Source organism: Mustela nigripes, chromosome 4, assembly GCF_022355385.1.
Source record: "Mustela nigripes isolate SB6536 chromosome 4, MUSNIG.SB6536, whole genome shotgun sequence".
In the NCBI taxonomy this organism is placed as follows: Eukaryota; Metazoa; Chordata; class Mammalia; order Carnivora; family Mustelidae; genus Mustela; species Mustela nigripes.
In genome coordinates this window covers 175,698,062-175,842,240 of record NC_081560.1, presented here as the reverse complement: position 1 = coordinate 175,842,240, position 144,179 = coordinate 175,698,062, and the positions used below count along the sequence as shown (strand labels likewise).

The following is a 144,179-nucleotide window of genomic DNA, read 5'->3' as shown; positions in this document are numbered from 1 at the left end:
CAAAGACTGTCTTTTCTTTGAACCCCAAGCCTTGTTTGCCAAGGTTATCTTTATTCAAATGCTCTGTATTAATAAGAAACACCTCTGTAGGCTTACACAGAATAGACATTTTCAGCTGCTGGCATTAAAAAACAAAACAAATAAGAAACAGGGAAGTCACACGAGTATTATATTAATATTGTCTAATGGTTCCCCATTGTCTACAGGATCCAGGCCAGTTTCTTAGCCAAGGATGAAAGGCTTAACTACACTGACTCTTCCAACTTGGTAGCTCATTTTTTTTTTTCTTTTAAGATTTTATTTATTTACCTGATTGAGAGAGGGAGAGGCAGACTCCCTCTGATGTGGGGCAAGGAGCCTGATGTGGGGCTCGATTCCAGGACCCTGAGATCATGACCTGAGCCACAGGCTTAATCCACTGAGCCACCCAGGTGCCCCTGGTTCCTCACTTTTCCTCCAGAAACTTCCCTAAAGGGATCCTCAGCTCCATATAAAAGTCTGGGGCTTGGGGGGAGGGGCCGGGGGCGGCGCCTGGGTGGCTCAGTGGGTTGAAGCCTCTGCCTTCAGCTCAGGTCATGATCCCAGGGTCTTGGGATCGAGCCCCGCACTGGGCTCTCTGCTCAGCAGGGAACCTGCTTCCTCCTCTCTGTGGCCTGCCTCTCTGCCTACTTGTGATCTGTCTGTCAAATAAATAAATAAATCTTAAAAAAAAAAAAAAAAAAAAGTCTTGGGTGTCTCAGATCCAAGCCCTGCCACTTAGCTCCTCCTTCTCCAGCTTCTTCACTAGCAGCCCTCAACCAACGGTTTATGGCCGCTGGTAATAAGTCTTTGGCCAGCTCCCTGGCCTGTCTGCCTCTGAGCGCCCAGGTATCAGCTGGGATTACTTGGAAGATTTAAGGTCAGAGGAATCACTTGGGATGGATGCTGTTATGTGCCGAACTGCGTGCCCTTAATTTTCACATGTTGAGTTTTAATGCCTGATTCCCAGGACTTCTGAATATGACTGTATTGGGAGATAGGCCTTTAAGGAGGTGAGCTAAGTTAAAATGAGGCTGTTAAGGTGGGCCCCAAACCGGTCTGACTGGTGACCTTATAAGAAGAGGAAATTTAAACAAATAAAGAGACACCAGGGATGGGAACACACAGAGGAAAGGCCATATGAGGACATGGCGAGATTGCAGCCATGGGCGCGCCAAGGAGAGAGGGCTCAGCAGAAACCAAACCTGTAGGCACCTTGGCCTTGGAGTTCCAGCCCCTGGAACTCTGAGAGATGCCTTTCTGGTGCTTTGTGATGGTGGCCCAAGCGCACCAATACAGGTGCCCTCCGTAAAAACTTTCCGTTGAGCTCAGTTCATTGCAGTCATTTTTCCTCTCCACTCATAATTAGTTTCGGTAACCATTCATTTGAAAATTACAGCTGAAGCTTAAAAATTATTTGATTTGACTCTTTGTGATGTATTTTATCACCTCTGATTCTTCAGTCATTAACCAAATCTTTACTGAGCCCTACTATGCCCTCTTCTAAAGCAACGAGAGCCCCAGATTTTCCAGTTCAGCTTCAAATCTGCCACAAAATCAGATACAGCCTGGAGCCCTGCAGGGCTGAGAAAAGTGTGACTGGTTTCTCTGTAAAAGTCACCATTGTTCTGATTTATTAAAGTAATTGGAATTGTTAAAGAATTTGGAAAATTTAGAGAAAAGGATGACTGTGAAGATAAAAATCACTCACAAGATGTCACTCCATGGGGAGAATCGTTCTTATCATTTTGAAGAATTTCCTTATAACCTGACTTTGACACTATTTGTTAGGAATGCTTTCCTAGGTTCTGAAATAGCTCTTTAAAACCATTTTGACACTGTAATGTTATTCCATTGTACAGACCTATTTAATCTATTTATTTTACAATTCACCTGACATCTGACTTTTTCCTATGATGATGTTGAGTTAAGTAGCCTGGTTCATTCATTCTCCATATAAATCTATCAAATTTCCAATAGCTTCCTGTGATAGATCCCAAGAAGGGGACAGCAGGATCATGGGACGTGCACTTTGCAGTTCTTGGTAGACACGCCCAGACTGCTAGCCAGGGGTGATTGCACACGCCGGACATGGTTTTTACTCTCAAATAATCAGGGACATGCTACGGGTACTTCTCCTGCTTAGATTTGATCACCCCAGACTTAGGACAAGAATATTTATTTTTTTATTTTTTGAGACCAGAGAGGCTTGTGTTTTAATGACAAAACAGCGGTTTTGATTACTGCACTTGGTATGACACCAACCAATAAGCTTGTCACGATCAAGATGTAAGACTGGAAAACCGAGTTTTGGGGTTTTTTTTTAAGTCTAGGATTTTAAATCGAGCACAAAAAGTAGAAGGACCTTTAGAAGCCATCTGCCAACTTCACAAACGGCCAAACTTCAGCCCAGGGAAGTGGATTCCTTCAGGTCATGGAACCACTTGTCAATGGATGGTGTCAGCGTTCCTGTTTCCTGGATACGAGTCGTAGAAACGTCTCTTACGGGACTCAGGTCAAGGCAGCAGGAAGCAAGAAAGCTAAAACGTAAATGTTTCTGGCCACGAGTTCCCTAACTCAGCTGCTAATAAAAGGCTTTTCAAACACCTTCTCTTGATGAGTTAATTAGGAGGCCAGTGGGTTTACAAAGAGGATTCTGAAATCATATTTCTGAGTAAGAGATACAGTTAGAATTGAAGATTGCCCACTACAGAAACTCCGGTACTTGCCTGCAGAGAAAATGAGACCTTAATGCCTTTTGGAGCTTTTGACTGATGGATGGAAGCCCAGTGCTCACCTCCCTTCCCAGGGCTTGTGGAATGAAGAACTAGTGAGAAGTAAAGCATTATTCTCGCTTATCTTGTAACATGACAAAAATAGATCGAATATCCAAGGACAGTGGGCGAGGCAAAATGTTTGTCTTCCTTTTTTGAATGTGGAAGCTCAGAATTCAAATAAACTAAGTTCTAGATCAGCACAATCTAATAGAACATAATATGAGCTGTAGACGTAATTATATCTTTTCTGGTGGGCACATTTGGAAAAGTAAAAAATGGTTGTTAATGTATTTATTTAACCCAGTATATCCCAAATATTATCATTTTAACATGTAATCAGTGGAAAAATTGATATTGAGCTCTTTTACCTTTTGGGGTTATACTTTATCTTTGATATCTGGTGTGCTTCTGCACTTACAGCCTATCTCATTTGGACTAGCTGCATTTCCAGGGTCAGTACCCACATGGGGCAAGTGTTTCCATATCAGATTGCAGAGCCCTGTGCAACAGAATTCAGTCTCCAGGGGACCCATGCCTGTGGAGCTCATTAGCAAAATGGAAGAGGTATCTTGGAATAGAAAAGACGATACAGTCATTTCTGTTTTAAAGGTCCTGTAGGAGGGGCGCCTGGGTGGCTCAGTGGGTTAAAGGTCCTGTAGGCAATGTGTCTAAGTTGTTATTAAGAAATGTGTATGGGTGGGGCGCCTGGGTGGCTCAGTGGGTTAAAGCCTCTGCCTTTGGCTCAGGTCATGATCCCAGGGTTCTGGGATCGAGCCCCACGTCGGGCTCCGTGCCTGGTTCTCTGCCTACTTGTGATCTCTGTCTGTCAAATAAATACACAAAATCTTTAAAAAAAAGGAATGTGTATGGGCAATGGGGTGCTGGGCCGGCTCAGTTAGGGAAGCACGCGACTCTTGATCTCAGAGTCATGAACTCAAGCTTCAGGTTGTCTAGAGAACTCACTTAAAAATAAATAAATCGGTTTAAAAAAAAAAGTGCGTATGGGAGAGAGAGAAATTAATTGGCCTCAGCTGGGCAATTTTGCACACTTGACCGACAGCTTCGATTCACATCCCCAAGTCTCAAAAGATCATCTCCTGCTGACCTTGTAGGCTCCCCAGCTCCATTCCTCACACCCAGAGGAGCCCCGAGGGCCTGGCTGTGGCGAGGAGCCACAGGAAAGGTCTAGAACAGGACGCCACAGTTGGCAGAAGGTTTCTCTTATCAGGGACGCACAGAGAAAGAAAGTCTCCTTGTTCGGGGAGGGTTTCTTTTGTTTGCTTTTTCTTTTCTCTTTAGCTGAGGGGTGTTCCTGGGAAAGATGAATGCCTCTGGAAGCGGAAATTCTTGGCAATAAGAAAAAAAACCCGCCCGGGGGCGGACAGCCCACCGAGCAACTCCCAGCCACCCGGGTTCAGCAAGGGTCTGGGTCCTACGGCTCATGATCTTGCAGGAGGGCAGGTCTGTGGAGAGCCTGGGGCTCGGGGCCCATCCCCTGCCTCTCCCCTGGGCCGGGGCTGCCTTCCCAGCACCAGCGCCCTGAGCCACCTTGCCGATTGTAATAAGGGGGAGACCAGGCAGGCCAGGCAGATCTTGGCATCTCGGCTTCTGCAAGTGAGGAAGCCTTGAAGCCCCTCCTAGGAATCTGGGGGAGGTGTGGGGATCCCGAGCCCAAGGCGGTTGGCAGGAGGGTCCAAACAGGCAGAGGGGGTGGCCAGGGGAGGCTTCACAGCGAAGGTGATATTTGAGCACAATCTACCCAGAAATGGGGTGTTAGGCAAGTTCTTTATCCTTCTGGATACCTAGCAATAGTCATGGTAAGAACAGAGCTAACAAGCGGCACACTTGACCTGCAGCCTTCCGAGTTCCTTATGCACATGGAACTCCTTGACTCTTGAGGCAGGGGCTATTATTGCCTCATTTTACCAGGTGGAAAGAAGAGGCAGAGAAAAAAGTAGGTTTGCCTGAGTAGGTTAGCTGAGATCACACAGTTAATGACTCAGCAGGTAGGTCTGGCTCCAGAGCCTGCCCCTTTCTTTGCCAGCCCTAAAAGGGGTGGTCTCGAACAGGGACCTTGGGCCCGGCCCGATGTCAACAAGCAAAATTGAGAAGTGATTGCCTGTGTGTGGCTCGTGCTTTATCCGGGCGGGGTCCTCCCGGTGCTTCCATTTTTCTGTCTCCAAAGCCGAGTAACTAACCCCTGTTCCCACGTCGACCGTTTCCGAAACATCGTGCTGGACTTCAGGGGACACCCCAGTATGACACTGGCTGGGGAGCCAGTCCTAAGAAACAGATCCTCGCTTTGGGCAGAAAGAAGCAAGTGCATTAGAAAGGTAGGCAGGAGAAGGTACCACCCGAAGTCTGCACGGCCCACGCCCAGGGTGGGCAGTCCCCTTGGGGCCGGTGGGGGCCTCTGGCAAGACGTGCTCAGAGCGGGTCTTGACTGCCAGGAGGATGTGGGTAGGAAATGAGTAGAACAGGGCCGGGGTTGGGGGGGCGGCGGTGGCGCGCCCAGGCAGGAGCGGGGCACAAGTTCAGGCTGGGACAATGCAAAGAGCGAGTTTATCAGAAACAACCCTATTCCGAGGCCTGTTTCCTAGAAGTGTTACAATTAATAAGCACAAAACCGTTCCCAAATCCTGATTATCTGTTCTGATTTAGGGGGCTAAGAAGCCGGGCAACTGACAACATCAGCAAATCCCAAAGTAATTTCCAGCTGGTTTGGAACGCAGCTGCTTTGACCTCCTAATTATGCTGCTTGCCCTGGACGCCCACCGCCATGGCCAGGTGGGAAGCCGGCATGGACCGACAGCGGGAAGATCCCCTTTCGTGGGAGAGAGGAAGAAGAGCCAGAGGACTGAGCCCAGCCAGGTGAGTTCTGTGTATCTTGTTACTTACACTGAGGGGGTGTGACCTCCGGGGCAGTTTCTCTTTAGCTCAGCTTCCCCATTCTGTGAATGGGGGGTACAATGCGTCCTGCCTCCCTGAGTTATTTAGGGACCAAGGGAGCTAGCTGATAGTGTCCGCTATCAGCTAGCTCCCTGGCCCGCTTGGAGCCAGCTGATGGGTTCTGTGAGCCCATCCCCTGGTTTCTGAGGCTTCGCTTCCAGAGGCTCCAACCTGAGACCTCCCTCGGTGGATGGCCCTTGGGCTGCAGTAGCTGCTTCTCCCCACTCTTGCTGGTTTCTCCTGGGAGCACCTCCATGGTGCTCACTCTCACACGAATCTTCTTCTGAGCCTACTTCTGGTGAATCCAACCGAAGGCAGTTTACAAAAGCATTTTTGAAAATTTGCAAGTGAAACACATTCTTGTAAGGCATGACCATTTGAAATAACCTCAGAACTGACTGTACAAATCTTACATCTCTGAATTATTGGGGTCAGCACAGAATGAGAGGTCAAAGGGGACCTGACGCTAGTTGTTCCATAATTTACTGAGTGCCTTCCGCCTCCGTGACTACCCTGCTTCTGACTTTGTGCTCGCCGCCCCATCACCAGATCGACCCGGAGCCTTCATCTTCTCGGGCCTCTGGGGGCCTCCACTGCTGCCCCGTCAGCTAAGGCTGCACTGTTTTCCACCCAGGGGTCGTCACTTATTCCCACTACACTCCCTGCTCGACCTTTCTCAGGGCTCCAGGAAAAAGCCAAGACTTGAGCATAAGACAAGGGCGTGGGTTGGATTCAATTTGGAGAACCGTATAAACAAGGTGCATGCTTTTGGAAATTGTCAAGGGGGCAAATCATGAACTCAGTTTTTTTTTTTTTTTTTGAACTCAGATTATTTGATCAACAAGACTTAAATAGAAACAGAGACTATTCATTATGTCCCCCGATTTAGTTCCTTTTAACAAGGAACACATACACACATGCTTTCAAAATAGGTCCTCAAGATTCAAAGTCTTGTTTTGATCTCCTATGGCTGATGAGTCCACATATCAGGGACATCCTTGGGAGCCTGGGGACAAGGATGGAGGCATCGCCATGTTCAGAGTCTCTAAGTTTTCATCTTCTTCGTTTAAGGAGAACATTCCAGCTCCCTTTCAAAACCAGATCACTGTAAAGACCATAAATAATCAAACTTACCTTTGAGACCCAACGGCCTCACTTTCTAACGGCCAAATTCTTGGCACCCTGTCCTGTATGCCTTCATGCCAACAACCGGAGAGCTAACCCACGTGCTTGCCTATTTATATGAGCACGGTGCCGCTTTAAATCGAGCGGATCCAGCCTGGCCTTCTTGACTTGTCAGAATACCTAGGCTTGATCTGGAGCAGGACCCAGCCAAAGACTGAAGGAGGGGGTGAGGCAGACTTAGTTGAGACCGGAAGGGAAGCCAGAGAGCTGTTTAGCCTGCAGCTTCCCCTTCATCCTTGTGGGGCATCGGCGGAAGGCATAGACATGTGGGGTCAGAACCACCAGCTGCCTCACTCGAGCCTTCAGCAGCAGAGAGGTCTAGCACAGATTGTCCTGTGTTCCAAAAGGAAGGCAGGACCCAGGGACAGGGAATCCAGAACCCAGCACTAGGGACATCTGGCATAGGGTTGTGCGGGAGAGTCAGGGCCTATGCTGAGAACAAATCATGGAATCTGGTAGGTGATGTGGGGAAGCTAACCCCTTAGGCGCAGAAGGACAGAGCACTGGCACTAAATTAGGAAATTAGCAGTTGGCCTGAGTCAAAGCTGAGAGCTGAGGGCACGAGCTCCTTAAATCCCTCTTGCGAGGCCAGGCAGGGATTGACCCTGAGGGAGCCACACAGGGACTGACCAGACTCGAACTCAAACCCAGTGTCTCTGGCTTTTGAGTCAATGTCTTCATTAAGTGAAGTTCCCAGGACCAAATACCCCCAAATCCTAGGTCTACCTGCTACCCTTCTCAGTCTGCCTCAAGGGCCCAGAAGACGTTCGTCACCTGGGTTATTTCTGGGCATGCAGATATAGGGGGAAATGGGCTGGATGTTTGTGGAACATGAACTTACTGAGCATGAGTCTGGTACAAAACACTCGGTGTGAGTGAACTAAGTAAACGGACTACTTCTAGAAAAGTCAAAAATCCTCTTTTTCCACTAGAACCCATCAAACCCCACAAAGGTAAATTTCCAAATCTCTAGGTTCTGCTGGAATTCTGTCGTAGCAAATATTGACTGAAGTTGGTGGGCTGCTGGCAAGGTCTTGTCAATGTTTCGGTTATCTGGAAACTCTGCCAGGCTGTTGTGGGGAGTCAGGAGGCCTGGCTGGCTTCGGGCCCAGGCTCCGTTACCAACCAGCAGGTGTCCTGCAATGACCCCCTTCGACTCACTGCCCGCCCACTTTCCTACTTTGTAGCATGATGGCGTTGACCTAGAAGACCTCTCAGATCCTTTCTAGGTCTAAAAATGCATGGTTTTATGACCTAAATGGGGGCATGTGGCTAAAACCATCTGCTGTTAATCTGGACTTCAAATCAGTTTGATAAATGTGTTCAGGCTTGGGAGATGGCCTGGGTACACTTGTGAGATCCAGATTGGCCTTTTCCAAACCCCAACTCTGCATGAGACTCATGGCCTGGGGGAGCCGTTTGGAGCCTCCAGGCTGGGTAGACGGTGCAGACTTTGGTGCCACTGACAATAAACATTGGTCCCCATCTGGCTGAACCCTGCAGTAAAGACCACGTGGAGTATTTTCTTTCTCTTTTTCACCTGGATGGAGCTCAGTGCAAACACAGACTGGAAACTCCAAATGAGGGCACAAGCATTTTAATAGATAGTCTGTCAAAAACATTAAAATTCTTCCAAGGGGCGCACCAGACCTCTGGCTACGTTGACACAGGCTGTCGGAACAGACTCTGAGACCATGCTCTGGAGTCGCTAGGGAGAAGCAAGACAACTCCCGTGTGGAAACCATCCTCCATCGGAGCTGGTCTCCAGCAGCGTCTGGCCCCTATCTCAGATGTCTGCCGTTCTCCTTTAAAAGGGGGGGGGGGGTGGTAAAGTGAAAATTTTTTTTTCCTTCGAGGAGAGTGTCAAATGCTCTGACAATGGGAGGCTGTCCTTTTGCATAAGCATTAGAAAAACCATCCGCTATGGTGGAGAGAGTCCTCTGCTTCAAGAAAATGGTATTCACAAAAAGGTTACTTCACAAAATAGTGAAGCGTAATCTGGATCCGCGGGGAGAGGCTGGGCAGAGGCAAGTGCTGGGCCAGGCACCAGACCGGCTTGGGGGTGAGGACAGGTGACCAGCTCTCTCCAGCACTCCCTATGTGGGGCCATCCCTTTGCTGTGCCTGCCATGTGCACTTGCATTTATAACATGGGAGAAGCTTGTTTCCAGTCATCAAAAGAGTATACAGTGTACGGAATATCCCTGGACTAAAAGTAGGCTCCATGAGACACTTGGACACCCCATGACACATACTTCTTTCTTATTCACAATGACGGTGAAGAGCAGCCCAGATAGTCCAAAACCACAGGGAGTCCGGGAATAATTTATAGCAGGCACACACATGATTGTCTTCTATTATTTCTAGAGTTCTGTTCTAAAATCCCGTATTTGTAGAATGAGAGTGCCTGTGCCCTTTAAAAAAAAATTGTGGTAAAACACATAAATGTACCCTCTTAATTTTAAACCATCCATTACAATATTGCGAACTGTAGGTACATTGTTGTACAACGGATCTCTAGAACTTTCTCACCTTGCAAACCGAAACTCTTACAGCAGAACAACTCCCCTTTTTCCTCTCTCCCCAGTGGCTGGCAACCACCATTCTACTTTCTGTTTTTATGGGTTTAATTTCTTTAGATACCTTGTATAAATGGAAACACGCAATATTTGTCTTTTTGTGACTGGCTTATTTCACTTAGCAAAGTATCTTTGAGGTCCAACCTTATTGTGGCATCTGATCAGATTTCCTTCTTTTTTAAGGCTAAATAATATTCCATTGTACATCTAGGCCACATTTTGTTTATCTGTTTATGGACATTTAGTTTCTTCCACCTCCTGGTTGGGAATAATGCTGCAGTGAACATGGGTATGCCACTATCTCTTCAAGATCCTGTTTTAAATTCTTTTGGATAAATACCCAGAAGTGGGATTGCTGGATCATATCGTTGTTTTATTTTTAATTTTCCATACTGTTTTCCATAGTTGTTTTCCATACTGTTTTTTTTTTCCATACTGTTTTCCATAGTTGCTGCATGAACTTCTATTCCCACCAACAATGCACAAGGATTCCCTTTTCCCCACATCCTCACCGACGCATGTTATTTCTTTTTGATAATAGCCATGCTAGTAGGTGTGTGGTGGTATCTCACTGTGGTTTTGATTTGTATTTCCCTGATTAATAATGTTGAACACCTTTTCAAGTACCAGTTGGCCATCTGTATGTCCTCTTTGGGAAAATGTCTATTTAGTTTCTCTGTCCATATTTAAATCAGATTTTTTTTTTTTTTTTTTTTTTGCTATTGAATTGTAGGAGTTCTTTATGTATTTTGGATATTAACCCTTTATCCAATAGATGATTTGCAAATATTTTCTCCCATTGCCTTTTCACTTTGTTGGGTTTCCTTTGCTGCATAGAAATCTTTTAGTCTGATACGGTCCCACTTATTTATTTTTGCTTTTGTTGCCTTTGCTTCTGTTGTCAAATATGAAAAAAATCATAAGACTGATGTCAAGGAGCTTATTGCCTATGTTTTCTTCTAGGAATTTTAGGGTTTCAGGTCTATGGTCAAGTTTTTTTAAAAACTTTTTAAAAACTTTTTTAAAAACTTCGAGGGGTGCCTGGGTGGCTTAGTTGTTTAGCCTCTGCCTTTGGCTCAGGTCATGATCCCAGGGTTCTGGTATTGAGCCCCATATCGGGCTTCCTGCTCAGTGGGAAGTCTCCTCCTCTCTCTCCCCCTGCTTGTGTTTTCTCTCTCACTGTGTCTCTCTGTCATATAAATGAAAATGAAATCTTAAAAACAATAACAACAACCTATTTTGCATTACTTTTGTGTATGATGTAAGACAATGGTCCAATTTCATTCTTTTGCATGTGCGTGTCTGGTTTTCCCAGCACTATTTATTGAAGAGACTACTCTTTCCCCATTTCCTTGACTCCTTTATTGTAAATTAATTGACCATATAATTGTGGGTTTATTTCTGGGCTCGCTATTCTGTTCCATTGATTTATGTATCTATTGTTATGCCAATATCATACTGTTTTGATTACCATAGCTACACTCTGTAGTTTGAAATCAGGAAGCATGATGCCTCCAGTGTTGTTCTTCTTTCTCAAGATTGCTTTGGTTATTTGGGGTCTTTGTAGTTTCATACAAATTTTTAGGATCATTTATTCTTTTTATGAAAAGTGCCATTGGAATTTTGATAGGGATTGTACTGAATATGTAGATTGCTGCGGGTAGTGTGGACATGTTAACAATATTTATTCTTCCAGGGGTGCCTGGGTGGCTCAGTGGGTTAAAGCTCAGGTCATGATCCCAGAGCCCTGGGATCGAGTCCCAAATCGGGCTACCTGCTCCTCAGGGAGCCTGCTTCCCCCTCTCTTTCTGCCTGCCTCTCTGCCTACTTGTGATCTCTGTCCGTCAAATAAATAAATACAAATCTTTTTTAAAAAAATTTATTCTTCCAATCCATGGGCACAGCATATTTTTCCATTTATTTGTGTCTTCATTAATTTCTTTCATCAGTATCTTACAGTTTTCACTGCGTAGGTCTTTCATCCCTTTGGTTAAATTTATTTCTAGATATTTTTTGATGCAATTATAATTGAAATTATTTTCTTAATAAGAACTGTCTTTTTGACAGTTCATTATCAGAGTGTAGAAACACAACTGATTTATGTATATTGATTTTGTATCCTGAAACTTCACTGGATTTGTTGATTAGTTTTAACAGTTTTGGTGGCGTCTTTAAGGTTTTCTATATATGGTACCATGTTATCTGCAATTAGAGACCATTTGACTTCTTCCTTTTTGATTTGGCTGACTTTTTTACTTTTTTCCCTTGATTGATAGCTCTGGCTGGAGTTTCCAATACTATGTTGAATAAAAGTCATGTAAGTAGGCATCTTTGTCTTATTCCTGATCCTTGAGGAACAGCATCTCGTTTTTGGTCAATGAGTATGATGTTGGCTGTGGGCTCATCATATATGGCCTTCATTATGTTGAGGCACCTACTTTGTTGAAAGTTTTTATCATAATTTTTTAATGTGCAAAGTGGGTCCTTGTTGAGGAGGGATTCATAGCAAATCTCTTGGCATCATAAAGTTATACAAATTGTGGTTTCCCCTTTTTGGGTAAGGAAATAAGAGTTTGAGGACCCTCAAACATGGAGATAAAAGTCCTGGTGGAGAGGGGGCCACCATTCCCTGGTGATGGGAATGTCTATATCAGGGAAGTCTGGTGTTGAATTATTACCAATCCCTGTGCTGTTCTCCAGTTCCGTTAGATCCAAACCCTTGGTAAAAATATATTGCCATTTCCATGGTGCTGGGTTGGGAGGGGGGTGAGTGGAGAAGGAGGAGTGATAGGGGCTGGTGTGGGGCAGAAATAGAAGAGCAGCAGCCCAGGGAGGTCAGGAGCCAGAATGGTAGTGGGAGACATGGTGAGAATGTGAGCCCCTGGAGTGCTGGGAAATCTAGAGATAGTCCTGAGTTTCACACCAAGGAGGAGGACTACTGTTCCTGCCCTGAAATCTGGCAACAGTGCAGTTAGGGGGAGAAGGAGGATGCGCACGCACACACACACACACACACACACACACACACACACAGGAAACATACCTGGTAACTAAGGCAGCAAATGCTAAATGTGCATTCATTGAGCAGAAAAGGTAAGAAGCACTATGAGAGTTTAGAATCCAGAGGGGTTATTTTGGCTGGAATCTGTGGTAGCGCTGGTAGATGTTGAACAACCAGCCCCTGGGGAAGAAAATAAAAGCTTTACTTTGTAGTGTTTGCCACTTCCGTGGTGTAAATACCGTAATTCCACCCTGGTTAATTTCAAGTCACCAAGTTGACTTCATGAAATGTGGAGGTGGGAGGAGACACAGGAGACACACAGGAGTCCATCATTATGGAGGAGTTCTGCCACAAAGGTGCAGTAGATGCAAAGACACTCAAGCAGAGATTAGCATCAAGCATATGATAGTAATTCAGAAGTGATGAGTTCTGAGCATTTACTACTTCCGTCTTTAATTTCTTTCATTGTAAGTTTACACAATGCAACTTTTATTAATACCTATGTTTAAGAACTGGCTTGTGAAATTCCTGAAAAATTACCAGTTAATTCTCATGAGCTGATATGAGCCAGCTCTAGGACCCTACTGGCTCAAGACAGGCTTTTTGGAGAAGGTGGGACTTAAGCTGGGCTTTGGAGGGCAAAGAGGAGTTTGATAGGCCTGGCAGAAGGTATTGTAAGGAAGGCAAAAGATATGGCAAAATTGTGGCCCATAAAGCAGGTGGCAGGAGTGACAATAATAGGGCTTCTCTTGGTTCTGTAATGTTTTAAGGTTAAGAAATTGCCTTTTTAGCAACTCAAAAATGATGGAAAAATCCAGGAGGCATTGAACACTCAGAATACACATATAGCTTACAAGGCACCAAACACTTGTGGTATACTAAGTATAGTTATACCAGGTACTGAATATTTATAAGGTCTTACAGTGGTCACATATTGGTGTTTCCCACTCTGGTCCCCTGTGTTCCCTGCCGGATGAAATGCAGAGGAACTCAACAAGGTAATCGACAAGCTACTATTATGGCCGTGAGCACTTGCCCCTGCATTTCCCTCACAGAGCAAATGCATATTACGGGCCCAGGTATCTTCTGCCTGTGAGTCCCTTTTGCTCAAACATCAACTCTGGTCTTCTTAGTGAAACCATCGGTGGGGAAGGTTAATGGCGCCCGGAGAGATGGGTTACCCAAACACTGCATAATCTAAAGCTCTGATAGTATGGTCTTTGACTACTACCCTAACCCATCTCTTTCCCCTTGTTTCTCAATTTTAAAAATTGATTTAATAAACTGTATTAATTTATTAATTCTTAGTGAGGGCTGCTATAGTGGAATATCAGATGGATTATAAACAACAGAAATTTATTTCTCCCAGTTCTGTAAGGCTAGGAAGTTCAAGATCAAGGGGATGCCAGTCTGGGTGTCTGGTCACATCCCAGTTCAGAGATGGCTGTCATCTCACTGTGCCCTCCTCCAAGGTGGTAGGGGAGAGGAAGCTCTAGGGGGTCTCTTCTATAAGGGTATTAATCTCATTCATGAAGGCTCCACTCTTAGGACACAATCACCTCCCCAAAGCCCCACCTGCTAATATCATCACACTGAGGATTAGGTTTCAACATAAGGACTGGGGTGGGGAGGATCATGAACATTCAGTCTACAGCAGTTAGTTCTCTAGGGCTATGGAAAAATTATCCCACAACTAGTGGCTCGGAATAACAAACCTTCATTCTCCTAATTTCTATGGGTCAGGAATCTGGGGGGCTCCTCTGGTCAGGGTCTCTTACCGGCTATAATTACGGCTTTGGCTGGGCAGCAGCCGTCTCAAGGTCAGCTGGCAATGGATCTGCTTTTAAGCTGCTTAGGTGGTATTGGCAGGATCCTTCCGATTCTTTGTGCTGCTGGTCAGAGCCCTCAGTTCCTTGCCCTGTGGGCCGCTCTACAGGGAAGTTACATGGCAGCTGTTGTCCATCACGGTGAGGGGAAGGGGAATAAGACAGAAGTTGGAGGGACAGCCCATCACTTTTGCCAGGTTCATTAGACTGGAAGTCACTAGGTGTCCTGTCAGTACTCCAGGGGAAAGGATTATACAAGGATGTAGCTATTAGGACACAAGGGGCATGGGGGCCATCTCAGCAGCTGCCTGTCACATAAAGTTCTGTGACTTGCAGCTTAGACAGCCCACTGGTGGACTGGGGGGCTGGTTTCTCATCAAAGTAATTCCATACCCCCGTCCCCCAGAGGTTCTTACCCTTGTCTCACAGCAACCTTGAGGTGTCAGTGGCGGTGGTCCCATTTTATAGCAAAGACATTGAGAATTTAATGACTCCTCTGTGTCCACATAAGTAAGTACAAGAGTCAGACCTTGAACTCTGGTCTTCTGAGTTCTAGGCTGCAGCCTTTGCCCTTTGCTGTATGGTACTAGGGTGAATAGTGTCCCCTTCCCCATCTCCCACCCCTACCAAATTCATATCCTCCCAGAACCTATGAATGTGACCTTATCTGGAGCTAGAGTCTTTGCAGATGTATTTAATTAAGGTGAGGTCATACTGAATTAGGGTAGGCCCTAAGTCCAATGACAGTGTCTTTATAAGCAGGCCATGTGAAGACCCAGAGACATGGGGGCTGGGGAGCAGATGCCATACAACGATGGAGGCAGCGACTGGGGTGATGTAGCTACAAGCCAAGGAAGGGCAAGGATCACCAGCAGCCATCAGAAGCTGGGAGGAGGCAAGGAAGAGTCCTTCTTAGAGCCTACGAAGGCCCGGTCAACCCACAAACACCTCGATTTCAGATTTCTACCCACCAGCACTGTGGGAGAATAAATGTGTTTGAAGCCACCCAGTTGGCTGTCCTTTGTTATGTCATTGAGCTCCAGGAAACCAATATTTGTATTGTCTCCCTCGAAAAAGATCTCAGCCACAAACTTCCTGATGTCTACAGCATGGTGAAAGGGTTTGTTGATAGTGGTTCACAAAGCACAAGGACTCTGGATTAGCCTCCATCCAGAATTCAGTTCCCTCAGTTCCCCTCCTGGCCCAAACAGCCTGTCTTCTAAGCCAGCAGCCATAACCCAGGACTGGGTGGAAGAAAAGGGACGCGGTGAGTAGATTCTCTGCCTCTGGTCTAAGATGATAAACATTACAGGACAGAAAACGTGGGTCCGTGAGATTTTTCTTTCTTCTTCCACGTGACAGGCCAAAGATTAGAATCCCTCTGCCCTTCTCCCCCTCATTCCCTTGAACTTGAAGGCACTTGGAACGACCGGCTCACAATAGCTCCGTGTGTGTGTATGGAGTCTTTGGTAGTCTCTGTTCCTTGCATGTGCTGACTTAGAATAAGAAGCAGAGGTTGGGGTTCACCTGGAAAAGGGGTGGGTGTGGCAGGATGGCTGTGGGACGTGTCCTTCTGTGCATCCACGGTGGGCTCACACAGAGGAATCCGCAGCATTGCATCAAAGGAGAGGGAGGCTCAAAGGATGTTCTTCGGACACCGAGCGTTGGCAAAGGACTTTTGCTCATGTTTGCAGCTATTGAAATGCAAGAATTTCCTCTTGTACAAGGAAAAATAGCTCATCATGTGAATTGTGATTAAGGTTTAAGGATTATCCTTAAAATAACACTAAAAATCATGCCTAAGTGCCTGCCACCTTCTGGCTGGCCTTCTGATGAAAGCAACTGTCCCACTTGTATTCTGCAGGGCCCAGTGACTAGTGATTCACAGTTTGTGGTCCAAAAGCATCTCAGACTGGAAGGGACCTTAGAACTGGTTGGTCTAAACCTACTCCTTTGGCAGAAAGAGAAGCAAAGGCACAGAGACTCTCTCCAGTCTGCCCAGAAGCTTCCCTGTCCCCACCAAGAACCCAGCTGGATCAAGGGCTCTGTCCTCTGTCTCCCTACTCTGTTCTGATGTCTTCTTCTGATCTCTGTATTTGTCTGTACCACCTCGATCCCTACAGCATCTGTAGTTTACATGGTGGGCTCAACCATTTGTCCTTCTACCTATCACTATGGGTCCACCACTCTGTGCTATGGGTACGGAGAATATTATGGCAAGATCTTTGTTGTCAATGAGCTCACTGTCTAATCAGAGAGCAAACACTTGCATGCAAGGAACTAGACCTCAAGTTAGACTTCTCCTTCCAGAGAGTATAGTTCCCATCTAGCAAACCATTGGAAGAACTGGAAAATAGTAGTCGTTAGTGGCCATGGTCTCACAAGGAGGTACCATCGATTGACCTATATCATTTGAAAAGTTAGTGGAACATAGATTTGGCAATCCTACATCCTGAATTTTTCAAAATCGCTTCGATATAAAATATTCTCTTTTTAGTTCATGTGTTTTAACTATTGGTCATTAAGAACTGGATGTCGCTCAGCCAGGGTTTCTTGTACCCAATCCAACTTCTCTACCTCCTTCCTACTTTGCCTCTGACAGATTCATTCTTTGGACCGCAATCTTAAAACATCTCTATTCTAGGAAGAGTAACACCCTAAGCCGTAGGTGAGCTGTATCTTCAGCAAGCACATGAAGCCCCTCTTCAGATAGGGGATCCAGAGATGCTCAAGTGTACCTGGGAGCATGGGTCTGTTGAGCTGAATGGGAGATGGAATCTTATGAAGACCACGAAATAGGCATCAACAGAATGCTTTGGGGCTATTCTCAATGGGCCTTGGGGATAAGCATGCAGGGTGAGTGGGTAGAACATGAGAGAAGGTCCTGGGGAGTGGGAAAGAATCTGTTTCTTCCAGTCATTCTGCCACTTTACCCAGGGCCGGTCCTGTTAGGAGCTCACTGGCTGGGGGCCTGGAGATGCAAACCACAGCAAGCAGGAAGAGATCTAAAGTCGCTGCATTTCAGTTTTATACGCAAAGTATCCCTGCTCTTCCTTTTTTCAACAGCTTAGAGAGAAAAGAAGTCCATGTTGCTTTCTGGATTGGTGCAAAGGTCTTTTCTTTCTGGATAAGGACAAATGGTTACCAGCAAGGCAGATCTTTCAATCATGGATGACTTTAACCAGAAATTAGGGAGCGTGCTAGGGAGTCGTCTCAAGGCATTCCGGGCTTCATCCACCCAGGTAGCCCTGACACTTGTCTCTGTGCTGTTACAGATGTCCTTATGCCCATCTTTCCCCCACCGACTTTGTCTTACTGGTGTCTCAACAACCATTACCAAGGTAATGAAAGAGTATGTTATATAATATGCATGTTTGAAATAGATATGTAAGTTTAGAACAGATTTGCTGTATTTTCCTTCAGGAAAACTTATTTTATTCATCCAAATATATTTTAAGCACCAACTGTATACCAAACATGAATGGGGCTGAAAAGGGAAGAGTCCTGGGGTAGGGCAAGGTGTAAAGTTGTAAAGTCTTCCCTCCTCCCTTGGGGAGAGTTTCCCTTTAGCCCCGAAACTTTCTCCCCAAACCTGTGAGCTCCCCTACATCCCACGGCTGGGAACTCAAAGGCATTGTCCCAGTACTCTTCTTGATTGCTTTTTGTCTGAAAAACACTTCAGAAAACCTGTTTCACAAATGTTTTGGCTTCAGGCATTTTGACCTATTGCTTTTTATAGTGCTGCCTCAAACACTTGGTGGCCTTATGTTGTCCCAGTCTCCAATCTTGTCTACGGATTATAGGAAAGACCTCAGAGGAAGGCCCAGAGAAGTTCAGGGACCCCTTGCAGGTTGGACAGGGAGTTAGGATGCCTGAACACTGCTCCCAACTTAACACCAGTTTACCGGGTGATGGGCTGACACCATCTTGGGCTGAGAACCATCTTCGATGTCTATCTTGTGTCAGGGCCCTCCTCTTTCTGATAAGGAAACTGAGCACCGGAGTGGGTTACTGGTGGTCCACTGCCAGGAAATCACAGACTGATCTGGAAGGCACGTGGGTCCTTTGGTTATCTAGTTTCATCCAGCCCAAAGGAGCAATATTTTCCATGTGCTTTTTGCCAGCTGATTACCGAGTCTCTGCTTGAACACCTCTGGAAATGGGGAGTGCATCATCTTTTCTCTCCATTCCACTTACAATCCTGTCTCATCATTGTCGAGCTCTTCTCTGTGATCAGAGGGAGTCTGGTTTCCGGCTGTATCTGCTGACAGCTGCCTTGCAGACCTATCCCAACACAGACTACAGCCTCTGTGTCGTAGGAAAGTTGTCCCCACCGTGGATCCGTTCGCCCAACTGGACCCTTTCAGGTCACCCTGCCTCAGTTTCCCTGGTCCAGCCTGCCTCTCTTTAGCATGGCTTAGTTCAGAATGTTTGTTTATTTTGCTTTTATTTATTAGCGGTAACTACCCCTTCTGTAGGTCCCCCCATCTCCCCCTTTTCTGAGACACAGAAGGCTCTCATTAGAACATCATGAGTTCACTGCACTCATTAAAATCAGGACAACAGCAAAAAAAAAAAAAAACTTGAGTGTACTTCCTATGACAAGCCTCCTTAAATATAATCACAGATCTGTCACGAAATCTGCAGGCTTATGAGGGGTTGTCAAAGTCTTTCCTGAAGTCGGAGATGTTAAGGGGGGGGAAATTATCTTACATTAACTGAAAAGGAACAAAGTAGAAAAAAACAAGGACCAAATGATTTTGTGAAGGTTTTACATAGCTACAACGTTGCAAGCTTTGCCTTGATTAATGATAATGTGGCAGATTTCGAAAAGAGAGAAAGATGAGGTTCTGAGGTGTAATTGTAACTCTGAGCATATAATTGGTCTTGACATTTCTATTCTACAAGTTCTTCTCTTAACTGCATGAGGAAACAAGTGAGGTAAGAGCCATGAAGTCTTTCCAGTCACCCAGCTTCCCACTTCCGGTTCTGGTGGGGAGTAGACCAAAAGGCACCCAAAGCGCTCCATTTTCTTTGAGGAACGTTCTGCTTGGTAATTCCCATTATTAAGTTGCCTCCACACCCTGACTCTGGAGGGTTTAGGGACTCTAAAGCTTTTGCCATTTTTTAAAATTTCTTTTTTAAAGCCATTTGGCTTTATAGCTCAACACCAAGGAGAATTCAAATCCTCTGGCTTCTACCGATGGAATTGGTGGAAGGTAGCTCTGGTTTCCTCTGTTTCTTGGGGCAGTCGCTTTGAGGTCTGGTCGACATCTGCATGTGCCCCCGGTTCCTGAATCAATTCCTCACTGGCCTAAGCATCTGATTGCCTCAAGGGACAGCACAAATGTGTCCCTGCCTTGCGTGGCATTGGAGGAGTAATGATAAGGACCAGCACTAAGGAGATCTAGTGCCCTGGCTCGGGGGGGGGGGGGGGGGACTCTCCAGCCACGATCACATCACTTCTGTCCTCCTCTGATGCCAAATCTCCCAAGTGGTGCAGGGATTTCTAAGCTTTCGGCAATTACTCAGCATAATAAGATTTCAGAGCTCTCCCTGTCTTAAAATGAGCTTTCCATTTTCTCACCAGCCCACTCCCCTCCCCCGGCCTTGCCCTGAATTAGAAGTACACGGCAGAAAGATTCACAGGCCCCTAAGCTGCCCAGTGGCGCATCTCTGTCTTCCATTTCTCCCGTGGCCTCCCCTTGCCCCTTCTCCTTGGTGCACCGGGCTGGCCGGGAGCATTTCATCCAGACACCGCTACCGTGCCCTGCCTGGAAGTAGGGTATCGTGCAAATCCGCTTTGCCTTTATTCCAAATGAGAAAGCTGTCCCCTCCTTGTAAATCCCCAGTCATTATGGTGAGGATTATGAACAAGCCCTACAGAGATCGGTTTTCGAATGAAATGCGAGAACCCTTTCAAGTGCCTAACCCTGATCATAGATTTGTAGTCGTCTCTGGAGTTGGTTTTGAAAACCACGTCAATGCCCCAAATTCAGTTATGATGCACCTGCACCTGCACCTGGCAAAGGAAGAGACCTCAAAGGAAGACTCCATGTGGACAGCGAACAGAAAGAAACGCCAGGCATGGACATTGAAGACATCTGGCTTTTCTGGAGCCTCATGTTTGTTTCTCAGGCAAAGACAATTAGTGGCTTCAGCCAGAGCTGGGTGTGGCTCTGTTCTGTCCTCAAACTTGACTGTGAGTCTGTTTCTGAAGCCTGCTTACTTCCCAGGAGAAAGGATGTGTCGAATGTCTTCCTTGTTGCTTTTTAAAACTTCTATGTTAATAAAGCAATCTTTTAGGTAAGACGTCCATGTCAACGGTGCAAAGTCAGGTTTAGGCTGTGGCAAAGGAAATGCAGCTTGCCTGCTTTCAACCTAAGGAAACAGAACATTTCTTGGGAGAGAGAGGTCTTGGGGAGATGTGCTCAGAAGGAAAAACAACAAATATTTTTAATTAATGTCACTTGTCTTTTTTTATGGACGTTGACGTGTTTTGAATTTATTTTTGCATGCCATTTTAACACTATCTCCTAAGATCTTTTTATACTTTATCTCTGAAATGTGTCAGATTCCAAACTGACACCCTTTTAATAGGAAGGAAGTGGCGTTGGTGGCTCTCGAGAGGCACGGACTGGGGTTTGAATCTTGGGTGGGCAGCACTGTTTGGGTGCCCCTGGGCATGTCATTAACCTCAGGGGACGATGGCCGTCCCCACTTACAGGTGGCAGGTGGAGACCAATGACCCCATCCATGGGCATCGCCAGCGGGGCTGGGCACAGAAGGTGAAGAACTCTGGCCGAGAACCGGGTTTTTCTGAGAACGGCCTGGGGGCTGCCGATTCACCAGGCAAAGGCCGGGTCTGCAGATGCCTCCGCTCCAGCCTTCCCAGGATATGCTCAGGCTGCAGCCCTCAGTAAATAACAGATTTAATCTCAGGGGAAACAAGTGCATTTTGTTATGGGCACGGAAACATTTTATCAGTCTTCAGACAAAGTAAACAGCAGATGAAAGAACATCCTCTTTCCAGTTTTTCTGACGTGGAGGGCGAGAAAACGGCAGCATGAGTGGCTCAGTGGCCTTAGGGCCACCTGGACTGTCACAGAGTGGTGATATGGGGCAAGTGAGAAGTCAGGGCCCCACCCCAGCGTTTCGGGGTACCGGGGTTCTAAGGTTCTGCCATGGGGCCCTGGTCATCAGCAATGTGGGCCTGATCCCCCCAAGGCTATGATGGCTCCCCTAGCTTGTCCCCCACAATTCTGTGACCTCCTGAGGCCTCCAGCCAGCTCAGGCAGGCAGTCCGTCCCCCATGCGGGGTGTTTGCTCTCCCTGGTGGTAAAATGCCATCTAGTAATACCCACCTGACAAAAAGTCCCCCCGGGATGTGGTTTTCCTGGCAGGTATCCATGTCCTGGGGAAAGACCCCACCTGGCTATCTCTGGGGGACTCTAGGTGGGCCGGCCAGCCCCACTCCTGGGGGTCCACACGGGAAATGTTCTTTTCGGGGACAATGTCCACTATCAGGTGGACGGGCCCCGGGCTTATGTGGGGGCTCCTTTGAAGAAGAAATATGTTTACCTAGAGCCTAGGGTGATCATCCAGATGGCCAAGAAAACGTACCCAAGGCCCCACCCGGGTGACAGAAGGTCTTCACAGGGAGTTTTAGAACCTCCCTGGTTTAGCTCCAAGCTGCCCGTCCCTGTCTCCATCTTGCCGGCAGGCCAGCTGTCTCTCAGTGGGAGTGCAGGCTGCTGTTGCTTCCTGACGTGGGCTTGCTTGACACTGTCAGGCCTGCTCCGTCTGAAAACAGCGTCCACTCGCTCCAGCCAGAAGCACTTAGAAACCTGACTGGGGGCTCTGTTGTTCTCAGAGGACGAAGCTGTGTCTTGCTGGAAAATGGGCCACCAGTTCAACTGTGTGTCTTGGCTTGGTCCAAGCACAGATATTCTTTCAAAATGCTGCCAAGGCAGAATAAAAGCTTGGTAGCAAACCATGAGAATGAACGCGAAGAATGCTTTATTTGCCAGTAAGATGCTCCCTGAGGAAGCCATTTCCTTTTCCTCAGCCCGCCGGCAACCATGATGTTGTCAGGACGCCATGAAGTCCCAGGATTTGTTGCCGCCTCGGGCTTGCTTTCCGCATAATGAGTGACGCTCTTGCTTTTCTCTTAATTGTTCTTTTTACTCTCTATCTGGGATTTGGGTTTATAGGAAGAAGTCTTATTTAACCACCCCTTCCCCCCCCCCCCCCCTTTAAAAAAAAAAAAAAAAAAACAAAGGCTGTTCTTGAGACAGGGTTGAGTGTGAGGCTATGAGGGGCACATGGGGGAGAGGGTGAATCTAAGATAGCGGTAAAAAAAAGACGTAGGTGAGCTTGGGAAACAGTGAAAAACCATCCATCAGTCAATGAGTGCCTTCTGCCAGGCCTGGTGCCCGTGTGCAGAGCCCACAGCCTGGCCTTCGGACTCCCTTCTGGGTCTTTCCAAGGAAAGCCGTTTTATAAAGTAGGTTGACCTAAGCAACCAGTACACCTTTGCGGGGCTGAGACAGGAGAGGCTCCGGGGCCTGCTTGTCTTTTTCCTTCTTCCATTCCCCCTCCTTTTCTTTTTTATAATCACAACTTCCCAACTGTATCAGTTTTTGTTGCGATGTTGTGACAAAAGACCACACATCTGGCGGCTTAAAATAGCACCTGTTTGTTGTCTAATAGTTCTGGAGGTCAGAAGACCAAAATATCTCAGCGAGCCAAAAACATGACTGCTTCCCTTCTGGAGGCTCTAGGAAGGATGGTTTCCTTGCCTTTTCCAGCTTCTGGAAGCCCCTTGCATTCCTGGGTGACGAAGTCACCCAGGTTCTGTGGACTGAGATGTGGGTATCTTTGGGCCATCAGTCTGCTCACCACACAACCGACTCCTGGCACGCAAAGGGCCGGGGCGGAGGGGGGCACGGTGACCGCTGATAACAGGGAGGCTCGCGTCAGACTTGTCTAGTTTTGTGAGTAGGCCAGGGGTCCAAAGCCTCTGGCATGGGTTTAAACCGAGCCCATCCTTCAGTGTTCTTTCTTAAAAAAACAAAAAGCAAAAAAACAACCACACAGTTCCCTGTGCCTTTTATCAAAACGTTAACTCGACTTGTCAGTTAGACACAGAAACGTGTGTAAATAGATCTAGAAGAGATTATCTATTGTATTTTACAAGTCTTCAGGCGCCCAGGCGACAAATGGAAAAGGATTTTTTTGGTTGTGGAGGGTGGCTCTTCAGAGGTAGGCAAGCTGTTGAATCTTTTGGGTACGAGTTTAGGAGGGAGATTTTGTCTATAGTAGAAGGTAGGGGGGCGCCTGGGTGGCTCAGTGGTTAAAGCCTCTGCCTTCAGCTCGGGTCATGATCCCAGGGTCCTGGGATGGAGCCCCGCATCGCATCCGACTCTCTGCTCGGCGGGGAGCCTGCTTCCCTTTCACTCTCTGCCTGCCTCTCTGCCTACTTGTGGTCTCTGTCTGTCAAATAAATAAACAAAATCTTTAGAAAAAAAATACATCTTTTTATAGTAGAAGTTAGGAAAAACCCCAGCGTGCTTCCGAAATGAGTAAAGGGAGTTTTAACCAAACTACTGTATTTATTCAAGCCCTGCCTGGGTTCACCATGGCTGTACCTATTCCTTCCCCTACAGTAAATAAAATCTGAGTGCTTCCTTAAGCAGAGACTGTTGCTGAGTTTCCCTTCAAAAACCAACTAGCCACCACAGCTACCAAAAATAAGAGCAATGGAGATATGCCTATGCCTTTGAGACAAGACACAGTTTTAAAGAAGATCTTTTCCTTTGGGGGGGGGGGCGTCTAATGTTGTCTTTAAAAGATTACTTCCCTTTCTGTTCCCTCTCTCCCAGCAGAATCACAATCTCCAGAAAAATATCTTTTTAAAAGGGAGGTAGGCTCAGTAAATGATCAGAAAGTTTCTTTGTGGGTCAGTGCCCTGCTGTGGTCATGAGGTTCATTTGAGATAGTGTGAGGATAGGAAAAGGCAATATCTGTCCGTGTTTTAATCTTTAATCTGGTAACCATATGTTGTTTCTGAAGGATTAGTTCATTAAAAGGCCTTATTTTCAGAACCTGTTAAACTAGCAATATGCCAGAAAATAAGAAAGAAAAAATTAAGTAAATTTGTTGACTGCAGAAACGTCTCAAAAAATGCTCAATGAGTTTTTGATAAAAATTTTAAAATTAATCTGGAGGGGCACCGGGTGGCTCAGTGGGTTGGGCTACTACTGCCTTCGGCTCAGGTCATGGTCTCAGGGTACTGGGATCAAGCCCCACATAGGGCTCTCTGCCTGCCTCTCTGCCTACTTGTGATCTCTTTCTCTGTCAAATAAATAAATAAAACCTTAAAAAAATTAATCTGGAGGGTGCCTGGGTGGCTCAGTGGGTTAAGCCACTGCCTTCGGCCCAGGTCATGATCTCAGGGTCCTGGGATTGAGCCCCACATCGAGCTCTCTCTCAGCCTGCTGCTCTGCCTACCTGTGATCTCTCTCTCTGTGTCAAATAAATAAATATTTAAAAAAAATTAATCTGGAGTAGGAAGAGAAGATTTTACTCCAAATTCACGAGCATTTAGCTCACAAGAAGCCAATACTCACAAATTCTTTCGGAGATCACCCTTAAAGAGCCAGTGGTAGTAATGAAGTGGGTGCCTGTGGTTTGGACGCCTCTAAATCCACTGTATTTTTTAGGCCAAAAAACAGTAAGGGCAGTTACAATTCAATATTGCTTTGCTGTTATTGTTTTTAAAACAATAGTGAATATTTGCAGTTTATTTAGATAGTTACTGTGTTGGTTTCCTAAGGCTGCTTAGGAAACTTGGCCGCTTGAAATAACAAATACTTTCTCTCCTGTTCTGGGGGCTGCAAATCCAAGCTCAAGGTGTTACCAGGGCCAAGCTCCCTCAGGGTCCAGAGAAGGTGCTGTTCCCTTCCTCTCTCCCTAACTTTTGGAAATCCTTGCTACTCCCTAGCTTGTAGGTGGGTGTGTGACTGCATCTCTTACTCTGTCGTGGCACAGCCTTCTCCTTGTGTGTCTCGGGGTCCCTCTGTCTTCACACGGCCTTCCCTCTCTCCTGTGGTTGTGTCCAGATTTCCTTCTTTTTGTACGATTACTGGTCTTTGGATTAAGATCGCCTTAATGCATTATGACCTCATGTAAACCATATCGCAAAGACACTATCTCCAAATTGGGTTATATTCTGAGGTTCCAGGTGGACACGAATTTGGGAAGTCCACTGTTCAAGCCCAGTACTGTTCCCATCTCCCTGGATCAGCTTCTTTGTCCATGAAATGGGGATACTATTACTTGTTCATGTTGTTGTTGTTGTTTAAAAGATTTTATTTATTTATTTATTTGACAGAGATCACAAAAAGACAAAGAGGCAGGCCGGGGGGTGGGGGTGGCGGGGGAAGCAGGCTCCCTGCTGAGCAGAGAGCCTGATGCAGGGCTCGATCCCAGTACCCTGGGATCAGGACTCAAGCTGAAGGCAGAGGGCTAACCCACTGAGCCACCCAGGTGCCCCCATATTTGGTTTTGATGAAGTTTTAGAATATAAGTGAGGTTCAGTGGGGTGAGGTCCAGAACCGATGACCGAGAAAGAATTGTTGACACATCTTTGGTGCAGAGTGGTGGTTTATTAAAACACGGGGACAGGACGCGTGGGCGGAAAGAGCTACTACTGCACTGGGGCTGTGAAGGGTGGCGGGTTAAATACTATGCGGTTGGGGGAGGTAAGGAAAAGGGAGGGTTTGGAAGAAGACACACAGAATATGGGAGGCTTTGCTGTTTGTCAGGTTATGGTTGTTTTCTTTTTTAGCAAGGCATTAACAGAGAGACAGTTGGGAGCTTCCGGGGGGGAATGTCCCACTCCTGCTATCACGCGTCCTTATCAATGAGCTTTAGGTTTAGAAGAAATTTGACTTTATTTACATTTCCCTCTGCCTCAGCCTCCCTCAGTTATAGGGAGGGGAAGATGATGTTAGGGCTTCAAGAACCGAGTTATGGGTCTTTGGAAGTTAAGTTATTGATAAGAAAGCTGCTTCCTTGTCAATCACTAGGACATTTGTAAATGCAGGGAGACTCAGGTCTTGACAGGATTGTGATCTCTACAAGTTAACTGTTTTTCCTTTAGGGCAGCCAGGAAGGCCTGAGAATGTCGCATATATCTCATGGGAGGGGGGTTGTGGGGTGTCAGCTCCTGCTTTGTCCTCAGCTTGCCTTTTGTTCCCTCATCAGTTTTAGTGTAATGAATACAAGACTTGTTCTTTGAATCTTACTCCTGAGATCTAGTGAGATCAGAGCCAAACTTCCTCTGGAATTATTTTTATGTAACCTAAAAATTACTAAGCGAGGAATTTTTTTTTTCTGTGTCATCTAGCATTTCCCAGAACATACCTTGGGAAATATCAATTTCATAATGTGGCCTATGTGTCAAGTAGAAATAATAAAACTAGAGATGTGAGTAGAAGATCTGAAATTGTCACCCCCACCCCTTGAAATCATATGTTGAAATCCTAATCCCCAAGGTGATAGGGTTAGGATGGGGATGGGGGTGCTGGGAAGGTGCTTAGGTCATGCGGGTGGTGGTACTCTCATGGATGGGGTTAGTGCTCTTGTTAAAAAAATAAAATAAAATAAAATAAAAACCCCCAAAACCACAAAGTTAGCCCCCCAACTTTTACCGGGGGAGGACACTGAGAAACTGGGAGTTGGTGGTCCAGAAGAGACATCTCACTGGAACCCAAGTACACAGACACCTTGATCTTGGACTTCCAGCCTCCAGAACTGGGAGAAGTAAAATTGATTATAAGCCACCCAGGCTGTGATATTTTTATAATAGCAGCCCAAAAGGACTAAAACTCTTACCTTCAAGTCCCAGTCCTACACACACACACACACACACATACACACACACACACACGTACACATGTACACCCCTACTTCGAACCCTTGAATGCCAGGTGAGATTTTTGGCTTCAGGAGGGTTTTGGAATTTCTACTAGTGCAGCTTAACATTTTCATTAGTGGTTGGATGAAAGCCTTAAGCTTTGACGACACGAGATGATACACGATGGCTTTGGAGATGGCTAACATGGAAGTCATAAAGGAAGAGTTTCATGAGTGCAGGGCAGGGAATGATGGCCCTTGCCCAGAGGACAGCAGGTGAGGATATGGGAGAGGAGACCGATTTCTGGAATGACAGTGTGTGTCACTCTATGGACCTGCTCCCCGGAGAAACTGGTGAAAATGATTAAAAAGCAAACATTGAAAGCCCCTGGAAATGGTCCCAAGTTCAAACAGTAAATGAAGAAACATCGTGAGAAAATCTTTGCAGATTTGGTAAAAAGTTGAGAGTCTGGGGTATCTGAAACAAGAGTGCCCTCTCCCTCGGCAAAGTGAAGCCCCTACTCCAGACAGCAGTGGCCACCAACCCAACTCCCAGTGGAGGGCTCCCTTCCTGGGAGGAGCAGGAACTCCATTTTTCCAACCCCCCAGCCTCCAGTTGCTGAGGCTTAGTCTTGGCAAGTATATGGTCCAAAGGTGGGGGCTTCCCTGTTTTGCCCAGCCCCCATTTGCAGAATAGGGACTTGACCTTGAGAAAGGGGTGATGAGAACATTGGAACCCGCACTGTTCTTGCCCCTGCTGTTGAGGCTGTGGTCCCATGCCAGGAGAGGCCAGCCAGGAGGACCTCAGGCGGCTGCGGCCCCGGCCCTTGCAGGGAGTGCTGGGCTCCTCGAGCAAAAATGTCACTCAGAGAGCATCTTGTCATTGTGGCATTCCCAGTTCCAGGGCGCTGGCTCTGATATTTTGCCCCGGGGTGGGGGGAGATGGTGGAGGGGAGCAGCAATTTTATAAAACAGCTCATCTCTTCATGGAGGGACTACTTTCATTTACAACACAGACTGAAACAGTTCAAGTGTAAAGGCGCTTGGGAGAGCAGTGGAGATCATGGTTAAAGGCAACTGACAGGTGATTCGTCAGTTTCACGAACAGCCTAGACTATAGACTGGCTAGTTTGCAGGACAGAACAGAGGAATATGAGCTAGACAGGAGACCTCCTGAGGTCCGAACAAACACCAAACACGGACCTCAGTAACAATTCCTTCAAAGGAGCCACACATTGACTGAGTTTATTTGTGGAGCAGTTTATGCCCAAGTGCACTGTTGAAAACAATAGAGCAGTCATCTGGAAATTAGGAGAGTTTAATAGCTGGGTGTGGTCAGTGAAAGAGAGGAAGGGGTCCCTGTGAATACCACAGTCACCCCAGGGTGACTGTAATCCAGCCGGTCACTAAAACTAAACAGGCAAGGAACAATAACAACTGGGGGACCCGAGCAGTGGCAGGACATTATCGAAAGTGTTCAGTTTCCAGCAGCAACAACAAAAAATTACGAGGCGTGCAATGGAACAGGAAAGTATGACCCACACACCAGAAAAAAAAGCAGGCTGCCGAAGCTGCCTGTGAGAGACAAGATGTTGGATTTAACAGAAAGAGACTTCAAAATAGCCACTATAAATATGTCCACAGAACTAAAGGAAAGCGTGATTATCGAAGTAAAGGAAGGTATGACGACAGTGTTGCATTGCATAGAGGACATCAGTGAAGAGATAAAAATGGTAAAAAAAAAAAGGAGTAAATGGAAGTCTTGGAGTTTAAAAATATAATAGCAGATTAAAAATTCACTAAATCAAGAGAGTGAGAAGACAAGTCACAGACTCCCATTCTGATAAAGGACTATTACCCAAGAAGTCAGCAATAAGAAAATGAGCAACTTGATTTTTTTTTTAAAACGGCCAAAGATATGAACAGATGCCTCACCAAAGGAGCTATATTGGTGGCAAATAAACCTATGAAAAGACACTCATCATCACATATCAACAGGGAAAGGCAAATTAAAGAAACAAGAGATACCAGCGCACACCTATTAGAATGGCCAACAACGCCAAATGGTGATGAAGACGAGGAGCCTCAGGAACTCTCATTAGTAGCTGGCAGCAGTGCAAAGTGGTATAGCCACTCTGGAAGACAGTTTTGCAGTTTCTTAGAAAACTAAGCATTGTCTAACACACACACACACATATATGTGTATATATATACATATGTATGTATATTTTTTTATCACACCCAGCAATTGTACTCCTTGGTATTTACCCAAATGAGTTGAAACCTTATGTCCACACAAAAGTCTGCACACAGATGTTTATAGTAGCTTTATTCATAGTTACCACAACTTGGAAGGAACCAGGACATCCTTCAGTTAGATGAATGGATAAATAAATTGTGATACATCTAGACAATGGAATATGATTTGGCTCTAAAATAAATGAGGTGTCAAGCCATGAAAAGATATGGAGAAATCCTAAATGCATACTTGGGAGAAGGAAACCTATCTGAAAAAGCTACATTATTATGATTTCAAGCATACGACATTCTGGAAAAGGGAAAACCATGTAGCTGTCAAGGGTTAGGTAGGGTGGAAGGATGAATAGGCAGAGGATTTGGGGGGCGGAGAAGCTTTCTGTCTGATACTGTAATGGTGGATACATATAATTAGACATTTGCCAAACTATGGAATGTATTACAGCAACAGTGTTCCCTAGTACAAGCTTACAGGCTTTGGGTAATAAGGATGTGTCAGTGCAGGTTCACCAGTTATAACAGATGTACCACTGTGGTGTAGGGTTGTTGTTAGGGAGGCTGTGCGTGAGTGGGGTAGCAGATACATGGGAAATCTCGGTACTTTCTGCTCAATTTTGCTGGGAACCTCAAACTGCTCTAAAAATAAAGTCTATTAAATTTACTAGAGACTTGACAGCATATGTGAACTAGCAGAAGAAAGAAGTTAGTGAACTTGAAGGTAAACCAATAGAAATTATGTCAGCTGAAGAACAGGGAGCAAGAGGAATGAATAAAAAGGAAGAGCACCTCAGGGAAATGGGGCCAGCATCAAACACATCAACAGGATAACTGGAACGAGAAGAGAGAGAAATGAACAGAAAAATTATCAAAGAAAAAAAGTCCCAAATGTGTTGGAAAATAGTGTCCTGTACATCCAAGAAATTAAACTCAAAATAGGATAAAAACAGAGGTCTATGAATAGATACATCATGATAAAAAATATGAAAGTCAAAGATGACAAAAATCTTGAAAGTAAGAGAAAAATGTGTTACATGCAAGAGAATCCCAGTAAGATTAGCAGCAACAATGGAGGCCAGAGGCAGGTAGCATAGTCAAAGTGCTCCAAGACAAAAACTGTCAACCAGATAGAGTTATGACAGACCCCACAAGTTAAGGGGTTAATAAAGTTCTACAACAAGACTGATCTCCTGTCAGATCAACACTACAAGCCTGGAAGGTTCCCATGACCTCCATGAGTTCAGTAATTCACCAGACCAATTCACAGAACTCGGGAAAATATCTAAATGAAGAGACATTGGTCTCTTGAGGTGTGGGAGGATCCCAAACACAGGGCTTTTGCACCTTCTCCTGTCCCCCTCCTGGCACACTGATGTGCTCACCAACCAGGAGTCTCCACCATTTGTGTCCAGAGTTTTTATTAGGATTACAGTATAGAGGCATGATTTACTGAACATTGACCATGTGCTTGAACTCAAACTCCAGCCCTGCCTTCTCCTCTTTGGAGGTCAGGAAATCAGGCTGATACCGTACGGCTCAAAACGTTAACCCTAGTCACATGGTTAGTCCTTCCAATCATGATCAGTCCCCATCCTGCTGCCCAAGACTCATCTCATTAGCATAAACTTAGACATGATCCCAGGGGCTCATGAACAAAAGAGACTTCATCATTCAGATTCCAAGGGTTTTAGAAGGCCCATGCCAGGAACCTGAGGCAAAGACCAGGTCAATTCTTTATTACACAATAGTCATGGTCTTCCATTCTTTTTACATGTTGCTAGATTCTGTGTGTTTGATTTTTTCCTTTTTTTTTTTTTTTTTTTAAATTGAGGATTTGTACATCTCTATTTTTAAGAGAGATTGATTTGTAATTTTCTTGTGACATGTTTATCTTATTTTGGTACCAGCCTCACAGAATGAGTCAGGAAGTGTTTTGCTACTTTTTGCAAGAGTTTTGTGAAGAATTAGTATTAACTCCTCTAGAAACACCTGGAAGAATTTACCAGTGAGGCATCTGTTCTTGGAATATTTGGGGGGCAAGTTTTTAAATTACTAATTCCATCTATTAACTTGTATAGATCTTGGAGTATTTTCTATTTCTTCTTGAGTCAGTTTCAGTCATTTTGTCTTTATAGGAATTTGCCCATTTTATTACAGTTATTAATACTTTCCATTCATAATCTTTCTTACTTCTGTAAGGTTGGTAGTAATGCCCTCCCTTCTGCTTCTCTGTATCACTGTTCTGGAGATGGGAGTGGGGATAGAGGCCTGCTTTTGGGGAGTGATGCTGATGTTTTGTGAGGAAGACACCAGGGGGCATGGTGGCCTCTGGTCTTTCTGGTTTGCATCTGCTGTGGAACTTCTGCCCTGAGTGAGGGCAGCTGAGAGTGTCCAGAATTCTTGGCTTGCCACACTGGAGTGGAGCCTCCGCGTTATGAGTGGCCATGGGTGAAGGAAGACAGACCTTGATCTCTTGACTGCATGCACCTGGAGTTTAGCTTTTTCCACCCTAGGTTGGGGAGATGAGAATGTTGGCAGCCTACCTTCCTGGGGGAACCGAAGCAGCCCTCTCCCGGGAACCAGGGGAGAAGGAGTCCGAGCTTCTTGGCCTCACCCACTGGAGTGGAGCTTCTGTCATACTGATCTGGGGTAGGGGGTGGTGTGGGACTGGGTCATGGCTCTAGTGCCACAGATTCTCAAGCTTTTTACCTAGATTTAGACTTTCTTGAATTCTTCATTTGCAATGTCTTGGAACAAGTTGCAGGGAATTTAGATGGTTATTTAGAAACTGTTTTCACCAGTTATGGTTGTCTGATGGAGAGAGAGTGTCCTCAGAATTTCTCCTGTGGCATTCTAGAAGTATGTCTAATCTCCGCTATTAGGTATTCTTTTCCCAGAATGCCCTGCTTACTTAATTCTTGGTTTATGGCTTCAGGTGGCCGTGAACCGCTCAGGGAGGGCTGACAGAACACAGAAGGCCGAGGAAGAGAACCTAGGGGGCATTTATGCAGGGAATTACTGTTGATTTGAAGACAGTGCTAAAATACGAAATGATTAACTTTGAAAAGAGAAGGATAAGGGTATGAAGAGCTCATACATGTGTTCGTTGAGCAACAAACAAGTGGAATGCTTTAGAATGCAGAGCAAGGTCCTTCCACACAGAAATCATCTCTTCTCAAGGTTGTTACATAATAGAATGGACTCCCCACAAAGGTTGCAGAATCACATTTTAGAACAGGCTAGACCCTTATTTTTAGATCTCATGAGTGACTAAAATGCAACTTTTCTGTCACCTCATTCATTATGATAAAATCTGACAGAGGCACTTTATTAACACAAATTATCAAAATAACTGCGGTGTTGTACCTTTCACCTGCCGCTCCGAACCACCGCAAAACACCCAGGAATATCTTAGAGCTTGTAATCGCAAGGTGCAAGCAAACCAAATAAGGCTCTGGGCCACACGGAGGATTATTTTGTTCTTCCTCCAGAAAGTTAAACAAATACGAGCAGCTGTCTCTCCGTCGGGCTTCCCTGCAAGGCTGACCGAGGTGCGTTGCTGCCCGAAGACTAGGGCGCGTGGTAACAGCCCTTGCGATGCTTGGATTCTTAGGTCATGTCAGCTTCCTGAACATGGGCAAGCTATTGTTTTTTTCCCTCTCCAGGAATGGGGAGTTAAACTACACTTCAAATATTTATCCTCTGTATCTTTCTTGTTCTAAGGGACTCGGTTGTGCGGCCATTTCCAACGAAATGCCTAATATAGAACTGGTTCGGTTTAAAGAGGTAGTTGTTATTGAACGAGATGATGCTTTTCAACTTAAAATCTTAAAAAGATCCGGGTCAGTGAATGCTCTCTCGGGTTGGCAGGATCGCAGAGCTCGACCTTTCTGCTCCGCGAAGGGCAAGTCCGTGTTTTCTTCAATAAGAGGAGGAAGAAACAACAGGCACAGTGATAATGTCTAGCAGTTTCTCTTAGCAACGGAATGAAATTAAAATATGTGGGGCCTAGATTTAAATCGGAATTTCTAGAGTGTAATGAAACTTAACTACTTATTAAAGTTGTGCTCTAAGCTTGAATGGAACTTGAGTTTTGGGGTCAAAAAGGGGACACTACAACTGGCCAAATATACACACCCATGGATGATACACATTAAATTATATTTGCAGAGCAAAATTATGTATGTGTGTTACACACACACACACACACACAGATAGTGATATATCCATAGTGATTATAACTAAACTGTATCTAGATACAGATAGATCTCTATCTAGGAACTCGAATTACTGAAATGACAAGCAGAAACATTTCCCAAGTTTTGCAAGCTGAACACTGCCTTTTGGTAGGAGAAGTAAGCCCTCGTCACCATCCAGTGATGTCTGGGGGCTGAGGTTTAGTTCTCAAGAAGGGGAGCCCCTTCTTGAAGGCCCTGAAGATAAATAAACATCGTTTCAAATCAGTTTTAAAGTCATCACATTTTGGTGAAACTAGGATGAGAATTTTTTTTTTTCACATGAATGAATACTATAAAGATTTATTTATTTATTTGACAGAGAGAGAGAGAGATCATAAGTGGGCAGAGAGGCAGGCAGAGAGAGAAGGGGAAGCAGGCTCCCCACTGAGCAGAGAGCCCGATGCGGGGCTCAATCCCAGGACCCTGAGATCATGACCTGAGCCAAAGGCAGAGGCTTAACCCCCTGAGCCACCCAGGTGCCCCAGGATGAATGAGTGTTATAAAGTCCGAAGGCATAAGCATGGTTTGGAGGTTATGGAGATGTCTTTAAGGTAAAAAGTGAAACCCTCTGAACATAAAGGAGGCCACTTGGAGTGCTTTGCCGAAGAGCAAAATGAAGTTCAGTGCGCGTTCTTCTGACAAACTGGTGTCTCATCTTAGTTTCACTAAAACCGGATGATTGAACACCTGATTGGACGTGATCCGTTAATTTATTTTGAGGGGCTCACTGCCCTCTTGAATGGCAAACCACCTGGACACGTCCCTGGATGCCGATGAGGGCTTGCTCCCCCAACCCAGGGGAGATTTCAGACGGTGGGAGTTTGGAGATGTATTTGCCTATCACATCACTTATCCAAGTTCCCTGATTCCTTAACAGCTGACAAGATAAGCACTGAGCACAACATATTCTCAATGTCTAGATGTACTTCCTGTGTCATGAAAGAATGAATCATGTAATAAAGAGTAATTTGTTTTTTTTGGAAAGCTGCTAAGTTCAAGGTCATGAATCTATAAAAATAGTATGATTGTATGTTGGATAACCCGTGATTTTTTTAAAAATAAACCTTCATTTAAACAATGTTTTAAAATATCCTAAATAAGGTTTTGTATACATAAAGAATATTTCAAATATTTTGTGGCATATTCATTAAAAAAGGAGGGGGATGAATATCTAATTTTTTTCCCTTTCAACACTCTTTTAAGTCTGAAGTTTCTTACCCAGTTAGGAGTTCACAAAAGCAATTGAATTAGCTACAGAATGGAATTGCACAACATTATTTACACTGACAAGGTTGCCTTTGGCGACATAGTGTTTTAAATTATTTCCTCAGTCCTATTAAAAATCTATGTATCTTAAAATGTACTAAAACTTGAGTTGGTTTATAGGTGTGTGTTTCATCCTTAAAAAAAAAAAGTCCCTGGGTATTGTTATTTTGAACTAAAGCTAAACAAGCAGATTTTTCATTGTATATTTCAAATTGCAGAATCTTGGAATGGCCCAGAGCCTGAGGTCTTTGGGTTGCATTCCCCACTTGGGATAAACACATCAACTGTCTTTAAGTCTCTATTTGATGACATTCACACGCAGAGAAGTCCGTGTTCTCCATGGCGTGTATGACTCAATGTTTGGCGTATTCACTAGCTGTTAGTCACGGGGCTAGGTTCTTTTCTAATGTTATAAAATGATTCCATGAGGTAAAGATATCTAGTTTAATAGATGAGCAAACAGTATCCGTGGAGAGGAAGTAACTTGCTCCCATTCTGATTAAGTGATAGTGTCAGGTCAGCTGGTACAAAGTTGTGCTGTCGACATAATACACCTCGTGACAGATTTACTCTCATTTGCATGATTTCTCTTCACATATGCTAAAACACCCGGTAGAGGCTTTTTCTCCCTTCCCACAAGTATTTATGTATTCAACCCCATTTCTTGTATCACTCTTCATTACCCTCGTGGGTACCTTTTCCAGGACACACACAAAGTAAGCAATGTGATTGTGAGAAACAGAAGTCATCTTTTTCCCACTTGAGTTTGCTCTACAAACTTGTACTTTTAATTTGTAAAATTTCAAACAACACAAAAATATATAGGGTACATAAATACCAGTCCCTCCCTCTCCCCTATATTCAGCTCTATATGGTCATTAGGGTTTGTTGTATTCTTCCTTCTATCTGTTCTTTTTTTTTTTTTTTTTTTTTTTTTATCGCTATACATATGCAGTCAGCTCTTGCTCTGAAAAATTCTGGTGTGTCCGGTGTCAGTTCCAACAGTTTAAGTAACACCACTCCCGCAAGAACACGGTTCTAATTTCAGCCGCACAGATTACTGACTGTAATCACCTAAGTACAAATTTCACGGTCAGCCCTTCAGTTCACAAATCACTGTGCAGTAACAGACATGTCCCACGATCAGTGACCAGTATTGTCACTTCTTCCAAAGTCTGTTGGTGACTGGTCGCTGTGTGCCAGTTTGTGCAGACGGCAAAGTGTGTAGTTGTGGTGACTTCTTGTTGGATAACTGAGAGGGATTTGGCCAGAAAGACAGAAGTCCAGCAAAGAAACGTGAACATAGTGGAAGCGACATTTGACTGAATGTACATGGAGCAAGAGCTGGCCTTGGGAATGCTGTTGCTGTTCAGTAGACTCGATGTACAGGGACACTGATGGAGGGTGGTGACCTTGATGTCCATGAGGAGAGTGGCTGTGATGAGGATGAGGATAATGTCCCAGAGGAAGTGATGATGGAAAAATCTTCACATTAAGGAAACCAGGGGAGATGGAGCACAGCATTGAAAACATGGTTGAAAATGTTGGAAACTGATCCAAACCTAGGCAAAAGAGTTTTGCCTTTGAGAAAAATATTTGCTGCTAGAAATTTTATGATGCGAAAGAAGCAGGCACCTTTCAAATACTTTTGATGTTTTCTTATAAAGAAATGGAAGTTTTATTCTCAACATTTGTAATGTTTTAAACTACAGTGCGATACTTTCGCTTTATTTTTTCATTTTCCCATACTTTCATAATTCGGTGGAGGCCTTTATTTACCTGTTTCATCGTTACCCTTTTGGTTTATTTATTTACTCTTATCTCTCAAGTACAATGCAAGTTCTAGAGCAAGGACCTTGTCTGATGCGTTCATCACGGGACCTAGAAGTGTAAGAGATGCTCAGTGAATAGCTGAATGATGGATCTGCGTTTGCTTTAGTGATGCGAGCACCTTCTCTTGGCTTTCCTTTATGAGCTGTATGCGCACATTCTCTCTGCCTGTTTTCCAACGGGGGTATGTTTCATAGGATATATGATCTTCTGTTGACACACACAGTTGAGATATACATATATACATGTATATATAGTTCGTAGGAGCTTGCAATAAGATTAATTTTATGTCCAGTTTTATATTTTGCAATACCTTTTCATTTCTGTTCTCATTTGTTATACAGATGCTTAAAATTTTTATGTAGTCATACATATCAATCTTTCCCATTATTGCTTTTGGGTTTTAGGTCATACTTAGAAATGCCGTTCCCACCCCGACACTATATATTCTTCATTTCTTCTGGCACTTGGTATTCATAATTTCTATGTTGCCATTAATTCTTTTCAAGTTCTGTATATAGTGTTAAGTAGGGATCCTTTTTCTTGCCTTTAAAAAAATATATATTTATTTTGAGAGAGAGACAGCATGAGTCAGGGGAGGGGTAGAGGAACAAGGAAAGAATCTCAGGCAGACTTCCCGCTGAGTGCAGAGCCCAAAGCAGGGCTGAGATCATGACCTGAGCTGAAATCAAGAGCTGGATGCTTAACTGAGCCCCTCAGGCCTCCTTAGAGATCTTTTTTCTTTTCAAATGTTTACAATATTATTTACTGAATAGAACACCTTTCCTAATTGCAGTTTTTATACTTAAGATTTTAATTACTGTAATTATGATTGCATGATTTTGATTATTTGCTTGCAGTTTTTTCTTTTAATTACATACTACACTCACTTCCCCAAAAGTTCAAATACTAAATTGTGACTTACAGATTTGTAAGCAGTAAATGGTATATTTAAAACAGAAAGCATATTAAAAACAGAAACATGGCTTTAGAGAGAAAATATTTAATCTATTTCACGGAAAAATGTGCAAAGTTTTAGAAAAGAGGCATTAGGCGTTAGTGTACAATATAAATACATTCTTTTATAATCACATGTATTACACTTTAGTTGGTAACGAAGGCTGGTGCACAAATTCATTCTAAATGATCTTCTGTTAACACATGCACTTGAAAAAGTCACTGAAATAGTCTTGAAATAAATGTAGAAATACAGTGTTGTAAAAAAAATACTAATCTGTCTGCGTGAAACACTTAAAAATGCAAACCACATTAATTTTTAGAATTAGAGGATGAATAGGAATACCAGTATATGGAATTATACATTGGATTTCCTTGCATTTTCTCTTTGGAGGAAAAATAAATGTAATCAAACCTTTGGAATGACAGATATGAAGTCAGCACAGCAGACAAACTCTATCCACATTTTTATCCACACAAAAGATGGGAGAGTCTGAGTCTCTAAAATTTGACAAATTTATGAAATGTTACAATTCAGGAGTGTATTCTACATATAGATCTCAAGCACACAGCAAACTTTGTCCATAAACCACATGTAAAGTAATGACAGCAAGGAAAACATTTCTAAGTTGGTTCTCAATGCATCCTAATAGGATTTCAAACCTTTAAAAAATATTAACCTAAATATTCCTAAAATATTTGCAAGGTATATTGCAAATTAGGGAGAAATTAATCTTTAAATCACACAGGGTACTGTTCTCTTCTGGAAACTGAGATATCATTAGGAATTCTAGAAAAAAAAAAAATACAGGGACGCCTGGGTGGCTCAGTGGGTTAAAGCCTCTGCCTTTGGCTCGGGTCGTGATCCCAGGGTCCTGGGATGGAGCCCCGCATTAGGCTCTCTGCTTGGTAGGGAGCCTGCTTCCTCCTCTCTCTCTGCCTCCCTCTCTGCCTACTTGTGATCTGTTAAATAAATAATAAATCTTAAAAAAAAAAAAGTAGCATAACAAAATCCTTCTGTTATTTGTGAAACCATAGCTCCTCACTGAAACTTCTACAGAAACTACTATTGTTTTTAAAGAAAGGGAAGCCTAAGGTGTGGAGAGGAAGTGGTAGTGTCTGTTTCACAGGTAAATGTGGATGATGAGTAGTATCACAGGTGTGCATGCATGAACAATCACATCTCAACTCCACACAAGCCAACACTTGTCAGTTTCGAATGGTATAAAGTAGCTTAAGCAGCCCATCCCATTGGTGCTCACAGCTTGACTGGAATTCTGGCGGGATGAAGAAGAATGGCCACCAATTCTAACAATAGAAGATTGTTAGATGGCAGAGTCCTGCTACATTTTCAGAAAGGAGCCTATTTTTACCCTTCATTACCATAATTTATCAACTGATGTTTCACCCTGCTAACTTTAGTATATATTTTTCCTGAGCACAGCACGGTAGATGAAGAATCAGAAAAAGACCAACCACTTAGATTGGGCATATTCAAATCTGAAGGCTGATTTTTTTTTTATTCCTAGTTCTCAGCAGTATGAAGTCTCATTTCACTGTATTTCAAATCTTAGTATGTAACCAAGTATATTAAAACCAGAGGCAATAAATTGTCATTGATAGTCTCAAGTTTTCAACATTGACTTTGCTTCGCTCTGTTACTGAGAAACACCAGCTCTGTCTGTTGCTACTAAAAGGGGAAGCAATTCCTACCATGCCCAGACAGACAGTCACGAAAAGGCCTGGGTATATGCTTGGTTAGTGTTTTTAGGATGTGGTTGCTGGTACAGGCAGGGAGGCCCATTTGGAAATACCTGTAACTCTTTCCTTTAGGTTGGGGGCTCTCAACACAACTAAATACTCCTCGGTATTTGAGAGTGACATGCCTCGAAGAGGGACACACAGTACAGTGGAGAACTCTAGGCAAACACTCCACAGCCAGGATGTAGGTTTCTCATTTTCCAGCTCTAACCTTTGAAAATAATTAAACCAAATCAGCACATGAAGAAATGGAAGGGTTGCCATCAGCAAAGCTGCCTGGTCCACTGTACCCAGGACCTCTGTCGTCAGACGGGCTGCTGGGAGGCCAGAAGCGGCCAGGGGAACCTGCAGGTCTGATGGAGAAGGGCCAAAGTTTGCTGGTCATGGAACACACGCAGGTAGATCAGTAAACCCCAGCTGTAATGCTGTTCTTTAGTTAATCCTATGGCAAGGAAGTAGGGAAAACGGGCTTTTAATTACTCAGGATCAAATAGTGATTTTGGTTAGTGTGAATTCATTTAAATAAATCATGTATGTGCGCCAGGAGAAAGAGGAGGAAATCTTGGTGATTAATAGTGAGTTCTACTCTAACGTATGACACAGTAATTACTTTTTAAGTTGTACAAATCCTTATGGGTTTCAAGAATGGGATTTTATAAAAATTAACAAATTTTCATAATTAACAGACTATCTATTGAAAAGATGTTTATAATCATGGATGATCGTGAATCCCAGTGGTATGGGAAATTCTACTTCCTTCCCTGCAGTGCCTACAGCAGAATAGGCTGGCCTGGTGCAGACGTTGCTGTAATAGAATCACATATATTCGAGTCACTGGGGTGGTGGGTGAGAGTGGTGGCGGGTCTCATACCAAACATCCTTCACGTAGGAAGGAAGCGAACAACTTTAGGTGCTCTCCGTGTGTTAACAGGCTGGCCGAATGTTATGCTTCTAACTCATTTCGGTTATTAAAAACAGAATTTTCTTTAATATGAAGATGGTTAGGGTCTGAGACAACCCTGTGCTAAGAATTCAGTTATCCTTTATGACAAGGTCTTATAATTACTTTTTGAAGACCAATTAAAATAGCACTGTTGGAACTTTAAAACTGAAAAATCTACTTAATTCTTTAATACTTCCGTCTGCCAAGAAAAATTCTGGATAATATCCGAATTTAAGAAAGAACAGTACATAAAATCTTTTGGGAAACAGAAGTATACAGACTGTTCCAAGCCAGGAAGGATAAGAGTGTATAATGAAAAGTCCAACGAGCTAACAGAGTTTAATGGATTTGATTTAAATTTCAAAAACAATCATCACTAGGACTTTCTGGATTCTTTGGATTAATTACTCTTTACTATATATAGCTTTGAAAGATTTAGGTCTAAAAAAACCCCCACTTTTCAGAGGCAGTGTAGCCCGGAGGGGGAGCAGGGGGAGCAGACTCATCCCGGCCCCGCCACTTCCTACATGCAGGATCTCCAACCTACCGAACTGCTCAGAACTTTGTTTCAGTTTCGTCATCAGGGAGATAAGCAAAAACAGTCTCTGTCTCTCAGAAGGCTGTTGTAAGGGTTAAATGAGTTGATGCATTAAAAACACTTAGAAAAGTGCCAGGCACATAGTAAGCACTCAATAAATTCAGCTGTTTGTACTACTTTATTTACATAATGCAGAGGCTGAAGAAAGCATGCATGGAAGTACTCTTAATTCTGCAGTTTTTCACTCTCCATCTAGGAACAGAGGTAGGAATTAGGAGGCCTGTTTTCAGAGAAGATGTACATCACTCACTATTCACCGTTTAGTCACTCCAAGCAACTGGCCGAGCAGCAGCCCGAGCCAGGCCCGGTCCAGCATCAGCACTACTCTGAGAACTTGAGTTCCATCACCGGCGTTTTCACATCTGTAAAGTGGACGTAACATCTCCTTGCCTGATTCATAGGTTACTTTGAAGCTCAAGTGAGGCAAAAATGCAGGAAGGCACTTTGAAGACTTTGTAAAGCACCATCAGAGCGTGTTACAGGAATGGCTGCAGGGTGAGTATGTCCAGACCCTCTCAAAGGAAGTTCATGACTCCTAGTTCTGGGTCTAGTTAAGAAACTTTTCATAAAACTGTAGGTTTGTTTCTAACTATAACATCATTTATAAAATCGTAATATATTTTATTACAGTTTCTCTTCTTGAACCCCAGCTCTACTGAGATTATTAACATATCAAATAGTTGGTTGAGAAATATTTTCCTTTAGAAATTTCAGTTGCAAAGAAAATGTCAAACTATGTGTTTATGCTCATAAATTAATATCATATTAACTAAGCAAATAACTGGCAGTTCCATTAATTACTAAATGCTTTATGCACACTATTTCACTGAATCCTTACAGTGACCCCATAAAACAGGTAGAACAGCCCCATTGTATAGGGTTAGAATCCTAGAACCTGCAAAGCACGTGCTCTCATCCACTCTACTACATTACACTATACAAGCACCAGAAGAAAAAGTCATGATCATTTCTCTCTTTGTCAAATCATGTAATTAAGAGAGCCAACAGAACGAAGGGCTCCAGACTACGTTTTTTTGATCCTTGGTAATAAAGATGACTTTAGAAAAGTTACAATAGCACTTACAATTCAGTTCATTTTAAATCTTTAAAAAAATGCTTCCAATTTTTTTTTCTTTCTGGAAATAACACATTGTTCACTGAAAAAAGAATACAGACAAGTAGAATTAAAATATTCATAATTTCATTATTCAGGAGAACCACTGTTGACACAGTTCCTCTTCATGTATTTTTATGCAACTGTGAACTATGGAATTTATTTTTTGGTAATTGTTCTTAAACATGATGCCAAATACAACGGTCAGACTGAAGTCTTTTTAATTGGCAGATATGCTAAACTAACAGTAAATTTTGTGCAGGCAGAAAATTATTTCTGATATGTATTTTCAACATTTTCCTACATGGAAAAACAAGCAGAGAGTAAGTTATTTGGTGATATTAACTCAAAACTACACTGCCCAGGAGAGAAACTTAGATGGAAATTCTTGACTTGATCTTTGTTTTCTATGTTATGTGTACACAGATACACATACACGACATATATCCGTCCACACATGCGAAATGTTTCTGCTGGGTTAATATTATAGCTTTCTGCGGGCCCAATAATACTAGGACTATAGTATTAGAACGGTCAAGGAGAAAACTGTTCTATAGTCACTGAACTTGACTGAAGTTAGACTTATGGATGATTAAACTGTTAAGTTTTTCCTTGTGAATTGGTCAAATATTTGCTTGAGGCAGCATATTTAAGATAAACAAAATTCTTTTCAGGGACCATACTAATCCTGAGTATAAATTCAGAGAAAAAAAGTTCTACCACTTGTGAAATGGTATCATAAGGAGTAGTGAAAAAAATTGTGACAAAGCAGCACAATAATTTAGGGCAAAGATTCTAGGTATGATGTTGAAGTGTGTGTGATGCCCCATTACTGATACTTTTTGATTAAGGTGACTTAAACGAAAACCTTACTCTTTCTAAACTATCACTGGCCATTAATTTATACAAGAAAGAAAAGCAGAAGTTAAAAAAAAAAATATGGAAGTCCTTATAGAAAACAGAAGACAGACAGGGATCAAGTTTTTTAAAAATAAACTTTCTAGTGCTTCCTCTTATGTAAGAGGTTTATATTAGTCATAAGTTCTAGGAACCTATTTATACTGCTCTAGTAGGATTTACAGAAAATCATACTAAATCCATATAAATAATATTTTTAATGTAAGAAATGTGCAGACTGGTAACTGGGTAAGAATAAGAATGTTCAATAAACTATACTTTGAAAGAAGAGTATAAGCCTAATACTAACTGAAAACTGTCTAGACAAAAGGAGTATTAAAAGATTCTGAGAAACATGTAATACAGAACTATATGTGTGGTTGTGTATTATACTGAAAAATTAATCATCAGGTATTTCTGAGTTAGGTTAAAACTGCATATACTTCTTTCTCAGGGAGTGAAGTATTCTCATCATATCCAACTGGAAGAAGTATTATGTTTCAAATGAGATTAAAACATGACTTCGTCCTATTCTCTATAAAAGAGTATTAATGTTAGACACTGCTTTATTACAGAATGTTTTTTCACGGAAAGAAAAGGTTTGTGAGGTAATTATATATAACTTTAAACAAGATTCTTCTTAAGTGTATATTTCTACATCTCTTTAAAAGTAGCATTAGCAAGTTACAAACTGAACCCAAGTCAGGACTACACACTTCCTTACTTCAGAGGTTTAGGTAACCTGTGGGAATAAAGCTGATATGCTCAAAACTCTATTTCAAGAAGAAAAATGGGCAGGTGATGCACTTCCAATCTGCTTTTGAAGCGCGAAAGGCATATGATGCCATCTTGTCTACAGATATTTATTGGATAAATAAATACAGTCTACCTGACGTTTAAAAAATCCTATAAGCTAATTAAATCACAACATACTGAATCAATTACAGTAAAACAAAGAATAGGCTTTTAAAGAGCTATAAACGGAAATGATGATAATAAAAATACGTTCAGTATCTTCTAGTGACAATTTCTTTTTGGATTAAAAATAACCCCAGTGTCAGTAAATGCCCCCTATGTTTCAGCCCTAATATTTTAAAAAGAGTAATAAATATATATACATATTAATAGCATGAAAGTGCTTCACACTAGAATTTTCTTCGAAGGCTTAAAACTGATTTTTAAAAACATCACAATAAATGATAATTTACGTTCTGAATATAGGAACCAAAAAACACAAATCCCAACCAATCTGCATATTTTAATGCTTATAACATATATACTCCTTTACTCAGATGCAACTATCCCAATTTATTCTTTATCATAAACAGTATCACAGACAGTAATATGTCCCCAAGTCCCTCTCTCCGTGGAAGGCGCGGTATCTCTGGGGACCCATTCATCACCGGGTAAAACTGTATTCCTTCAGAAAAAGTTAAAGGAGTCTGTACATCCTTTGATATACTTTTTCCGAATAGAGTTATAAGGCATTAATAATGGTATGTTAAAATAACAAATAATTTATAATAAAAATAGAAACTCTTTTTTAAATCACTTTCAACCAAGAGAATCCCAGAAGAGGACAAGGAACATATTTACCACCCAGTTACTCTTTAAGTTTCTACTGTGATGTAAAGACTTTTTTTGGCTTAAAACAGACCTTAGACTTTGAATAGCAAGTGTCTTGATACCAACATGTGGACTGGATCCTAGGTTCTGTTTAAAGTTACTGTGAAATTTATATATTCAAATGTGCTCTTTGCTAGTAAAGGTAGAAAAAGTTAGTTAAAATATTTGGTTTCATTATTATTAACAGTATTCACTGCAAATCAGTTTCATGATAATATTCTAGACTACAGTGTGGATTAAAGTTTTGTGCCAAATAGCAGCAGAGATTACTAAATCATGGTTCAAATGATGGTCAGTGATTTAGCTGGTACACAGCCAGAATGAAGGAATTTGTTTATAATAGATAAGTAAGTATGGAGCATAGCTTTATTTTAATATCAGTCGCTAGAACTGAGCAGTGGGTTTCTTGGTATCCAGAGGCAGAAATAAAGCTGCTTTTCCTAAGTCAGAGTGATGACGAGGACAGAGGATAACGGCCACGGTGACCGTGTAGCTAACTGGCTTGTTAAAATCCATACTTGAGCTCTACTGGAGCGATGCCCCCTTGGTGTGCACTGCTTATTTGTAAAGGCTGACTGAACAAAATTCCCTTCATCATACAGGCATTGCTGTCTGCACTACAGTAATAAAGGAACACTCGGATAGATATCACCGCTTCCAGTGATAAGCAATCTCCAGGAATCTGCAGCGAGATCGCTGGTTGACTGGAAATGCTCTCTATTTCTCCAGAGGGTATCTGTCCTTGAAGAAGCCACTCATTGCCTAGAAAATAAAAAGGTAAATTACTAACTGTATAAGAAGACAAGGTAATTCGACAAACTTTATGAAGACTAAATTCATTCAACCAACAGATATTTAACGAAAGCCTCTAAGAGCCAGGCATTATGCTCTGTGTGAAGGACAGAGATGGGATATAATGACCACCCAGAAGTTCCCAGGCCAATAATCTGGATATCAAATTACTAAAATTCTTCCTTTCAACACTGTAAATTGCAAATTTCTACTGGAACCAATCTGAATAATGCAAATATGCCTATAGATCCTTAATCCTTGAAGTTAAAAAATGAAAACTATAAGTTCTAGAAGGCCATTTTTATCAGATAAAGTGTTTAGGAAGAGCATATGACAACTACAAAATAACCTAAGGTATACCAATGTATGTACAACTCTGTGGTGACTTTCAAAATCAAGATCATGATGAATTATTAAATATCCAAAGGTAAAAACCAAGAAATACATTTTTAGAAACAAGTAACACTGTATATATTATTCAGATGGGCTCAATAATGTAAACACAAGATTCTGTCTACCTCATTTTAATACCTAACTCTTCTTAGATTTAAATACATAGATTATAACACAGGTCTAGTAAACCACTAAAAATCTTCAAGCTTCTAGTATCAGAATTTTAAACATGTCTTTATTCAGGCAGTGCCTCTCAGAAAGGACGTCGGTGTCGTACTGAGGAAGGCCATGTTTACATGGACTTTCGGCTTAAAGAGGGGTTAGAAATCAAGAGCCCGCATCTGGAAAACACAAGGACATGCTTTCCTGCCATCTTAAAGAGAAGAGGCAGAGCACAGTCTCATGACTTCTCAACGACTTGGGTCATTAGTACAAACACTGGATCGCCTACTAAGTGGTAATGAAATTCTACGTCTACTTTTTAGCTTTTTTCTTTCTTTTCACCTCAGCATGGGCCAACAGACTCAGAGCACCTGCTTCTATTAGGCCTCTCCATCTCCCTTCCAGTACTGCTTCTAGTTCTCTCTTGGTTGAAAAATCAAATTTAAGAAAAATATGTCAGGTTGGAGAAGGAGAAAGTAAAAGGTGAAAATCTAAAGAGTTAATAAGTAAAGAGCTTTTAAACCATTATTTAAAAATTCTCTTTAAAATTCTTTGGCCTCCTTTGCTTTCTTGGGAGAATATGTTTTATTTCATGGTTGGCTTTGCTAGATAGCAGAATAGTGGGGAACTTTTTATATTTTAAATCAAAACAGGAAAACAACTATGCTATTTTAATGTCCAATTCTAGAAATAAACACAAAGTCTTTTTAGATATTTTTCAGATATATCACATGTGGGATTTGTGAATTTATAATATGCCAGTGGTGCTTTTATAAATGCCTTTTTTGAAAGGGGGAACTTAAAATCTTCACATGTGCTGACACCTTTAAGATTATATAGACCAAAATTTAGTTAAAGAGATGTTTTACGTTCTCTAAATAATTGGCCTAGAAGAAAAACCTTCCTTTAATCACAAATGTGATTTTAGGACTCTTGTCTGAAAACTTATTTGCCCACGTACAATGAAAATGGAACCACTATTTTGGACTAGGATAAAATAGGAATTTTCTTTACAGACTTCTTCACCTTAATACTACCCGTATTTTGTATTCCAGTGGCTCATTATTAATCTGTGTGTTGGACCAAATAGACTTGAACAGGTTCATCTGCCAATATCATATTTTAAAAATCAACCCACTGCTCTTTAGTTACACTCGGAGACGGGAAATTAACAGTGATCCCAATCGACGCAAGTGCTTGCCGACTAACAGACACGGCACAACAGTTAAGCCAACAGTCGAGGACTGAGGAATGGCCCCGGTTTGAGGACTCCCCTGTCCCAGTCCCTGTCCATGGAGCTGGCTCTGAACCTCTCCCTCCTTCTTACCTGCAGAGCTCAGCCCTCTCTCCCTTGTGGTGGGCGGGGTGGTTCCCAGGGCTCAGTCAGGCACCCCAGAGCCGGCCTCCCCACTCTGACCCAGCAGTTGCTCCTGGCTACACCACTGAGATCTCTCTGTTCTTGGTGTGGATGCCCAGTGGGTAGCTGCATGAGCGCAGCTGCGGCCCTGAGAAAGTAGCAAGGTAGGAAGGCACAGAGCCTGGGACTGGGAAGGCACGAGAGAAGTGTGTGAGAGGGTAGGAGGGGGGAGGCGGGAGGAAATGCAAGACTGAGAACATGTGAAAGAGCGTGGGAGACCGGGCCAGAGGAAGGTCATTAGAGACAAGGAGTCAGCCCTTAGTTCTGACTGCTAGGAGTTTACAGTAGTTGTCCACTCTATTAGAGGGGCTGGGAAGCACTGCCAGCAGGCCAGCGGCAGGCTGAGTCCTTAAACAATTGAGATCACACAGTGATTCAAATACACATTCAAATCTTTACACAATTTATAGTCACTGAATACTTTGAGAAGAGACTCAAACAGGAAGTGCTCTTAGCTTAAATGACTACAAAGTAGTAAGGACAAAGGCTCTGCCTGCATTCCGATCAGAGTGATTCATCCGTATTCAATTACATACCCTTCAACAATGTTTTAGTCTACTTGGATGGCATACTTTTAAGACACGGTCTGGGCATCCGTTTTCTTATAGCAAGCAAGTAATGGGGCTCGAGTTCTACCTCTGGCATCTCTAAAGAAGAAAATGTAGCTTCAGGCTTAACGTAAATCAAGTCCTTTTGAAATGAAGTAAGCACCAGCTGAAAGCACTGAAGCACTGGACAGACGCAGACGTGGGAGAGTAAAAGGTAACAGTAAAACCACCAAAAAGCTGAATCGGGAAAAGCCCAAATCAAGTTAGTTCAGTTAAAAGAGAGTATTTTTAAAAATATCCTACTCAAAAAGAAAATCAATTTCCTTCTTTAGAATGGACTCCGAGATTTAGATCACTACACCACTGGGAGGCAGACGGGAAAGTACAATTTGATACTGGAATGTCTGCAGGATACATCTTGTACCTTCAGCGGCTAGAAACCAGCAACTGGGCACACCCTCCGTCAGCTTCGTTCCTGATGGGAGCTCTAATCTTAGCTTGAACTGCAGGGTCTGGCCTGGAGACGCAGCTACCGGAGACAGTCTAATGTTTGGAGCAGATTTAGGTAGTTTGGGTAATGTTTTCTGTTTCTCTACTAGGAACGGGCCATCTACCACAGCGTTGTCAGGTCTGAAGACTGGGAGCTAGGAAGTAAGAAGATCTGTTACTTCAAGCACAAGTACATTAGAGTAAGTGTAAAGAGCTTATTTTTGAACCACAGTTGAAAAATGAGATTCTGTGTCAATGAAACTTAACCCCCATTCTAGTCTGAATGAGAAGAGTGCTTATTTAGACGTCCTCATGGTTATTTTATAGGTTCAGAAACACATTTCATCCTGACTATAAGATTACCAATACTGATGAGACAGAGCTAAGTTCATTGTCCAGTATGTTTATAGATGGTAGAAATTAAAGTAAAAGTTTATCATTTAAACGCAGTGGATATAATTCCACTTTACAACTTTTCACTGCTGATTATAAGATGATCTATGTCAGGAGAAAACAACACTTATATTATGATGGCATAATATTTTGTATTATGTACTGTATTCTGTATTTTTATTTTAAAATATATTTTGGGAATTCCTGGAACTTTAGGGAAAAAAGCTCCCCCTCCCCCAGCCAACTGTGATATATCAAGAGGTAGCTTGAAAATTTTTGGAGACTATATCCTAATCTTTAAAAATTGACTAGAACTCTGTTTAGTAAGGTTTTTTCTAATCTTATTTTCAATGTGTTGAGAAGTGTGGCTCCTAGAGTTTTCTTTGGGAAGTTATCTGATAAGAGATTAATGTGTGATCTTTGTTTCCTATGGTGAATCCAAGAATCCTTAAACACACACACACACACACAGAACTGGACAACCCAACCCATGTAATGTGTATGTTCTGTGGTTCAGCGTGTATATGTCTATACATTTTTTAAAAGACATTTAAACATAGATGAAAGTTCCAATTCTCTCCAACTTCCAGTATCTTAAACACTCTTGTCACAAATGGAATTTTTAACTTACCAAGAACTGAGCATCTCGGAAGGAGGCATTCACTCACTACTCTACCTACATGTTTCACGTCTAACCTGGAGATGGTCTGACCAGAAGTGTCTCCTGTGCTGTGAGGACTTTAGTATCATTCTTAAAATGATACTCTTTAACTTATACTTTGATTGCTTACCACAGAAATTGTTTTTGTTTCTAAATCCATCACTTTAATTTGATGATTATTGGTGTCTGCTACATATAATAACTGGTCATTCTCTCCAATACACAAGCCTCCTGGTTCATTAAAAGTTGACTCCGTAAAGCTCGAAGTGGTAACATTACTAGCGTCTCCAGTTCCTGCTAATGTTGAGCAGTTTTTTGTTTTTGGATCCACAACTTTAATCTAAAAAGAAAGAACAATGCAGTATATATCTGAAGTCAATTTCACGTTCATAGTATAGAAGTGTCCTGAAAAGCAAACCAGAGAATTTGACTGCTATTAGCATTGTTACTAAATCTGAGAAAAAGAATAGGCATTTCCAGGGCACCTGAATGGCTCAGTCAGTTAAGTGTCTTTTTTTTTTTTTTTTTTAAGATTTTATTTATTTATTTGACAGGCAGAGATCACAAGTAGGCAGAGAGGCAGGCAGAGAGAGAGGTGGAAGCAGACTCCCCGCTGAGCAGAGAGCCCGATACTCCACTCGCCTGGCTCTTGATTCGGGCTCAGGTGCTGCTCAGGGCTGTGAGACTGAGCCCGGCCTCAGGCTCTGTGCCCAGCAGGGAGTCGACTTGAGATTTTCTGCCTCTGCCTCTCCCTTGTTCTTCCCCACACTACTCTCTCTCAAATCAATCAATCAATCTTAAAAGAAAAAAATAGGCATTTCCCTATTTTCTTAAAAAGTCAAATATTCAAATTATAGACTCAGGGGAAACTCTCCATTTTGAGAGCTAAAAACTCCGTAAAACACCCAGTTACATCTTATCTTTCAGCAGCAATCTTTGATGAAATTATCTCTGGAATCAAATATTTTTAAATGCTATGCTTTCTTCACAATGAGACGCAGTTGAACAGACTTTCTTCTTTCTCATGAACATCTAACACGGGTTGAGAATTGACAGCCTATGTTAAACCTAATGATTTCCAATTGTGCCTCAATTATGTTAATTTATGGTGTCATCACAAGGTATTAACATTTTCCACTCATTTTTATAGCAAAGAAAAATGCAATAAAAATGGCAACAGTTGAAGAATTCGTGTAACAGAGACAAAAATGGAAATGCTGCTGAAAATGGAATTATTTGCTAGCAGGCACTGCAACTATGCAACAGCTCAAAAACGTTCCTTTGTTAGTTGACATATGAATTTCCCTGCCACCTGCTGCCTTCTTATTTACCCTGTCACTAGGCAGCTTTGATGGATCGCAATTCACGATTTTCTGCTGTCGTCATGGGGGATTTATTTAGTCCCGTCCCCAGCTCCGAGTGCCATCATATCCTCTTTGCAAAGAAAGGACTAAGAAAAGAACAGCAAAGGCTTGTACATAGTTGTCAAAGACTGTTACTCCTCTCTATTTTAAAGTGGCAGTTGGAGGAGGCTCACAAAGCTTTCAGCTTTTAAATGCCACAGATGAAAAGCAGGATATTCTAGAATTCTGTTGAGACTCACCTTGTGATTATAAGAGTCTGCCACGTAAAGTAAATTCCTTTTCTTGTCCCAAGTTACTCCAAGTGGGTGCTGAAGCTTGGCATTGACTCCTACTCCATCAACATCACCAAAAGCAAATAAATTCTTTTTTTTTTTAAAGAAAAAACATCACGCATTAAAATTTTTATAGTGCTACCACACATGGTATAAAAAGACTACATATTCTACTTAAAGGGGAAATGGGTCTAATTTCATATATATCGGCCTGGGTATTCAATTTAGACCAAAAAAAAAATGACAGAGTTTTGAACCTATGTTACCTGCAGCACTTGGTAGTTTTATTCACAGTAATTACATATCTGGTCAGGAACCAGTCAAGTCTACTAATCTGCTCTTTCCACCTTCCTGCCAAGTATCTAATTTACATTTTCCTCTTTCCTCGGTGATCAGTATTTATCCTTCCATACTTCCTGAAGCCTTGACATTTGTGTAATCAAATTAGAGTCAATTGATTTTTCTTAGATGGTTTTGTTACTTGTGTTTCTTTATATTCACAATTCCTTTGGCCTGGCTTCCACTTTAATTTATGGACAGGACAAGAACTAGTTCTCCTGAAATTTATTAACTCTTCGCTATTTGAAACACGCAAGTATGCTAAGGGTCTGAGCGTAGCATGCGAAAGTGACCTTCACACATTACCATGGGATCTCTTTCTCCTCCCACGAGGTGCTTCACTGCTCCGTCCTTCAGCGAGACGGTTCTCACCGTGCTGCTCTCACTGTCTGCGACAAACAGGCAGCTCCAGGGATCTTCCGGGGCCAGAGAAAGACCTGAAGGCTGGGCGAAGCCTGCCTTGTGAGGATATGCGTTATTTCGGTTCTCTTCATTTCCGCTTCCAGCGAACCGAAGGCAGGTTCCTTTTTTCAGCTCACTAAAAAAAAGCCAAGTTCACAGGTGGAATCAACATCATTATTTTGTGTCCAATTTAGTAATCAAATGAATTTAAGTGATGAAACTGGTGGAGATAAGCATTGTTAAAAAACAGACATGTGGGGTGCCTGGGTGGCTCAGTGGGTTAAAGCCTCTGCCTTCAGCTCAGGTCATGATCCCAGGGTCCTGGGATCGAGCCCCTCGTTGGGCTCTCTGCTCCGCAGGGAGCCTGCTTCCTCCCCCCTCTCTCTCTCTGCCTGCCTCTCTGCCTACTTGTGATTTCTGTCAAATAAATAAAATTAAAAACAAACAAAAAAACAGACATGTGATCTTAGCCTTAAGTGTGCAAGTCAGCTTTTTCTAAAGTTTTTCTAAATCATTAACATACTTTTTTTTTTGGACATACACAAAATTGAAACTATTCTCAATTGCCAGAGAGGAAATCCCTGACAAGAATGATCATATCATTGACTGGATAGTGTGTGTGTGTTTTCTACAAATGGCCAGAGACAGGTACATCTGGATCCCACCTTAACTTCTTAAAGGACGATTATGCTGCTTTAATCAACTGTAAAATCAATTTTTTATATACAATAGGGAAACTTCTACTTGAAGGACTTTACAATGATTCTTTTTCTAAGAAAGTTTTACACGTTGTCTTCTGGGTTTATGCTAGAGGAAACAGAAGGAAGACATGGTGGTATGCTGTGTTGAGGGAGGGGAAGCAGCTGACTCAGGATGCAAAATAATGAGACAGCATGTTCATCATCTCCAGGTATGGCCCAACAAGCCGAAGTCTAGCCTGACCACCAATCACTTATTCACTGATGTGTTCCCCATGCTAAATTAGGTAGAGAACAGGAGATAGAGCAAACAGGCACAGACTGTACAAAAGTCAGCCACTTACTCAACAAACTTATATAAAAATGTAGTCAGGGAAATATATGTGATAGCTAATATGCCAAACAAGTAAGGGGTAATTAATATGAATCTTAATTTCAAATAGGAGTTTCTTTAATTAAATAAAGAGTGGGGAGAAAAAGTAACTTCTAAAATGTTAGCAGTCTTTACCACTGTAAGATCAGTAATACAGATCAGGCATCCTTAAAACTATGATACATGTCCATGGGATCCGACAAGAGTGAGAACTCTACTTATTTGGAAATTTAGCCCACTCTTGACCATATGGGTCGAAAACAGCCATCAATTAGAAGAGTGCATTCTGGCCATCTCTGTTACTGTTTATAATTACGCCTCATGTCAGCGTTTCTGGTCACTGTACTGTCAGGCTATCATCTCTGGCCTGGAGATAACCATAGTCCCCTCACTGTTATCTCGGTCTCTAGTTTTGTCCCAGGCCAAGTGCTGCCAGTGTTCTTTCAAAAGCACAGATCTAATCATTTCACTAGCTAGCTCAAAACTTTCCATAAAGGCATGCAGAATAATGTTCACATTTCTTCAAAGGACGCATAAGGCACTTCATGATCTGGCTTTTACTCACAAAACTAGTGTCACTTCTTGCCTGGGAAACCTCCACTCTCCTAAGTCCTACTCCTCTACCCAGTTTTAATTTAGCAGCTTCTTTCAGGAAGCCTTCCTTGATACCTCATATTTTACTGATATTGGGGTCCTCTTATTTACGTGAGGGCCAATTTTACTTTAAGGCACAGCCGAGTAGGAGGAAATGGTTCTGGAAGCCAGTAAATTGCAACCAGAAACAGCACCGGGGAGAGCAGGAAAGCGAGGGATGGAGGAACGGAGGCGGGGAGAGAAGGGACTCACCAGGGCAGTAAAGTAAGTACGCAGGGAGGGTAATGAGGTCACAGAGAAGAATGCGGTCAGTTCTACCTGGAACGTGCGGGAGAAGAGACAAGGCTCTACAGAAGGGGTGTAAGAAACTGTGCAGGTGTGCTACTTTTTCATCTTTATGTCCCCAACAGTGGTGGTGAAACTCCTACATTTACTGTATAAACCAGGCACTAGGCTGAGCTCTTCATGCATATTACTCGTTTTCAAAACATGCCTATGAAGTAGATCCAAGAGACCGAAGCACGGAGGTTAAACCGGCTCTCCTAAGCTCCCACAGACAGCGAGTGGCAGAGCCACGATTCAATCTTAGGCAGGACCACAAAACCTGAGCCACTAAGCACTCTGCCAAGTAGTGTTCAAATGTCCGCGTTCCTGAGCAGGGGTACAGGAGCCGCGTGTTGGGAGATGAGGGGCCACCAAACACTTCTCCGGAGGCTCGACAGCACTGATCTTCCCCGTTCCTGGAAGTCAGCGATGGTGGCCACAAGACATACTTGGGCTGATGAAATTTAAGTAAAGCTGATGTGTGTCACTTCTGAGCAACTCACCACCCCTCTCTCTGCCAGGATTACCGGCAAAGGTCCAGATGGTGGCTGCTTCATCAGCCTGGTCAATAGCTCGGCAGAGGAGTGCTCCCCACCGAACCTACGTGAGCAAGAAGAAACCAACCTTATGTCACGCTCCTGAGAATCCGGGTTGTTTGTTACGGTGCCAGAGCCCAGCGCATCCCAACTAGCACAGAGGTGCTGCGAGAAGAGAGACCCGAGGAGAGGGGATTCTATGGACTCGTGTAGTTCGCCCAAAGAGAGAGACGGTCACTTACTTTTTCTTCGGTAGTCTGCCACAGTCCAGCAGCAGTGCCCATATCTGATGAGTCCCTGCCATGGCTATCCACAGAATATCATTTCTTTGGACTTCCGAACCTTTATAAAAATAAAAAGGAATTAATATCTCATTAATACAAATACTCTACGTCTTTCAGAAATTTAAAGACAGCAGTAAGTTTATAAATCATCTGAAGAAGAAAAAAGTATTTACAGTTTTAAGTTGCTTTTGAAATTTTTCCATTTTCCTTGTGAAAGATTTCTTTAGATTTATGAACTTACCTGTAAATTCACAGAAATCCAAAGTATTCTTAAATAGCAGGAAGTCCCTCTGCATCTCTGGGCACAATGTTTTTAAATATCTGATTTCTCATTTGGTAAAATAAGTTGACATACATTCTCCAAAGAAACTCTGCCAGTCAAACACCTAGCACTAACCACTGAAATCATATGCTTTAATAACAGGTTCTTTGAATAATTTCTCATGAAAAAAACCCTATCTTTTAATAGTGTAAGAAATGGGTATTTCCACTGGGGGTGCCCAGCTGGCTCAGTCAGTAGAACATGCGACTCTTGGTCTCAAGGTCATGAGTTCGAGCCCCACATTGGGCATGGAGCCTACTTAAAAGTAAAATAAAGGGGTGCCTGGGTAGCTCAGTTGGTTAAGCATCTGCCTTCGGTTCAGGTCCTGATCCTCAGGTCCTGGGATCCAGTCCCACACTGGGTTCCCTGCTCAGTGGAACTTCTCCTCTGCCTGCTGCTCCCCTTGCTTGTGTGTTTAGTCTGTCTCTGACAAATAAATAAAATCTTTAAAAATATATATATATATTTAAAATATATTTCCACCACAGGATTGGCTAGACTTTGAAACACATCACAGTTCCTATTTGAAAATCCATTATTTAATTGGCTTTGAGGCTTTTTCCAAAAACTATAGTTGACTTGCAAAAAAGCTAAAACTATATTACAATATAGACTATACAATATATTATAATTGTTTACGCAAACTTGTAAGTAATTTTCTACTTTCTTAGACTGTTACAACTTACTACAATGTGACAAGGCTCTATTTTTCAAATTAATGCTACTGTTAAAATATTTAATTTAGGAGTGCCTGGCTGGCTCAGTCAGTGGAGCATGTGACTCTTGATCTTAGTCGTGAGTTGGGGGGTGTGGGGCCTAAAAAATGTATCTATTTTAAACTGTATCCTGAGGTGACTTTTACATGTAGTAGAGATTTGTAAAAATAATTTGGTCAGATATTCCTTTTGCTAAAAGAAAGATATTGGAAGGCCATTTTATTTGTTATTTTAACTTCAAGTAGTGTGTGTCCAGAAGGAACCTGTTTTCCTTCACTTGTATTACCTTCAAGTGTCTTTCAATTTAACGACAACAAAAATAGTATTGATGATTCTCGGTAAATTGTGGTGGCTATGTGCCAAGAACTTCATAGATATTATCACTTACATTTTCTCAAATGCCCCAAGGGAAAGGTAGTGTTATTAGGCCCTTTTTACAGATGAAGGAACTGAGACCTTAGAGAGGTGAGGGAACTTGCCAGCAACCCAGCGCCAGTAAATGAACAGGAATCTGACACCAGGCAGACCAACAGAAAAATGTGAATCACATGCTGCCTCTTTTTCTGTGTTCTTAATTGCTATCCTATGAAATCTTAAGGAAAATATTTCAATTTAATTTTTCATAGTCAAATATTTTTATGAACAAAAATTATATTAAAAGTGACAAGGGCATCCATTTATTCTGGGGACTCAGTCTCTGCTTAATCACCTTCAGAGTAGATCAAAAGCTTTTCCTAAGTATTTTATTTTGCTCCTGCCATGTGAGGACAAGGTACAAAGGTGACCATCCATAAGCCAGAAGAGAGCTCTCACCAGAAACCAATCATGCTGGCATCCTGACCTTGGACTTCTAGCCTTCAAAACTGTGAGAAAATAAATTTCTGTTGTTTAAGCCACCCCAACTGTGATATTCTGTTATGGCAGCCTGAGGTGACTAAGACATTCCCCCGAGAACAGAAATGAGTCAAGGATATCTGCTAATCAACATTTTTATTTAGCATCATTTGAGGCCCCAATTTGTGCAACAAGAAGCAAAAAGTATAAAGATTAGAAATAAAGCTGCAATTATCAGAAGATGACTTGCTTTGAAAGCCTCTACCTTGCCAAAGGAGAGCTGTGTTGGTATATAGCTGAGGGAAAGACCAAACCAGTTCTCCAAACAGACCAGCCTAGTTCAACCAGGGTCTATTATATGAAGGCCAAACTTCATAGTAGTAAAGTGTAAACAGTTTGCTTGGTTTTGCTCTCTGTGTACTTACTTCCTTTAGAAGCCTGATGAATGAGAAAAAGTAGAGAAGCAAAGACTATGTCAGATCATGATTTCAGTGTCTTGGGATTTCCCATGACAACTGACGGTGACGACGAGGAGCACAGTGGGCAGGAGGGAGGATGGTGACCATCCAGAACATCTCCTATATTTAAGGCGCTGAGCTAAGGAATAAGGACCTTATGGGGATTACTTCCTTTAATGACTTTAGTAGGTCTTATTCTTATCATCTCCATTTTACAAAGCAGCTGAAACTGAAAAGGGCTAAATAAATTATTGAAATTCGCATAGCTAAACCTGTTATAATAATCTATTAGTGAGTCTGACTCCAGATTATTCGTGTTCTGATCAGAATGCAGGAAATACAGAAGTGAGCCTGGGCTCTTCGGGCCCAGTCCTTGCTTGGCCCATTGACTTCTCCCTCCCTCCTGCCTCTGCCTCATGGACTTAGCTCAGGCTTGAAGTACACAAAAGCATTTTCTGTGTGATCGGAAGCAGAGATCTGACTAAATGTAATCATGCCTGTCTATTCTAGGATGTGTGCCTAGGTTCACTCCTGTCCTTCCCTCCCAATAGCCTGTGGCATAAGCCTATGGCCGAATCATCTCTTACCAGGATTTTTTCCCAATCCCTTGCCTTTCCATTTTTGGTTTGTTTCAGCTTATCGGCAGCTCTCTGTGACTCACAAGATGAAACTCTATATTATAGCAAATACTTCTGCAGTACTTTCTATGGGGCCAGGCTCTATTCTAAGTGCTTCGTGTATATCAGCCCTCATAATTCTTATAATAAGCTTCTGAGCTAGATACTATTAATATCTTTAATTTTGATGAGGAAATTGGGGGCTTAAAGAGAATAGGTAACTTGTCCAAAATCACATAACTACTAAGATGTAAAACTAATTAAAACCCAAGTGGTCTGGCTCCAGTCCATGCAATACTGCCTCTGAGGAAGCTTTTACCCAGCCCCATCATTCCCCCGAAGGCTGAAGGATTTGTTCTTGCAGATAAAATGATGAGTTGAAAGAAAGAAAGGAAGGAAGGAAGGAAGGAAGAGGTCTGGCATTTATAAGGCTTATCAAACCAACCAGAATCATATTAATAATGTATATTGTTCACCCTGGAGTCTGAAATGTGAAGCACACAGTTGTACTACCACATATGGGTATTAGTTTTGTTCCTTCTAACAAGAATGTGACAATCATAAACATCTCAATTTTAAATTAAGAGTACACTTAGTATTATTGATTTTCAACAGTTACTTAAAAATAAGAGAGACAATGCCAAAAGCTGAGAAAGGTTTAGCAAGTATTTCAAAAGACAAAATCTTTCATTAGTAAGGATTAGTGAAATAATTTTTGAAGGCAGGAATAAAACCAGCAAATGAAATATGAAAATAAAAGCAAATTACCTACCAATGAGCTTTTAAAAATTCAGTGTTATATTAAGCAGCTATGATCAAAAATAGATCCCAATCATTAGAACCCTCTAAATAGCAACTGGGAAATTGTCCATTTGTGTAGTTTTTTTTTCTACACAGTCTCTAAACCTCCTAGGAAGCAAAACCTCAGGCCATTAGGAGAAAGAAGTAAAGCCTAACACCCCCATCGCACAGGAAAACACAAATCGTAGCTGTAGAAGGGTAGGAAAACAAAAACCAAAAAAAAAAAACCAAAAAAACCAACCTTTCTACCTCTCTCTGGGGGAGGGGCAGAGAACTACCTTTGGCCAAAGACCCCATACTGATACCAATACAGGTTTTCCACTGCTAAGGGAGCAGCAGAAAATTCCTGCTGCCAGATAGAAAGCACAGGAACAATAAGGAGGCACAGGCACACAGAGTCTCCCGGAGACTGAGGCTGACCAGAAGAACAGAACACCTCGTTAGCCCCACTGCAGCCTCGTACAGAATACCAAATAGCAGCTATCTGCCTCGTGAGGAGCTGCGAGAGCGCAGAGAGATGACCACCCTGGGGCTTGGCTGTGCAGGATGACTGAACACTGCCAGGTTCTCACACTGAGAAAAATCCTCCGGCACGTAGGCCCCTGTGCTAAGGTAACAGCAGTCCAGTGCCAGTGCGATGTGAAAGCTGTGATAAACTGACAGTAAGCACAGCAATAAAACCCCAATTCAGCCTAGGTTCTGCTTAATTGACTCAACCTCCCTTATAATGGCATAAATACACTGATCTCATCAGCCTCTACAGTTCTATTCAAAATTACTGGAATATAACAAAATGAGAAGACAAACATGAAAGAAAAGAAGAACAAAATAAAACAACCCCAAAACCAAAACCAAAACCAAAACCCCATTTTCAAGAGAAAAAGCAATCAACAGAAACAGACTCAGAGATGACCTGAAATTTACAACTACACAACATGGACTTTGTATGTTAAAGAATCTAGAGAAAAAAAGTGATCAACACACCTATACAGATGAAGAATTTAAACAGGTAGATGAAATCTATAAGAAATAGTAAAATGGAAATGCAATACCAAAAAGAATCAGTGATAAAATTTCCTTCAACAAACTCATCAGTTGATTAAACATAGCTGAGGAAACAATGACCCTAAAGATAAATCAATACAAATGATATGAACTGAAACACAAAAGGGAGAAAAAGGGATGAAATAAAAAGAAAACATGGTATGTAAGAGCTGCTTACATACAAGTAACTGAAATCCCAGAAAGAAGAGAAAGAAAGGAGCAGAAGAGCTGAAGGACATAAATAATGAAGGACACAAAACTACAGACTCAAGAATTCTAAGCAGGATAACTCCCGGACATATCAGTCAAACCAAAGAGAAAATCTTGATGGCAGTCATGGAACTAGGAAAATAATTAGACCTCTTGTTTAAAACTATGTAAGTTTTAAGGCAATAGAACAACATCTCCAAAGTGTATGTGTGAATAATATATACACACACATATTAAATATATTATTTTATACTAATTATTAATATATATTAAATATATGTTTTATATAATACATTAATTATATATCATATATATTTAAAAGTCAATACAGACTTGCATATGGAGTAAAAAATACCTTTCAAAAACGAAGGTAAATACTTTTTCAGACATCCCACATCCAACCACCCTACTTAAAAAAGGAAGGCCAAGAGAAATTAATGTCAGTAGACATGTGCCTCAAGAAATGTTACAGAAGTTCTCCAGGCTAAAGTGGTATTATTCCAGGACACTCGAGACTCTAAAAAAACAGTCTGGCAATTTCTTATAAAACTACACATACACTTACCATATGACCCAGCAGTTCAATTCCTAAGCATCTACTCAAGAAAATAAATATGTTTATGTCCACATAAAAACCTGTACACAAATGTTTATAGAGGTTTTAGTCACTGCCATAAACTAGAGATATTAAAAATGTCTATCAACCAGTGAATTAATAAACAAAGTGTATTATAGCCATATAATGGAATACTACTCAAAAAAAAAAAAAAAGAAAAGAAAAAACTGCTGATATAAGCAGCAACAGGGATGAATGTCAAAAGCTAAATGGGGGGGTGTCTGGGTGACTCACTGGGTTAAAGCCTCTGCCTTCGGCTCAGGTCATGATCCCAGGGTCCTGGGATCGAGCCCCACGTTGGGCTCTCTGCTCAGTGGGGAACCTGCTTCCTTCCTCTCTCTCTGCCTGCCTCTCTGCCTACTTGTGATCTCTGTCTGTCAAATAAATAAATAAAATCTTAAAAAAAATGCTAAATGGAAGCAGACAGACATAAAGACTATAATGAGCAACAAGAAATAGATGATTGTTGCCAGTAGCTGCAGTGAGTGGTAGAAGGGGTGGGAGGGAGACTGAACAAAGGGTCATGAGAACTTTTGGGGGTGATGGAAATATTCCGTATCTTAATTGTAGTAACGGCTAGAAGACTGTAGAGGTTTATCAAAATACACAGAACTTATACATAATAAGGGTGAATTTCACTTTCTATAAATTATACCTCATCAAAAAATTTTATTTAAAAAAATTTTATTTAAAAAATCTTATAAATACAAAGTCAATGTGATAAGATAATAAAAGAATCTTCTCTCAAGTTTTAAATATGAAACCATTTTAACAAAATAAAAACACATTAGTCACGCTGTATAAAGTTTATTCCTCAAAAAAATCTCATCTACTTTAGAGGGTGTTTTTTATATTTTATAGCTTATTAATGGAAATCAAAGAAGCATATTATCTAAGCACATAAGTACCAACACTAGATTTTTAGACTAGCATACTAAACAGCTGGATTTCAATCATTTAAAGTTGTAGAAGAACAGCTAAATTATAAAATGCTGATTAAAGGGCCAGGGAAGGTTAATGGGATTCGGGCACATTGTCCTTTCCATAAATTATTCTAAATCAGGTAACGTCTAAAGTACTTTGAGACTAGCAGGGGTTTTGACCTTTATGATAAAAAAGCTCTTAGAAAAACCGTGAAGATTCTGAAAACCTATAAATTTATTGTAGCTAGTAATTATTTTTAGTGCATTATGAAGCTCTGACCATTATTCACAGTGATAAAAAAATGAACAAAGATGAAACAATCTCTTTTGTAAAAATTATTTTGTGTTATTTTTATGCTTTTATTACTGTGATGGCATGACTGGGCTAAATATTTAGCCCATTAGTCACCATTTAAAATACATACATGCACCTTCACAATACATGTATATTTAAATAATCAGAGGTACTTAAGTACCTTTCTCTAAGCTCCTGAAGTATGTTGTTTCTTAAATGGGCCTCTTGATAAGATACACATTCAGTTGTGTATTCATCCACATTATTTTTCATTCTTTACCTAATCTATTGTTTTTAAAGTTCAATTTTTAATTAAACATACATACAGGGGCGCCTGGGTGGTTCTGGGTTAAGGCCTCTGCTTTCGGCTCAGGTCATGATCACAGGGTCCTGGGATCGAGCCCCACATCAGACTCTGCATCGGGCTCTCTGCTCGGTGGGGAACCTGCTTCCTCCTCTCTCTTTGCCTGCCTCTCTGCCTACTTGTGATCTCTCACTGTCAAATAAATAAATAAAACCTTAAAAAATTAAAAAAAAACATACAAATGGATGCCTTATATATAAAGTTTATTAACTAAAAATCTATGCACACAACCAAGCTGAAGAAGAATATTATTTGAAAACCTCATGCATCCTTCCATGATCATATCCCCTCTTTTTCCCACAAGGAACCACTAGTCTAAAAATTTCTGTTTTTCATATTTTTATTTTCTTTTTTAATTTTACTATGTCTGGATGGATCTCTCAACGAACAGTTGACTACTGAAAACAGATCTGAACTACATGGGTCCACTTATGCACAGATTTTTTTCAATCAATACAGTATAGTACTGTAATTGTATTTTCTCTTATGATTTTTTTTTAAAGATTTTATTTATTTATTTGACAGATAGAGATCACAAGTAGGCAGAGAGGCAGGCAGAGAGAGGAGGAAGCAGGCTCCCTGCCGAGCAGAGAGCCCAATGCGGGGCTCGATCCCAGAACCCTGAGATCATGACCTGAGCCGAAGGCAGAGGCTTTAACCCACCGAGCCACCCAGGTGCCCCTCTCTTATGATTTTCTTAACATTTTCTTTTGTCTAGGTTACTTTTTTGTAAGAATACAGTATATAGGGACGCCTGAGTGACTCAGTTGGTGAAGTGTCTGCCTTTGGCTCAGGTCATGATCCCAGGATGCTGGGATCTAGTCCTGTATTAGGCTCCCTGCTCAGTAGGGAGCCTGCTTCTCCCTCTCCCGCTCCCTCTGCTGCTTTCCCTGCTTGCATGCTCTAACAAACAAATGAACAAAATCTTAAAAAAAAAAAATACAGCATTAAATACATACAATATACAAACTACGCGTCAATCAACTGTTAATGCTGTCAGTAAGGCTATTAATAGTTAAGTAATAGTTAAGTATAAATAGTTAAGTTTGGGGAGAGTCAAAGTTACATGCAGATTTTTCCCCGCGGGGAGGTCAGTGTCCCTAACCCCTGCTTATTCAAAGGTCAACTGTATAGTCTTGCTTCGTAGTCAACTTTCTGTAAGAGAAATCATATTTAGGTCTCTTCTGTACCTTGATGTCTTACTCAGATGCCTGAGACTTGTCTGCAAATGCTAGCTGGAGCTGGGGGCCATTGTCTGCACTGCAAGACAGCCTCACGGAGGAAGATACCACAACCCTGAATCTAGTTTCCATGTTTTCCTCCTGATTAATTCCATCCTCTCTCAAACTCACAACTATACCAGAATTTCACACATATTCTCTTAAAGTGTTAAAAACCCCAAGTGTTTAGAAGAACAATTTTTCTAAGCTAGTCCCCTTCAAGTTGCGTTTAATTCCACATCTGTTTAAACTAGTTGTACGATTACATAATTTATTTATACAGCAACCAATTCACTAAGAATGCAAATGGAAAGCTCTTTTTATGAAAACAAAATTGAATACTTCGGAAAGACTTAATAAAAGCAAGTAGCCAAGTCAAATTGTTAAACTAAGTGTGGAAAGACAATTGAAAGAGTTAAGTTAAAAACACCGCAGCCCTCAGACTTCCTTCCAAGTGTTTCAAAATTCTCATCACACTTTAAGGAAACCCTAACAGTTGATACGGAGTGGTACAAGACTTGTCAGAGCCTACATGACGGCTTTGGTCCTACCTCGAAAGACTGCCTTAAAAATGTACATATGTGGGGCGCCTGGGTGGCTCAGTGGGTTAAAGCCTCTGCCTTTGGCTCAGGTCATGATCTCAGGGTCCTGGGATCGAGCCCCACATCAGACTCTCTGCTTGGCAGGGAGCCTGCTTCCTCCTCTCTCTCTGCCTGCCTCTCTGCCTACTTGTGATCTCTGTCAAATAAATAAATAAAATATTTAAAAAAAATGTTCATTTGTAATTCTTAGAAGAAAGTATTTTTACTTTTATGATTCTCAGATTTAAAAATTTTTTTCCCAATATGGACCAATTATAGTCAATCACATCAGTAATGGATTCTACTTCATTTACTTCTTTTATTTCCACAAAGGATTCAGGTAGTGTACAAAGAAATACCAATAAATTTAAAATAAAAAATTGAAGCAGTAAGTAAATAGGGTAGAAAAGAGATGTAGCTGTACTGATAGCAAAAAATGAATGCCAGGGTTCCTGGGTGGCTCAGTGGGTTAAGCCTCTGCCTTCGCTCAGGTCATGATCTCAGCTTCCTGGGATTGAGCCCTGCATCAGGCTCTCTGCTCAGTGGAGAGCCTGCTTCTCCCCGCCATCCCGCTACCTGCCTCTCTGCCTACTTGTAATCTCCGTCAAATAAACAAATAAAATCTTAAAAATAAAAAAAGAATGCCATGTTTCCATTATACTTTACTAAAGATAACTTCTCTGTTTTCTAGCAATCAGTACAACAAAGCAAATAAAATCAGTTATGATATTCAAATTATCAAGAGCTTAAATCAAACTTAATACTTAGGAAAAAAGTATTATCTATAATATAGAGATCAGAAAAAAATTTCTCTAGTAGAGAAATTTATTTATAAGGTAATGATTTAACTACCAACAAATCCCTATAGTAAAAATCATAACGTGTCCCAAAGGACTCTATTTTGATGAAATACGTACTATCAGATACATATACACACATACAGATATATATGTGTCGATACATTTTTTAATGAATGACACAATGCCAAAATACTATTTAGTAAAAACTGTAAGAACCAATACCACTTTCCCCATACTCTGACAATATACATTAATCCAGGACTCGATTTTAGAGTATTTGAGAGCAATGGCTCTGAAAATGCTTTCGGGTAATGTACAACTTTGAAATTCCGATGAAAAACTGACCAATTCCCCCAAATCTTTCTTTTTAAGACTTTATTTATTTATTTGACACTGAGAGAAGGAACACAATCAGGTGGAGTGGGAGAGGGAGAAGCAGGCTTGCCACGGAGCAGGGAACCTGATGAGGGGCTCGATCCCAGGACCCTGGGATCATGACCTGAGTCGAAGGCAGACGCTTCACTGACTGAGCCACCCAGGTGCACTCTGCCCCCTGCAAATCTTATACAGAATTTCTGAGAAGTTTAAGTACCTCAAAAAAGCCTAACCAGAAATGCTTGGGGTATACGACTGAAGGTTAAAAACTCTTCTACTAGAGCAGTCATTGTGATTACAGGTCCTTCAAGTAGTGCTTGAAAACCATTTTCTCTTAATATTTTGAAAGGTGTTAAGCTTGAGTGCATTCAAGATTATGTACCTGGAGTGAAGCTATTCTAAGTCATAAGTGAAATGTTAAGCTAAGGCAGGACTCACTTCCCTTATCGAGAAGTTGAGCTTAATAAAGACGGCAGTCTCAGCACGTTACTCCAGTTGGAAGCTGGGAGGGTACTTGTCTCTACAGCCAAGATTTCCCTTAGAAAACAATTTGGGTGCATTCTCAATAGGAAATAAACAACCAGAGATTCCATGCTATGAAGTATGAAAATCTTTTAGCCTAGAAAAAATCCTTAAAGAAATCCAACTAAATAAAGTATCCAGTAAAGTATATCCTGTTTTTAAGCAATGCAAATTGATTTATGTGGCAGACGGAATTAACTAGTTTTAATTCTTCACTCCTCGGTTGTAGTACTGTACATCCATACCCTTACCATGTCCTCACTGCAGGCAAAGTGCATATCCCTGCTCCATGACTTTGAGCTTACTTGTGTGATATGCTTAGTAACAGTAAATAAGCAGATACGACATGAGCAAAGGCTTAAAATGTGTTTCACTGAGGTTTACTCTCCTGTGCTCCTGTCTTTTGGCAAAAGAATGTGCTTCAGACAGCGGCTGGTTCAGGAGGTTGAGAAACAAACGGGGCAGATCTAGACCCAAGAAACAGTCTGGAACTTAGTCCAGGCTTAGACTTCATCAGCTGAACCCCAATCCTGTGTGTGTGTGTGTGTGTGTGTGTGTATGAGTAAAAGATAAAGCTTGAGGTTTGTATGAGTTTTGGGATGATTTCTTATGAAGTGTTATTGTAGCAATTACTAACAAATACAGTAAAAACAAGTTTTAAGTTGCAAAACATAAATATCTTTAACTGAAATGTTATACGCACTATTCGCTTCAAATCCCTCGGGGCTTACATGCTAACCAGAGAAAAATTTTCTTTTTCCCATGAGGGAGGGTGACAGCATATACCGAAGTAACCATTCTCATCCACTTTGACTATTTTACTGAGAGACAGGTTTCAAACTATTTTTCTGTCTATAAGGTTTATGTTCAAATAGCTCAGTGAATCAAAGGCAAGGAGGCAGGGCTGATAGACAAGTCCTGGTGGGGATAAGAATTTTTAACCCTCAAATATTTAGAATTGAGGGAGCACGGTGACAAAAAGAAGACTGAACTATATCTGCTTTTACTGCTGTTTTAAAATTCTCTGCATACATCCCCTTATTGATTGTGCCTTGGGACACTGCTCCCCTCCCTTTCCAACCCCTTCTCCCTGTGAGCCACTAAAACAAAATTCCAAAAAAAAAAAGTCGCAAAGTAACTTATGCAAATACCCAAGTTGATATCATAAGTGCAGTAGTACCAGAAGTTCATTCAATTATTTTATGAATATTAAAAGCTTTATAAAGTTAATCACAATGGAAAAAATTAAGGTCTTTGAATTATAACCGGATTAACATCACAATAGGAAATTATCTCAAATGTAAAGCCACTAAACTAAACTAGTGCTTATTCACTCTATAAATATAATTCAGATCATACAAACCATTTAGTCCCAAATTCTATTTTCAATGTATTCTACTAACTTTCTTTATTCATTACTCTGGTTTTACATAATAGGTTACTATCTCAGAATCACTGAGGGCCAATGAAAAATAAGAGTACTAATGTTCCAAGATTATTTTTAGTCAATTAATACAAGTAATAAAGTTATAAAGATAATGTAAATTTCATCCATTATCGATATCTACATAATTTAGTAAAGTTTTCTTTAATTACCTAAATGGAGCTATTAATATTTCAATGCAAATTTTAATAATCTAAAAAAAAACCCCAGCTATCATTTCTTGATTTCATACTAGAGTAAATAAAAAGGACATTCTTAAATAGCACAGTTCATGAATAATCACTTTAGGTTATGAAACTACAATCTTTCCAATGTAAAACTATTCAGAACTGTATTAATTGGAAACTGCAGCTAAGACAAAATTTAACATTAGAGTAATATATAGTCTATCTTGTGTATAAAATATAATATACAATGTTATATGTAACAATGTATACTGTAAGTTATATTTATTACTGCTAGCTTTATTTTTACACAATAAATCCCACCACAGGCAATGAAAGTATAAAACAAGCAGCAATTAGAATTAATCCAAATGAATGTCCCCAGAATATTTTAAAAATCTTAACATTTGTTGCAAAGTTTACTTATATTTAGTATTAAAAGTTTACATACCTGAAGTTCCAAAAACTACATCCCAAGGGGAACTAATGGGTTGTTCTTCTCCTTGAGCTCCGCCTTCTTTATCTGTACCTTGAATTCCAATGCCAGCTACAGTGCTCACCATCTCAGCTTCTAGATCAATCTATAAAAATTAACATGTTTTATGCAATGTATGTTACTTTTTTTCCCCCCCTTTGGTACATGAAGATTTCCAATAGAACATATAGAATGTTTTTGCAACACAAATACTCCTAAAAAATAAAAAGCTAAAAAAGGACTAATCAAGAATAGGGGGAGCTTGTTATTCAAATGCACAAAACACAGTCCTTTTCATTTCCCCAGCCACCCACTCCCTGCTTTCCTCATCATTGGACTCTACAAGGATTGGTGCTGATGTCATCTTAACTATAAAAGGTGTTGAAGAAAGTGAAATTTGAAATTTCAAAGCAAAATCTAGAAAGGTGCATGTTTCTTAAAAGTAAACATATGTATTTCAATTAAGCTTGACTAGTAACTGACAATTATAGATCTTAATATGTGCTAGGCACTGATCCAAGAATCATCCATCCATCCATCCTCACAATAACCTGTGACTGTGATTTTGATTAATATTGAGGAAACTGATGCACAGATCATAAAGGTAAGACAAAGATCTGGGATTTAAACCCAGTTAGTTCTAGCTCTATTAGATTACATTGCCTCCACTTTATAAACTGGAAAAATGAAGTCTACTGAAAAAAGGCACTTTGGTTTAATCTCCTAAAATCCTTCCACCTACATTTACCATGAAAATTATCAAACACAAAAGTTGAAAGAATTTTGCATCAAAGATCTATATACCTGCAACCTCCTATCAACATTTCATTTACTTGCTTTTCACATATCTTACTGAGCTACCCATTTACACTTTTAGATGCATTTCAAAGTACACCATAAACATCAGTACACTGGCCCTAAATATCTCAACAGGCTTATAATTAACAAGAATTGTATATTTTTTCAGTTCCCTTTTTTTTGGGAGCCGAGACTTACAATGAAATGCACATATCTTAAGTGTACCATTCAATGAATTATCACAAATGCATTGCAGCCTCAATTTACATAAAGATACTAAATGTTATCTTCACTCCAGTAAGTCCCTGCAAGCCTCCTTCCAATCTCTCCTACCCCCAAAGGCAACTAGTACTGTTTTTCCATCACAGGTCAGTCAGCTGTAGCTCTTCCAGGACTTGAGATAAACTGAATCAAACAGTATGGACTCTTGTGTATGAGGCTTCTTTCACTTACCAGGTTTTTGAGATTTATTCATATCCATGTAGTTTGTTCCTTTTTACTGCTGAGCAGTATTTCATGATAGGAATATACCACAGTTCATTTACTTATTTTCCTACTGATGGATACCTGGACTAGTTCCAGTTTGGGGCCTTCAAATAGAGTTGCTCTCGATATTCTTGTGTTAAGTCTTTTGGTGAAGGTATCTTTTAACTTCTCTTTTGTACATACCCAGGACTGTCACTGCCATGTTACAGGATTAGTTTGATTAAAACAAAACAAAACTGCCTGAAGTTGGTCTATCATTTCTGTATTGCCTCCAATGTATACAAGTTCCAATTACTCCACATCCTTGCAAACCTATGGTGTAGTCAGTTGTTCTTTTTTTCTTTCTTTGTCAGTCTTTTTAATTTTAACCATTATAGTGTATGTATTTCATTATGGTTTCACTTTGCATTTCCTTTTTAACCCATGATGTTCATTACTTTATGGGTTTGTGGTCATTCTTACATCTTTTGAAAGAAGGTCTGTTCAAATCCTTGCCCATTTTTTATCTGTAGGAAACTCTGTATTTCATGGATCTTAGTCCCTTTGGATATGTTTTGTACATTTTTGTGACTAATTTCTGATAGACTGTAGCTTGTCTTCATGGTCTTAATAGTAAATTTTAATAAGTTTTAAATTCTGATAAATTCAAATTTATCTTTTTTATGACTGTTTGTGTTCTGTCTTTGAGAAACCTTGCCTATCTGCAAGTCACAAAGATTCTCATGTTTTCTTCTAAAAACTTCATAGCTTTAACATTTACATTTAGGTCTGTGATGCATACTGAATTGATGTTTGTAATATGATGTGTGAGATAGGGGTCATATGTCTTTTTCCCCCCCAAATGAGTATCTAGTTGTTCAAGCACAATAGGTAGAAATGACTTTCCTTTCTCCCTTATTACTTTGATGCTATCCTTATAAAAGTATCACACTGTCTTGACTTAGTATATTACACTGTCTTTAAATCACATGGTGTATCTTTTAACTTTATTTTTCCAAGACTGTTATAGATACAATAAATCCTTTGTTTTCAAACCTCCATGTAAAAATATTGGAATCCACTTGTCATTCTCTTTAAAACAAAACAAAACAAACAGCTTGATGGAATTTTTATTTGAGATTGCATTAAATCTACAGGTCAATTTGGAGAGACTAGATATCTTAATCTTGAGCCTTCCAATCCAATCACTGGATTAATTTTTCTCAGCAATGTTAAATTTATTTTGTGTTTTATTACTATAAAATTTTAAAATTCATGTATTTTGTTAACTTATTCCCTGTATTTTCTATTACTGTAAATAAAATTATAAAATTCTAAACATTACTAGTATATAAAAATACTGTTGTTCTTTTTATACTGATCAGCAACCTTCCTAAATTGACTTATTCAAGCAGTTTTTCTCATAGATTTCCTAGAATTTTCTACATAGCTGATATGCAATTACCAAATAAAGACAGTTCTTTTCAGCCTGTATGCCTTTTCTTTTTCTTGCCTTATTACAATGGCTAGTACTTCCAGTATAATTTTTAACAGATGTGGTGAGAATGGGGATCCTTGCCTTGTTACCAATCTTGGAGGAAAGGCATTCAATAATTTGCATTAAGCATAGCTCTAAGATTCTTATAGATGCCCTTTATCATACTGAAGATGTTCATTTCATGTTTACTAATTTTATCATAAACAGAAAAACATTTAAAAACATTTAATAGCTAATCTAGCAAAGCAATCATATGGTTATTATCTTTTATTCTGTTACTATGGTGAATTACATTGAATTAGTTAAGCAGTATCCTCCTGCATTATTTTTAGTGGCCATTCTTTAATCTCCTGAAAATGTAAAGAATATTCATCAATGTAACCTTATTTATATTTTTACTGAACCTAATCTGCAAAAATACAATAGGCATCTAGAGCTGGGTCCTTGAAATACATCTTGACTTAAGAAATGTATTTAAGACTTGGGGCACCTGAGTGGCTCAGTAGGTTAAGCGTCTGCCTTCAGCTCAGGTCATAATCCTGAGAGTCCTGGGATCAAGCCCACATTGAGCTCCCTGCTCAGCAGGGAGTTTGCCTCTCCCTCTGCATGCTGCTCCTTGTGCTTGTGCTCTCTCTCTCTCATTCTATCTCAAATAAATAAATACAATTTTTAAAAAAGAGAGAGATGTATCAAAGACTTGTTATAATAATTCCTCTTGCAAAAGCCACAGGTCCAGGTGATGTTAAGAGGAGTTTTAATGAATATTCAAAAACTATTAATTCTAATGTTAGACAAATTACTAAAAGAAAAAAAAAGCAAAAAAAGCAAAATTAATTATTTGATGAAGCTGGTGTGACCTTGATTCCAAAATCAGGTGAGAAAAGTATAAGAAAATATACAGCCATTTAATTTATGAACATGAATTTTTAAAATATTTAATTTGGGATAATCAAATCCAACTTGACTTTTTTAAAAAAAACATCATGATTAGGTAAGATTTATCACAAGAATAAAAAGGTGACTGAACATCAAAAATCTATTAACTCATTACATCAAGACACCGAGGGCAAAAAATTATTTCAATAAATGTAGAAAATGCATTTCACAAAATTATAAAATAATTCTTAAAACCAGGAATAGAAAGTTTAGCCTCATGAATAATTTTATTTCCCAAAGTTATAAAAAATATTAAAATTCTGGAGAAAATTTACCCCCTTTAAGATTATGAGCATGACAAGACATATACTATTACTGCCAATGTTTAAAGGCATTTGAGATTTTTGCCAACAATAAGATGTACAAAAATAAGAAGAGAAAAGATAAAACTCCCATTTGTTTTTCCAGACAATATAATTATTTACATGAGAAACAAACAGGACTTTACAGGAATGGACAGGCTAATCCTAAAATTCACATGGAATTGAAAGGGACTCAGAACAGTTACAACGATGCTGAAAAAGAAGAAAATGGGAGGACTCCTACTTCCTGATTTAAAAACTTATTAAAAGTTACTGTGTGGGTGGCTCAGTGGGTTAAGCCGCTGCCTTCGGCTCAGGTCATGATCTCAGAGTCCTGGGATCAAACCCCGCATCCGGCTCTCTGCTCAGCAGGGAGCCTGCTTCCTCCTCTCTGCCTGCCTGCCTCTCTGCCTGCTTGTGATCTCTCTTTGTCAAATAAATAAATAAATAAAATCTTAAAAAAAAAAAAGTTACTGTGATACAGGCATAAGAACTGATACATATGTCACTGGAATAGACTCCAGAAATAAACCCATGCAGGTATGAGTAATTATTTTCTAAAGGTTGCCAAGACTACTCAATGGAGAAAAAAACATTTCACAAAATTATATGTTTTGTGGGGAAAATGGAGATAAAAGTCTCTTCAATACACGATTCTGGGATAACTGGATATCCACATTCAAAAGAATTAGGTTGGACCCCTATCTAACGTCATATAAAAAAAATAAATTAAAAATGGAGCAAATACTGAACTTAAGGGGCCATAACTATCAAATTCTCAGAGGAAAACACAGGAGTAAATCTTCATGATCTTGCATTTGGCAATGTAATCTTATATAAGACACCAAAAGCATAAGCAATGAAAGGAAACAATTGGGAATCATCAAAATTTAAAACTCTTAACATCAAAAGGTATGATTAAGAAAGTGAAAAAGACAACCCACCAAATGTGAGAAAGTGTCTGAAAAATCACATATCCTATAGGGATTTGTATCTAGAATACACAGAGAACTCTTACAACTCAATTAGAAGAAATGCAACCAAGTTAAAAAACAGGTAAAGGGGGCGCCTGGGTGGCTCAGTGGGTTAAAGCCTCTGCCTTCGGCTCGGGTCATGATCCCAGCGTCCTGGGATCGAGCCCCACATCGGGCTCTCTGCTCAGCGGGGAGCCTGCTTCCTCCTCTCTCTCTGCCTGCCTCTCTGCTTACTTGTGGTCTCTGTCTGTCAAATAAATAAATAAAATCTTAAAAAAAAAAAAACAGGTAAAGAATCTGAACAGACACTTCCTCTAAAGAAGATATACAAGAGATCCATAAGGATGGGAACAGATGCTTGACATCTTTACTCATTAGGGAAATAATTAACAAAACCCCAGAGGCCAAATCATGCCTAGTAAGAGGGCTAGAACTTAAAAAATGGAAAATAATAAATAATGGTGAAGATTTGGAAAAAATGGAACCCACAAATATTGCAGGTAGAAATGTAAAATGGTACCAGCACTGTGGAAAAGTTCAGCAGTTTCTTAAGAAGTTAAACATAAAATATAAAACATATAATTCAATAATTCCTTTAATTAGGTATCTACCCAGGAGAAATGAAAATATGAGTTTACGGGGCGCCTGGGTGGCTCAGTGGGTTAAAGCCTCTGCCTTCGGCTCAGGTCATGATCCCAGGGTCCTGGGATTGAGCCCAACATCAGGCTCTCTGCTCAGCAGGGAGCCTGCTTCCCCCTTCTCTCTGCCTGTCTCTCTGCCTACTTGTGATCTCTGTCAAATAAATAAATAAATCTTAAAAAAAAAAAAGAAAATATGTGTTTACATAAAACTTATACATGAATTCATAACAACCAAAAAATCGGAAACACACTAAATGTCTATCAACTGATGGAAAAAATATGGTACGCTATACAATGGAATGCTAGTCAGCAATACAAAGAATAAACTGCTGATAAGCTACATCACAGATGAACTTCAAAAACATTGCTCAGAATAAAAGATGACACAAAAGGCCATATATTATATGATTCTATTTCTATGATATGTTCAAAAGAGGCAAATTTATAGGCAGAAAGTAGATTAGGGCTGGGCCTAAAAACAGGGATTAACTGTAATTGGGCATGAGGGTTCTTATGGGGGACTGAAAATGTTCTAAAAACAACTTACAGTCATGGCTGTACAACTTATGTACATTTCCTAAAAATTCTCGGATTGTATACCTGAAATGAGTGCTATATAAAATACATCACAATAAAGTTGTTGGAAAAACACACGCAAACGTTATATCTTACAAGGTCATATACAAATAGAAAGATGTGAATTAAACATGCCAGAACGACTGGCTACAGGTCTGTTTATGTAGGAGGAACAGCAAGAGTGGGGCTAAAAAGGAATTTCTAAATTTCTAAGGAAATTATTCTAAACAAAAGTCAGGTCTGCATGGAACAGTGATATCTGTGAAATATGAATATATATGATCAATCTTCTGCAAATGCCGCCTTAAACAAAAGTAAACTACAGTCCGTATTTTTATATATTTAAAAAAAGAAGAAATAATAATTCCATCTCACTTTATTTTGCAGACATTAAACTAAGTCATATAATTTAAAAATAAGGTCATGTAGTCTAAATTTTTGTGATTATGCTACTTAAAATGTAGTTGAAATGCAGTGAATACTCTAAAACCCATTACATTCTAAAGCAAGAAAAAACTACAGAATTATAAAAAGTACACTCTGAATATTGTGGGCTAACTATCTATTTTAACACCTTGTTAGATATCTCAGACACCATTCTGAATTATAGAAGCATACATACAACCCTGAAAAGACAATGATAAAGAAACAGTGACCTTTAAGGATTGGTAACAACAGAAAGGCACTTTTTCCCAAAGCAGGAAATGGTGACATGTCATAAAATCATTAATCCTACAAAAAGGTCTGCCTAAAAAAGACTCCTCCGTCAAATAAATTTAGAAATACTGCACATATATCCCCCAACTAATGTATTCACAATATATTAACATATTAAAGTCTCTAAGAACAAAGTCTCTAAGACTTATAAAGAATAAATCTGCCTTAATTAACAAATCCACAAAATCCTTGCCTCAGATGTTTTCAAATTAAGAGGAATACACACTTCAGAAACTGAATAGGTTATTTACTCAAAAATTCATTCAACAAATATCTATTGAACACCTATAATGGGCCAGCCTCTGTCCTAGGTGCTTGAGATTTCACCAGTAAAAATAAATTTTGTGACCTCATGGAAATTTACCTTAAAGTGGTATACAAGCTCTATACATGTTTTTTCCTATTATATTACATGATAATATTGCCAAATGGCACAAATATCAATACAGAGAAAAAAATGAGAAAAACAAGGAAGTACCTGAAACCATGTGCTTCGGCAGGATGGGTTAGATGAACTTAATTATTTTCTAAATAGACAGCAACATAAAGGCCAATGCATTAGAGCCAAAATATTTATTAATATGAGATGTTTAAAATAACGAAATACTTCTACGGTGGGATACTATGCAGTCTCATCATTCACATGACTAGTATGGAAAACAAATTTGAAAGAACTGCAGAAGATTATTATGTACAGTATGATGTCATTTGTTTAAAAAAGGATTCTCTAGAGACAACCTTTTAAATATAAATTCATTTGTACAGGAGTAGAAAATTACTGAAAAGACAAATATTTTAACAATGATTAGTTATCTCTAGGGACCCAGAATAGATGGTACAAGCCTTTTTTACCTTTATGTATTAATTCATGTTTAGTACATAAGAATCATATATAACTTTTATAATGAGGTAAAACGAGGGGTGCCTGGGTGGCTCAGTCAGCTAAGCATCTGCCTTTGGCTCAAGTCATGACCTCTGTACCAGGAATCTGGTAGAGTCCTGCATCGGGCCCCCTGCTCAGCAGGGAGCTCTGTTTCTCCCTTTCCTTCTGCCTCCTTTCCCTGCTCGTGCTCTGTCACTGTTTGTCTGTCTGTCTCTTGCTCTCAAATAAATAAATAAAATCTTTTAAAAATAATTTTTAAAAATGAAGTAAAACAAATTTTAAGACTGATAATTATTTCCAAGCAAAGCATTAGACCTGAAGGGAGGTGGGAATGGTATGATTTTTTTTTTCTCGGTTTGAGAAAATTTGACTGAAAAAAGGACATAGCATCACTCTGTAAACAGTGGTTAGGAAAATACCGCAAAATGAGAAGTTTCGGGGTGATTAGGCACTTTGAAAAAAAGGATAAAAAAAAAAACTTGATTGGCAGGTTTGTCTTCTGTGACAACTACAGGCTGACACACAGAAAAACAAGCTACCTAAGAATAAAACAAAAGCAGTTACCTCTGGAATAAGGAGGATTTGAAGTGTTTCAAGTATCACCCTCTCATTCGAAATATTTAATGTAGCACATAAATGCCATTTTTTTTCTGAGTAGAAGATTAAAACTTTCCTTAAAATTGAAAATTACCTTTCTTATAAGGTGGTTTTCAGTATCTGCCACGTATATAATATTATTCCTTATGGCTACACCCTGTGGTGAATTAAAAGTTGACTCTGAAAATATTCCATCTTTTCTTCCAGGGTTGGGTCCTAAAAGACAAGATTGCCACAAGACAATTTTTTCCACTTAAAAAGTTATCTCAACACCGCCGCCCCCCCCCAAATATTTTTCTTTCCTTTATTTTCTTTTTATTGTATCTATAGGGGAAGATGGATGTTAGCTGAACCTGTTGTGGTAATCATCTTACAACATATATAAATCAAACCAAAATAAGTAAGTAAAATTTGTATTTAAAGCTGGGATTTTAATATAAATAGCATGATATTTTCACCTAAAAACTATATCTCAAGATAAAGTTTTGCTAATGACAGGGCTTACTGGATAATGGTTACTTTAGTAGCATACATCAGAAGAGAATGTATATTTTAAACTATTTTAATTATCTACTACCTGGACTAGAAAGAATTAAAAATAATTTTAATCTTTTCACATGTAGATGAATGATTTTTTAACAATTTTGGAAGATATACTCCTTTGGCAATACACAGAAAATTATGAACCTTTTCCTTAGAAAAATATATATGCCTGTAAGATGTCACAAACAATTTCAAGGAGTTCCTAGATCCTGGGGGCCATTCAAGCATTTCTTAATAGTCTATGTACCCCAGGTTAAGAAACCTGCATATTTACTATTTCACTTTGCCACAAAGTTCTGTAATATCCTATAAACACTTGGCAAGACAAAGAGTGGCTCTGGTCTAACGGCCACTTCTCAACTTCTCTAATACATGCAGAGTTTCAAGGGTGGAGAGTACACAACACAAAAACATGTAAGTGTTATCTCTGTGACCAGACAATAAGCCATACAAAGCCTGTAAGTCAGCACTTCCAAACTATGCTTTGCAGAACTCTGCTGTCCTAGATGTTAGTAAGAGAAGTAGTATAACGTAGTGGCCAGGAACATAAACTCAAGAGCCCACGTGACTTAGTTTAAGCTCTACCTCTTCCTAGCTAATGATCTAAGCAATTTCTTTATATCTCGGTTTCTCTTCTGTAAAATGGAGTAATAATATACCTAACTTATAGCACTGTGCAGACTAAATTAATACAGGTAAAGTTCTTAGAATAATGCCAGGCATATATATGTTTGCTATTATTACTATTATTAATAATACTATTATTGTTGTTAATGGGAGTTTCCTGTGGGAAAAAGGGAGAGTATCACGGTCCCTTTAGATTGGAAAATACTGTATGGTATAACCTCTCTTGAATATTCATGAGGTACATAAGCAAAGTAGAAGACTGAGGAGTAGAAGGACACTAACACCAATAAATGTCTCTTAAACACCTAACCAATATTTCCTAATTGTATCTGACCACAGAATTTTTAAAAATTATTGTAGATAACTTTCAATTTATTGCAAGATACCATTATTCCTAAAAACAGGTTTGGGAAAGATAGCTTACTGCTGGTTTTTCTGTTTAACAAAGGAAAATATTTATTTATATCATTCTGAAAATTATACAATTAAAAACCTTTTAGCCATTTAAATGAACCTACCAAAACATAATTTTTAAGCAACAATTCTCATAACTGCCTGTCATCAACTCAAACATCAAATTGCTGAAACAAAAGAAACATAAACACTAACATACACTCTAACAAAACAAAAACAAAAAAGAAGAAATGTGAAAAATTCAAGAGCTAAGGGAACAGTATCTAGGCATCCTAAGAATAGCACCAGGTTTAGGAATAAGACTAGTTTATTTGCATTGGTAATGCAGATAACCCCTACTTTATGTATTAATGCTGCATATGTTACCAAAGCAGGATTGCAAAGAGATGAATTACTTTTGACTATTATGTTACTAGATGTCAGTTCAACTTGAGGAAGCAGGATTAATAAGAATGTATTTAACAGGTTTTATTAACTATGTAGATGTCAGTATGAGCCTGTTTTAGATCTAAAACCAGCGTGATAAATTTCAATTTTAATATATTTCCTTGAGCTTTTTTACTGTAAAATATATTACGTATCATAACTAGAAGCAAACTTTACCTCCAATGCTGTACTGAATTTCTCCATTCTTCCGGACGACCAAAATTCTATGATGTCCAGTGTCTGCTATTACCAATCTATGTGAAACATGGTCTACTGTTACTTTGCCAGGAAACAGCAATGGTGAAGGTGGCAAAGAATCTTTATAGAGTTTTACTTCAATTTTATTATCTCGGATCTGTCCCCTGTCTTTGTAATACTTTAACGCCATGGAAGTATATAAAAATAGTTTATCTTTGTGTCCCTCTCCAATCAAAGAAAATAACATATTTCCACGGGGTCCAAGTATGACCAGAGTTGGCCAGCAGGAAACTTCTAGTTCTTGCCAAAGACTGGCATCTGCATCATTAACCACGGGGTGGGTGATGTTGTATCGAAGAACAGCGCTCTTAATGTTATCCAGGACTTTTTCATTTGGAAACTTAGCCGAGTGAACGCCAACAATCAGAAGACCATCTAAATGGGAAAAATTGTAAGTTAAACATCACGAAGCATTGAAGTTTGAATGTCACCATCCACACATTAGGTTATGGGTCATTAATAAACAGTCCAGAGTTTTTGTTTTTGTTTTTTAAGGGTAGAACTAAAATAGTGTTTTCAACTGCATTTAAACATGAATAAAAAAATTAACATATAAATCTCATGACAATCTTGATTACATAAAAATACATATGATCAAAATAATGTGGGTACTTCAGGACTGAACCTCTTTGTGTCCTCTATCTAGACAAATTTTTTAAAAACATTAATTTCTTTTTAAGATTATATTTATTTATTTGACAGAGAGAAATCACATTTAGTCAGAGAGGTGCTAAGCAGGGAGCCTGATGAGGGGCTTGATCCCAGGATCCTGAGATCATGACCTGAGCTGAAGGCGGAGGCTTAACCCACTGAGCCACCCAGGTGTCCCCAAAACATTAATTTCTTACAAAGATACTAAAATACTGTCATTTTTTCCCCTTTTAAATTCATAGTGGCTATGACTGCTTTTTGCTGCTATTTATTGTCATATTATCCTCTTAGGTTTTTCCGGCCTACCTACATTACAGATTAACAGAATGAATATAAGGTCTTTATTTAAAATTACTATTAAATGGGGGTGCCTGTGTGGCTCAGTTGTGTTAAGCAACTGCCTTCGGCTTAGGTCATGATTCTGGAGTCTCAAGATCAGGACTCACATCCGGGTCCCTGCTTGGTGGGGAGTCTGCATCTTCCTCTGACCTCTCCCCTCTCATGCTCTCTCTCAAATAAATCAATAAAATCTTTAAAAAATATACTATTAAATGGTTCTTAAACAGGCCTTAATTGTAGATAGCAGAACTGCTAAAAACTAAGAACAACATATTTCTTTTACCTAATCAAAACAGTGTGTCAAGAAAATGATATAGGGAAAAAAAAAAGTAAAAAGCATTTGGCTGGATTCAGAGAAAGAACTCAATACTGATTACCAAGATAACAGAAGTAATAGGTAAATTACAATTTCCCAACCCACTCATCAAAAATTATGCACATCAGCATGAAGAAAAAATAAAACCACAATAATTGGGGGTGTAATTTCCTGATAGCTCATCCTTCTATTTGCAACTATTAACTCCCAACAAAACACATACATCACACACATACACACAGAGCTCCCCTGTCTAAGGACCCAGCAAAGTACACAAAAGCAGGTACATTGTTAGCAGGGGGGCAAAACTTGGAGAAGTTGACCCTGAAGGGGAGTTTCCAGTTTCCTTTTCTCTTTCATGGCTTTGCCCTCAAGATGGGCCTCAGTTTAGAAGTAATGCAGGTGGTGAAAACAATGGAAATCCCTTCCTGGCCCAAGGAGCCAGGAGACTGGAGGGTGTGGAGAAAACCTCAAGGGGAGGAGAGCAGGAGACAGGGCCCCCCCCCCCCCCACATCTAAGTATGAACACTCACAAGTCTTGGCTTAACTCCTAAACTATACCTGTTTGAGGCAGGCCTACAAAAGTGTAGCAGAGGCTTGAGCTGAAGAACCAAGGATTGGGTTGCTGAGCTGATGAAAGCAGAGCAGATCTGATAGAAGATGAGACAGAACTTAGAGTCTGAACCAACAAAGCTGAATGCCTGTGAAAACAAGGTACAGACCCCAGCACCAAAATAAAGCCGAAGTATGAATTAGTAGACAAAGACTTTAAAGGAACTTTAACTATGCTCCATGAGGTAAAGAAAAACACACTTGAAATAAATGAAAAGATAGGAAATACAGAAATAGAAACTGTAAGAAAGAGTTAAATGAAAATTTTAGAACTTAAAAATACTATATTTAAAATAAATTCACAGGATGCCTGGGTGGCTCAGTTGATAAAGCAGCTGCCTTCGGCCTGGGTCATGATCCCAGCATCTTGGGATCGAGTCCCACATGGGGCTCCTTGCTCAGCAGAGAGCCTGCTTCTCCCTCTGCCTGCCACTCTGTCTGCCTGTGCTCGCTAAAATAAAATCTTTAAAAATTTTTTAAAAAATAAAATAAATTCACTGGATGGCCTCAATGGTAAAAAAGAGATGACAGAGAAAAGAGTCAATAAGCCTAAAAATAGCTCAATGGAAATTATCCCAAATAAAGAACACAAGGAAAGAAGACTGGAAAGCAAAAATGAACAGAAGTTCATGGACCTGTGGAACAGTTTAAATGATTTAATGTAAGCAGATTTGGAATCACTGAAGAAAAAAGACTGGGCAGAAAAAAAAGTCTGAATAATACCAAAACTTCCAAAATTCAACGGACGATATAAATTTACAGAATTCAAGAAATTCAAGAATTCAAGAAATTCACTCTAAATAGGATAAATCAAAAGAAAATCACATTAAGGCTCTGAAAACCAAAGATTAAAAACCAAATCCTATAAACATTTTGAAAGAAAATACACACAGAAATGACATTGTGATTAGTAGTTGTTTAGGCACTGGGAAGAATGGTGGTGGTGAGGAGTGGGAAGAATTATACACAAAATATGTGTAGTTTACTGGGTGTCAAGTATACAAAGATACAGTTTTAAAAAAATTCATTAGCTCTGGAGTCATACTCCCTGTAAACAAATTCTGGCTTTACGACTTGCTGAGTTACTTTGGGCAAGTTACTTAACCTCTCTGGGCATTAGTTTTCTTATTCATAAAATTCGGAAAATAATAGTAACTGCCTCATAGGTCAGTTTTGAGGATCAAAAGAGATCGTCTGGGGTGCCTGGGTGGCTCAGTAGGTTAAGCATCTACCTTCAGCTCAGGTCATGATCCTGGGGTCCTGGGATCGAGTCCTGCATCAGGCTCCCTGCTCGGTGGGGAGTCTGCTTCTCCCTCCCACTCCCCCTGCTTGTGTTCCTGCTCTCACTGTGTCTCTCTCTGTCAAATACATAAATAAAATCTTTAAAAAAAAAACGATAATCTGTATAAGACATTTAGCATAGTACCTTGTATACTGTAAAAGCTCAATGAATGTTTACTATCAATTTTTTAAAGTTATAGGTACAAAGATAAACAATTAAAGAAAAATACATTTTCTAACTAAAGCAATTACTAAAATAAAATAGCAAGGAAAATACATAGTTTGAACAAACAACAAATAAAAGCTAATACATACAATGCTTATGCATAATAATCGTAAGTAAATAGGAATGGGCTTCACTCATCTATTGAAAGAAAAAAATCTGGATACATTCTGTATACCAGAAATACAACTAAAACAAAGTTAACCAAAAAAGCTAAAAATAAAGGGGTAGACAAAGGTGCACCAGGAAAAGAAAGCAATACAAGGTCATGATCCTAAAATTAGATAAGGCAGATTTCAAGCACCAAAGCATTAAACGTGACAAACATTTTAATGCAAAAAGCATTCACAACAAAGATAAAACAGTAACAGGATAAAAAAGTAATGAATATCCATGTACCAAATAATAAAAGCAGCAATCTAATAAAACAGAAACATGCCACTCTCAGTGTGAACCAGTTCAAGCAGATATCAGTGAGGTAGATCTTATTGATACATATCAAATTATACTGTGATAATATACTTCCTTCTGAAATATACCCAGAGTATTGGTAAATACTGATCACATAAAGAAAGCATTATGAAGAATACACTCTAACCACATTATAATAAAACTGCATATTAATAACAAAAAACAAAAGTAGCCTCCATGCCCAGTTTGGAGCCCAATGGGGGGCTTAAACTCACAACCAACCCTGAGATCAACACCTGAGCTGAAATCACCAGTCAGACACTCAACCTACTGAGATACACGGGCACACAAAATGCCTTTTGTTTAGGAGAAACACATTATTTCTGTGTATTTCTCCTTTATTCTCACATTATGACCACACTCACAACACTTTTGACACCAGAAATATGAGTTTTTCCCCCATTAGGCAATTGCCTGTAACACTGAATGGGTGTCCCATGATTCCATTCTGATACTAACCACGGTCAGTGCAGACACCACAGGTTAAGGGCTCAATCCTATAAGACAGATGGCCCTGCCACTTTAGATGTCAATCACAAGTAATAGGTTCCCAAATTATCCTCAACTTCTGCTGGACTTGTCTACAAATGAGAGATTTGACTTTCCCCTTGGATTCAATTATTTGCTAGAACAGCTCACAAAACTCAAGGCAACAGTTATGTTTATCAGTTTATTATAAAAAGATACGATAAAGGACACAGATACACAGGACAAGTTGTGGGAGTGGGGGTGGAGCTTCCATTCTCTCACCAAGGCCTTCACTTTCCTACCACCTTCATGTATTTACCAACTTGGAGGCTCTCTGAACTCTGTACCTCTGGAATTTTTACGGAGGCTTTATCACATAAGCATTATAGAACATTAGCTCCATTTCCAGCCCCTTTCTCCTCTGGAAAAGGGGGTATAGGGTTCAAAATCCCTCACTTCTAATCATGGCTTACCCACCAAAGATCACCTCAGAATAAAACACACTGTTAATCTTCCAGGAAATTCCAAGGGATTCAGGAACTCTGTCAAGAACTGGGGGGCGTGGGGAGGTGTCAAAAACCAAATATTAAAACAAATGATGCCCTAGTGCTCTTATCACTTGGGAAGTCACAGGAGTTTCAGGACGTATGTGCCAAGAACCCAGGACAGAGACCAATATATATATTTTCTATTATCTTAATACCTCTCCACTTAAAAATTTTAAAACTCTCTATCAGCTCGACAGAAAGGTGAAACAAAAGTTGAAATTACAGAATTTCTAAAAAATGATAATGAACATACTATATAATTTATGACAGAAGAAAATTCATAGTCTTCAATTCAGAGCCTTAAACATTTATATAAAAAATTAAAATAGATGATTAAATATCCTGCTATAAAAATCTAGGAAAACACATGAAAGACCTCAAATAGCCAAAGAAATCTTGAAAAAGAAAAACAGGGGTGCCTGGGTGGGTCAGTTGGCTAAGCATTTGCCTTCAGCTCAGGTCAGGATCCTGGGGTTCTGGGATCGAGCCCCACATCAGGCTCCCTGCTCAGTGGGAAGCCTGCTTCTCCATCTCTCTCTGCCTGTTGCTCTGCCTACTTGTGCTCTCCCCCTCTCTCTCTATCAAATAACTAAAGAAAATCTTAAAGCAAAACTGGAGGTCTCCTAATTCCAGACTTCAAGTTATACTACAAAGTGGTAGCAATTAAAACTGTATGGTACTGGCATAAAAATAGACACAATGATCAATGGAATAGAAAACCCAGAAATAAACCCGTAATTACATGGTCAATTAATCTTTGACAAAGGAGGAATGAATAAATAATGAGAAAGGGACAGTGTCTTTTTCAAATGGTGTTGGGAAAACTGGACAGCTACATGCAAAAGAATGAAAGTGGACCAATTTTTTACCATACACAAAAATAAACTCAAAATGGATTAAAGCTCTGAAACCATAAAAATCGTTGACAAGAATGCAGTGATTTCTCTAACAACAGCCAAAGCAATATTTTTCTAGATATGTCTCCTGAAGCAAGAGAAGTAAAAGCAAAAAATATATTATTGGGTCGAAATCAAAATAAAATGTTTCTGCACAGCAAAGAAAATCAACAAAACTAAAAGGCAATCTACTGAATGGGAGAGGTATTTGCAAATGACACATCCAATAAAGGGTTAGTATCCAAAATATATAAAGAGCAGATACAACTCAACACCCAAGAAACAAATAACCCAATTTAAAAATGGGCAAAAGACATGAATATTTTTCCAAAGACGACATCCAGACGGCTAAAAGACACATGAAAAGATACTCAACATTACTCATCAGCAGCAAAAATGCAAATCAGAACCACAATGAGGTATCACCTCACACGTACCAGAATGGCTAAAATCAGAAACACGGGAAACAAACGTTGGTGAGGATGTGGAGAAAAAGGAACCCTCTTGCACTGTTGGTCGGAACACAAACTGATGCAGCCACTGTGAAAAACAGTATGGAGTTTCCTCAAAAAATTAAAAATAGAACTATCCTACAATCCAGTAATCACAGAAATGGGTATTTACCCCCAAAATACAAAAACACTAACTCAAAAAGATACACGCACTCCTGTATTTATTGCAACATTATTTATAACAGCCAAACTATGGAAGCAGCCCAAGTGTCCACCTAGAAATGAACAGATAAACATGTGTACACACACACACACACACAGGAATATTATTCAGCCATAAAAAAGAATGAAATCTTAACATTTGTAACAACATGGATAGTTAGTATAATGTTGAGTGAAATAAGTCAGTCAGAGAAAGACAAATACCATATAATTTCACTCATTTGTGGAATTTAAGAAACAAATGAGCAAAATAAAAAAGAGAAAGAGACAAGCCAAGAAACAAACTCTTAGCTGTAGAGAACAAACTGATGGTTACCAGAAGGGAGGAAGTGGGGTGATGGATGAAATAGGCGATGGGGATTAAGACTATACTTGTCATGATGAGCACTATGTGCTCAGAGAATAGAATTGCTGAGACACTATATTGTACGCCTGAAACTAATGTAACACTGTATCTTAACTATACTGCAATTAATATTTAAAAACATGTTGTTTGGGTTTCAGGAGGGTTTCTATTTTTATTCCAGTGGTTACCTTTGTAATAATACCTTTTATCATTTTATAAAAGTATTAATCCCCATTTTTCATAACCTTTCATTATCTGGTCAATAATTTTTTCTAATTAATTAACTAGTTAATTAATTAGAAAATTAATTAACTAGTTAATTAATTAGAAGAGAAAGAGAGAGAGAGAGCAAGCATGCAGGGGGAGGAACAGAAGGAGAGAGAGAGAATCTCAAGCGGACTCCGCACTGAGTGTGGAGGCTGATGCAAGGCCTGGTCCCACCACTCTAAGATCCAGACCTGAGCAGAAACCAAGAGTCAGACACTCAACTGACAGAGACATCCAGGCGCCCCGGTCAATCATTTTTAAATGGCATCCTTTAATTCCCACCTATTACCTATACAATAATCAATAGTTTTCTGCTTTCCATTCTCTCCTTTTTTCCCTTTCTTTTTACTTGTATTCTATCTCTATATGATTTTACATTATTCTTCTACTCACAGGTGACAGAGTTATATTTTGTCAATTTAGCTAAAGTGATACTGTTTTCCAGTATTCTATTCTCTGCCTAGTTCTTATCCTTTAGTGAAAGAGATACTCCACGAGCCAACTGGAAGGCGCAGAGGCAGCAGCAGCCACATTCTCTTTTGCCTGGAAGACCGGTGCAGCGACCATGCGCTGCTGCATTTCATACTCTGCAGCTTATCTGCCGCCTCACCTTGCTGGCCGGCTGGTTGTGGAATAGCAGCTAAGCCCCCCACAGCTGAACCACAGCTCCTGCCAGACCTCCTCCCTCAGCTTCTCCAACTCCTAGGTCATATGAGTGTGTAACTCCACAACAAGGGACAACTTACTCTGTTGGTCACCTCACTACTTAGCTTGGAAGTCTGCATGGGTCCCAGTTCATGCCTGCAGGTGGCAGCTGCTTCTGCTCTCCTTTATTTCAACTCCCTCTTTCCTTTTCAACTGCCTGACCAGCTGACTTCAAGTTGAGGCACCAGAAACACAAGAAACAGTCATATGCAGACTAGATAAGCAGCTCCTGCAACTATATAATGTCAAGAGCCCATAATCCTTTATTATTTCTCATCATGGATATACATATGAAATCTTCAGCCATCCATCTCTCAAGTGGATTCACCAGAAAGTAGATTCACAGGTGCATCTATTCACAGGTGATTCTGAGTTCTTGAACATTCAAAACTAGTTTTCTATAAGTCTGATTGAATCTTGAAAGATAGCTGGTTAGCTATAACATCCTGGTTTATAGTTTCTCTATATAAGATTCTTTAAAATGTACTATTGCTTTGCTTTGTATGTTATGTATGTAAAGTCTGTCCTGTCCAATTTACATGCTTCTGAAAGTCATCATTTTTCTTGGAGGTCCTGAAATTTCCTTTTTTTTTTTTTTTTTTTTTAAGATTTTTATTTATTTGACAGGGAGAGAGGTCACAAGTGGGCAGAGAAGCAGGCAGAGAGAGGGGAGGAAGCAGGTTCCCTGCTGAGCAAAGACCCCGATGTGGGGTTTGATCCCAGGACCCCGAGATCATGACCTGAGCTGAAGGCAGAGGCTTAACCCACTGAACCACCCAGGTGCCCTAGGTCCTGTAATTTCTTGAACATCTCTAAAGTATAATAGTTTAAAATAGGATACTTCTTGGGCTGTTATTCTGTGTCAGTTTTCCCTGGTATCTGGTAGTACCTTTCAATATGCAGATTCAAGGTTTCTTTTATTTTCATAGCATTTTTTGGATTCTAATTTTACATTATTAGTTTCAGTCAGTTGTTTTGATTTTTGTCTTCAGTCTTTCAGCAGTCTTATGTTTGATCTATTCTGCCTTTCTGTTCAATCATTTCCTGTTTCTACTTTTTTTTCTAGCCAATTTTCCTTCTCTAAGTTGGTTTACCTCCTGCTTTACTTCAATGCCCCTTATTCATTTTATATGACTTTATTGCCCCTTAGGCACCTTATAATTTAGTCTTCATTTCTAACATAATTCTGATCTTTTCTTACTCCTTTTCTGAATTCAAGCACCACTTATTTCTTACACCTTTGGGTGTGGGGGGGCATTTCCATTCTTAGTTTTTGAATTTCTGAATCAAGATCCTTTTCCAGTATTCTAAATGCTGTTTGAGGATAGACTGATTGATCTATCTATAATTCAGTTTATGGGTTGTGTTACAGTTTTTATCATTTTTTGGATCACTTTTTTAAAAGATTTCATTTATTTTACAGAGAGAGACACAGCGAGAGAGGGAACACAAGCAGAGGGAGTGGGAGAGGCAGGCCTCCCGCTGAGCGGGGAGCCTGATGTGGGGCTTGATCCCAGGACGCTGGGATCATGACCTGAGCCGAAGGCAGCCGCCAGCCAACTGAGCCACCAGCCACCCCCGATCATTTTTAAGCAAGAATGTTCATCAGCATTTCAACTCTGAACCACATTTTCAGCTTTTTATAGTTTTATATGGATGTGATCTGCTTTTTAATATTCTCCATTTTGTGGACAGGGCTCCTAGGTTGAGGGTGTGCTTTTCCAACAGTTCCCTTTCCCTATGTAGCTTCATTTTTGGGTAGCATCGTTAGAAGGAGGGATTGATGTGTACTTTCTTTCTTTTTTCTTTTTTTTTTCCTGCAAGATCCTTAACTTTTCCCTCTTATTTAAAAAAAATTTTTTTTAAGTAAACTATCTTCAAGGGAAACTACACCTCTGTATCCAATTCACTCTAAGAATTGCAATGCTTCTCTCAAGCTTCTGTTATTAGTCCCACACTCCTCCTTCAAGAGCTAGTGTTATGATCTAAAACTATGTTCAATATTTTACATCTAATTTTGGAGTTTCTCTTTCTACTGGTTAAGGGGTCACTCTGTGCCTTGCCCAAGAGCTGTGATCCACTCTCCTTTTTTTCATGGAGTCGTTTAGCCTCTCCCATTCCTGTTCTGGTACCTCAGGCTTGCAGGAAGAGGACCTTTAATGGAATTTAGTTTATTTCTCAATACAGGTAATTGAAGGCCATGATATTCTGTCTTTTACTACTGCTGAATGAATGATCAAGTGTGGTTTTAGTTACTCTTTTTGATTTTGTATTTGAGGAAGATGAAAAGATAAATGAGGAGATTCAAAACCCGGTGGCCTTCCTTCTCCTCCAAACCCAGAAGTAGGAGAGAGAGATTCCTGTTTTTAACATCCGTTATACTGAGATATAATTTCCTTAAAGTAAATTTTGTCCCTCAATACTTTGTTAACTGATTAAATAAATATAACTAAACCCTAAAACCAGCCTCTTACTTAACGGAGAAAAATGAGCAATATTTCCAATAAGATAAAGACAAGGCAAAGGTGCCCACTGTCTCTACTACTACTGAAAAATGAATTGGGAGGGGGTTTTTAGCTAACAAAATTAGATAAGAGAAATCAATTATAGAAATAAGATTTGGAAAATTTCTTTGAAGATAATATAGCATGTTAGGGAAACCACAGAGAAACAATTATAAAACCAAACCAAGTAATAAAAGATTCGGGAAGCAGAACATAAAATTAATAGATAAAAAGCAATAGCCTTTATATACCTATACAACAACCAGTTAGAGTATTTAAGGCTAGGTGAAACCCCACTTACAATAAATAGCCACAAATAAATGAAAACACTTCTAACCACATTCTAAAATGCAATTTAAAACTACAGCAAGGAGTACCTGTCTGGCTCTGTCAGAAGAGCATGCAACGCGTGGTGTCAGGACAAGTTTGAGTCCCATGCTGGATGCAGCGTTTACTTAAAAAATAAATAAAACTACACCAAGATACCACTCACCTATTAAATCAGTCCAAATTAAAAAGCATGTCAATACATTTTACTGGGGCAGCAGTGGGGAAAGAAGCATCTTACCTTCTCTTAGCAGAAATGCAAACTAGTACAAGTCTCCTGGTGCTGAATATAGCAATACCCAACAAAACTATGCTGTATGTATTTAACTTTGACCCAGAAATCCCCCTTCTAAGAACTTACCCTTAAGATATGACACCAGCAATATAAAAACATATTCACGAAGTTATTCACTGTTTGTAACTGTTAAATACTGAAAACAAACTAAGGGCTGATACAAAGGAAAGGACAATGACTGAATTATTTATTATTATAAATTACAACACACACACACACAATGGGGTGCTATGTACTATTAAAAATAATCAGGAAGTTCTCTATATGGAGTGGCTACCAGGATACACTGATACATTAAAAAAAGCAAAATTCACAGAAACAGAGTAGGTCACCATTAGTATTTTTCTAAGAAAGAAAATAGAAAGAATGGAAGAATGGGATGGAAAGAATAAGAAACAGGCAGAAGACATGGGTAGATGGAACTATACTGTCTACACAGTTCTGACTTTCAGGACCCTGTTTAAATTTTATATCCTCAAAAACAAAATCCACTAAAAATACAAACAAATGAATCTAACTGTACTTCAAATGAATAACATAACCTCATGGGGAGTGGGAAAGACTAAGTTAGTTTTGAATTAGTTGAGAAAGACTAGAAGCAAAGACCCCCAACAGCAATGAGCACAAGCAGCACAGACCTTGATTTCTCAAAACCATTCCCAATATTCAATACTAAAAGGAATCAGAGCTCCCTGGAGAAATGGCTGATTCAGAGAAGGGGCTGGGAAAGTACAAGAGGAACCTTTAAATACTCAAAGAATGGTAAGGGCATGTCAAAATGACACAGGTGATAGCCTGACGAGGATTCCTTTCGTCAAACAGGGAAAATATGAACATCTGAATACTGATGGTGATGATTATAACCCAATGAATTAAATAAGAATTCAAGAGTCAAATCTTTATATATATGTTTAACATGCATACGCACAATATATATATACAGCAAAACACACGTTACATCAACATACACATACATACACTCCTTCCGATAAACATTACCTAACAGTTCTTCAAGAAGTGAAGATTAGGGGGAGATGGGAATCCTGAGAAGGTGCTAACCAGGGGAAGAGAATAAGGAAGGAGATTCATGGAGCGAAAACAACACACATAAAACACAGTGCATGAAAGACAGAAGAGATTAAAGACGGTAAGTGACTAAACGCAGAGAACAAAGGGAAGCAGGGGACAAAATAAGAAAAAAAAAAAAAAACCCTATAGGTAGGATCAAAATTGTAAGTCATTTAAAGGATGTTGTAGATGTTATCCTTAAGAGCATGGAAGTCATATGGAGAATGAAGTGCAAATCTCAAAGATAATTTACACTAAATCCATGACCTTCCCTTCCAAAACTGTCCTTTCTATAGTGTGTCCTTTCTCTGAATGGCACCAGCATCTGTCCAATTACACAAGCCAAAAACCTACCTAGGACATCTCTGTAATAACCCAAGAGCCCTCTCTCATCATCCATATTTAACCCATAACCAAATGCTATTAGTTTTATTCCTCTAGAACTAGTTTCAAGCTATTATCAGGTCCCAGAGGGAGCACAACAACCTTGTCATATAGATCTCTTACATCCGCTCTTGAACACTAATTAGTTACCCATCCAGGAGTGCGACTAATCTTTAAACAAACACAAATCTCATCATATCACCCTCTTCCATTCCACCCTCTTTCATTGTCCTTTGTATAAAAACCAAATCTCATCTCCCCAGTACATTTACCACTCCTTCTTCCCTCCCCTCAGGGTGCTACGGCAGCCCGGCCTTCTCCGGTTCATCCAGAATATCATTATTCCTCTTGCTTGATGCCTTAACACACAATGCTCCTTCGGCCTGCTATGTTCTTCACCCTCTTTCACCCGGTAAAGCCACATTTCTCATCTAGATCTCAAGCTCAATTTTTACTCTTAGGCTTTAAATTCCTCCAGATTAAACTCCATTATTTGTTTCATAGCACCCTATAATTTTCCTTAGCACTAATCAGAAATTATAAAGCTATTGGTGAGTATTTGATTATAAGTCTTGCCCCTGTTAACAAGACTATAATTCCTATTAATTATTTAGGTATCGTGCATGTTTCATTATTCACTAGCACAGTGCTTAGTACACAGTAGGAAACAAAACAATGACTAGATGGGACATGAACAGTGAAGAAATTTATGTATTTATACAATATATAAACTATACTATATTGTCTAAATACACTATATTAATCTATAAGGACAACTAAGTAACGATGCCTCACATTTTTTCAGTGTCAATAATCTTAAAGTAAACAGATTAAAAAAATACTTTGCTTTTTCTGTTAATCATACACAATAAAAAAATAGAATGTGAAAGATCCTTCCCTTTATGAATCTTCTGCCAGCACAGGGATCAAAACTACTCCATATGGAAGGGAAGGAGGGAGAGGGAAATGGAGGAGGGAAACTGGGAGGGAAGTGGGAAGGAGAAGCCAGATAAAAAGAATAACCACTTCTAAAATATTAGTAATAAAATAATAACTTCAAAAAATCATTTTAAAAACTTCAAAGGTCTTATTTTTCAGAGATACAAATATACAGAATTGTACTAGATTATAATTGTATATAGCAGTATATATCACATTATATTTATATAATATATAGTAGAAAGCACAGTTAAATCACAAACACTGTAATAACCTAGGTAAATGCAAGGACTGAAAAACAGTTGAGGAGTTTTACATGCTAGGAAATTGTAAATGGAGACATTCTGAGATCTAAACAACAAGGATGACACTTCCCTAGACTAGAAAAGATAAGGGTATTCCAAGCGGAGAGAACACTGTCAGGGCCTTGAAGCAAGAGCAGTGACACTGAGGAACTAAAGGCAAGCCAGGGAGGCTAGAATGCCGTGAGGAAGAGGAGTAGGGTGTGGACAGGTAGGATTTTAGGTTTCGTACTAAAAGCAATAGAAACATGAAAAGACCAAAATCACTGAACACTAAAACACAGAGCTGAAACAAATTTGAATTTTTTAAAAAGTTTTTTTAATAATTTCAAAAACGGACGTTGCCCTGTGTCTCTCCTGACATACCCTCAAAGTGCCACAAACTGACCAGTATTTTCATCATACTTCATCTATATAAAACAGAATATAAGGACTGCTACAGAGAGAAAATGGTATTCTTTTGAAGGCCTGCTTACAAGGGTGGCCCTTGCCAGGATTCCCAGAACGGTAAGGATGGCTTGCTAGGCCTAAACTGGTGTACGAATAATATGGTTTATGCTGAACACCTGCTTTCTTTCTGGGACTCTAGAATTTTCCTGCAGAAAATTCCTCCAGAAGCTGCCTATTTTGGCCAGCCCCCAGGAAAAACCTTGGTTGCTGAGTCTCTAATGAGAGTCGCTGGTAACATCTCAAATGCGCTGTAACAACTCTTCTCTGGCTATTAAGTTGTCTGGTATGACTCTACTAAGGGAATAGGAAGCCTGTGTTTTGTCTCCTCTGGATTTAGCCTCATTCAGGCACCTCTTCCCTTCGCTGCTTTCACGGTGTATCCTTTAGCTGTAACAAATTACAGCTAAGAGTCCTCCTAAAGAATTATGGAACTTGGGGATGGTACTGGGAAACCTGACACACCATCAAATTATATATGGAGTCACTGGAAGGTTTAGTTTCATTATAAAATTAGAACTCATTCTTCTAATCTTTAATAAAGTTAAAACAGAAAATTAGCATCTACTACATAGTGAGAATACCAGCATTTACCCAGTAGTAATCCTAGCATTTAGGTTAAGTCTGATTTAATTATGCATTAACATATACCTAGCAGTCACATTTTAAAATATGTCAAGTGTTCCTAATAGATTTTTTTATGAAATAAGAATACTTTTCCTTAATAGCCATTGTGCTACATTTGTGTATTATATAATAACATTATCATTAATGCATCCAGCATAAAAAGGCAGTTTTATATATTCTCAAGTACAAAGAGGAAAATAAAACCTCAAAATGTGAGTTACCTATCAGTTAATGTAAACATGTGCTAAATCATTATGAATCAATAACAAGCTTAGGGCACGGCTACATTTAAGAATTTCTTAAAGATCAAAAGGCATTTATAATGTCTCATGCTATCATGAAAATGATACCGGTCACCGTTACAAACTTAATTTTAAAAGCTATTTTACAGAGGAAGGAGACTGGGTATTAATTTGGACCCTTTTCAGGCTGTTTTTGATTAATAAGCACTTCCTCAGTTGGCTGAGCATTTCTGGCTTACTGATGAAATGAGCTGAATATTCCATGGAATTTAAAATAGGCTGCTGAATGTCACTTCAAATACTATTAGCATTGCTGCAAATATGTTCAGAAACATAGCAGATAGTGATGAGACAAGACACATTCGCTGTAAGAAAGCAAATTAATTTAGTGACAGCTTATTGAGCTTTCATATGAAAATCTCTGGGTATACCTGTTTTTGTGAATATGAATTGAATGTAGATTTTGAACAATAAAAAATATTTTGAAGTTACCAGCATTTTCATAAAGTAGCATATTACTGAAGTAATGTTTCTTTGAAATTACAGTGTTGGGATCACTTCAAGTATCTTACTTCTCAGAAGTGCATTTGCATGTAGAAATAGTTTTTGTGTCACAATGTGCTATAAAAATGATGCTCCAGTAAATGGATAAAGAGATTACAAAGACCCATTCCAATAAATTCTTGAATTTGCTTCAGGTGTGCGGTAATTAAGTTAACCACATACAGTCTTTTACGGGTTATCCAAGTATGGAAACAGTTAATTCTGGAATTCTTAACCCAGTCTTTCATCCTCCTATTAAACAAACAAACAGGGATGCCTGCGTGGCTCAGTCAGTTAAGTGTCTGCCTTTGACTCAAGTCAGAATCCTAGGGTCCTGGGATTGAGCCCCGCATCACATGGCTCCCTGCTCAGCGGGGAGCCTGTTTTCCCTCTGCCTGCCACCCCCCCACCCACTCCTGCGCGTGCACGCTCGCTCGCGCTTGCTCTCATTCTCAATCTCTCTCTCTGGCAAGTAAGATAATAAATCTTTTTTAAAAATAATACATCAAAAACAACTTTAAATATCTCTGTACCTTCAGTGGAAGAGAAAGGCTAAGCTATTAAGAATGTTAATTCTTAATAATGAAACTTTTCACAGCTGGTCTGAACCTAAGGCACCTTCCTCTCATCTTCCCCAGAAGTCTCTACAATCGGCCACACTGAACTACTGACCTCTCCCCAAACAGCCCACTCTTCCATGCCTGCCTACTTATCTGTCACTTCCTCAGCCAGCTTTGTCCAGCTCCCTTTTCATTTTCAGCTGTAGTCCTGCTTACTTCTCAAGTTCAAGCTTAACTGTCTGCTCCTCTGTGAAATCTTTTCCAATGCTTCTAAGCAAAGTGAATTACTCTTTTCCACAGGTTCCATGATGCTTTTTATTCAACTCTGTTACATATCTCCTCAGCAGCTAGCAGAGTACTCTGCATATATCACATATTCAAAAAATACACTCACTTGCATGAGCTTGACCAAAACACAGAGGGATCCAAAACTAGCAGCTAATAAGATACTTTTACTTCTTAAATAAATACAGATTAAACTTTTGAAAACATGAGTTAGCTACCAGTAATACCAAAGACCTTTATAAAGCTCACTGAATGGCAATTTTAAGATAAAATATATTATAATTTATAAGCATCTGAGGTTTCACTTGCACCGAAGAGCATTCCTTTTTAATATTCACTCTTTTTTAAAACCAAGTTATCTTTCAATTCTGTAATATATTCTCATTTTTACTCTAAGATCAGTGATCCTCTACCCCTTTTATCACTCCAATTGTGTTAATTTAAGCCTAATCAAACCTTTAATTAGTTGCATTAACCTCATATGCTCTTTTTTAGAAGAAAGTAAACAAGAGGAAAGAGATCTGAAAAAATTTCAAAGTTCTAAAGCAAATACTAAGTATAATCTCTCACATCTTCAGAATTTGTAATACCATAAAAGAGGATTTCCTAGTGTGCTTTGGAAAACATTAACCTTTATAAATCATTTTTTAATAAAGCAAGGTCAAAGAAAAAGTATCTGCTATAATATTTGGCATTCCACTGTAGTTCATGTCATCTGAAATTAAAGGAAGTCTAATCACATTTCCTAATAAGAACTTTAAACCTTTATATCTTAGTGAGAAGAGTGTAAGATTAGAGTCACAAGTTTTATTTTCTCATAGGACAAATTTAGGTAAGTCTAAATATACATAATGAACTTTTAAAAAATACTTGATCATAAAAAATAAATCATGTCCTTAACCTCAGAGGAAAAAAAAATATACTAAATCCTGGTTCCTTAGGAAGGCAAACCATTATCACTAAGCTTAACTCTTCATGAGAAGGTACAGGGAGTCCTTAAATCATAGATTAGAAATTACTTTTAGAATCACTGAAGTCTTGCCAAATGTTCATTCTCCTATGAGCAAATGAGTCAGCTACTCGTCCAGTGCCTATGCCTGGACAGTCTGCTAGAAACCAATTAAAGGGCAGATACCTTTATCGGAGTATGTGTGTTCTAATGCATGAAGATCAGGCAATAGGTGAATGCAGTTTATGCAGCAGTAGGTGAAGAAGTCCAGGATGACTACTTTTCCACACAGATCCTTGTAGACAGAAATGGGTTCTGCGGTGTTCAGCCATTCTAATCCTGAAATTTACACAAAACAGACTATCATGATTAAAGGAAAAGGCAGAGATAACTTATCTAAAACTTTCCATTAAAACATAAACCATTACTATTTCTAAGGAAGGGCTGAGTGGGTGGGGTAGATGGTAAAGATTCTATAATGGGGCAGTATGCAAATATAGTCAGAAAAAACTACTAAATTCTTTCAGAAATAGTACACTAGTCTGTGTGTGAAAGAAAGCAAAATCAACACACCTAGGTAAAAAGCGAGAGTAAACAGCAAATATTAAGAGGACCTAAGTACACAATCAGGTTCAAATGAGCTTTTGAGAATGAGGCTATTTTAAAAGCAAAACAGGACTAAACTCAAAAAGGAGTAAAGTGGTAAAATATAAACATACGAAATGCCTACGCCAATTTCATAAGAACTAAAGTGCTCTGGATTTGAATGAAACCTTAAATACAAAATATTTTAAATGCAAAGTTAAGCAAAATACACTATTACAGATTTCATGGAAGCAACATTAATACTGATGAAGAACATGTTTCCTTCCCTCCAAAGAAAGGTAGAATCTCATTAATCTGTATTTTGATAAGTCAGAATTTATAATTACTTGAGCATGACTTACAACTTTAACTATGGACTGTAAAGATTTTGTTAAAGATTAAAAGTACAGCATCTCTACTTAACCAAGTTAGAAAAACAAAGATAATGAGCTCATTGTTTCTAAGTAAATACAGCCACTAACACTATTAATTACATCTCGAAAGGTATTCAGAAATATTTTATAGAAACTGAAAAACAAAACTGGGTGGAATTAAGTGAATAACAGCAGCTAATGACTAATAACAGTAACTGGAATTACTCAATTAAAACAAAATTCTAATAAATAAATAAATAACCTGCAAATCAAACTAGTCTTTTGCCTTAACTAGTCCAACCTAGTGAAGTTTTACGGCAGAGTAAGCTCTTAATTATGCATTTTAATAAAGTGTTAATTGTATACCAGATCACGTAATCATATAAAACTTCAAACTTATGTATGTTTCACATCTTAACTGCAAAACATTTATGAATCGGTCTTTTAAATTTATTTTCTGTAAATACTCAAGGAGTGACTTGGATTGCAGAGTAAAGAAAGTATTATTACATGTCAGTTATTGTGCTTACCAGGCTTAATAATAATAAATTTTACAATAACTACAATGAATGTAATTTTTTAAAAACTTAACATCCATTGAGCTATCCTAAAAACCAAGAACTTTAGATATACTACCTCTAATCCACATTATTCGCCTTGCTCTTTTTTACGAGGGAGTAAAGTGAGTAGCTTGCTCAGAATCATGCAACTAACAAATGAAATAACTAGGATTTAATCCCAAATCTGTCTGAATCCATCCACTACACCAGTTTCCCATAAACACATCTCTTTTAAGAAATGAACAAAGCATACTGTTTCTGAGATATTTGTTTATGACTTCTTGGTTACAGCTTAAAGAAACCAAGAAAAAGTTACCTAGTATTCTGAGCTCAATAATCAGACCCTTAAGAAAATTTGACTAGGTCACATATGAAGCCTGAATATTTTGTTGTATTATTTATGAGTCATTAAGGTCAAATCTCATAATACATATATACATAGTAATACATAATACAGTGGGTGTAATAAAATATACCCACTGTAAATATAAACAGGACTAGAAAATAAAAACACTGGCCCAAAACCTAACCGGAAGCCTCTCTGTTTATAACACTATACTATGTAACTAACTTCTTACAAAGTTTTTTAAAAACATGCACATATGTATATACTCTGTTAAAGTTCTTTTGATGGGAGAAGCAGTCATGAACCTAATTCTTTCATAATAACTCCACAATATTTCAAATTCAGGATAGGATTAGTAATGGAAAAAAATAAGCATTTTTGAAGGTGGGAGCAAAAGGCTTGGAAAGACACATAAGACTCTATTTTCAAAGGCAAGGTTCTGGTGTATCTCCCATGAGATACCGAACCCTGCCACAGCCAACCAATTAACTATACATGTGGTTTCAGTGTCACGCCAGGAGACATGCCAACACCAACAAAACAATGCCAGTCTCAACCAAAGAAGGGAAAGTACGGTTTCATTTATCAATGCAAGATGTTCTTCCCATATAGCACTACAGGGAGTATCCGTTCGCTGGGGTTCTAAACCCTCACAGAGCTGGGGTTCAAACCCTGGAGACAGGCCGTAATTGATGCAGATTTTTAAAAAAATTACAAATTTCAAGACTTTGACCAGCGCAGTGTGGTACAGCTAAGACACCTGCCAGTCTGGGGTCTGCATCATCCGGCGGCGGCGGTTATTAGTTGCGAAGCCTTGAGGAAATTACTTAGCCGACTTGTGGCTCAGTTCCCTCAACTATAAAAGAGGTCTTGAAGAGGTCTCAACGAGTTCTAGAGAGGAGTAACTAAAACAGTCCCCCGATGTGTTTGCAATTGCGTGTGGTACAGAAGTGATCAGTAATCGCCAGCATTACGCGCAGAGGATGACAGTGACGATGCTGGGCAGCCAGACTGAAAGAAGAGGGTGGCATGGACGTTTCAATCCTTGCCAACCGGGGCCACTAAACATTCATGGAATGTCTACTGAGTTAACACAAGGCCCCAGCAGGGACTCGGATCCAGAGGCGAATGTGCACGTTCCCCGCGCTCCAGAAAACCACCTTTTCCCGCCGCCTGGGGACCCGGGGAAGCCGCAGAGCTGGCGATCCGCCCGGGCGCGGTTGCACAACCCCGCCTCGCCCCCCGCTTCAGGGGAGGGCTCGGTCCCCGAGGAAGGGGAGGTTCCGGGAAGGGTCCCCACCCCGAAGCCTGTCCCTCACCTTCCGGAAACTCGGGCACTGACAAGTCCTGCTCCCGGCCGTCCACCTTCTGCAGATACTGGTAGACCAGACTGTCCTTCTCCTCCTGGGTGACGGCGTCGAGCAGGGCGTACTCCAGCGGGGTCTGCGCCGGGAGCAGGCCCGCGAGGCTGCAGCCCCGGGCTCCGGGGGCCGCCATGTTCTCTCCGGACAGTTCAGAGGCGGCCGCCGGGCCCGCGGGAGGGTCTCCAGTAGGGAGAGAGGAAGCGATTACTGTCCTTTGGTTTCAAAACAGCACATTCACCTCACTCGCCACCGGCCCCCGCTCCACGTAAACAACACCTTTTTCTTTTGTAATCATGCATTCCAATGCTAAGGCTCAAACTGTCGGAATTCCCGGGCCCGTAATTTAGCCACCGGCCCAAACCACCCCGCCCCTTCCAGAGCATCCCGCCACAACCGAGCCTGGACATTCGGAGCGCCAGATTCAGCATGGGGAAAGTCTCTGGGTCCGCGTTCCTGGAGCTCTGAGAACCATTCCCCCCACACTTCACTTTGGAAATTAGCAGGTTTTAGAACAAAAATAAGATAAAATAATATAAATCAGTAGGACCTAAAAGGACACAAACTTTTTCAAAATCCCGCCCTTAGGCCAGGGTCAGCCGATTCGACACGGCACTGGCAAGAGGAAGTTGTTCCCGCCAAGACACCAGAGGTAAAGCGGGTAGGGATATCCTCATGGGATGGGGTTTTAGTTTTAGTTTTTTGTTTTTTTTTTTTAAGTTGAGAGTGACTGGCAATGGCTTTGACTTATACACAAATACAGTATCTTGTCGCCCCGCAGTGCTGAAAGTGCGAGCACGAACAGATTGTCAGCGGAGCTGGGGGAGGGGGGTGCCGAGAGGAGCGGATGCAGCTGGAGCTACTCCCGAGGGTGTACGGGTGGCAGGTGGGCTGGGGCGAGGATCCGGGTGGCCTGGGCCTCCGACTTCAGAAGCGGAGGGCTCTTTAAAGCTTTTATGGAACCGGCTGTGCTTGCAGCTTACTCATTCCCTGCCTTAGAAGGGGTGAGGCCTTTCTCACTGCAAGTTGGCCTTGCAGCCTCCTGAGCTGAAGGAGAAGGCAGAGCAGGTGGGAGGCATCAGGCAGGTGACCCTTGGTTTTGAGGCTCGTGGAGAGAGGGCTGACTACATCTAGGGTAGACCACTTCTGCAGCTGGAGTTAGGAGTGTGGGTGCCCTCAATGCAGGCACAACTTCACATATTTGAATTTTGTTTGTTCATTGTGCAGTGTGTGCTCATTGCTGCTGAAGAAGACACGGGACTGACCCGGGAAGCGAAGTGGTCAGATATCCAAGAGACAAGAAGGGCAATTACTAACCCTCCTCCCCCTATTCACACACCTCTTTGATTATGGTGTGATTATGGTTGTACTAGCAAGCTGAGATAGCCGTTTCATGTTTGGAAACCCTGCTATGCAGATTGCCCAGAGACTGTGGTTTTATTTGTGAATAATTTGGACAATCGTCCAGTTGAAAGGGAACGGACAGGAGCTTTATAACAATTTTACAAAGCTCATTCTAAAGTTAAACTCTTGGACCTATATTTTCTATGAGTGCTTAATTTTCAAAGTATTACTGATTTTTATATTTATGAATCAAGTCCTTGGAAAGGCTAACACACTGGAATGAAATAGTGGTCGCAATGAGAAAATTCTCAGATGCTACCCCTGGGGTTTATTCTCTTAATTTTAAAGTGGTATAAATGGAATAGCTGGTGTTCTCAGGTATAAGGTTTGTAGTTTGCCAATATATTCATTACCAAAGCTTTAGATTCCCATCAAGTTAGTGGGGGTTTTGTTATTTTTTTCCCCCTCAGCAAAATAGTCCCATTAAAAATTTTTATAACAAGAAATAGATTCTTATTTACTTAAAAATCATTTTGCCATGTTAGAAGATGATTTTTTGGAAGAGGACATCTGGGAATACAAATCTAAAAGAAAACCAAAACCAGTACATACAAATAATTGCTCTGAGAATATTCCAAAATCTGTTGAAAAAGCAACAGATGGAAAATACCAGTCAAAACGCAACAGAAATAAAAAAAGAACTGCAGAACTTAAAGAGAAGACAAAGGACCCCGAAGTGTGCCTCGGAGAAACAGATAGTCAGAATTCCATAGCTTCTAGTCAGAATTCTAGCTGTGGAGATGGTATTCACCAGTCCCAAGACAAGGAGACAACTCCAGGAAAGCACAGTAGGACTCGCAAAAACAAACAAGTATCTCCAAAGATACGTCCAGTTTATGACGGATACTGCCCAAATTGCCAGATGCCTTTTTCCTCATTGCTAGGTCAAACACCTCGATGGCATGTTTTTGAGTGTTTGGATTCTCCACCAGTCTCTGAAACAGGTAAGACGACAAAAAAAGGGAGTAGTCTTTAAATAGTCTAAAAAGCCTGCATTCAGCCGATGAATCAGTCCAATAGAACGAGCAAGGCAAGCAGTTAAGTGAAAGGGAGATGAGGCACTGAAGTGTAAATGACTTAGAAGGAAACAAGGAAACCCTTCTTGAGGAGGTTAAAGAGATCCTCGTCAGTGGTTTAATTGTAAAGAATGTTGCAAACTTGAAAGCAATTGAAATGCATTGTATTATTTCGTAGAAGTCCCTAAACATCTCAGTGATTTTTCATAAATGTTAATTGAGCACAGACTATGCTGCCTTCGTTCCGCTTACTTACTTGACTCTCACAATGACTGCAGAAGGTAGGTGGTATTGACGTTTTACAGATGAGCATTCTTGAAAGTTAAGCTCCCCACTTGTTACCTTTTGTGAAACAGAAATTTAGAGAATTATGCATATAGTCGAGTCTTGTAAATGTTGAATTTATCATGCTGTTTTACAGGAAGGAGATCTGGGAAGGAGTCTTAGATTTTTAAGATTTGAATTAAAAATGTGCCAAATGATAACTGAAGTAACGTTATGCTTTTATTATCTTTTGAGATATATAATGTCATGTTTAACATGTAGGTAGTCCTACTTGGGAGTATATGGAGAATGCGTTGTTAGGATGATTTGTATATTTCAAAGTTATATATACCATATATGGATTTTCAAATCTCAAAGAGTTAGAATTCAGCAAAATAAATACATTACTCAGTACGGCTTTCATGTTATTTATGATTCAGAGGACATCTTATTATTAACCTCTAGCTATTTTAAAGTACTGTGTAAAGACACAAAAGAACTTAAAAAAAATTTGGTATTAGCTTTTTTTTTTTAATATTTTATTTATTTATTTGACAGAGAGATCACAAGTAGGCAGAGAGTGTCAGGCAGAGAGAGGGGGGGAATCAGGCTCTCCGCTCAGCAGGGATGCTGAGGCAGATGTGGGGCTTGATCCCAGGACCCTGAGATCAGGACTTGAGCCCAAGGCAGCTGCTTAATCCACTGAGCCACACAGGCGCCCCTGTTATTAGCTTTTTTTTTTTTTTTTTTTAAATAAAGTGGAAATCTCGTCAAATGCTGCTAATTTGCTTTTTAAGTGGCTTGAAAATCAGAAATGGAAGTTGGAGTCTCAGGGTGAGCTTCTCAGGGTGAAATGTCTTTGATGAAGCCACCTCAAAGAGATTTTTCACTGACTAAACTCCTTTGAATAGAATCTCAGATGGACTGTTGAACTGAATTCTGTGCCACAACAAATAACTTTTATGAAGTGGTTTTAAGTTAAGCAGCGAGGTCTTCTAATTTAATGTAACGTCTTTTTTAGGAGGGAGAGTGGGTCATTTTTTGGATAAACCTGGAAATTGGGGCACTTGGCTGGCTCAGTCTGAAGAGCATGCAACCCTTGATCTCGGTGTCATGAGTTCAAGCCCCACACTGGGTGTAGAGATTGCTTAAATTAATAAAACTTAAAACAACCTGGAAATTAACATACAAGGGGTTACGCCATGATGGTTTACAGACTGTTTCTCTATTATAATGTTACGACGGGGAATACGTCCCCGATTATTAAAGCTCATCAAATTCAATTTCAAATCTTAGAATCTAAACTATTCAGTGTATGAACAGCTATAACTAATTAAGATATTTATTACTCTTATTATATGCAGTATAAATATTAAATAACGGACCCTAATTGGGTACTCTAAATTGTCACAAATCCGTATTACTTGATAAGATAAAAACTGGGGTTGAACTTTAGTTCAACTAGTGAACTAACCTTTTTCACTCTTTATTACCGGAACAATAATGAACTAGTGAGCACCTATAAACACCTTGTGTAAATATGGAGGGTAATTGAAGGGGCTCATGTTTGTGAGAGTTACTAAGGGAGGAAAAGGTGTTAGTCTTAACAAAATTTTTTTGGGAAAACAATCATCTGAAAAGAAATTTAGAAAAGTATTTGATTTAGAGATAATAACTAGCATGTTGCAAGGCCATGCTGGATTATTATTATTTTATGCTGGATCTTTTGACTGTATAAAGATAGGTATGGTGCTAAGGCCTCAAAGTAGGACTGAAGACTTTCCACTTAGGTTTTAAAGCTGTCGCTGCTTTGATCCTGCATTACCTTTTTTTAAAATTTTCAGAGTGTCCTGATGGTCTTCTGTGCACCTCAACAATTCCTTCTCATTTTAAGAGATACAGTCACCTCCTGCTGGCTCAGAGCAGGGCAAACAGTAGTTCCTTCAGCAGCCCACTACCTGGGTCAGAGGATTGCTTCAGTGAGACTAATTCAGGCCTTCTCTGTGACCTTGAGGAAAGATGGTCTCTGCATCAGAAGCCAACGGAAAGCTTAAGAAATGTTGCAGCTCACCCCTCGTTAGTGACACCGTGTCTAAGGAAATCTCAGTCTCCATCTGAAACCAGTAAAAAGATTTCTTCTTCTTCGACAGCTATCCAAACGTCCCAACAAATCCCACTATTTCCAGAAAGTGTTAATAAGGACAACCTGGTAGGAGTCGGTTTGGCTCTTGCTGAAGAACGAGACAGCCAAAGCAACTCAGAATACATATACTCCCCACTGCCAGAAAATGACTTTAGTAGCTGTGAAATCTCTTATTCTCCACTTCAAAGTGATGAGGAAACTTACAGTATGGATGAAAAGCTGGGCGATTCGCAGCAGGAGATACTCTTGACGGGGAGCTCTAAAGATGGCAGCGTGGAAGAAGATGACAGCCCCTCCACTTTGTTCCGAAAACTCCATGGGTCCTTCCTGAAGGACCAGCAGAAGAGCGGCCCCTACTTGGACAGCTTCTTAACTCAGGATAAATACCACGAAGTATTGTATAAATCCAGCACTCTACCTGATTCATCTCAGCTTCTTTTCCAAAATAGGGATGTTTTCCCGTGCGATGACCCTGGGCACACCGATAATGATTTTGCGCTGTTTCCATCTGCTTTAGCACAAAGGCTTACTTCTATTTATCAGGCCGCTAATGCAAAACTTGGTAAGCCAGAATGTCACCCATCTCAGTCAAATAAACAGAAACTGCTAGTTGAAGAATCAGCTGTTTGCAGTCAGGTTTCTCTTCCGTTGCTTAATAGTGAGATGCCCAAAGCTCTCGAGGGGCAGGGAGAAGGGGGTCTTTCTTTGCATCCAACCCAAAGTAAAATTAGAAAATCATCAAGTAAGAACGTCAAAGCAAAGAACAATGCTAATTCAGCATGTGTCTGCAGAAAGGCATTGGGTGGTCGACCAGACAGTAAAGTTACAGTTCCCAATACAGAGAATTCTTCCAGTTCACTTAATACTCCCGAGTCTCAGAAAATGTTGCCATCTGGTCCCAACTGTCCTGCAACACCGCCTTCTTCCAAAGTAATGAAACAAATGGATATAGGTGTTTATTTTGGACTACCACCCAAAAGAAAAGAAGAGAAATTGCAGGAGGGAGGTGCAGTGGAAGGGATGAACTTAAATCCAGTTGTAAGTCCTAATGAAAAGAGGTCCCCCCGGCAGCGCAAGAGGAAAGCAGAAAAATCTTTAAGTGATTTAGAATTTGATGCAAAGAATTTAAGTGAGAGTCAGGCCTCTGTAGAACTTCCTAGTGAGAGGTCACGGCATCAAAGAAAGAGACCTAAAAAGTCAGATTCACTACAGGAAGGAGAACATCAGAAGAGGTCACATCAACTTAACAGGGCAGAAGCCAGAAGAGTCAATTTAAGGAAAGACAAAGTCTTGGTAAAATCACCTTACGGCAGGCTGCAGAGAGAGAACTCGAAAATCCCAGAGTCACCTAATGCAGGACAATTAAGAACAAGGACATGTCCATTCTATAAGAAAATACCTGGTAAGTTGAAATACCAATACTTTACGTATCTACAAAGAATCGGCTTTCAAAAATTGTGTGTTTATTGCCTATGTTGTGTGTGTTTGTACAGAACAATTTTTGTATGTATTTCCTTTGTTTTTTATACATCATTGACTTGTAACATGGATTTTTTTTGCCTATTTAAATGTTTTTGTCCCATTCAATTCAGCAAACTTTTATTAAACATATTTTGTGAACAACATACTATACTAGTAGGTAGATTTCACAGATTTGACCCAGAGGAGTAAAGGTCAGCTTAATATGGAAGGAGAGGCTCTCTGTAAGTAATTATAATAAAAACATATATAAATTATAATTAAATTTAATTAAAGTGAAGTAACAGTCTCTAAGCGCTTAAGAGAAATACAAAGTGCTAAATAGCCTCAAAGAAGGAAAATTAACAGATTGTATAGATCATAATAAATGCTGAACATTTTTTTTTATTATGTTCCATTAGCCACTGTATAGTCCATAATTAGTTTTTTTTTTCCAAAGATTTTATTTATTTATCAGAGAGAGAGGGAGAGAGAGCGAGCACAGGCAGACAGAATGGCAGGCAGAGGCAGAGGGAGAAGCAGGCTCCCCGCCGAGCAAGGAGCCCGATGCGGGACTCGATCCCAGGACGCTGGGATCATGACCTGAGCTGAAGGCAGCTGCTTAACCAACTGAGCCACCCAGGTGTCCCCATAATTAGTTTTTGATGTAGTGTTCAGTGATTCATTGATGAAGTGTAACACCCAGTATTACACTTATCACTCATCACAGCACGTGCCCTCAATACCCATCACCCTGTTACCTCCTCCCCTCTGAAACCCCCCAATTGTTTCTCAGGGTCCATAGTCTCTCATGGTTTGTCTCCCTCTCTGGTTTCTCCCCCTTCAAATTTCCCTCCCTCCCCTTATGGTCCTCCATGCTATGGCTCGTGTTCTGCCTATGAGTGAAACCATATGATAATTGTCTTTCTTTGCTTGACTTACTTCACTTAACATAATCCCCTCCAGCCCCATCCATATCTATGCAAATGGTGGCTCTTCATTCTTCCTGATGGCTGAGGAATATTCCATTGTGTATATGGACCACATCTTTAACCATTCAGCTGCCAAAGGGCACCTCGGCTCCTTCCAGTTTGGATGCCAGATATTTTTAATCCCTTTCATAATAACTTAGTTTCTCATCCTTTTTTTATTTTGTAAGTTCGCATGCCTTCATAGATGAGTTAGACAAATACGTCCTAAATGAATTTTATGAAACCAGTAATTCTTATCCCAAAAAGGATATAAAATCTGCCAAAATATACCTGGTTTCAGAAAGATTGTTTAAAGTACTTTGGTAGTCGCAATCCATAATTTGCTCAAAAGGTTTGTGTAGGGATTATCATATTTGTACATCACAGCACCAGTTTTGTTTTTTAGTTCTTATGGCAATGAATTTTCTGTATTTTAAGTGAGCCTGAGACTAGTAGGCCATATGTAGTGATAAGCCTCAGTGAGTTGTGAAGGTGGGTTTGTTGACTTACCTATCACAATTCACATGTTTGGTTATTTCTTCCATGAACACTTTCAGAAGAGCTCAGCCATTTTTTTTTCTTTATTGCTCCTCTAGGTAGCCTGTCTTTGGCATTTATTTTCTTCTTTCCCTTCTTCCTCCCCTACCTCCTGTTCTCCACAATGAAATTCAAATGCTACGGACAAGCTGTCCATCTGTTACTGAACTGTGACCCAATGGAAGGCCACGACCACTGTAATATGTATGATTATTTGGGCCTGTGATCATTTCTGCGCCAGTATCAATTGCCACGATAGAATAATACAAGAAGAACATTAGCATTTTCCTTTCGCTGTTTCGCAGAAGCAAAGGATTTTGGGTCAGTAAAAAAAATAATAATAACTCATTTGTAGCTTAATTAATTTTTTTGGTACAGTTATTCACTTAAAAAAATACAAGCCTGGGTGCCTCCATTGGTTAAGCATCAGACTCTTGGTCTCAGCTCAGGTCTTAATGTCAGGGTCATGAGTTCAAGCCCTCTGTTGGGCTCTACGCTGGGCATGGAGCCTACTTAACAAAACAAACAAACAAAACTAAAAAAAAAAAAAAAAAAAAAAATTTTAAAAGCCAATCCTGGGATGTTTAGTAGAAACTTAAAAGACTAATTTTCATCTCTAGTATGCCTTTTTGCTGAATTTATGTTGCATAAATTTTTAAGTTATGACGTTAATTTGGAATCAAGATGTAAAGACATTAGGGGTTCACTGTTTACACTCAGACTGGCCCTTTTTCACGATGTTGCCTCTTGCTCAAGCAGCTGTGTGCTCTTTTGTTGCAGGGACTGGCTTTACCGTGGACGCCTTCCAGTATGGACTAGTTGAGGGGTGCACAGCCTATTTTCTCACGCATTTTCATTCTGATCACTATGCTGGATTGTCTAAAAACTTCACATTTCCAATTTATTGTAGTGAGGTAAGTGTTGGCCTTCCTAATTCTAAATTTATGACGTAGTGAATTTCTAAGCGATTTGGTTAAAAAAGAATAACATTTGAAGATCTATCATTCTACTAGAAAAGATGTGAGAACACAGATTTCCACATTAAGATTCTCAGATGAGTTACTGTCAGTAGTTAAAAAAGACTTTTTTAAAAATGCTTTAGTATATGGCAACAGTAAACAACCTTACAGTGTAACTAGAACACCTAAGTTCCATTCAGTAACATTTATTGATGCCCAAAAAGACATTCAGGGGGAAATACCCAAGTTCAAGGAGCTCACAGCCTTTTGGGGGACACATTCACAGATACACTGCAATGGAATTGGTATTGTGACCAAAAACGGTCACCAGCCAAGTAGAAGAAAGTGCTTTATTCTGGCCCAGGCCAAGGTTAGAGAAAGTTTCACAGTAGAAGAGATACCTTGAGTTAATTATTAAAAGGTGACTATTTTAATGTCACTACTAAGGGCTTCTACTAGAATTTAGTTTAATCCTCAAGCATTCTTGAATTATTTTATTGAAATAAAATGAATTTCTTTTTATTAATGAAGCAACCAAGGCTGGGAGAGATTAAGTTATGTGCCCTAAGTCCAGAGCCAATAATGGCAGAGTCAGAATTCGCAGGTCTGTCTGATTCCAGAACTAGGCAGAGGAAATAGGAGAGGACATCCCAAGTAGAGAGCAGAGTTTGCATTCAGGCATAGACATCTGAGAAATCTACGCATTGCAGGCTCTTCAGATAATTCCCAACGGCTAACCGTGAGATAGGGAACAACAGAAGATAAAGCCACAGAAATGAGCAGGGGCCGGTCATAAAGGGTTTGTATGTCATCTGGGGATGAGGGACTTTTCACAGGTGAGGGAGAGTCCGTGAACTGTGTGTAAGCAGAGTTGTGACAGAGTCATGGTAGGAAATTCTTCTGGCATTCTGGAGGGTTTCCATGAATGTAAGTAAGTGGGAGAACAGAGACTAAGATGCTTGGTTCTAAACTAGATCTGAAGTAAAAGACTTATCTAGTGTCCTACTGTATCAGCAATAAGCACATTCTGTTTTGCAGATAACTGGAAATTTGTTGAAGAGCAAACTTCACATACAAAAACAATACATCCATCCGTTGCCGATGGACACGGAATGTATAGTAAATGGTATAAAAGTTTTTTTGCTTGATGCCAATCAGTAAGTATTAAAGTTACTTTCTGACTAGCCTAGTTTTAAAAAACTATTTAAAATAAAATAAAAACATATTAGTTTGGGTATTAAAGAACATTCTTGTATTGGAACTAATATGGTTGATATTTTAAAAACTTTGAGTAAAACAAGTTTCTCCTTCTGAACAAAACAATGTATGCAATTACAGAATCAGAGATTAATTGTACTGAGAAATCCTTTAAATGTTACCTAATTCATTTTTAATGCATTTTAAATTACTGTCCTTGACATATGAGACCATCTTATTTTTTAAAAAAATATTTTAATGTGATGCTGCTGTTTTGAAGAGCTAACCTTTTGCCATTTTCTTTATTTTTTAAATTTTTTTGCTATCTTCTTTAATATCGCTTTTATAGGTCAACAGCTTGCACTCCATTTAGATACCAAAGGATTTTTCCTCCCTTTTAAGAAATCCTTCAGGCTTTTAATACTAAAGACTTGGAAGATTTTTTTTCCTGGAAGTAGTTTCCCTTTTCCCCCTCATTTTTTCTTTTTAGTGTAAAGCACTGTTGGTATCCTGTTACCAAAATGCAACTGTCAACTGCACTTCTGCCTTGTTTTTATAGGATTTTAGCCATCACAGGTACTTTAAGAATTAAAATTAAGACTAGGTCTCCAAAAATCCAGACCCATGCTCTGTCTTCAGGTTGCTTTTAACTTTTTGTCTGCTAACTTTGCTGTTGTTTCTTTTTTCTTTTCTTTTCTTTCTTTTTTTTTTTTTTAAAGAGGGAGTGGAGGGGGCAGCGGGAGAGGCAGAGAGAGAATCCTAAGCAAACTCCCTGTTGAGCGCAGAACCTGATGCAGGGATCCACACAGGGCTCAATCTCACCACCTGCAGATCATGACCTGAACCTAAACCAAGACTCAGATGCTCAACCAACTGAGCCACCCAGGCACCCCTGCTGGTGCTTCTTTTTTAATCAATGATTTTAACAGCCCAAGTTCTGATATTTTTAGTTAACTTTATTAGGTACAATTTACATAAATGAAATAGACCTATTTAAAGTGTTTGCTGAATTTTGACAAAAATGCACACCCATGTAATACCCACTATAGAAAAATATAGGAAATTTCCCCCACCCCAGAAGGTTTTACTTGTGTTCCCGTCAGTCCCCAAACCCAACTCTAGCTCAGTCAGTCCCCAGTCAGTCCCCAAACCCAACTCTAGCTCAGGGGACCATTGATCTATATTCTATCACTATGTCTTAAATTTGTCTTTCCTAGGGATTCAGTGAAATGAAATCCCATAGTATCTACTCTTTAGCCTCCAGCATCTGTCACTCATCATGTTTTTGAGATTCATCCATGCTGATGTGTGTATCAGTAGTTTGTTTCTTTTTTTTTGCTGAGTAGTATCTACTGTAAGGGCACACTAAGATGTCTTTATTCACCTCTTGATGGACAGCTGATTTTTGTGTATTGAACTTGTATCCTGAGACCTTGCTAAACTTGCACATTAGTCATAGTAGGTTTTTTACAGATTTCTGAAAATTTTCTGCACGTACTATCATGTCATCTGTAAATATAGACAGTTTTGTTTTACTTTTTACTTTCTGTTCAGAGTGACAAGTCCAGCTTGTCTATGATCCTGGATCAGACCTCCAGTAAAGTGTTGAATGGGAGTGCTGAGAGCAGATACTACCTTGTTCCTGACCCTACAAGGAAAGCTTACAGTCTTTCTCCCTTTAACTTGATGTCAGCAATACAGTTTTCGTAGATGCCTTTTTATCAGGTTGAGGAAGATTCCTTCCATTCCTAGTCTATGGAGAGTTTCTAATCATGAATGGGTGTTGACTTTTGTCAAGTGCTTCTTTAGCTTCTACTGAGGTGATCACATAATTTTTCTCCTCTATAAGGTTAACAGGGTAAACAATAATGAGGAACTTTTTGAATTTTAAACCAGTCTTGTTTCATTGGGTTAAACTCCACTTAGCCTTTAAAATATATATATATTTTTGGGGCACCTGGGTGGCTCAGTTGGTTAAGCGACTGCCTTCCGCTCAGGTCATCATCCTGGAGTCCTGGGATCGAGTCCCACATCGGACTCCCTGCTCGGCAGTGAGTCTGCTTCTCCCGCTGACCTCTCTCCTCTCATGCGCTCTCTCTCTTTCTCAAATAAATAAATAAAATCGTTTAAAAATTAAAATAAATAAATAAATAAATAAATATTGAAAAATATATATTGCTTTAGAAATAAATATATTGCTGGATTTGATATGCTAAATATTTTGTTAAAGACTTCTTTGTCTGTATTCATAATGGATATTGGTCTGTAGTTCTTTTAATAATAATTTTGTCTGGTTTTGATATTAGGATAATATTGGCCTCACAAACTATTCCCTCCTACTCCATTCTGAAAGTTGTTGTATAGTATTGGGGCTATTTCTTCCCTAGATGTTTGATAGAATTCCCCAGTAGTGATTGCGGTCTGAAGTTTTGGGGAGGGAGGTAAGAGGAAGTTTTTAGTTACAAAAGTAATTATTTCCTTTCACAGTGAAGTTTCAGATTGAAAGTTCTGTGTGTTTTGGCAGTAATTTCCAAGCCCCAGTGTGTCCCCAAGACCATGCTGAGGCTCAGTGGTTCTCTAGAAGGACCCACCGGACTCAGAAGGGCTGTTGTCCTTACAGTTTTAGCGACAGGACAGATTAAAATCAGCAAAGGTGAAAGGCAAATGAGGGCCACGTGCAGGAGAAAGCAGGCACAGGTTTCCGGAAATCCTGTGTCCGACGGAGGAGCACCGATGCGCTGGTTCCCCCGGCAGCGGCGTTCACCACATGGGCCACGCGTGGCCAAGCAGGGAGGCTCATCTGAGCCTTGAGTCCAGCCAGGGCTTTCACTGAAGGTCAGTCCTGGACACATGCAATGCCTGTGTGACTTGCCTTAGCTCCTCAGACTCCAGTCCCCTAGCGCAAAACAGACAGTTGATGCCAAGGATGTTATCTATGGTGACTGTCCAGTTAAACTAGGGACACACAGGCCCCTGCCTCATTCAGGCATACAAAGCGCTCTTATCAGGCAGAATATTCCAAGAGTTCAACTCCTCTCTCAAGGGCCAGCCAAGGACTAGTCCTCAAGGCAGGCTTAGGTGGGGAAGTGTGGAGTTGGAACAAACAAGCCGAATTAGCCCTTTCCCACACACGTGCTGTGTCATGTGTATTACCTTGCTGAGCGTGGGAAGCCCTCTTCCTTCAGCTGCCTCGTGTGTGTTAAGACTATTCCTTTGAAATGTTTGTGTTCAGCTGTCCAGGTGCTGTCATGATCCTGTTTCATCTTCCTAATGGTAACGTCCTCTTACACACGGGCGACTTCCGAGCAGATCCCACCATGGAACGTTCTCGTCTTGCAGGCCAGAAAATCCACACGCTTTACTTAGATACAACGTAAGAGAAGCTTTCTTTGTGTTTTCCCACTGACAATATTTGCCCTGATTTTTATGAACAATGTATATGGTTGCTTAGGTAATCAAAACAATGGCTTATTGTAAAAAAAAAAAAAAGAAGAAGAAGAAGACAACTTATTGTCAATTACCATTTTAAGACCATTTATCAAGAACTGCTTTTGAAAAAATACGTAGTGGCTTAAGAACAAATTTGGGATGACATGTCTTAACTAACTACAACTCAGTTTTTTCTTTTCTGTGGTTTCCTTTGGTTTATGTGAGAATCCTGTTACTGAAACAAGGAAGAAAAATTGGGGGGCAAACTTTAGGAAACACCCTTTTAGTTTATCTTTTCAAAGTTCCTATGTAACTATTAAGTATAATTGTGAAGAAGAAACAGAGGCCAAAATGTGATTCTGTTTCTGAATATTCAAAATCACTTTGTTCCTTCTCCAAAAGGTAATTTATAAGTGACAGCTTTGAATTTCTAAATGTTATAAACATAATGGTACTAGCCATTTTTTATTACATTTTAAAATACCTCATCAATTTGTTAGAAATGAATTATGTTGACTATTTCAACCTGTTTTGAGAAGTGAATTTGGATGGCATACTTTAGCAAAAAAGATGATCTTCCCACATCCAGTTTTGTAACACTGTAGCTAATTTTTCCATTCTTTTCTATGTACTCTCAATAAATTAAGAAAATAATAAGTAACCCCCCCCCTTTTTTGCCTCGTGTTCTCTACATAGAATTCTGAATTTCTTTGTGAGTTTTTCACAAGAGAAGACAAATGTTTTCTCTTCTTATGGCTGACTAGCAAAAACAATATTTTTTTATGTTTGTACTTTATTACTTCTTTTTTTAGTGAAAAAATGCTTAATTTTCATCCCAAATAGAGATAGCTATCTAGTAGTCTTAGGGTTAATTTTTCATTGGGTGTTACTGTATTGAGGTAGACTGGATTTGTTGTATTGTTGTAATACTCCATATATTTCTCTATCTCCTCAGAAGAGCAGATAACCATGTGAATATTAACTCTTTGATTTAAAACTGCTTCATTAAATTCACATTTCATTTTATTATTTTAAGAATTTTTTAAACTAAATCAGAATTCTTTAGTTCAAAGACAAATCCTGTCATTTGTATTTTCTTCAGTAGTGACTAGAGTTAAAACAAAAAGATGCCGAGGTATACAATTCACAGCTAAACTAGCCAGCTAGAAATGCCCTTGAAGCAAAAGAGGCAATTTCCTTATATGAGGGCAATAAAAGAAACACACTGTAAAAGCCGTATTGGAAATGTAGAATTCCATCATAAATTATCTATAGCTCGTAACAAATATTTTAACCACAGGCAGTGGAATGACCGCAGCGGGGTTAATGTATTACAGTACCGTTACGAGTAAGTTTGCTAGAGCTTGGTTTCTAAAATAGCATCTGCCTTAAAGCTGTGGCTTTTCTGTTGCTCATTTATAAGTACCATATTTCCATCTTACAGATACTGCAGCCCAGAATACTCCTTTCCATCTCAGCAAGAGGTTATCCAATTTGCCATCAACACTGCCTTTGAGGCAGTAACTCTAAACCCACGTGTTCTCATCGTCTGTGGCACTTACTCTATTGGAAAAGAGAAAGTCTTCCTAGGTGGGTGGTGGTTGTCTCTAATTTACATTAATATATTATAAAGATCAGATTCTCTTTTGCATAAAAGCCCTTTCAGTCTGGGTGCGTGCACTCGATCCTTATTTCCTGAAATGGTGCAGTACTACCATTGAAGAAAAATTTGATAGAGTTGGATTCATTTAAACTTTGAAAGGCTTTCCTTAACGGAAACCCTTGTTAAGTGTGTTTGTGGTAGCCTTTACATCTGCAGAATGTTTACAGAGCAAATATCCTCACTACACTAGTATTTCAGGGAACTTTGAAAAATGACAAGTGCAAAGTCACATTGCCGCCTCCTTTGGGGATAACCATCAATTATTTTAGAGAACATTTTTAGTTTTTGTACATAAATGATTTTAGATATGTAATTGTAGCTTGTCTAGATGGCGTTATACTATTTCACAAAATACTTTCTGTGTCTCCCTAATTATGGTCACGTCATGTCAGACATTAAAATATGAAATGATAAAGCCTGGGTTTTAACTCCTCCAACTTTGCTGCTTTTCCTCTACCCCTTTCTGTATTTCTTTTGCAGTTTTTAAATACTAGGTCTTTAAAAAGAAATTCTTTGCATTTCTCATAATTTACTTCCTACAGTTAACCAACAAAAGTATTCAGCCTTTTTGAAATATAGCAAAAGCATGACATGAATGTTTTGAATTTTTGTTGGTGTTGGTGGTGGTAAATTCTTATTTTAAATTTTGATTAACTTGTAACTTAATTATCTTTTTCATAAGCTGCAGTTTTACCATTTTAAACCTTTTCCTTTGCCTGTAGCCATTGCTGATGTTTTAGGTTCAAAAGTGGGCATGTCCCAAGAAAAATATAAAACCTTGCAGTGCCTCAACATACCAGAACTTAATTCCTTCATCACTACAGACATGTGTAGTTCACTGGTTCACCTCCTCCCAATGATGCAGATTAACTTTAAGGTAAGCATCCACGAGACATGCATTTTTAGGATGGACTAGAAAAGGTAATACAATGATTATAATCTGGAATGCCATCATAGCTGCATTTAATGCAGAGGAATTCAATTATAGTGGAGTCATAGTAAACCTTGTGCTAGAAGATCTTTTAAGTAGAAATAGAAATGTTTTTATTTGTTGTGTGTGTGCAGCTGTGTGGAGTAATTCATGGACCTATAGGAACTGGAGAATTATTATAAAAGAAACAAAAATAGAAAAGTATGCAACTATCTGCTCATCCAAATCTTCTGTGTTTAGGATTGTGTTCCATTTCTTTCCATTGAGTGTGGAAATGAACAGAGAACTTTTCTTCAGATCTTTTCTGTGTTAATATTAATCCCTGATAACACTGATTTATGTTGGAATATGACTTGTTGTAAGGATTAAATGAACCAGCGGAAGTGTATCCTAAGAGCAAGTTCTGGTATTGGCTTTGAGGTGTGGATTAAGATACAGAGAGGTTGGGACACACACTGGCTGGCTCAGTCAGTAGAGCATGTGACTCTTGATCTCAGGGTCGTAAGTTCAAGCTCCACGCTGGGCACAGAGCCTACTTAAAAACAAATAAATAAGAAAAAGATATCTGTTAGGACCTCACTGTGATTTGGGGGACTTCTCTGTCAGATTTATTCATATACTAAGATTCTTTCCATTTACTAACATTTTGATAATCTAGCAATGGAATACATCAGACTTGTGTATTAGAAACAAATCAGAACATAATGTACACCAAAGAATGTATTTTCACTTTTGCTATAATTTCATGAACTAACTTTTATAGAACTTTTTGAAATAGCTTAGGATGTCCATTACTGTATCTGCCTTATAAATAATAACATTTAAAATTTATTGATAAAATGAATATTTTAGCTCTATCCCTGGAATTACAAGGAAATTGTAACTGACAGAAATCCTTTCTTCATGAGATTAAGGTGAAATTTTTATGGCCTATCATGAGTATATACTTCATAAAAATTTCAGGGATAAACAAGGCAGTGTTCTGTCCCTTTAAAGCCATGTTTGGAAACATATTTTAAATTTGGGAGGCTGCTAATTTGTATGGCGGTTAATGAAGTGTTAATTATAAAATGAACATTGATATCTTGAGGAGATAGCATTATTTTTAATGATTTTATCTTACAGTTTTATTTCCTACTAACTTAGTTTGTTCCATTTGAACAAATGATCCATTTAGGAAGATAGCAGGGGTGGAAGAGTCAGAGTTTTATAGAAACGAAGGGACTAGAACTTTTCATGAAAGAGTTTTTAAGGTTCCCAGTGCTGCAGGGAGGTCATATAAGGAGAGAATGGCAATTTGGCGATTAGAACATCTTAGGTGACCTGCACAAAAAATGTTTTAGTGAAGTGGTATTGGGAGGAACCAGATGGCATAAGGCTAAGAAGTCAATGAGAAGGTGTAAATAGCCTAAAAACATGAAAAAAGAAAACCAACATTACTGGGGCGCCTGGGTGGCTCAGTCAGTTAAGCGTCTGCCCTCAGCTCAGGTCATGATCCCAGGGTCCTGGGGTCGAGCCCCACATCAGGCTCCCTGCTCAGCTGGGAGTCTGCTTCTCCCTCTCCCTCTGCCCTTCTTACCCTCTTGTGCTCTTTCTCAAATAAAGAAATAAAAAACCTTTAAAAAAAAAAAAAAGGAAAGGAAAAAAAGCTGATGGTCACATGAGACTGTATTTTTGTTAGTACTTAAAGGCAATGTTTTGCCACCAAAAATAGTTTTGTTGCATCAGAGCCAATGCCATTTTGTGAAAATGTCAATGGATACGATTTTCAGTGTTTGTAAGGCAGGCTTGAAAGCCCTAGAAACCCCATAAAACCATTCATGCTGCCGAGTTTGACATCCCAAATCCACTTATGTGATACGGATGGACTACCACCTCTGATTTAAACCCAGCCAACCGAATGTGGTAAGACATTATAGTAATAAACAATAATGTAATAGATGATCATTTACCTGTGAGAAACAATTCTAGGGGCATATACCAAAATCATTTTTGTCACAGATAGGTTACCAATAGACAGACAAGTCATGGATCAGAGACTTTATGTTGACTAGATCATTCTTTTTTTTTTTTTTTAAAGATTTTATTTATTTGAAAGAAAGGGAGCATGGCGGGAGTGGGGGGCACAGAAGTATAGGGACAATCAGACTGCCCGCTGAGCAGGGTGGCTGCACCGCTGATCCCAGGACCCTGGGATCATGACCTGAGCTGAAGGCAGACACTTAATCAGCTGAGCCACCCAGGCACCCCTTGACTAGTTCATTCTTAATAAAATTAATAAAATGGCAGAAGTTCCCAGATTGTGGTTTATGATTTAGTCAGTGGCTACTGGCAGCCTTTTCTGTGTGTTTGGGTTGGATGAGAATCTCTTTCTGTTTGTGGCATAGGTTAATGATGTTTTTGTGGTAACTCTAATTTGTTTTATGAAAAGCATAAACTCTCACTTAATTCTACTGAATAATTTTGTGGAGCAAATAGGAATGGATGTGTTTGATGACCTGTATTGAAAAGTGGACTCTCACTTTATGATATTAAATGTGTAATTGCTCTAAACCTCAGTTTTGTATTATTTCCTTTTCCCTTTAGTTACATCCTAGACTAAGCGAGACAAAACTCTGAAAATTTGTAGAGCCAGATTATAAGGAAAGCTTAGTTATTGATCCATAACTTAAACTATTTTGTGGCGAGGCAGTAGTTAGTAAGAAATACGACTGTTTAAATGGTAGGTATTGGGCTCCTGGGGGGCTCACTTGGTTAAGCAGCTGTCTTTGGCTCAGTTCATGATCTCAGAGTCCTGGGATCGAGCCCCATGTCAGGATGCCTGCTCAGTGGGGAACCTGCTTCGCCCTCTCACTCTCCTCTGCCTGCCACTCCCCCTGCTTGTGCTCTCTCTCTCACTCTCTGGCTCTCTGTGTCAAATAAATAAATAAAATCTTTAAAAATAAATGGTAGGTATTTAAATTAATAAGAGATCATTGATTGATACAGAGGAGAAATCAGAAGATTATTTAATTCACCAATGAAATATAAATATCTGATAAACACAATCAAATGTTTAGCTTCTAACTAGTAATCAAACATAAAACTAGCAAAACAAGGATATGTTTGTCTCCTACCAAATTGGCATACTTTTAAAAAAAGTAATATTCCGGGGCACTTGGGTGGCTCAGTGGGTTAAGCCTCTGCCTTCAGCTCAGGTCATGATCTCAGGGTCCTGGGATTGAGCCCCACATTGTGCTCTCTGCTCGGAGGGGAGTCTGCTTCCTCCTCTCTCTCTCTCTACCTGCCTCTCTGCCTACTTGTGATCTCTGTCAAATAGATAAAATCTTAAAAAAAAAAAAAAAAGTAATATTCCTATGCTGTGGCTTAGAGAAATTAGCACTCTCGTCCACTTGGGTAGAATTAGAAGTTAGGGGTAAATCCTTTAACTCAACAATCCCATTTCTAGGAATTTCTACTCAAAATGAGTCCTTTGTGAAAAGGTCAATCTGCAAGACTTCTAGTTGCTAATGGTATATAGATGATGAGAATTAGAAAAAGTTAAGAAAGGAAACATAGTTTCCATTACAAAAAAAAAAAGACCCAAGTAGGTTTTTTTAACCATCTCCCTTCTAGGCTCTAAGCTTCCAGAAGGTTGAAGGGCTATGTCTGGTATCCACCACTCTGACACCCACAACATGGCCTGATCCTGAAACAGACATATATTAGATGAGGAATGAGTAGACAGATACATGGGTTTGTCTTTGTTTTCTTCAGAACTTTCTACCAGCATCTCCTACAAGACTTTAATAATTCAGAATATGGGTGATGAAGGAAGAAAAAGCAGAGTATGGATGATGAAGGCAGGAAAAGCAAACCTGGGGAAATCCAAAATGATACCATGGGCAGTTTAGATTTTTTTATTATTTTAAATAATGCTAAAACTTTATTATTAATTTACAATAAACCCTCAACACTGGGTTTTGCCTGAAGACCAAAAGTATCAGACTTTTCTATCTCTGGTGCCATCACTGTTTTTATTTGGATTTTTCTTATCTTTCAAAGATTGAACCTTGGTCGTTGATTTTCAGATTTCATCAAATGTCATCACTTTTGATAACTTTAGTTTGGTTGTATTAGGTTGTATTAGGAAAGCATAGTACTCCGAATTGTAGCAGCAGGAAAAGTTTTGCAAGTATTCTAGTTCATGTTTAAAGAGTGAAATGGAGTAAGACCCTGAGAAGAGTGCTAGTGCACTCTTTGAAATGTACGTGCATGTTGAATGTAATGCCGCTCATAGACTCATTCCCCTCTTTCTCTCCACCTGTCAGTCCTCCGTTGTACATATGCATATGGATCTGTTTGGGCTGCTGTTTACCAGTGTTAGTATTGGTACCTCTAACACCCTCACAGTATATTCAATATCCTAATAGTAGTAGGATTTGGAGAGTTCCTTCTTTCTATTTTCTTTTCTTTCTCTTTCTGTTGTTCTTTCTTTCTTTCTTCCTTTTTTGGTAGCTATCTGAATTGTAATCTTTCAATTCATAATTCTTATGTGGCCTCACTTTACTTTTTTTCAGGCTGCGCTCAAGCTTATTTAACTTTAGATAAAGGGAAAATTTTTTTTAATGATTCTGGTTTTTTCTGGAAGTACGGCTCTAGGTTATTGCAAATTAATGTGTACAAGGTGTACACTACCTAAGACTATACCCATGTGATCATTCTGTTTTATTCCCCATAACCCACCTTCACTGACTGTTAAATAAATATTCTGTTTCTATTTAACAGGCTTTACAGAGTCATTTGAAGAAGTGTGGTGGAAAATATGATCAGATTTTGGCTTTTCGACCTACGGGATGGACACATTCTAACAAGTTAACGAGGATAGCAGACATTATTCCCCAGACCAAAGGAAACATTTCAATATATGGTATAATTATTAATTTTTTTCACTTTTAATGTTTGTTACGACATTTTTAAAAAGGAACTGTAAAAATTAGATCTCAGAAAAATGGACACTGGTGGATCTTTAAAAATCGAGTTTCAAATTGCTCTGCACTCTCTAAAGCTGTCCCTGTAGTACGTCATACACTGATAGACAGGAACATGGCAGGAGGAGAAAGTCAAGGGCTAATAAGACATGGTTCGTTTGCGTGCTTGATGCTGTGTCGCATCAAAGACGCATAGAAGAGGGGCGGATGGTGCCACTGGGCCTGGAAGCTCAGGAGCCACCCACTGTCCAACTGTCAGCAGGAAGACTGGATTAGATGCCATGACGGCAAGAGACAGGCTTGACTCCTTTTTCTCATTTCCTGGTGGAGGTTTACCTTTGTCCTCAGAAATCGCTTATTGTAATCGTGGCTGATGGAAACGTTTTTGATATGTCCCTAGACCAGTGACTTAATTTCATCCCCTAAAGATCCCAGTTAAAGCAGGACCCCTCCTCCCTTTCTCTGTGCCACTTGATCTTTAGGAAAGATAAAGGGATTTTTAAGATTTTATTTATTTATTTATTTTGCTTATTTTTTTCCCGTGTACAAAGCTCAGGGACTAGATTCTGCTTACTTGCTCTGGAAACCAAGAGTCTCTTGCTTGTCACTCTTCACATCTTTCTCCTAATTTTTCCAGGATATTCCTGAAATCCATAGCTGAGTGAAGTGCTGCAGAGAAGTCTAATTTAAAAAGAAAGCCTGAGTCTATAGAAATACATACGAAGTGTCTACATAGAAAAGTAATAGGATTATTTAATGTTCAAAGTTTCTGTATCATTTTAATGTTTTAATCTTTATTCTCCATAAAAGTCATTAACACACTTTTTTTTATCAGAAATAAAGTACCAAGGAGTTTTTGACAATACTCTGGATTGCTTTCCTTTTTTATTTTGCTTTGGGCTTGTGTATTTTTTTTTTTAAATAATTGGATTTTTTTGTCTGCAATATCTTTTGTGTTACAGGAATCCCTTACAGTGAACACAGCAGCTACCTAGAAATGAAACGCTTTGTTCAGTGGCTGAAGCCCCAGAAAATCATACCGACCGTGAATGTTGGCACCTTGAAGTCTAGGAGGACAATGGAGAAATATTTTAAAGAGTGGAAATTGGAAGCTGGATATTGATGTGACCCGAAAGGACTCAGATCTAGTTAAGTCACTTAGGTAGAGCTTGTTACTCGTTAAACATTTAGTGATCTGAAATATGCTGTGTGTGGAAAACCTTGTGAAGGCTGCTCGGATAGCTTGTTTTCTCATTTATGTGTAGTATGTGTGCCGCCGAAGCGAGCACTCTCATTTATGTTTAAATAGCGTGTTGCTGGTGCCAGGCATCTCTCAGAATCATCAGTGATGATGGAGACTGGTCTCCCAGGCCCTGGATTCTTGCTCCTTCATCGGGACCAGGTATCCTCTGCATCTAGCCTCAGGAGAGGCAGCAAAGGCAGCCTTAGGGACCAAAGGACTCATGATCATAGATAAAGGACACTGAAAGCTTTATATATAAGTAATTATGTATCTTTAAAATTATTTAATATGGAGCATATTTTTATGAAATAACTTTTATAATGTACTTAAATAAAAAAATCTTAAATTTGCCATAGTGTCTTTTGGTTTTTAGGATTTATAGCTGTGATGTTCATGCAATTTTATTTTATTTTTATTTTTATTTTTTTAAGATTTTATTTATTTATTTGACAAACAGAGATCACAAGCAGACAGAGAGGCAGGCAGAGAGAGAGGAAGGGAAGCAGACTCCCCGCTGATCAGAGAGCCTGATGCGTTGCTCAATCCCAAGTCCCTGGGATCATGACCTGAGCTGAAGGCAGAGGCTTTAACCCACTGAGCTACCCAGGTGCCCCTGTTCTTGAAATTTTTTAAAAATTTCAAGGGAAATAATTCAACATTTGATACTAAAGAAGAGGATTCAGAGAGCCTAGGTAATCACCTAATAAAGGATGGCGAAAAGTTTGCATGAATAGATGTTATCTGAACTGTTTACTCAAGATGTCAGATAACTAGAAATTCAGATTTCAGCTTTGTTTTTTAAGTGAGATTATATAATTCATGAATCTTGATGTCGCCCACCACAGACAAAGTAGCTGATCCCAAATAAAAATTCGAGAGAGGGGCGCCTGGATGGGTCAGTGGGTTGAGCCTCTGCCTTCGGCTCAGGGCATGATCCCAGGGTCCTGGGATCGAGGCCTGCATTGAGCTCTCTGCTCAGTGGGGAGCCTGCTTCCCTCTCTCTCTGCCTGCCTCTCTGCCTACTTGTAATCTCTCACTCTGTCAAATAAATAAATAAAATCTTTAAAAAAAAATTGATACAGGCCAATGCATGTTAAAAATGTGTTTATGGGATTTAAATGAGAAAACACGTATAATGCACATATGCATGTGTGTATATGCATATTTTTATACTACTTCTAGCAATGAAATTATCTGGGGGAATTTCTTTTTTTTTTTTAAAGATTTTATTTATTTATTTGTCAGAGAGAGAGCGAGCGAGAGCGAGCACAGGCAGACAGAGTGGAAGGCAGAGTCAGAGGGAGAAGCAGGCTCCCCGCGGAGCAAGGAGCCCGATGTGGGACTCGATCCCAGGACGCTGGGATCATGACCTGAGCCGAAGGCAGCTGCTCAACCAACTGAGCCACCCAGGCGTCCCTCTGGGGGAATTTCTTAATTGATGTTTTCATGGAAAATTATTTCTAGTAATGATTTCAGTAAGGATAGTATTCTCCATGAACTTTATTTTCACAAGCTTGGATTTTACATTGCTGTGGAGGTCAGAGTTAGAGGGATCACATTTTTTTAAAAGATTATTTATTAATTTGATAGAGAACACAAGCAGGCAGAGAGGGAGGTGGAGAGAGAGGGGGAAGCAGGCTCCCTGCTGAGCAGAGAGCCCTATGTGGGGGCTCAATCCCAGGACCCCAGGAGCAGGACCTGAGCCACCCAGGCGCCCCTAGAGGGATCACATTTAAGGGAGGAAAAGCTTTTAGGGGCACAGTGGCAATAAGTCCAATTTACCTGTGCTCTCCACTGACTTCAATTACACATTTAAAATATTTTAACTTGTTCGGGTTGTTGATGTTTTAAACTTTTTGTAACTTATAAGTTGTTCCAACTTACAATTAGAAAAAACTTTGTGTAGTCCTCAAAAACAGGCATTTTGGAGAGATGGTCAAGTCATTTATAGTCATTTTAGTTTATTATTTGAGTAATGTTTTTTTTCTTAAAACTGTCCTTTTTCATTGGTAAAAAGATTTTTCATGATTTTGGAGGTTTGACTTCGAAAACCCAAGCATGTTATTTAAGGGCAGCCTCGGCCTTTTTATTATCCAATGCATAAAACCTCTTTCGACACAAACAGCACTATTTACAGCAGCTCGGAATGATTTTGTTCACTGCCGTTGCAGCAGAACATGCAGAACCTCATTTAGGGACCACCCCAAAGAGTTTTAAATATAAGTCATAATCACAGCCAAACTCCCCGAGGCTCAGTCGAGAGCTATATATGAAATTCTTAGTTCCAACACCTCACACTTCGGTAGATAAAAAATTTCAATTTTAAAGTGAAATGAAAGAAGAAGAAATCTACCATCAACCCAAAATAAACGGATGACAGCTCTTGAACATCTTAAACACGTGTAGGGGAGAAATAGGATTAAGCCAGTACAGAGGAAAATGTTTTACTCCGTATTTGGGACTTTTCAGAAAGCTGCTTCACAACCTTACCTGACACTGAGCATTGAATTCCCAGACGCAGTGATACTTGACAGGCTGATTCCAAGTTGTCATGACTTCGGTGTCACGGGAAAATCTTTTCCACTTGATGTCAGTGTCTGAAATCTAAATCACTTATCCCCAATTCTGTATTTATTAGCGTACCTAAATCAACTACTGAGGTATAGGCCTATCGACCCAAGGCATCCAGAATTTCCATATTTGGTCCTGAATAACCATCAATAAGTAGACGAAGGAACTAAGAAGGGAGTCATCTTCAGGTACTAGTCCTCGAAATAATCTGTCTTGAGAGAATATTAATATTGTCTTGTAACCTTTCTGGTGGTTTTACTACCGTTTGTTCAGTTCACTTGATATTGATCTTGGAAAAACTCCAATCAAAAGTTACTGGAGGGGCGCCTGGGTGGCGCAGTTAGTTGAGTGTCTGGCTCTTCATTTGGGCTCAGGTCACGATCTCAGGGTCCTGACATCAAGCCTCGTGTCAGGCTCTGCACTGGGTGGGGAGTGTGCTTGAGAGTCTCTCTACGGCTCCCTCAGCCCTTTCCCCATCTCCACCCCGCACTTATGCTCGCGCTCTCTTGAACAAATGGGTAAATCCTTAAAAAAAAAAAAAAAAAAAAAAAAAAAAGTTACTTGAAGCCAGCAAACCCATAAATTAATGGTTATAAATAATAGAACAGTTTAGATATAAGAACTACTTCTAATCTGAATAGTTGGCAGCTTTGAACTTGGCAGTCATTATACTATGCTAATTATGTTTCCTCTTTCCCTTAATATCTACCCCCTACCTCCAAAAAGTAGACCTGCTCTTTGCATAGGTCTCATTTCCCCCATGATTTCACAGTTCCATTTTTGGTAAGCCAGAAATAATCTGTAAAGCATTTGTTATAAAGTGTACCAAGTCTACAAAATTGACTATAAATGCAAAATGATTATTTTCTTAAATATTTGTAGCCGGGCCAGAACTAGGGTGAGGCAGGAGAGGTTAGGGTATGAGATTTTAAGGGAACACTGGCTCTCAAGGCTGACCCTGCACTTGCATGGACTGAGGAACTGGGGAGGGAGAGTCTCCCTACATTTTACACTAGGAAACTCTTGCCTAACCCTATTTCCAAGCCCAGCTTCATAGCATCTGATTATATTTCCAAGCCCAGGTTCATAGCATCTGTTTTGCTGTTTTGGTGAATCCAAAGTGGTTTTCTAAATAAAATACTATTAATGTTTTTAATATACATTGACATGTAATTTTTATAATCTGAACTGAAGAGGGTACATTTTCATTTTTTTGGATTTTTTTTTCTTTAATTATTTGACAGAGAGAGACAGCACAAGAGGGAACACAGCAGGGGGAGTGGGAGAGGGAGAAGCAGGCTTCCTGCTGGGCAGGGAGCCTAATGTGGGGCTTGATCCCAGGACCCTGGGATCCTGACCTGAGCCAAAGGCAGATGCTTAACAACAGAGCTACACAGGTGCCCCTGAAGAGTGTACATTTTAAAGAACTTCCAGATTCATCAGCATAGGGCTAAGTAGTCCCTGTTTTTCTAAAGCACCAAAACCCAGATTCCTTTGAGACTTGCCTTCCAGGATATGTAAACACCTTCAGGGCAGGGGTTATCATATTCATTTTATGATCTAGTTCCTTTTTCTGTGTCTGGTCTAGAGACCATTACCAAGTGCTTGAATGAATCTTGAATAGACAGTGAAAAATCCATTCACATCCTAAGAATTTGACTTCCAAAATTCTTTCACATGTTTTCCTCAGGTAAAAATCGTTTCTCTCCAGAAGAACCACTGAAAATAAAAATATATTGAAACTACTTCATTGATTGTTTTCAGTAAGTCAAGACATCTGTTACTTAGGACCAATTCAGTGCTGGAGCAATTTAGAGGATTAGAAACTATGCTTTTCTTAGTCGAGATGTCATTGAGCTCCCCCCGACCCAGAGCTTTTATCAGTCAACATTATTTGTTAATTAACTGCTATGTGCTCCACACTATCCTTGGTGTTGTAGGGAAATTAAGATAAGAACTGTCCAATCTAGGGGCCACCGGGTGGCTCAGTCAGTGAAGCGCCTGCCTTCAACTCAGGTCATGATCTTGGGGTCCTGGGATTGAGCCCCACGTTGGGCTGCCTCGGCAGAGAGTCTGCTTCTCCCTTTCCCTCTGCTCCTCCCCGCTGCTTGTGCGCTCACTTGCTCATTCTCTCTCTCAAATAAATAAAATCTTAAAAAAAAAAATTCAATCTAGCAAGCACATATTGAATGATTATTCTGTCTAGGCAAAGGGGTTACAAACCTTCGTTGGGGGACCTCAGCATGAATAAAATGGTCTCAAACATCAGAGAATATTAGGAAAGAAAGACCTGCACAGAAGCACTGTAAAAGGCAAGCTGTGAGATGTGGTCTAACACCGAAGGGCGTGGGAGCACTTAAAAGGAAAATTTCAAAAAAAAAAGGGGGGGGGGAGGAAAGATTCATTCTCATAAGGAAGAGTCCATCGAGAAGACAACTTTTTACATGGTCTTTAAAAGATTGACAGAAAATAATAAAATAAAAATAAATAAATACATAAATAAATAAAAAACTGACGGACTTCTCATAGACTGGAGAGCCACACAACAGACCACCAGGTCCTGGAGGCGTGAGCAGCCGAGGGAGGGGGGGAACCTGGAGCACTTGTGTGTTGGTGTTGGTGTTGGTGTGTCATGCTCGAGCTACAGAGGTAAGTGGGGGAAGATGACTTTTGAGAGCTATACTAAGTTGTTGGTGCAGGGTCCATGGTCAAAGGAAGGAGACTGATACAAAGCGAAGGTCAAGCAAAGCTTTATTTCGCACCAAGCATCGAAAATCAACCCGAACGTTCGAGGCCACGCCTCTTACAGAGAGGGCGACCTCTCTCTGCTTCACAGACTAGCTGTTAAGGGCAAAGGCCATGTGGTTGGGCCTGGCCATGCACAGGTGGCCAATGAGATTGTAACACACAGAGAAAGCTGCACAGTCATGCTAGGTCACACATAAGTGACCAATTGAATCACTATTTATCCTATAGTAGATATTTGAACTAGCCTATCACCTTGGTCAGAATTGGCGCCCAAAAGGTGCCCAATTAGTAAGGGCGGGGCCCATACTCCTAGGGAGTATGTGCCCCCACTGATTGGATGTCTCCACCTGGCCTGACCCACCCTTGTATTTGGGCTTTGGTACCTGGGACTGATTTCCAGGACTTGTTTTTAAGTAAGTCCCCTGGGGGAAGAGGGGACAGGGACAGTTGAAGTTTTGTTGCATAAACAACAAAATCACTGTTTAACCGGATGGGATGGAATTGCTCTGGCTAAATAGGCCCTTACAGTTGGGAGGTTATTCTGAAGAAAATCAAGAGGTTTTGAAGATTTCGGGGCAGTCAACACAAATGTATGTGTTAGAAATGAAGAGAACGTGAATTAGAAATCGATACACACACATGAATAGTATAAAAGCATACGAATTAGAGATTAACAGGAGAACTGGGCCAACTCTCGAACCTCGACAAACACATTGTAATCATGGGGTCTCTGTGAGGTGTTGATGTTTAAGACGAGGCCCTTGCCTTGCTTAGAATTTTCTTGGGGGGCTGGGTAAAAGCTAACAGACATAAAATAGTTAAGAGATAGATTTGCGGGGTTTTATATCTTGAAAAGGAGAGATAGGGGTAAGTTGGGGTTGTTTGAGCTACTTGGTGAAAGAGGATATATGAGAAACTAATTTAGCAACACAAAACACAGTATGTAAATAATTCATGAGTGACCAATTGAACTGCTCTTTAAAAAGCTCATTTAATTCAAATGAAATTTGGTTATGTAAGTGTTGCTCTTATGTTTGGGATGGCATTCACTGGCTTAACTCCCTGTAGAGCTCTTGTAGATTATGGATTTAAAAACACCTAAGAACACTGTTTGCTTATGACAGACGTTTTTTCAAGAAGAAAAAGTTTCATAAAGTCAAATTACATTCTCTGTATAAGCCCCTCTGTTATTTCGAAATGGAAAGCAAGAGCTTGAGATCATAAAATGGCATCAAAGCAGTGCAAAACAGTGCTTTATACACTATTAGATAATGTTATTAAACTGTTTTTTTAAGTTTGTTTGAAAGAACAGTTACAGACTTCCTGTTGGGGCTCTGAGCTCTGATTACATATCACATGGGATAAGTAGATAAAATTGTAAGTGAACTAAAAGCAACAGTGTCTGGAAGGGGAATAAAAACCAAATACCCTGGTTTTGCTAAATCAGCCATTGTGTATGTATGAGGGTCTTTTATCCACAGAAAGAGTGCTGAACTCTGTTATGTTTTGAGGTTTTGAAATAGGTTTATTGAGATATAGTCACATACTGATTAATCCACTCATTTAAAGAATGCAATTCTGGATGCCTGGATGGCTTAGTGGGTTAAGCCTCTGCCTTCAGCTCAGGTCATGATCTTAGAGTCCTAGGATCGAGTTCCACATTGGGCTCTCTGCTCAGCGGGGAGCCAGCTTCTCCCTCCACCTGCTCCTCTCTCTGCCTGCCTGTCCCCCTGCTTGTACGCTCTCTTTCTCTCTGATAGATAAATAAATAAAAATCTTTTTTTAAAAGTGTGTAATTCAAAGAGTTTTAGTATATTTACAGAGTTGTGCAACCATCACCACAAAAGAGTATTTTTATCACCCCAAAAAGAAACCCCAAATCCATTAGCCGTCACTCTCCAGGCCTCCCCTCCCTTACCCACCCCATAACCCTCGCCCATTCCCATCCTAGACAGCAACTAATCTTTTGGGGTCTATAGATTTGCCAATTCTGGACATTTCACATACAAGGAATGGGGTATGTGTTCTTTTGTGATGTGCTTTTTTTCACTTGACATATGTTTTCAAGTTTCATCCATGTTGTAGCATGTATCAATACTATGTTCCTTTTTATGGTCAAAAATAGTCCATTGTTAGAAAATGCCACATTTTATTCATCCATTCATCTGCTGGTGGACATGTGAGTTGTTTCCACTCTTTGGCTATTATGAGTAATGCTGATATTAACATTTTGTACAGGTTTGTGTGTGGACATACAGTTCCAATTCTCTTAAGTAGATACCTAGAAATGGAATTGCTGGGTCCTATGGTCGCTGTGTTTAAACTTTTTGAGGAACTACCAAATTGTTTTCTGGAGTGCTGTCTCACTTGACATTCCAGTTGGCAATGCAGGAGGATTCCAACCTCTCCACATCCTCTCCAACGCTTGTTATTGTCTATCTTTTTGATTACAGCCATTTTGGAGAGTGCGACGTGGTATCTCATTGTGGTTTTTTATTTGCATTTCCCTAATGACATCTTAAATTCAGCATCTTTTCACTATTTCCAAAGAAGCCACATACAGAGACCTCAGCTCAATGCAAGTTCTAAAAGGTATTATTAATCCTAAGCAAAACAGTTTTATAGACTGGCTTTGATTTGCTAGAAAATGATTGGTGTTTCAAAATCACACGCCTACAATTTCGGTTTGGTGAGATTTTTTTGAGTTAGTAACAGAACAAATTTAAGATGTGTAGCAGCATTCCAGGGATCATGAAGTGATTCTATACCAGGCAGGTAAGACAGACTTAGTGCCTCAGCTTACAGAAAGGAAGCAAAGCCAATCATAATTATAAGTTAGAAAGGAGGATTTAAGATAGGAGGGTTTTACATATCAGGATGGATAGCACTAGCTGACCTTGAATAAGCAAAGCTCTTTATAAAAATGGCCCGCAATGTTGCTGCGATATATAACCATAAATCTTAACCCAGATTTAAAAATTTTTAAATTACAGCATGCTATTTAAGATCGTCTCTGAAAGCTAGATAAGGAAATAAATAACTTATCTGGGTCCCGTTTAGCCCTGAATCCTATAATTATGTAATCCCTGGCTAACATTAAGTTTTCCTTTAAGAACATAATAAGAGCATACTGTTTTAAACAACCCAGCGATTCATATGCCATGAGAATAATCAGCCAAGAAACTTATCTTTTTGTTTCAAAGCTGTTGACTTTTATGTAAGAACGCTATACTCCTTCCAGGTTGTGCTCTGGTAATTTATTCATTGGTATTACAGATTTTAACAAGTTTCTGACAAAGAACAGGTGACATAAGTTGGGAGTCATTAGAAGTTCAGCATAAAGTTCTTTTTGTCACCGTTCAAAATCCCCGGACAAGAGGAAACAGATGGGGTTGGTTACATTAGCCTTGCTGTGCCAAATAAACAGTCAAAGAAAACGTTAACTATCCTTTTGCTGTGTGTCTGTAGCTAGGCTAGGAATGGTACTTGATGCTAACCACGCTAGCTTGTCAGCTGCTAAATATTTAACAATAGAAGCTGGAATTTTAAAAATATGCAACATTAAAAAGCGTGTTTGAATCCCCATTGGATGACTTTATTTATTTATGAAGTCATCATAAAATAGACGCTGATTAAGGGTGAGACCCTGAACACGTTGAGTAGAAGAAGGGGTCTGGATTCCTTAGGGAAGTCCTCAGGAATCAGTTAGCATTCCAAGTGGGCTTTTAAACATGAGTACAATTGGGATTCTCAGAGGGAGGACAAAGCTAAGAGCGGCATTTACATCTTAAAAAAAAAATCGTACATAGTTATGAGTAAAAGCATCCTCTCGAGAAAGAGATGAAATAACATTCTCACATCCAAGAAATAGGTAAATGTCCATCGAAGTCGTTCAGGCAAGAAGCAGAGCAGTTAAAAAACCACCAACAAGACAGAGATGCCTGCCTCTACAGGGCTAGAGGAATACACAGAGCAAATGAGACACAGTCCATGATAGTGCAAATGGAATGGTGTGAGCAGAAGCAGAGTCCAAGATGGGGGTGGAAGGACAGAGGAGAGTTGCCGGATGAAAGCCAAGCCAGCTCATCATCCCCTCCTGGCATTCAGTCACATTCAAAGCAACAACCCGACAAAGACAAATCGGAAGGCTTTTGAATCTTTCCTGCAGTGTCACAAAAAGGTCAGAAGGAGAGTCTCATTTTCAGTGTATTTTACCAAGTTACAATTTACTACAAAGGAGAGAGTTCTTAAGCTACAATGTTAATGGAATTTCAATTAAATCGATGGCCAGATCATGCTTATTTTTTTTCTCCTCTTTCTATCCCAAGACTCCTTTAATACCTGAAAGGTATTAAAAAGGAATCAGTTAAGAAGGATGAGAGATTTCAACAGGAAATGTCTGGAGGACAGAAAAAAATAAGCTGGACTGCATAGATGATAGATAGTCTGATGGAGGATCTGCAGTGAAATGAAGCCATGTATTTGTGTGCATTGTGTGTGTATAATGATGTAAGCGAAAAACTAATGATACTGTTAACTTGAGGCGAAATAACAGCTGTAGAAGAAAGGAACCTACAAGAAAGTAAATGGAACCAGTATGCTGCATGGTTCTGCAATGAACAATATGTACATACTCAGGCTGATGTAAATAGTGATGAATGATTCAATCAAAATCAACGACAAGGTGCTATAAGGAATGGGGAAAGGGGAAAGTGTGAGAGAGAATGGCTACATCAGCTCCCTGCTGAAAACTCTGCCACTGCTTCCGACAGAAAAAAAAGTGAAATTCCTGGCTGTGTTTTTGAAACCCCCACATCATCTGGTCCCTGTCTGCCTCCCTGATCTCATATCCTCCAGCTCTCCCTTTTGCAACCACCAAGGCATGGCACCGACGTCTTTCTCTTCTTCAAACAAGTCAGGGTCTTTCTCTCCTCAAGGCCTTTGTTCCTGGTCGTTTCTCTGTGTGAATTGTTCTTTTGGCTGAGAGTAAGTCCGTCCCCGATACCCATTCTCCTCTTCTTCCACAGTAATAGAACTTTAGCTCAGCTCATGGCTGCCCAGAAGAGAAACCACATTTCAAGCTTCTCTTGCAGGTAGGTATGTCTATGAGACTACATTCTAGCCAAAAGGAGGTAGGCAGAAGAGGTGGGCAATTGCTGAACTGTGCCCTTACAGAGAGGTGACTTGCCCTTCTCCTTCTCCCATGTTGCTATTGGAACACAAATGTGGTGCCGCCATCTTGGACCATACAGATGGTGGAGCAAGAAACTAGAAGGGGCCTGGACCTCTGGAAGACCTACCCTCAGGCTATTATATAAGGCAAAAAAATAGACTTCACTCCCTTAAACTACTGCAGTGTCTGTTACCTGCACCCAACCTGTATCCTAATTAACACAGCTCTTACCATAGATCTTCACAGTGCAACTCAACTCAGATGCTGTCTCAGAGGAAGTTGGTCTTTTTAATCTCTATTACCATGTTTTATTTTCTTTATAGCACACAGCAGCATACTAAATTGTTTTATTTAGTTATTCATTTTGTAATTGTCCTAGAATTTTTCCTAGAATGTAAGTTTCATGAATGCAATGATCATATTTGTTTTGTTCATTGCCTGGAATAGTGCCTGGCCATCTGAATAATATATATTTGTTGAATGATTGGCTGTATCCCTCTGCAAGTTGATAGGTAAAATAGATGAATCAATTTTTTTTTAAAGTGTCAGGGTGCCTGGGGATGGCAGAGTCGGTTAAGCATCTGAGTCTTGGTTTTGGCTCAGGTTGTGATCTTGGGGTCATGAGATCAAGCCCTGAGTCAGGCTCCGTGCTCAGTGCAGAGTCTGCTCCAGAATCTCTTTCTTCCTCTCCCTCTGCCCCTCCCCCTACTCAGGTAGGCTCTCCCTCAAATAAATAAATAAATCCTAAAAAAAAAAAAGTGCTATACCCATAAATATAGAGATAAGTTTGGAGAAATAGCAGATAAAATATTCTTAAATGGCTGCTTCTAAAAACCAGGGCTGAAATGGGGACAGGTGACACAGGGTGCTGCTGCTTTTTATTATAAATGCTTTAACATTATTTGATTTTTTTTTAAATGTTGGAAGAGGTCAAAGTTAGAAATAAATCAATAAAACACTGTGGAGTCATCAAGTGATGTGTGGAAGAATGGCTAATAACGTGGAAAGACAGCCACGACGTGAAAATAAAGCGAGTGGGTTACATAACAGATCGGTATGTAGAGCAGGATCCAGTTTGGTATATGTACAAAACACATATGCATAAAAAAGACCATATTATAGTCAATGCATATGGCAAATTCCTAACTTTAGATGGAAGTGATGTTCAATTTTTTATTAATAGAATCGGTTTTTCCTCATTAACAATGTTGAATGAATATAAGACTTCAGGTTTGAAGGGATACCGTGTTGCCACAGGCCTTGGCCAAGCCCTTGCTTTAGCCATCTAATGAGAAGTTTTACCCATTCTAAGAGCAGTAAGGAGCCACTGAAGTATATTAAGCAGAGCTGATGCGAAAAAAAAAAATCGGTTGTAGGTAGATTTTTCTCCCCTGTATTGTGGAAATGGTTTGGAAAGGCAAGCTTTGAATCACAGAAATGAATTAGGAAGCAGGTGAGGCCATCAAGGCAAGAAAGGAGGGATAGGAACCTATCATAGGAGAGTAGCAGTCTGGTAGAGAGAAGGCGGCTGTCTCAGAAACAAGAGGGTGCTGTTAAGCAGGATGGGTGGTGAGAGTGAGAAGTGTCCGAGGCTGTGAGCTCCTGGAATGCAAAGACCTTCTTGACCTCATAGATTGCTCCATCCCTGGCCCACCTAGCACAGTCTCTGGTCCATACTGCCATGAGTAAATGTTGTGATCTAAAGAAGAGGAGAGAATCAAAGATGAGGCTCAGAAGTCTGATGACGTTACCTGGGTGAGGGATGGGGTGTTCGCTGAACGGTGACACAAGGACCGGCGTGGGTAGAAGGAGACGAGCTTGGACTTGCATTGTTGAAATTCCTGATGCTCCTTCATCATGAACACCTACCATGATCTCAGCTCGAGATAGGTTTGCGGTCACCAGCATAAAGATGGTGCCTTGAGTCAGAGAAGAGTATTGGGTGAGAGGAGAAGATAGGACAGACCCTCTGAGCAGCTCCCAAATTAAAGGACAGTTGGCTAAGGGGGAGAATCAAAGGAAGTGACCTGAGAGGCAGAGGCGGGGATCTCTGGCATCACAAAAGAAGGGAGAGTCCGCAGTGAGAACAGTTGCCAACAGAGCATTGGGATCAGTCCTGAAAAACACCCATTACGTTTAAAACAAAGGGGTTGTTGGTGACATCGAGTGGGGGTTTCAGGATGCCCAGGGCAACTGGAGATTGGGAACCATTTTACTGTGTTAAGGAGACTGGTGGGATGATCTACGACCTTTCCTCCTTTTTAGTTTTCTCCCCTTTATTTTGAATGTGTCTCTGAACTTGTACCCACCGCTGCACTGTCACCTTATCAACGTTCCAATGGCGAGTTTGGCAGCAGGGAGGTTTTTCCACTTGGTCACACTGGTAATCTGTGCACTATCAGGAGGCTGACAGGGACTTGTTTGTGGTGGTTCTGAATGGGGCTGTTACAAAACCAGTCCTCCAAGTACTTGGCTTTCCCCGCTGCATGATTATACCCGTAGTTCCTGCATGTCCTTTCCATCTTTCCTGGAATAAAGACACATACACACGCACAAATCCAGAAAAAGGATAATCGACTTTGTGATATCAAAAATTACACTGCCAGGGGTGCCTGGGCGGCTCAGTCGGTTAAGCAGCTGCCTTCAACTCAGGTCATGATCCCAGGGTCCTGGGGTCGAGTCCCACATCGGGCTCTCTGCTCAGCGGAGAGCTTGCTTCTCCCTCTCCCTCTCCCTCTCCTTCTTCCTCTGCCTGCCACTCTGCCTACTTGTGCTCGCTCTCTCTATGTCAAATAAGTTAGTAAATAAATAAATAAATAAATATTTTAAAAATGAAAATTACACTGCCACCATAGTCTAGATTATTATTTTTTAAAATATTTTATTTATTTATTTGAGAGAGAGACAGAGAGAGAGCATGAGAGGGGAGAAGGTCAGAGGGACTAGCAGACTCCCCGTGGAGCTAGAGCCCAACGTGGGACCCGATCCCAGGACTCTGGGATCATGACCTGAGCCAGAGGCAGTTGCTTAACCAACTGAGCCACCCAGGTGCCCCCATAGTCTAGATTATTATTATTTTTTTAAGATTTTATTTATTAATTTGACAGAGAGAAATTACAAGTAGATGGAGAAGTAGGCAGAGAGAGAGAGATAGGGAAGCAGGCTCCCTGCTGAGCAGAGAGCCCGACGCGGGACTCGATCCCAGGACCCTGAAATCATGACCTGAGCCGAAGGCAGCGGCTTAACCCACTGAGCCACCCAGGCGCCCATAGTCTAGATTATTGATTGACATTTCCATTGTGTATTTTCTGAACTTTCTTGCCCAAGGATGTTCTCACGCCTGGCTATTTTCTGAATATAGCCTTTTCCTCTTCTTCGTTCATCCCTCAAGCCATTATTTCTCTTTCTATCTTAGCTCCATAATATTATTACTTTTCCTTTATAATCAACCAGCCCTGTTTCTTGATTCTCCTTGAACAACACAAAATCTCTCTCTATCATTTTTCTCATCTTTCATGATTTCCTCTTTGTAATAAGTCTTGGAAGCGGTGATTTGGAAAATTATATTGGAATATTAAGGGCATGTTGATTTTGTGGTAGAGTATACTGTATTCAAACGAAGTGCTTCTAATTATATACTACCTTTTTTATCATCAAAACATTCATTCAAAAAACACTTCACTGAGCACCTTCCTACTCGTGGGTCCCACAAATGGGCCATAAATACCCATAGCAAATACAAGCCCCAGCATTTGTGAATGACTGAGACCTCAAGCAGCCACTGACAGGAGGTTTGGGGGACAAGATGAGATGAGATTAGTCTTCACGCTTGGAAAATCCGGGAGATAAAGCCACGGTCGCATTCCACAGGGGGAGTGGTGGTCTCTGTTACAGCAGCCCAGACAAGGGCAGCTGAAGTGATGAATGGCAGGTCTTGAGTACCTTTTAGTGATGAACAGGAGTGGATAAAGCACCCCACACTCCACCTTGCCTCTCTGGTGATGAACACCTCTTGACTGGAATAGCGACCAACCAAAGGGAAAGGGGGGGTGGGTTTCCAGTTCCATTTAAACCTGGTGAAATTAGCCAGAGAAGCTGGGAATATAACACCATTTTTTGATGGTCTGAGGGGCCAGGGGTTAGCTCTGCAAAAATCGTCATCAGACAACTTGTAATTAATGTAGGGCTCTTTCAGAAGAAATCTTGCTTAGGCACCAGATATAGTAATGAAAACCTTTGGCTTAATGTCCTGAGGCTATAATTTAGGCCTGGTTCTGCCACTAATTTTGTGACTTTTAGCAAATTAATCCACTTCTCCAAATTAATGAAACCCAGTCTCAGTTTCCTCCACTACAGTTGAGAGAGCAGATTGCTCTCTAGATCATGCTTCTACAATTCTGTGTGTCTTTTAGCTCAGTTTCTTTCTTTCTTTCTTTTTTTTTTTTTCAGAGTGTTTCTTATTGGTGTTTCATGTTTCATTTTTCCAGGGCTTAGACATAATGGTATTTATCAACCTAATGAATCTGTTCTACAGTATTAAAATATGTCAGATGAGAAAATGTTTTGTGTACTCCTCACTTAATATTTACCTTTTTTGTGTATAAACAGCAGAATTCCCCCAGCTTAGATATGGGATCACAGAGGTCGACTAATGGGGAATCAGTCCCTTGTAAGGGTATTAACTACAATATGGTCATATTAACTCTAAAATCGGGCCAGATGCCCACAGCAACAGAACAGGCTGTCAGTAAGTGGTGGAAAGAGAGAGCAGAACACATTCATTCTTTAGTATTCTCAGGGTATAGTCAACACATAGGAACAAAACAAACCCACAGAGGTAGATTATTGATTTTGATCAATAAGGTGTTGGTACAGATCATTGGTAAGACCTATGTATTATATCAACTGCCAAATGATCATTTTATGGTTCAGAACTGCCAATTCCAGAATCACCTAGTGATGCGTTGCATTAACGGGCTTTGGCAGGACTAAGGGACCTCTTTGATGATTCCCTGTGTGGATAACACACCACAGTATCTGTGTGGTACATAAAATAAAGTGAGGGTCCAAGAGGCATCAAAGAAAAGGATGCATTTAAAGGTTTGAGGTGGTTATGGGGAGAATCGAAAATTGAAACATAAGGAAGTTGAATGGCCCGGAGTAAGAACTGCTCATTTTGACTCGTAGGAGAAAACTTTTGCATCCCATTGCCTTCCACGCATCCAGGATTCCCTCTATAGGCTTAAGATAGTCAAGTTTCCAGAGGGGGGATGGGTCTATTCGCAATCAGGAAAAGCAAGACCAGGCAATGGCCCCTAGTGGGGGCACAAGGAAACAGAGCTATTTTGCTTTTTTAAAAAAAAGAGTGGCTTTTAAAAGTTGCATTTCTCGCTCTCTCCCCTCTCTTTTCCTTCTCTGGATTATTCTCCAGAGGCAGCTCCTCAACCACAAAAAGCAGGGCTACAAACAGTGCCAGGGGTCAAACCCCACTGCTAAAGATCACCCATTCTTGCAACTCCTTTCTTCCTGAGCACATAGCTAAATGTTCAAGAGATAATAAGCATTTCCCTCTGTTTATCCCTAAAGGGGTCCATGGAGACATTTTTTCATCATTTCCTGGCTTGGTGAGAGAGGATGTTGTCAACCAACTGCCATTTTACTGGTGAGATTACAGTGTCAAGACCGAAGGGCAGCTGGTTTGCTTCACCGATAAAAGAATGAAAGCCCTTTCTTGTAAATAGCTTTGTCTGTGTTAGCAACCTCTTAAATCGTCTTGCTACCCTCACATTCCCCAACTGCAGCTTCAAAAGCTCTGCTCCATTCCTAGGCTATGTTACCCTGGTGACTAATCTTGATAATCAGCTCTTGGAGTTTTCCTTGGAGACAGTGTCTTAGCACCTGTGTATGATGGCTTTGAATGCGGTGGGACAGGTGACTGTGGCCCGTGGCAGGTGTGCCTGTGCCTGGTAATGGTGGTGATGGGGTAGGGTGGGGAGTTGAGGGGGAAATGCTCCCTTGCTACGATCTGAACAATGGTGTGCTACTGAATTTTGCCACCACTTCGCATGGCATGTGTGATGGTTAACTTAAACATGTGAAAGGGGATTTATTCCCAGCCAATGCTGAGGTGCTGGAGAGGCGGCCTCTTGGCTTTTTGGAAGTTCTGAATCTCACGTCCAAGTTCTGCTAGGAGTTGACACTGACCTACTTTGTCTTCTAAAAATGGTCATGTGACAAAGTTTGCAACAGTTTCTGGAAAAAGAGGTAGGGTGAGAGGAGAAAAGAGTATAGTGCCTAAATGAACCAAAAAAGGAGGAGTCAGAGGAGGAGGGAAAGAGAAGAGGAAAGGGAAGAGGAAGAGAGGAAGGGGGGGGGGGGTAGTGGAGAGAACAAGAAGGGGAAGGAGAGGCAGGAGGGGGAGGAAGGTAACCAGATGATGAAATGAGGCCAGTTTGCGGGGTGGGGGGTGGGGGTGGGGAGCATTTGCCGTTATATCTTCCCAAAGCTTCCAGAAACTTCCTACTGTGTAATGCTTAGGTCACTCACAAAAGGGTCTTTTAACTCCTCATGGGTTTCTTTCTGAGCTTAGGCAGAAATTAATCCAGATGGCAGCTTAGTAAGTGGGTGGGAAGAGCTAAACCAGCTCTCCCTTGCTCTAGGCTTTCTCAGAGCATGGTCCATGGGCCTTTCTTAGAGTCACCTAGGGCTCTAGTTATTTAAAAAAAAAAAAAAAGGACAGATTCCTGGACCTAAATCATATCTTCTGGGGTGGATTCTGGGGATTTGTAATCTTCTGGTGTTTTTACTTCTGTATTTAAGGAGGAAGAGCCCCAGATGCTTATTAGTGCCCATAAAAATTCACGAACCACTGCTTTAATCCATAGGACTCAGAGCTCTGTTTTTCTCTCTGTAAAAGATAGCACTTAACAGCTTTTAGCGTTTGAATCATCAGCCAAGACACGTGGGTGTTGCTTAGCTCTAAGCATCCTGAAGCATTAGAGAAATATGTGGGTACAAATACTGAAAGAGAAAACTGTGGCTACATCGTTATGACAGAGTCAGAGAGCATAAAAGATATTAGTTTAATAGGTCACTTAAAACAGTGGGAACCAGGAACCACATGAGCCAATGGCTTAAACACCTAAGTAAGCACATGTCCTGAGAAAGATGGTGCACCTGAAAACGGAGCTCCAAGAAGGAAGTGGCTTTGCTGAGGATCCCTTCACAGGCTGCCCTGCAGTGAATTTCCAGCACATGGCTCAGCACGCACAATGTGTGGGCTGCCAGGCCAGCTACTGTAATCTAAGGCAGAAACACATCACGATCTAGTGCCTAGCCAGTTGGCTGGCTTACCCCCATCCTACAAACCCATACTGCCATGTTTTCTCTGGTGGGCTCAATGGGCGTGAGCTTCCGGAAGCTACTCATGAATGACCCACAAAGCAGAGGGAAATCAGGATCATGGAGGGGGCCCAGACTGCCGACGGTGTGGTGAAAAATAAAACACGGAGTGCATGGAAAGCCTGGTGTCCTAGAATACTGAAGGCAACAGACAAAACAGCCATATAGAAGTCCCTATGCTTTCCATTTTTTGTCCCATAATGACACATCCATTAAACATCATTTTTCTCTGGTAGGAGTTGAACAAAGAAATTCCTGTATGTGCTTTAGTTTAAACCAAACTAAATCTATTAAAAATAGGATCTGAAAAACAATCTGAGGGTTTTGAAGGGGCGGGGGCTTGGGAGGTTGGGGAGAGTCTGATGGTGGGTATTACAGAGGGCACATATTGCATGGAGAACTGGGTATGGTGCATAAACAATGAATTCTGTTACACTGAAAAGAAATTAAATAAATAAGTAAATAAATAAATAAATAAATAAAATAGGATTATTAAATAAACAGGATCAAAGAAACAAACATTCTGAGAAGAAAACAGTCAATGGTAGCTTGCTTTTGGTCTCCAAAATTAAAGATTTTTTGGCAGTCAATAATTCCTTTTGAGAGGATTAAGTGAACATTTTGTGAAGTGATGAATAGAAAACAATTCTGGGGGCAGCTGCCTGGCTCAGCTGGTAGAACATGCAACTCTTGATCTTGGGGTTATGAGTTTGAGCCCCGCATTGGGGATAAAGATTACTTTAAAATAAAATATTTTTTAAAAAAAGAAAGGAAACAATTCTGGGTTTTTGTTTATGAAGGTTTATGTTGATAAATTAGTCCTCTGCTTTTCCTTCATCCTAGTAGGGTTTGATAAATACTGCTTACCTATTGACCCGACATCCTTTTGTTGTTTTTTTTCTAACAAAAAATCTAGGTAGGTGACTAGGGAGATGTGCCCAGCAGGGACAGAGGAAGAAAAAGCTGGTTAGGAAGAGGGAACAGCAATGTGCATACATCTAGAGGTAAAGAAGAACTTAGAGCCTTTCAGGAGCTAAGTGGAAACCAGTAACTGGAGTGTGGGAAGCTCAGAGACGGTGACCATGATGGTGGGGCTGCCATCGCGTGGGGCCTGGGTGATGGTGACAAGGCAGCTAGTTTCCATGTGGGTGATGGAATGCTGTCAGAAGTGCTGGGAGTGACCTGATCCACATGTTCAAAGATGTGAATTTGTTTCTCAAAATTTGCAATAAATAAAGGTAGAAGAAGAGGAAAATAAAATAGTCCATGTTTTGTTGTTATCCTGATTTTTTTGGTTGGTCAACTATTGTTGCTGACAATTAATTAATTAGACTTTATATTATTTTACTTTATTTATTTATGTTTAAAAATTTTTTTATTTTATTTGACTGAGAGAGAACGAGCACAAGTGGAGGGAAGCAGCAGAGGAAGAGGAAGAAGCAGGCTCCCCACTGAGCAGGGAGCCAGACAAGGATCTCGATTCCTGGAGTCGTGACCTGAACCGAAGGCAGACGCTTAACCGACTGAGATACCCAGGTGCCCCTAGACTTTGTATTATTTTAAAAAGTAATAAATACAGGTACCCCCCACTTTTCAAAACTTCACATTCCACCACTTTGCTTTTCTGAAGGTCCTACCTGAGTACCTGCTCTCACTAACCATAAGAAATCCAGAGGGGCTTTTTGCTTTTGGGGAAAAAAAGATGGAAAGAGAAAAGAGGGGTCAGCGTTTCTTTGGTGTTTGGTGGCAACCCCTTACAGAGGCAGCACGCCCGAGCAGTGAGGGTGTCGATGCCAACTTGCCCCCGTGGGGGCGACAATCATGGCATGAAGCCTCCAGAGCTCTGAACTGTGTCTGTGAGCAACTGTGCTTTATCTCCGTTTATTTTGTGCAGGATGTGTCTGTCCTGGGCATCAGAAAAGCCTAAGGAGCTTCTGGCTGGCTCAGTCACTTGAGCGTCCCACTCTCGATTTTGGCTCAGGTCACGATCTCAGGATCCTGAGATCGAGCCCCGCATTGGGCTCCACACTGGGCGTGGAGCCTGCTTAAGATTCACTCTCTCCCTCCCTGTCTGCCTCTCCCCAGCTCACCTTCTTTTTAAAAAAAGAAAAAGAAAAGCCCAAGAGAGGTTATCTTTTGATTCTGGAAACGCTAAAAAATTTTGCGTGTCAATGAACGGTAATTACCTCCAAGCTTTACAACATTGGCTGACGTAGGGTTTCATAGGAGCAGTCTACTCTTGGTTGGTAGGGGTGGGGGTGGGGGAGTGAAGGGGTGAGCAACCTGTGCTTAAAACAAGGACCACACTTTGGGGTGACTAAGCATCCATTGCCAGCCACCAGCCCGGGACCCCCAAGTCATGATAGACACTCGATGATTTCTTCTTGCTAATGCTGCTTACTCTACTTCTGTCTGGAAAGGAAAAGACCCAGATAAGGAATATGAATCCATGATGTCTGTAAAACATTATCAAAAGGAATACAAAAGGAGGCTAGGAACTCAGTGAATAGAAACCATAGAAAAACTTGTCATGGAATAGGTGTTGAACTTCTGAGTTGTTGACTACACACATGAAGCCACTGTTAATGATTTGTAATACTCCTTACGACATAAGCTTTTTATCTCTTTACTTGTTAAATTTTGCTGTGTTATCAGATTCCATTAAGATTACTGACTAGGGTTCCTGGGTGGTTCAGTCAGCAAAGCGTCTGCCTTCGATTCTGGGATCCTGGGCTCCCCTCTCAGTGGGGAGCCTGCTTCTCCCTCCCTCTCTGTCCTACCCGCCCCCCCGCCCCGCACTCATGCTTTCTCTCTCATTCTTGCTCTCGATCTCAAATAAATAAACAATATCTTTAAAAAAATAAAAATAAATTTTGAAAGTTTACTGACCATTCATCACTTATGTATTTTGAAAGAAAAATCCATTGTATTTCCAAATATCATCCCTTTCCTCCCTGATTTTTGCCATTTCTGTATTTATCGTTGCTTTGGTAATCAGTCCATTCATCAACTTTTCAGAAGCCCAGCTTCGAAATTGCACCCCCCATACTCTCCCAAATAAAATTGTTGACACTCAGAAACATAAAGAAACTTAGGTAAAAATTTTCCACGTACATGTGACCCTAATTCATCCAGTGTAAAAATGACCTTTGAGAGTAAAAATAAGAGGAAAAAAATCACTGTTGAGAGGGAATGGGATTTCGAGGTTGTACCACTTCCAAAGCATTAGATACGTCCCTTGGACATTCCCAGTGTCTTTTATTAATCCATTGGGTATTTCACTCAGAAACTTACTTAAACCTTTTTTGAGCACAATTATGCTTTCAACCTGTACCTCTTAATGGGGTGAGGAATTCCTTGATTTTATAGGTGTTTGGAAATATGTTTATCTTAAATTCACCTCCTTAAATTATACTTTCAAAATGTCCCTCGTGGTCTATGCTGTCTCCACCTTAGCTCAGTGACCCCCTCCTTCTGGGGCAACTTTGCAGGGGGAGGGACAACAGCACTCCTTTGTACTCCTAGGAGAGGGGTTGAAGAGGAGTACTCTGGGGAGAGGGACACCATCCAGACACAATCAAAAAGGAGCCTGTACAAACTGTAGCCTGGGTTCCTTAAGAGAAAGGGAATTAAAGCTTGATGGAAAGCCTAAAGACAGGAGGTGACCATAGTCACAGGCTGGGGAGTCAGGCAGCCTGGGGTGCAGTTCTTGTCCTTGCTAGCATGTTGTTTAACGTCTCTAAGCCTCATCCCTTCTGCAAAATAGGTTAAAAATTAGTCCTCATTTCCTGGGGTGCCTGAGTATAAAAAAATGAGAAGATGGGTGTATACTAGGTGCTCAGCACAGGGCTGCCATGTCAGAGGTCTAGAACGTTCATCTTGATCGGCTCCAGCTGGCTCTGACTTCACAGAGGGTCATCACCACGGCAAGCTTTCATCTCTAGGACTCTGGACACGGCAGCCCCCCAGGCCCTTCCCGTGCAGCTCTGACCCCTCTCCAATGCAGCTTGGAACATGGCATTGAAATCCCCTGATGGTGTCTTGAGTGTGCTACGGCTTGTACAGAGTTTCGGTTGCACACCCCTTCCCCAGGATGTGATGTTTCATTAGTATTTGTTTTCACCTGTGGGATTTTGAGCCCATGCTTTCAGAATACTCCATTACGACTTCGCAGGAGTCGAGGTGATCACTGGATCCCAGGGTTACTGAAGCATGGTTGCTTACACTGAAACTTTCTATTTCCATTCTGTCCACTCTTGGAACTCAGCAAGCCCTTCTACCATTTATCCTTATCCACTTGGCATTCCACTTCTGGAAAAACTTAGCATGATGTACGAACTTGGAGATTCCAATTCTGGGTCATTTGTAAAAATTTAGGACTAATTCGAGCACACATTCCTAAGAAGTCACTAATATTGGCAGTTTCTATTTAGAGAAGAATCATCCATCTATCCCTAATCTTTGAGTTCCCAGCTCTTCTGGTCTGGATTTATTTTATTTTAGGACTAAAGCCATGGGTCCAGGCTAATTTTCACGTTAGCTTTACATGGCTAGGTCCATCTGTATTTGAGATTTGACTTTTTGCACGATTAGCTTTTAGCTCCTGAGAACCATTCCTGAGACTCAGTACAGACCTCAGGTTGGAGACACCAAGTCTGACCCCCAAATACGCAGCCATATTGGCTCTTCTGCTAACTCTCCTTTGCTGGGCATTATGCCAACATGCATGCTTGGACTTCACTAGGGGACACAAATTGCAGTTCTATTTGTCTTAATGTCTTTATGCCCCCGAGAGTTCTTGTCGTGAATTAAGTAACATAGCTGAAATTGATATCTAACTTGATCAACTTCAAGTACTGGAAAGCCTGAAATCACCAAATTCCATGGGAATCATTCGCAAAGCTTTCCTTCTGTTGTTGTGTTTTGTCAGTCCTGAAATCTTAGCCAGGTGTGGGTTTCAATCCAATGAAAGCTATGTGCTTCCTGCATACAGCAGAGTAAGTAAGTCATGAGCTACCTTCCCTGCTAGCAGGTGGGCCTTTCCCCTGATGACAGGAACAAGTGCGGCCACTCTGGGTTTTTTGTTTTGTTTTGTTTTTATTTATTTGACAGACAGAGATCACAAGTAGGCAGAGAGGCAGGCAGAGAGAGAGAGAGAGAGAGAGGAGGAGGAAGCAGGCTCCCTGCTAAGCAGAAAGCCCGATTCGGGGCTCAATCCCAGGATGCTGGGATCATGACCTGAGTGGAAGGCAGAGGCTTTAGCCCACTGAGCCACCCAGGCACCCCCGCTCTGGGTTTTAAAGATTTTATTTACTTATTTATTTGAGAGAGAGAGAGAGAGAGAGAGCATAAGGGGGGTGGGGCAGAGGGAGAAGGAAAACTCAACCCCGG

The 144,179-nt window shown here is 40.2% G+C and overlaps 2 protein-coding genes across 4 annotated transcripts; one reads left to right on the top strand and one right to left on the bottom strand.

Annotated features, from left to right (window-relative positions):
• Nucleotides 1–37,825: 37,825 nt before the first annotated feature.
• NHLRC2 (NHL repeat containing 2) lies at nt 37,826–99,085 on the bottom strand. Its single transcript, XM_059398642.1, has 11 exons — nt 98,669–99,085; nt 95,671–95,823; nt 78,135–78,590; nt 76,042–76,163; nt 67,537–67,666; nt 54,738–54,837; nt 51,875–52,106; nt 51,197–51,319; nt 49,724–49,933; nt 48,475–48,694; nt 37,826–45,500 (listed from the first exon to the last, which is right to left on the bottom strand). Exons 1-11 carry the CDS (start codon nt 98,844–98,846, stop codon nt 45,244–45,246), a joined length of 2,181 nt encoding a protein of 726 aa, XP_059254625.1. The 5' UTR covers nt 98,847–99,085; the 3' UTR covers nt 37,826–45,243.
• Nucleotides 99,086–99,321: 236 nt separating this feature from the next.
• On the top strand, nt 99,322–121,245 carry DCLRE1A (DNA cross-link repair 1A). Of its 3 annotated transcripts, none has more exons than XM_059398641.1 (10): nt 99,322–99,362; nt 99,938–101,058; nt 103,239–104,939; nt 107,284–107,417; nt 108,501–108,619; nt 111,892–112,032; nt 113,533–113,678; nt 114,474–114,628; nt 119,450–119,591; nt 120,615–121,245. In XM_059398641.1, the coding sequence occupies exons 2-10, from the start codon at nt 100,593–100,595 to the stop codon at nt 120,773–120,775; spliced, it is 3,165 nt and encodes a 1,054-aa protein (XP_059254624.1). In that variant the 5' UTR covers nt 99,322–99,362; nt 99,938–100,592; the 3' UTR covers nt 120,776–121,245. The 3 variants fall into 3 exon arrangements, with proteins under 3 accessions (XP_059254624.1, XP_059254623.1, XP_059254621.1); XM_059398640.1 differs by lacking the exon at nt 99,322–99,362 and adding an exon at nt 99,525–99,596; XM_059398638.1 differs by lacking the exon at nt 99,322–99,362 and having other exon boundaries at nt 99,605–101,058.
• Nucleotides 121,246–144,179: the final 22,934 nt, after the last annotated feature.

Bases quoted from the DNA above. Each gene is read 5' to 3' on its own strand.
- DCLRE1A (XM_059398641.1), top strand. From the start codon at position 100,593: ATGTTAGAAGATGATTTTTTGGAAGAGGACATCTGGGAATACAAATCT. The intron at 108,620-111,891 runs GTAAGTATTAAA...GTTTGTGTTCAG, and splicing joins TTTTTGCTTGATGCCAATCA to CTGTCCAGGTGCTGTCATGA. The intron at 112,033-113,532 runs GTAAGAGAAGCT...TCCATCTTACAG, and splicing joins ACGCTTTACTTAGATACAAC to ATACTGCAGCCCAGAATACT.
- NHLRC2 (XM_059398642.1), bottom strand. From the start codon at position 98,846: ATGGCGGCCCCCGGAGCCCGGGGCTGCAGCCTCGCGGGCCTGCTCCCG. The intron at 51,320-51,874 runs GTAATGTGTGAA...AAAAAAAAAAAG, and splicing joins GAGGAGAAAGAGATCCCATG to AATTTATTTGCTTTTGGTGA. The intron at 45,501-48,474 runs GTACAAGATGTA...TTTATTTTCTAG, and splicing joins CTGGTTTCTAGCCGCTGAAG to GCAATGAGTGGCTTCTTCAA.